The sequence below is a fragment of the Amblyomma mixtum genome, chromosome 2 (genome assembly GCF_055824585.1).
Source record: "Amblyomma mixtum isolate Tamu chromosome 2, ASM5582458v1, whole genome shotgun sequence".
Classification (NCBI taxonomy): Eukaryota; Metazoa; Arthropoda; class Arachnida; order Ixodida; family Ixodidae; genus Amblyomma; species Amblyomma mixtum.
The window spans coordinates 17,375,168-17,517,787 of NC_143013.1; the positions used below are offsets into that span (position 1 = coordinate 17,375,168).

Below are 142,620 nucleotides of genomic sequence, written 5' to 3' on the forward strand. Positions count from 1 at the left end.
GATCTCCGTTCACTTCTGCTCCTTCACGGGCGCCTGCCACGGTACACGATATCGGCTTGTCGCCGTTTTCCGCTACAGTACGGTACATAATTGAATTGCTCCTGTGAAGCCTCCGGCCGCCGCGGTGGCTCAGCGGTTATGGTGCTCGGCTGCTGACCCAAAAGACGCGGGTTCGATCCCGGCCGCGGCGGCTAGAATTTCTTTGGAGGAGAAATTCTTGAGGCCCGTGTACTGTGCGATGTCAGTGCACGTTAAAGAACCCCAGGTGGTCGAAATTTCCGGAGCCCTTCACTACGGCGTCTCTCATAGCCTGAGTCGCTTTGGGACGTTAAACCCCATAAACTAAACTAAACTGAAGCCTCCAGTGCTCTAACCATACCTACCTTTCCTTTGTTTTTGCTGCCACCCCATTACAGCCCCCGCTTAGACTTAATTCTCACAGGCTTTTTTCAGTGTGGTTCTCGCAATGTGTCACAGCAGATTATGTGTTGCATGAACATGGAACTGTGATAGAACATAGCCTCATCGCTGAGCACTTGACTGAACTGATGAGGCTACATTTTTCCTCAGTCATATTGAAAAGCCAAGCCTTAATGAAGTGAATATGGAAGCAAACACTGCTATTCCAAACTACCATCAGGGGTGTTTTCAACTTTTCTGCTCTGGTTTTTAGTTAAATATAGCGTGTTGCATGACCGTGAAAACTATACAGCGACTCCTTCTCAGTATTGAACTATTGATTATAATGTTACATCCCTTTATCTACAAACACGGCCAACCAAACGAGCTCGTAGAGCAAAGGGAGACGACAAGCAGACGACTCCTGCCGCCTACGCAGCCGCTGGGCTTGCAGACGGCGGACAGAATGCGGGACGCGAAGGTACATTAGGGCAGCGCAGTTTCCCAGGTTGGGTTGCCGGCGGCCCGCAGATCTACTGCCCGTTTCCATCGCTGTCACTGTAAGAATGAGCCTAAATGAGGATAAATAAACCATAAACATCACGCCATTTTCGGGCCCCATTTCTATAAGGGAGCAAGAATTTACTCCCTTTTCACTTCATAATAACTCCCTTATATAAGGGAGTAAATAAAAACACCATACATATGGAGTAAAAAACTCCTTTTGGGTGTTCGTTAGAGTACAAGCCATTTACTCCCTTTTGAGTGTTTTTTTGCTAACAGTGTAGGTTGCTCTGTGGAGACCACCTGGCACAGCCATGCTCGTGATTTTTATGTCACATCGCCGACGCCGACAGTGCCTACACCGGATACTCCGGAGAACGGGGCATTTAACGCTGTTGTGTGAAAACAGTTTCAAAAGTGGTAGAGAGGGGCGAGAAAGGAGTGGAACTGGAAGCATATTCACAGATTGGCGCAAATTTTTAGAAGCACAATCACGGTCAGGATAGTGCGTAAGGCGCGCACTAACCTTTGCTACTAATTGTGGATTTGCTATACCCTTAGTGTATGGAAGGCATGGTACTGAGCAAAGGTTAGCCATATAAAATCGCGTAAAATTAGCGTAAACAAGCATAGCGGAAAGTGTTCCAAATGCAGCGATAAATGCAACGATAAGCGATAACTGGACACTGACGACCAAATCAAAAATTAAACGGCAATGGGCCTTGACTGCCTTCAGTGGTAATCGCGTTTATCAGTGGTGAAAGGAGTTTCAGTCGAATTTTAATGTGAGCTTTACCATGTGCTCTGAAGGGCAGGAATATTGTACCCGCAGAAAAAAAAAAAAGAATCAATGTATCAGATATCATTAGGGTGGATAGCTGAACTAGTTATCAACCGTAGCCACTTTGACTTCACCCTAGAGTTTGTGTTTCACCGTTTAGTATGCTGACAATCTTCCTCAATTTCTGTCATCAATCTTCCGTGAACATTAGTGTTGGCTATGTGCAGCCTTGTCACATGAAACAGCCATCATTATTGAATTCAGAATTCTCTGCACTCGAACTAAACCTACTAAACTAGACTTGTTTATCCCGAATGATTTTCAATGTTTTGCATGTGCAAAAAAAAAAAGTTATCATTGTATTCTGTTTCCCCGGGACCCACTCCGTTCAATACGTTTACTGAGAGCATACAGGAAAATATCGACGAACATCATTTTCGAGGTCGTCTGCTGCTACGAATAGGCTTGTCCAATAAAAACGGGTTCTTAACGACGTTTTTCTTGTCGTATTATGGTAATAAGCTTCAAGAAATCCTGTGCCCATGAGAACAACAGAAGGAATCATTATTGCTAATGGAGCATCGATATTAATTCCGCTTGAAAAATTAGAGAAAGGCAGTATCGATACATTGAAGGTAAGAGGGACGCGCTAATGTTTTTTTCAGTAACCTTAAGGAGAAAATTAAAAAAAGGAAGAAGGACTACGGCTTGACCTGCTTTTCTGTTTCTGATTACTTTCGCTTGCAGCGGATCGCCGTTGAACACACTAGCATCAAGACATATGCAGAGTGTTTCAGTGTCCACATATTTCATCAGCTGTTTTAACAAACAATTGTCGTGCTCTCATGCTTTAACCTGCCCCAGAGACTCACTGGTTATGGCTATCGGCTTTTGAATCCAAGGTACGGTTCGATTTCCAGCCGCGCGGCTACAGTTCGATGGAGACGAAAGGCAAAAGCGCGCGTGTGCTGAGACATTGTTGCATGTTATGCCCATGCGGTCGACATTTGCCTCTAGCTCTTCAATATAGCGTGCCCCAAACTTAGATTACACTGTCGATTAGTAAAGTTAACGAACCAGTGTTTAATATTTGCATTTTTTTTGTTATGCCCCCATGCGTTAGGGATATCAAACCAGCGGCAAGTAACACCCAAGGGCACGAACTAAAAGGCCGAATAGCACTCCGTACGTATTTACACTACATTCTAAACAGAAAAGAGTAAAGAGGGTGTAAAGTTATCCCCTACGGCTTACTCCCTTTTAACTCCCATATAGGCGTATTCTTGTCTATAGAGTGTATTGTCTCCTCCCCTTTTCCCCATTTCTTTATTTTTGTTTTATTTACATATTCCGCGCTGTGCATTTTTTCTCTCCTCCATGTGCAGCGAAACCTCCCATATTACAAGGTCATATGCTTTCCGTATGCCTCATATGAAAACTAATCGAACATATGGTCCATATAGAAACATATAGAAATGGTCCAGAATAATTCTGCTCGTTTTATTGTATGTAATTATAACCGAACTGCCAGCATCTCTGCAATGAAATTAAATCTCAGCCTGCCATCTTTAGCATCTCGCCGTAAAGCCCTTAGACTATCACTTTTTCACAAGATATTTTATCATCCTTCACTTCGCCACGAACTGATCTCCCCTCCCCAATACATTTCATCAAGGCTAGATCACAATAACAAAGTCGGAATTCCATTTTGCAAAACCAATGCCATGTTTCAGTCATTTCTTCCGCGCACAGCTGCTGAGTGGAATCACCTTCCTGCATCTACCGCTACCATTACTGACAACCAGCGCTTCAAAACAGCATTAGAAAACTTTGTATAAGTAGGAGCATCATCTTTTTTTTTTCTATATTCTTGTTGTTTTTTGTACGAGCGTTTTGTTTGTTTGTTTTTCACTATATTGCTGCGCTGGAGCACACTATAGCTAATGCTATGAACGCTGCGAGAAGTCACATCACGTCCTCAAGAATACGCAGTGATTTCGATATTGAACTAGAACGTCTGCGTGCTCTTCGGCGGCGAGCAGAAAAGCGATACAGACGAACCAAGTGCTTAAATGATCTACGGGAGGCGAGACGTACGCAGAAAAAAATCAAACGAAGATTGGATCAGCTGGCGAACCAGCGCTGGAGGTTCTTTTGTCAGCACTTGGATCCCCGCAAGCCCATGTCCCTCATATGGCGTACTGTGCGGGGCCTCCGTACGCTTCCGCAACAAAGACAACCATTCTATGCGTTGGCTGTCTATCAAGATCGACAGCAGTCTGAGGTAGCAACGGACTACTGCAGGAAAATTGCTGGTGTACCAATTGCTTCGAGTTCCCGGCGTGTTCCTCCTGCCTCACGGGTCTCAGCCATGGATGTCCTTTTTTCTCGCGAGGAACTCGACGCTGCTCTTGCAGGATGTCGGCGTTCGTCTTCACCAGGGCCAGATGGAATAACATATGCTGCGCTGTCCCACCTTGGCCACGACGCGCGAGAAGAGCTCCTCAAACGTTACAACGACTCTTGGCTCGACGGTGCTGTTCCTCAAGAATGGAAATCGAGTCGATTGATACCCCTACTAAAACCAGGGAAATCTCCACTCGAGCTCTCATCGTATAGGCCAATAGCTTTGGCCAGTTGCGTAGGAAAGGTCATGGAGAAAATGATTTTGTCGCGCCTTGAGTGGTACCTCGAACACTACAAAATATACCCCGACGCTATGGCCGGCTTCAGGCGGGGTCGCTCTTCTATTGACAACGTCGTTGACCTCGTATCCACGGTTCAACAACAGAAGCACTTGAAACGTTTGTCAGTGGCACTCTTTCTGGATGTAAAAGGTGCCTACGACAACGTGACCCATGAGGCCATCCTTGATGCGCTGGAAACTGTGGGCATCGGTGGTCGGATGTTTGCATGGATAGAGAGCTATCTGTCCAAAAGATCATTTTTTATCCAATGTGATGATGGCCCGACGCCAGCGCATTACACCTACCGTGGCGTGCCCCAGGGCGGTGTCCTTAGCCCTACATTGTTTAATCTGATTCTCATCGCCCTCCCTGAGAACCTCCCCAACACCGTCCAGGTGTGTATGTACGCCGATGATATCTGCATTTGGGCCTCCTCTGTGACGCGTCCCCAGGTGCGGGCAAGACTTCAGCGGGCAGCATCAATCACTTCTTCCTATATCCAGAAGAAAGGTCTCAGCGTTTCACCGGAAAAGTGCGCGCTAGTGGCATTTACACGTAAATGTATGACTCCATATCCGGTACGCATCGACGGTCAAGTCATTTCTTACAGCAAATCTCATCGTTTCCTAGGAATCCTGATCGACCGCAATTTATCATGGAGCCCGCATTGCACTCTACTGAAAAAAAAGCTAACATCTATCGCTCATTTACTTCGATTTCTGGGAGGAAAATCATGGGGCTCGTCGGTCCAGTCAATGCTGGAGTTGTACAGAGCTCTATTTGTGGGATGCTTGCGGTACAGTACACCTGTACTCTCAAACACGTGCAAAACTAACATGCGTGCCCTCCAGTCAGTGCAGGGTCAGGCCCTTCGCACATGCCTAGGTCTCCCTCGGAGCGCATCAACACTGGGTAGCATTGCACTCGCCAAAGACCACCCGATCTCTACTTATATTGCCCTAGACTGCTTGCGAATGCACATACGTCATATCTCAAGGATTCCACAGCATCACCTTGCGCCCTTGCCACTGCAGAGACCACATTCTGCATTTGCGAAGGTGATAACGACGCAACAGTCGTCGATCCCACAACAGTTCACCCCGGCAGCACTACCTCCCTCTCCTCTGTGGTGTACGCGGCACCCATGTGTGCGCCTTGCTATTCCGGGGATAGCGAAGAAGTCAAATTTATCGACGCCAGCCATTAAGCAACTGACACTGTCCATGCTCCACTTCGAATACTGGGACCGTACTCACGTCTATACGGATGGATCAGTAACCTCTACTAGTTCTGCTTGCGCTGTGGTCGTTCCTGCGCGACGGACTCAAATTCACCAACAAATTTCGCATCGGACTACCTCTACTGGAGCAGAGTTGGCCGCACTTCTTGCGGCGGTACAGTATATCTCACAACAATCACCTCAAAAATGGGCTGTTTTCTGTGATTCAAAAGCTGCCCTACAATGTCTTCAATCTGCCTTGAGACATAGCGACCATGAGCAACTTATAGCGGAGATACGATATTTGCATCACCAGGCAATCGAACAAGACCATGAAATCATCTTCCAGTGGGTACCAGGCCATAGCGGCATTGCTGGTAACGCCTTAGCTGACGATGCTGCTCGATCGGCTCACGAGACATCCAACACTGTCCGCATACCACTGACAAGAGCTGACGCAGCAAGGCACCTTCAACTGCTCGCCCGAAACCTGACTGTAACATCGTGGTCTGCCCCTGGAGGTTGGACACCCCGCTCGCATCACTTCAACCTCTTGCTCCAACATCATATACCATTCGGCCTCCCCCGCAGTGATACTACGCTGTTGTGCCGCCTGTGGCTGGGAGTGGCGTTCACAAACGCCTATTCCCATCTCATCTCAATGGCTGACTCTCCTGCGTGTGGCCAGTGTGGTTGTGACGAGACGATCAGCCACCTCCTCTGTGACTGCCCTCGTTTTGAGCGAGAGCGCGGTTGCCTAGTTGCTTCTCTGCTCCGCTTGGACTCGCGTCCTTTAACAGAGTCTAACGTTCTGGGGCCTTGGACGCAACCTTCCAGACAACGGAAAGCGGTGAAAGCGCTCCTGAATTTCCTAAGGGACTCGGGGTTGCATTCTCGCCTATAATCTAAGTTTTCTGTGCGCGCCCTCTGTCCCTGTGACATAGTGGTCGATGGACACTTGACAGACTCATTTCTTTGCCGCTCTTTTTACTTTTTTCTCCTTTGTTCCCCTCCCCAAGTGTAGGGTAGCCAACTGGGCATCGCCTGGTTAACCTCCCTGCCTTTCCGTCCTTTTCTCTCTCTCTCTCTCTAGGAGCAATCATTTTTGTATTACTAATTAGTTTGCTGCACTGTACATTTTTTTCTGAAATTTTTGTAACAACTCCCCTCTATAATGCCTCTGGCCCTGAGGGTACACGAAATAAATAAATAAATAAATATGGAGTGTATGCCGACTACTGTGGATAACACCTACGAAAAAATCTGAATTTATTTATTTCAGCAGTACTGGCAGTTTTCACAGAAGGCTTTATGCCGGACTAAGACCCGGACGTATATAGTAAAGAATAAAAATACATAGCAAAAAATGCGTAAAAATACATGAATCAAGAAACAAATCAGATGTGACCAAAACGAAAAAAAAAACCGCTGTCGGCGTGACTGGAAAATCCTGGTTGGTCAAAGAGGGCAGTGACGTAGAAACGCTATTTCGCTGAAAAAAAAAAAAAAGTGGTCAAGCAGAATAGATCCTCTGTCTATAGGGTCCGGAGCCGGGTGCGCTGCCTCTACGCCACTGATGACCGATCGTTCAGTAGGATAAATGGAGCAGCTCACACCGCAAAGTAGGCAGGAACACTTAATTAATTAGGGTCGTTAACTGTCGTCCCAAATGAATTAATTAATTATGTTAATCTTATTTACCCACGCCGAGGCATTTTGCTGTGTCTGTCAGCCGAATACGGCTGCCTTGCAGGAACCACTCAGTTGAAAGGTATTCTCCAACACCCCACACCATCACTACACATTTGGCCTGGTGAAACTGGAGCAACTGCTCTAAATTGCATTGTTGTAACGATGCGCACTAAGCGTTGTACCGCTGTTTGTGTCGTACGTGCTATGTGATGCCAGGGCTCAGGCAGGGGATCTTCTTCTTTATCTCAACCCAGGGTCAGTGCTGTCTCTGCTTGAATAAACTCACTATCGAACTAAAATGTCGCTTCACGTATAGCTGCTCTACCGCGCAGTTGTTTTAAGGGTTCAGATACCACCTATGCTATAAAACAAAACATTGTAACATTGTTTCTTTCGTAAGTTGAATATTAGCGCTAGATTATCAACCCGTGCGCTCTCACTCATCGTTAAAGTCATCACTCTGTAGAGCAGAAGAGCCCCGGTGTTCTCAGGTGCAGCACAACATGCTTACCCAAACAGGGCTCGCCAAAGCTGGCTTCTTCACATGCGGAACCGCCATGCGGAAAAGCCAATTAAGAGTGTTCTCTAGTGGCACGCTCGTGTTGATCGCTCCGTTTGATAAGACGCAAATCGTTAGTGTCTGTGCCTCAACAAAATGTTCCCAACCCTTGCGCCCTCACTTATCACTAAAGTTGTCACCCTGTAGAAGAGGTGAACACGGTGTATTCATGTGCAGCACAAACTTAAGCGAGCTTGGCTCGTCAAAGCTGGCTCCTCCACATGCAGAACCGTCATGTGGAAAAGCCAACTTGAATTGTTCTATTTTGGCTTGTGCGTGTTAATTGCTCCGCTTGAAAAAATTGGAGCCTTTAGGGGCTATGTCTCGGCAAAATATTTCAAACCCCTCCGTTCTCACGCATCACTAAAGTCATCACCATGTACAACAGATGACCCCGGCATTTCTAGGTGCAGCACAACTAGGCTTAACCAAGTTATTCTCCTCAAAGCTCACTTATCCACATGCGGATTGGATTAGAGTGATTTAATTACTGCCACATCTGCGCCAGAGTGTAGCAAAACTTCGACCAGAGGGTGGCCAAGACCCTTCAAAAAAGCGGTCGTATCTAGCTTCCCCACATGACGGCTTCGCATGTGGGGAAGCGAGCTACGATCGCTTTTTGAGGGCCTTGGCCACCATCTGGTCGAAGTTTTACTGCACTCTGGCGCAGATGTGGCAGTAATTAAATTACTGTAATCCAGTGAAGCTACCTTTTTCGGTAATTTGTAATGTAATGAATTACTGCCTTGGTCTAGTAATTTAGTAATATAATGAATTACTTTCGGGCATCAATGTCGTTGCACATCTAATAGGTACTTCAAAAATTACTTTTAAAAGTTAATACAGACAACAGCTCTTTGTGTAGGCAAAGCCTTGGTATTTCGTATGCCGCATAGGGCAGCTCGAAAGCAGGAACGACGCGCGGCAGCAATGGGCCAGTGTAAGAGACCAACCTGTTGCCCAGAGGCAGAAGTGCACATGTCGCCTGCATCCCTCAAGCTACAAAATTCATGGCTGTGCTTGGGCCGAAGCAGGGACAGACGGCGCAGTTCAATAAGAATCAGGAGAGTGCGCAGATGTATAGCAGAGGTAGCAGAGAATACAAATTGTGTTATGATCTATTGTCTTCGCTTGGCGACGAATGTCACGGTTGCGCCTTATGGGGTAGAAAGTGCTGAACCAAATCTAATGTGTAAAGCATGCATTGGTTTAATACTGTATTCACTATGTTCCCGATGTACCACTCAATTATTTTTATTTTGTATCGTCACTTTGCTGTATACAAAATGAAATTGTTTCTAATGCCGTGTGATTTTGACAGGAAATAGCCACCTTTTGTTTTCCCATTGACTGATCCTAGGACGACTGCTTGACCGAACTTTGTTACGCTAGTTTTGTTTTGTGCACATTGTGCAAGGGAGCCGGGTCCCTTGTCAGGCGCTCCGTCGCCTTTAGCCTCGGCCCCCTCTTGGACTGTGTCTGAGGAAACAAGAAACAAGAAACAAGAAAGAAAGAAAGAAAGAAAGAAAGAAAGAAAGAAAGAAAGAAAGAAAGAAAGAAAGAAAGAAAGAAAGAAAGAAAGAAAGAAAGAAAGAAAGAAAGAAAGAAAGAAAGAAAGAAAGAAAGAAAGAAAGAAAGAAAGAAAGAAAGAAAGAAAGAAAGTAAACTGCTTCGGAGGCCTCAAACGGGGCAAGCAGCTGTGAGCAGCGAAGCATTAGGTTCGCCACTTGTCTCTGGCCTGAGTGCCCTGGAGGTGATGTGTTAAGCCGTGCTTCCGCTTGCTTTGTACACATTTGCTCATATTTGTTGGCCCTTATCTATGGGGATAAAAGAGGGTGACTAGTTGGCAGGGACGTGGTTTGACGGGAAGTCTGAAAAATGAGCGCGTTTCGTTTTGAGAGAGAATTTGATGTTGTCTTTTTTTTTGCTTTGTTTTCTTTGGGAGAGAGACATACAGGCTGTCTGAGGTTTGACGGCGTGACGCACAATCCAGTGGACCAGTAGTTCATTATTTGATTTTACTCCTACTGACTAGTTACACGCCAGGCCACAGCATTGGGTATAACCGCTGACTCTAGAGACGCCAGTGCGAACAAGAAATCGCTGCAATACCCACAATTGATGCGGATGAAGAATGCTTGAAAATCAAAAAGGTGCGTCTGCATGAAGCATCGAACGATTAACTTCTCCGCCGGACGAAAAGCGAAAGTCGGTGATTTTACTGTTTCTGGCTGGTTCGGAAGGCTGAATAAAAGCTTTTAATGTACAATATTGGGTTGCCCTTATCTGCGTCAGCAAAAAGCTATTAATCACAGGTCAAAGCCCGCGCGGCAGTGACTGTTAATAATAATAATAAAAAAAGCCTGTTTCTAAGGTTGTCACTGCATGCATGGTCACCGTGGCAGTCTGACGCAACATGCTGGGTTGAAAGAGGCATTTCCTTCTTTTCCTCCTCTCCTGTGTCGAAAGCGGGCCACAAATACCACCGGAAGCGTCACATACTCACAGAAAGCTTGTAAATTTTATGTGTTTGTGACGCTAGAAATCGTGCTGTTTCTGCCCTGCGGAAGTCACTTGCTGCGCTGACCTGAGTACTTACATACGAGTACTTACTTACGTTTACAATAGACAAATGTGGCCAAACAGACATGATATTCTTAGACTTCTCGAAAGCGTTCGATCGGGTCTCCCACCCTAAGCTCCTCCAAAAACTTTTCCATTATCTCGGTGACAATAACATTACCAAATGGCTGAAAGGCTACCTTACAGGCCGGCGCCAATATGTACACTTTAAAGGGCACTCTTCAGATTGCGGCGATGTGATGTCTGGCGTGCCACAAGGCTCCGTTCTGGCCCCTGTCCTCTTTCTTCTTTTTGTCAACGACCTGAATAATAGCACTAACGTAACAGTAAGAATGTTTGCAGACGACTGCATCATTTACAAAGAAATAACCTGCCATGCAGACCAAGCAATTCTAAATAGTGCCCTTGAAAGCATAGCACAATGGTGTGAAACGTGGCAGATGACGATTAATATAGAAAAAACGGTTTGCATGACAGTAACAAATAAGAGAGCGGCAATAAATTTCCCTTATTATCTACAAGGACAGATGTTAAGGAAAGTGGAAGAATATAAATATTTAGGAGTAATAATTTCCTCGGATCTTAAATGGAACAAGCAGGTAGCCTATATTACTAATAAAGCACTGGCAGCTCTCTACTCGATTAAACGCTCACTTAAATCCGCATCAGTCGACACTAAGCTCTTAGCATACGCTTCACTTGTTCGCTCTATAATGGACTATGGAATAATATGTTGGCTCCCCTTCCGCAAACAATACATAGAAAGATTAGAGGGCGTACAACGAAAAGCGGTCAGATTTATTTTTAACAAATATCGCCGTCATGACTCCCCTACACAGCTCTTAAGACAAGCCGACCTTCCCACTATACATAACCGAGCCAGACTACTGCGCCTCAAGTTTCTTTTCCTTCTGCTTAATGGCGGTATGAAAATCGATACGAGTAAGTACTTAATAAAGTCAAACACGCGCATTACCAGAACAAAACACCAAAAGCACTTAACCGAGTACAGATTTCACAACGATATATTCAGGTACTCTTTCTTCCCACAAGCAATCCGTGAGTGGAATAGTCTGCCTTGCGATGCTGTCAACTGCGCATCACTCAAAGATTTCATCGCCAACATATCACGCTCTGTTTTGCGATAACGACTACGATGCTGGTGCGCTGTACTCTTGCACTCTTTTTTTTTTTTCCTTGCTGACGATGACATCCCGACTTTCTTATCTGACTCTCGCTTATTATATTTTTTAACCTTATTGCTCGTTTCTCATGACAGTATCATTCTTCAGCAGCTATTGTTTCATTTCTTGCTCCCTAAAAACTTGTCTGCATTTTTGTTACTGTGTTTTTTTTTTCTTTTCTTGTGTAGTTTTTTTTTCTTTACCGTGCCGAAGTCCTCAAATATGCTACTTGCTCCTGTTTTGCTATTTTGTTTTACCTTTTGTATATTGCATATTGCCTTGTTGGACTACGATCGCCTTTGTGTTGACACTTACTTGACCTGTGTTATTTTAGTGTATGTGATGTCCCACTCCTGCGACGGCCTCAAATGTGAGGCTAGCAGTATGTTCAAATAAATAAATAAATAAATAAATAAATATCTCATCAGTCGTTGCACCCGTGGCCCTCAAGTGCCTGTCTTTCGCTGGCGGCTGTTGGTCATGTTCCTTACCTCGCGAAGCGCAGTTATATACGATGGGTCGGAGTCGCTATATGCGGGATAATTCCCTATATTACTCACAATATGCGCTTTGGCAATTTCGGAGAAAATTACCGACTAAATTTTGATAGCCTATGCACCAAGGTACTGGCACGAATATAGCCATTTCACGGACGATACAGTCTGTATATGTGACCTCCTTCGACAGCCTAGGGTGGCGATCAAGTAGCCTATATTAAGGCAGAAGCCTTTAATGCCTCATCGTTGTAAGCAGGAGTTGTCGACAGAAATGTCACGCTTTTCAATTGGTCGAAATGGTCGAGATGTCACAGTGCGCGAATTTCAAATGGGGCCAATTGTACTTTGTACTTTGGCTAGTAACGTTGCAAACAATTAAAGGGATCGTATAGTGATGCGCCAAGTAAGTGGGACTGAGTTTAGTTAATTGCTTAATTATCCAATTAGCCTAATTAACTTTTCTAGTCAGGCTAGGTAAATAAATAAAGCCGAGTAGAAAATTGGTCGAGCTCGGGAATCGATCCCCGGTCTCCGGAGTGCGAGACGAGCATGCTAACCGCGCACGCACTCATTCAGTGAAACGACGCAGGCCTGCAAAGCCGAGCGTCGACTCTACCCCGCACCCCATCCCTCCCTCGACAATTACCGTCGGACACTTTGGAGGCGACTCCAAACACGCACTTTACCCTTCCCTTATATACGCTTGCGCTATCACCAAGTCCACACAAACCCTTCCTGTACCCTCTGCCACCACCCCAAAGCCACTCTCGACCATATCCTTTTCCTCTGCCCGGCGGACCCTCCCCCGCGGGGCCTGGAGCACCTTACCACTTGGGAGGCATGGGAGACCACCCTACTGCGCTCCGAGGACCCCGCCAAGCAAGCCATCGCCGTATACGCCGGGCTGCCAGCGTCATGAGCCTCCGGGCCATGAACGTTTGAGTGCAGTGGGGCCGTGCGGGGGCCCAAGGACCTACGTGTCCCAAACTCCCCAGTTTCAAATAAAGTTTTCACCACCACCACCTAACCACTCCGCCATGCCAGCTCGATGGTTTGGAATAAACAAAGGCGCGTCTAGTGAATACGGTGTCTTCGCTCACTCCCATCTTCCTCCCTTCCCGTTACAGCGAGGTTTAGGTGTCCACCGAGATATGAGAGACAGATACGTTTCCTTTCCTCAAAAACCAATTTACCGACGAGCAAGGCGTAGAACCGAACGGGCGATGGCGTTCTATGGACTCCCTGGCATCGTTGCAAGACGGTGTCGCGTTCCACTCTTAGAGGCGAAGCTTAACGTCTTAACCACACATCAGTGACACAAGCAGCAACACCGCGCTTAAGGCTTTCGCCTCACCGCACTTTAGGTCAACAAAGTGCCCCCCTGAATTTTCTGGCTACTAGTGACGCGGCGCAAATAATTTGAGACAGTTTACTTAGTTAGCATTGGCTCAAGTTACGCAAGACGTTTGAGTATATACTTGAGCAGGAGACATTTGCAAAGTGGCTTGGCAGAGGAACAACATATGCAATATCAAATGAAATCAAATCAATTCAAAAATTTGTTCACCTTCATTTCGTACATGGGTTTTCGTTTACTGTTCAGCCTAGGCACACAATGCTTCTGGTAGTTCAGGCAGCACACTAGATCACCGAATGTGTGCAGAAAACTCGCCAAAAAACAATCCAGTAAGATGTATCAGTGCATACTTACTGATTTATGTAATAAGGGAGAAATTACTCATTAGCGTACACCCAAACGCAGTCATACAGCTACAAAGCAAACCTGTACACCTTTCACAGAAACTTCGTAGTTGAAGAAACATTCGTCCTGGTGCGGGGTTCGAACGCGGGAACAACGCCTGTAAGTGGCAGTCGCTCTACCAGGATGCGATGCTAATGAGTATTTACTCCCCTATTACAAATCTAATAAAAATGAGGGATTCCTGTAAGCATTGGATCCACACCGTTCCCACTTCGAGTTGTTGATCATTTCGCTCTCACCCTACCATCCGATCTTCTGGCCATCCTGGATAGCTCAGCTGGGACAGCTACTGCGCCGGACAAGCTGTGGTTCCGGATTCGAATTTCGAACCAGGACTAATTTTTCTTCAACTACGAAGTTTCTGTGAAAACTGTATAGCTTTCCTTTGTAGCCGTATGGCTGCGCTTGGGTGGATTCTAATGAGTAATCGCTCCCTTGTTGCAAATCTACCCCATCTCGTGGTGATTACCCTAAACATTGGACCAATATTTACTGGTGCATGCTATTCAAAATTATGCACAGATATTGAGTACTCAGAAATACAGTTCGAAATAAATTAGAACACGGGAGCACCTTTCTAGATTTAGCAATTAGGACAGATACAGAGCACAAGAGAGAAACTGTGGGACGAATAAGTATGAGATGTAGAGCATTTGGGGGCTTACGCATATATAACCGATTATTGGCCTATATACGGGGCTGAAACTTAAGGTTAACACAAAAGCCCGAAACTAGGCTTAGAACAGTGCAAAGAGGGACTAGGAGACAAAATAAAGCGCGGATTATAAAAATCAAAATGCGAGCTTATGATATTTCAGCTCGAATTAAATATGAGAGTGCCGTTCGAAAAAAAAAAAAAAACTCTGAGCTAGTTGTTCGTTTTTTGACATAGCTAGAAAAATGAAAACTGGCGCAATTAAAGCAAAAAGCTCAGAAGCATGATGCGCGCCAATGCCCGCGTACCTAACATACTGCCCGTCAGATAGAAGAAATCGACATGGGACGGATATGAAATGCCATTGCCTACTCAATGGAAACCCTCGGGACTGAGTAAGAGAAAAAAAAGGTACCCAGGAGGTTGAGGGCCGGTTGGCGCAGTGATGTCCCTTGCCGGAACCGAAAGTTCCCTCAATGACATCCAAAATTCCCTGTTTTCGGCCTCTTCCCTGCAGTTTGGAAAAAGTGAACAAACTTCGTTCTCAGAATTTCGTAAATTCCCGTTTCACCAAATTTTACCTGTTATCTAAAAAGTAAAATCCCTCGAATGAAACATTACTGAGGTGGAATAACGAGATTCGGATATTTGCTGAAATAACATGACCGCTGAATTAAAACTCGCGCGAAATTAAGAGCGGAAGTGAGGAAGTTTGAGAAAGTGAAAGAGAAAGTGAGGAGGTAAGGCAAAGTTGCCAGACGATCGGCTGGACGATTGGGCGGCTTGAGGCTCGGGCTATTTCTACACTTAGCCAAGCGGCTTGTGCGGTTCGAGCTTTGCGACCGGCACTGCCGGCGCGTGATATTTTGCGCCTTACGACCTTTCATTCATTTGGACATCTCGTGGGCTCAGGTAAGTTCATGAGCGAAGTTGTTACTCTTGTGTTGATTTATGCCCGTGTGCTGGATCGTCCGTACAGTGGGCTTCTCTCCAGTGTAGCTGAGTTTAGTACGGTGACGACGGCAGAGGCGCCGAGGCCGAAGCCACTACGGCGTGGCCGTCATATTACGTCGTTCAGCTCTCCGGTGATAATCGGCGGCTCTTGTCCAGCTGTCTTGGGGCACTCGAGTTTGGCGTAATGTGAAGCCAAGAGTGTAATACATCTACCATCGTACAGCTTTTCCCGGATTATGATGCCAGTTTTCTTTTGACGGCAGAACTCGCGAAGTTGCATCAGTCACATTTTTCCTGTTCCGTCTTATTTCAGAGCCCGGCGGTGGACAAGGATGCAGCAAGTTCCAGAGAACGTCAACTTCTCAGCCGAGGAAGATAACATCCTCAAGCTTTGGAAAGAGATCGACGCGTTTCAGACGAGCCTGAAGCTTTCCAAGTCCCGACCAAGGTGTGTGATCAGTTGTCACGTTTCAGCCACCGTGGCATCTGTGATCGCGGCCGGAAAGCGGCTGCTTCGTTAGCTTACCGTGTGTCGTGTCGTTCGCCAAAGCTTAACGACTGTCAAGATCGCCGTCTCGTGAACATAATCTTCTCATTGCTGTTCCTGTGCTCATCGCCCTATTAGCAGCCTGAGTTTGTAACTGATCCTTGGGATTTGTCAAGTGAGAGTTTCGCGGTGTTTTGTTTTGTACGTAGTTCACCGTTAAATGTTTGCAGATGCTAATATAATAGGGTGATTTTAGTTGTGGTTCAAGATCTCCTGACTGTTTCTTTCAGGTTCTCATTCTTTGATGGTCCTCCTTTTGCAACTGGGCTGCCACATTATGGGCACATTTTGGCGGGTACCATCAAAGACATAGTGACAAGATTTGCCCATCAGTCTGGATTTTATGTCGAACGTCGCTTCGGATGGGATTGTCATGGGTTGCCTGTGGTAAGTCATTTACCCGTTTTTTTTTTTTTTTTTCATTCTAAACATGCCATTGTTTCTGTTTTCACAAATACTCATAGTGAACATGAGACTGGCAAGCATAGGTTAGAACTTATCTTAATTAACAGTTGCGGTCAGATGTGCGGGGCATATTTGTTATTTTCCTGATTTCCATATGTGTTACTGCAAATTCTGTGTCAAATATAATAATGCAGAGGTTTTCTGATATCTGGTTGCAACAGCCAGTTACAACCAGGAGGGTACAATTAATATCCTGCAGTATTTGCTTTTTGGTGCCAATAATGTAAGCTGGGTGTTCTAATTGGCATTGCTGTCAATTTGTTTTTCAGGAATATGAAATTGACAAAGCCCTTGGCATCAAGGGACCCGATGATGTGAAGAGGCTTGGAATTGAGAATTACAATGCTGAGTGCCGAAAGATTGTGATGCGCTATTCAACAGAATGGGAGGCAAGTTTCACATTTAACAGTCTGATGCCTACATTCACTTCCTGGTAGTTCTGGGAGGTTATCATCTCAATCTACCCCAATAGCATGTAATGATTGTTCACAAGTGTTATCTGTGCATCAGTTTGTTTGCCACGTACCTCTGTACTTGCCAATTTAGTGTTAATGAATTTTTCATCATTCTGTGGTATTTGCCTGGAAATTTTTATTTGCTTTGCATCTTTTATGAGCCCACAAAAGTTTTTTGTCTGGGTGACCTAAATTCTATTATAGATAGCATCTAGTAAGTGTACTTACCTCAGTGTGGCAAATAATTCGTAATGTAGGATTAGGCGATTTAACGTCCCAAAGCTACTCAGGCTATCAGGGATGCCGTAGTGAAGGGCTTCGGAAATTTCGACCACCTGGGGTTCTTTAACGTGCACTGACATCGCACAGTACATGGGCCTCTAGAATTTCGCCTCCATCTAAATTCGGCCGCTGCGGCCGGGATCGAACCTGCGTCTTTCAGGCCAGCAGCCGAGCGCCGTAACCACTGAGCCACCGCAGCGGGGTAATTCGTAATGTAGTGTTTTTTGTATTAAGGTACTGTTCATGTAACTTTGTAAAATGTTGTGTCAGCAATGTAGATATAGCTTTTCATTCTAAAGGCCATGCCACAAGAAGCTTTGGTTATGGCTCACAACACTGGCAAAAGTACAGCTGCCACATGCTATTCATTTCCTTATTTGTGGAATTGGGAATCATGGTGCGCCAGTATTGGGTCTGTGCACAAGAGAACCAATGGCTTAATTGCATTGTGTTTCGGACTCTTCAGACAATCATAACAAGGATGGGACGATGGATTGATTTCAAGAATGACTACAAGACAATGTACCCTTGGTTCATGGAGTCAGTCTGGTTCGTCTTCAAGCAGTTGTTCAATAAGGGCCTTGTTTACAAGGGAGTCAAGGCAAGTATACCAGAGAGTTTCTTGTTAGTAAAGTGCTAAAGATGGATTTGCCAGTTCTGCTTGAAGCTACTGTGTACTGTTAAAAATTCTTAGGGTAAGACATTTTTGTACTTGTTCACTTTTGTGTCGCACTGGACTGTTTTTCCATATTCTACTAGGCTTTAGTAATAGTGTGGTATGTTGATAGAGAGGTAAAGCAATAAGTAATGCTCAGTGAGATGAGCAATTTGTGACCCTGTGTGTTGAATTTGTAAGGTTTCTCACTGTTTTTGTTTGCTTTCACTAGGTGATGCCTTATTCTACTGCTTGCAACACACCGCTTTCCAACTTTGAGTCTGGCCAGAACTACAAGGAAGTTGTGGACCCTGCAGGTATGATAGCTTCATCTCGACCGCTGATGATTTCCCTACTTTATATTCTTGTAACAAGTAGTAGAAGCTTCACTAGGCTGTGCAACCCACTGATCCTTAATGAATGCAGAGTTTATCGCCTAGGTTTTTGTGTTACAACACCACAGCAGTGTGGCAGTAACATGAAAAGTTCTCTGTGCATTTCTATTCCTTAGCCACTGTCTTGCTTGCTGCTGTTTGCGCTGTGTGTTCTTCTTTTTTCCTTTTTATTTGCTATATGTTTAGCAGTGTCACCTTCAGGTAACCTTCAGCAGTGTCAGCACTGAGCAGTGTCTTTATGCAAGATGTAGAGCTGCTTTTTTTTGGCGCCTTCTTTGAGCAGCGTGTTATGACAACAACCTTGCTTCTTGGCCCATTTATTCAGTGCTTCCGTGTTGTTATCTTTTTTCCCCCACAGTGATTGTCAACTTTCCCCTCGATGACGAGCCTGGTGTCTCCATGATTGCATGGACGACGACACCTTGGACTCTTCCCAGCAATCTGGCTCTTTGTGTCAACCCAGAGTTGATCTACGTCAAGCTGAAAGGTTAGTAAACTACAGCTGTAGCCACTGGCATGCTTAAGGTTACTGTGCACTGTCCATATGGAAATGTTCTGCAAGGCATCTGGCAGTAATATCGATCATGACTCGTCTCCAGTCTTAGGTTGTATTAAGTTTTTATGGCACCTTTATCTGTGGTATGCAGAGACTTTTTTTCTGCCTTTCCAGTTACAGGCTTCATTTTGCTACTTTTGGCGAAGAAGTGTGGTAGTCGGTGATGTCTGCATGAGCTTGCAACATACTAGAGTAGGAAAATTTTTGAGCCTCGCAAAGTTCATTGTCGTTAGCTGACAGCTTGCGACAATGTTTCAATCGTTTGTGTGATATTGCATGAGAAAAAGAGTCTGCAGCTCTAAAAATGTGCGGCTGCGGCTATTCACCAGTGGTTTCTTATCTGTTGGCTTTTATGCATTACTGGGTGCATTAAAAATAGGTCACGTTGCCCTGTCTGCGAAATAAATTGGTTGATGCATTAGCTTGCTGGTTGTATGTCATTTGAGTAATGCCTTTGCATTTCCTTAGACAACAGCACTGGAAAGGTCTACATAATGATGGAGGCTCGCCTGGAGATCCTTTTCAAGAAACCAGAAGAATACACCATCCTGGAGAGGCAAGTTGCCTGTCGTGTGGATCACATGTGTAACTCCAAAGTGGCATGGTCGTATTGCATTTTCCTTGTGCTGTAGTTGTATGATATTAAATTGCTTTGCATCCACACAGGTTCAAGGGGAGCACACTCTTAGGAAAGACGTATGAACCAATCTTCCCATACTTTCAGCAGGTATGTTTGCTGCAGGGATTTGTTTTGTTTGTTCTGGAGTAATCCTTCGTATGTAGTTGAACATTAAATGTAGTTACTGCGTCTTAGCTTAAATTGTGGCCTACACTGTGCTTACAGTAGTTTTATGCCCAAAGGCTGTGTTAATATGTTAAGTTTGTAAGCTTATTATGCCTCGCATCTTGCTGTTGCAAAGCTGTATCATTGGTTTCTTTTTACAAAGTATCGAACTGGTGACCAAACCAGGCCTCGGGTGTGGGACATGATTTACTAAGTGCATACCTTAAAAATGCATATGTAGGTAGCACATGCTATGTAATAATATGGTAGATAATGGCATGTAGGTATTTGCTTGAGAGTTATATTTTCTGTTATTAGGTCATTTTTCAAATAAACAATTTGTGATTTTGTTCTCATTAGTTCCTTTTGTCAAATTGATATATATATATTGCAGTGAGAACAACGCTATTATTTTTTAGTACATAGTGCTGCTCACCTTTATCACTTTGTTTAAAATGGCATTCGACTGCTCTTCAGTGTGCTTCCACTTTTTCTCGTCCAGTACAAAGCCAAAGGTGCATTCAGAGTGTTCTGCGACAACTACGTCACTTCAGAGAGTGGTACAGGTGTTGTCCACCAGGCACCGTACTTCGGTGAGGTAAGCTACTTTGCAGAACACATTTTGCAGCCATGGGCCTGAAAACACTACTGCAGTGACTCTAAAGAGTCCAGCCTCCCTTTGCTAGTTAGCTGCGGAATTTTACTTAAACTGTTCTTACTTAAACTGTTTACTTAAAAGTCCTGGCTAGTCCTGCAGAGTGGTGTGTGATATATGTAGAGTGCCAAATACAAAGAGGATCAGAACAGAGAGAAAGAAGATTAGGAGGGGGAAGTCATACGGTGGTGTCACCATACGTGGACAGTACTACAATCATAGCATTCTGTTTCAAAATGTAATGTGTGAGATCATATGTTTGAAAACTGGTACAAAATACAAATTTTTTTTTTTTGTTGAACCACGAATTTCTCAGCTTGAAAAGCAGCTGTTCATGCAAACGCAAGGGGAAATAATCATGGGATTTTAATCAGATTGAAATGCCCCTGAGCTAAACTTTGTCCCTTTAATTACTAAATGCATTTTTTTACTCTGGTAGTGTAATTTGTAAATTTGAGGTGCTATGTCTGTACATGCTGTGTACATGCATGTGTGTGCATGCTTGCACATGCTTGGGTGCGTATTTTTTTGACAGTTTTAGGGGCAGCTGTGGAAGTTAGTAATTACTGCATGACATAATTCATGACAGCTATTCGTGTGTAAGCTCATCAGAGTGCAGTCTATGGGTGCAACTGTACCATTACAGCCTGTCAGTCATAGGCCTACTCACTAGTATATGCAGTACCACTGCTGCAAAACGCCCAGCATTCAGTGACCTAGAGCTTTCTCTTTCCTTTTTTCTTGTTTCTATTTCTGTAATAGGACGATTACAGAGTCTGCCTGTCCCACGGGGCCATCACAAAGGACCAGGAGATTGTCTGCCCTGTGGATGCGAGTGGCAAGTTTACTGCACCAGTGAAGGACTTCCTTGGACTCTACGTCAAGGCAAGCACCAACTGGTTTTCTTCTTTTTTCTTTTTTGTGTCTGTGTGTACATGCACGTGAATAAGTGAGAGAAATCACTTGGCATCAAATTTTTCATATACGCAGTACTAAGACTACTCTTCCGGCACAGCGCTCTTGGCACATTCTAATTTGGAATAAACATAGTTTCATTCATTCATTTCATTCATTCAGCCGCAGCGGTGGCTCAGCAGTTATGGTGCTCGGCTGCTGACCCGAAAGACGCGGGTTCGATCCCGGCCGCGGCGGCTGGAATTTCTTTGGAGGAGAAATTCTAGAGGCCCGTGTACTGTGCGATGTCAGTGCACGTTAAAGAACCCCAGGTGGTCGAAATTTCCGGAGCCCTCCACTACGGCGTCTCTCATAGCCTTAGTCGCTTTGGGACGTTAAACCCCATAAACCATAGACCATAAACCATTTCATTCATTCATTCATGAAAAGCAGTGTACATTGCTACTAACCTGTAAGAATGGTGACGCTGCATGTCTATATCAAAGTGTAGTCGTAAATTTCGCATGTTTCAATCATTGTCATCACAAAACTACCATATGTGAACAATCACGTGCAACTCTTGCTCACCTGGTGTGAGCTGCTTTCTAGCTTGTGTAATGTGGCTGTACTTCACCGTGACTATTCCATTCAACCATTTGATGTTGGGTGTGTTGATGTTACTGGCTGATTATATTTTTCGGCGTGGTGTCGTGCGCCTCCAAGTGAATTGTCACTGGTATGAACGTGCAGGACGCAGACAAAGAGATCATCAAGAACCTGAAGAGCCGGGGCCGCCTGGTGAACCAGAGCACATCCAAGCACAGCTATCCATTCTGCTGGCGCTCGGACACTCCGCTCATCTACCGTGCTGTGCCTTCCTGGTTCGTCAGGGTCGAACACATGCAGGATGATCTGCTTAAAACCAACTCGCAGACCTACTGGTGAGCGCACACATTGCAGTCGTTGGGATGTTTCATTGTATAGAGGAAACTAAAGGTCATTGGGGTTGTTCGTGGATTATGTCAATGCTAATTTCATGGAAATTGCAATTTCGTAGATGTACTGAAGGCAACTGAGATTTAGATGAATACAAATGTTGAGACGTATTACTAATTCTTGTTGGTGTGTGCGGTAGTGTGAAAGACCCTGCTACTAAGATTATAGCAGCCCTTACGGTTTTTCTTAAAATGACATTGCCACATTTTAGTTTCCGTCATCTTTCCTAATTTTTTTTTTTCCCCTAGTAACAACATGCAGGGCCTGAAGAATGTCATTCTGTAATTTCTAATGCCGTGTGCATTGTGCATTGTTATAAGCCAGAAAAAAAAAAGACAGCCTAAGGACTTGATGTCCCTTCTCACTTAAGACACAAATCTGCTGGTCACTGATGTGCTCTGTATCTATATTTTTTCTGTTTTAAGGGTTTCGCTTCTGTTTGGTACTGGCCTGGACTCATAGCGCTCTAGTAACATTATGAGCAGCTTGGATTTTGGTTTTGGTCCATACTTCATCCTTACAAGGCTACCTGTTCTCTCGTAGTTATATCTCATCTTTTCTACCTGGGAAAAAAACGGGGTTTGAGTTATGCTTCCATTCATCTATATTTCTCTACAAAGTTGAAGCTGCTGCTAGAAGAGCTCACTCCGTATTGATGAATTTGGTTAGAGAAAAGCCTTCATTTACGCTGTACAACTACTTTTTATTCTTGGCAGGATCCCTGACTTTGTCAAGGAGAAGCGCTTTGGCAACTGGCTGCGAGATGCCCACGACTGGGCCATCTCCAGAAACCGCTACTGGGGCACACCCATCCCCATCTGGATCAGCGATGATGGTGAGGAGGTGGGTGCTGTTTCTCCTCCCTGTGCTCCTTTCAGTGGTCGGCCAAGAACGCAGACCATTGCAGGCTACCATGAAAGTGCCAATCACCGTACCCTGCGAGTGCATGGAATGCGTTAGCTTTTTCATGACATGCATGTAGCATGTGCAGGATGTCAGCCTGTTATTTTTGAGGTTTGTTTTGCTGCCTTTCATTATGTGTATGTTGAGAAAACAGGTGGCACTGTAATCATCTATCTCGTTCTGTGGCTTTACTCAGGTTGTCTGCGTTGGATCTATCAAGGAACTGGAGGAGTTGACTGGAGAGCAGGTCACTGACCTGCACAGGGAGACGTAGGTGTCGTTTTGATGCTGATTTACTTGCACGCCAAGTCACTGAGGTCAATGCAGCACCACTGCAAGCCTTAGTGTGAAAATTCCATCTTTGACTTATGTGCCACCACAGTTCCTCCTTTTTTTTCTTGCCTTCAGGGTGGACAAGCTTGTGATTCCTTCAGCAAACGGCAAAGGCAGTCTGAAGCGCATTTCCGAAGTGTTCGACTGCTGGTTTGAGAGCGGCAGCATGCCCTATGCACAAGTCCACTACCCTTTTGAAAATTCCAAGGAATTTGAGAGCTGCTTTCCTGCCGACTTCATAGCTGAGGGAGTTGACCAGACTCGTGGATGGTGAGACTTTTTCTTTTCTGTGCTCTTTAATAACATTGTGTCAGCTGTGACTAGCATATTTGCTCACTTAAAGGGTGATCTGCTTTTCAAAATCACATTATTGGAACATGGGGGGTGGGAGGAGGGTTGAGCAATACTCAAATCACAAATAGGGCAAGGGCAAGTACAGCCAGAAATGCAAAAGAGGATGGGAGCAAATGACACCAACGATGCTACTGTGGAAAGCTTTGACACAAAGTAAAGTGCAGCAGTTGCTACCAGTGCTACTGCACAGAGGTTTTATGTGTCCCCTTTTCGGATAATTCTTTTATCAGAGACATGGTGAAGATGCACAGATAACACTGATATGAAAATAAGTGGAGCTAGTGCACTGAATGTGAATCAACTCGGGACTTTCCATCATTTTTCGTTGTGTGCCCTCTCCTGAGTTTGCATTTGTGCGCAGGTTCTACACAATGCTGGTTCTTTCGACGGCTCTTTTCGGCAAACCACCATTCAAGAATCTCATTGCAAATGGGCTGGTGCTTGCCAGGTGAGCCAAGTTGGAGCTTTACTATTGACTGCCCTGAGCACGCAATTCCCTCATTGTCATCATGGCAGCTCAGGTAGTCTGCTACAAAAGCCCAAGAATGCTCAAAATTTGATATAGGTACCAAGGAATCGCTATCTGAAGCCTCCGACTTCTTTGTACAGTTAACTCTCAATCATTGAACAACAGTTTTTTTTTTTTTAGGAACCTTTTTTGATACAAGTGATATTGATGGGAACAATGCATCACTTCAAATAAATTGGAAGCTCGAATGAATTAGGTTGCACTGAAGTGCTTTCTATGCAGACTTTGCCAGAAAGCTAAGCATCTGTGAAGCTTGCTTAGCTTCAGTAAGGCTTTGAGCAAGGTTAGTTGTCAGATTTAAGGGAAGTTTCAAAAAGTGGTAACATGTAGGGCGCCTTTAGCACGCCTCAGTGTTTTGTACGTCTCCTGTTTTTTGTCACTCTTATCTCATTTGTTACTCCTTTAGCACCACCCTTCATTCTGCTTCATTTAGCTGTTGCTGGCAGTTTTGATGGCTTGCTCTGTCCTTGAAGCATTTGCAGTTTCAAGGAAAAGCGTGCGCACAGAGTCTTAAAACTTCTTTTGAATGCCAGTTAAAATTAAAGTGGCCACCTATTCTGTGCTGAGGACCGAGACTGCACTTATGTTAGGGTTGCTTTTTTTTTCGTTTCTTACTTCATTGATTTTGTCCTCATTTGGTCTGGCCTCATATTTTGCAGTGATGGCCAGAAAATGAGCAAACGGAAGAAGAACTACCCTGACCCAATGGACGTTGTGAAGAAGTATGGTGCCGATGCTCTGAGGTACAAATGTCTGAAGGTGCTGCTAGAAGGCAGCAGGCTTGATTTCTAGAATAATTTCTATGCATGCTGTCTCGTGGACTATTTTAGTTTTGCAAGGACACTTCATAGCTTATTGCAGGATAGTACTAGTTTATTTTGGGGGATATATGTATAACATATTTATTGTTCTTCTTATTTCCTTCCTCCTTCTAGGCTGTACCTTATCAACTCTCCCGTAGTGAGGGCAGAGAACCTGAGGTTTCGAGAAGAAGGCGTTCGGGACATACTCAAGGATGTGTTCCTGCCGTGGTACAATGCCTACCGGTTCTTGGTGCAGAACATTGTGCTCTTTGAGAAGGTGGGTGCACTGGAGCTGCTCCAGTGTGAAAGCTGGAACTTCTGCTGCACTGCCTAATCTTGTGGAGTGCAACAAACTATTCATAAGATGCTCTTACATAATAAGGGAGTAAGCACTCCCTTATTGCTGAAGCTTATTACGAAAGCTGTGTATCTTAATCACATAGTCAAAGAAGTCCTTACCTGACATGGGTTTTTTTTTTTTTTTGCAGGAACATGGAGAAAAGTATGTGTACAGTGAATCCAAGGCAGGCTCGTCCAACTACATGGACCGCTGGATACTCTCATACACGCAGAGCTTAGTGCTCTTTGTCAAGGCAGAGATGAAAGGTTGGTGTTACTGTGCACTTCAGTGAACACTACAGAAGGTGGTTCCTTTTGCAGTGTGCAGTGTTCTCTTTTTTTTTTGTTCATTATACTTGTCCTATGTGTGACGCTCAAAAACTTTTTGTTTGTGCTCTATGATGTAATAATTACATTCACTATCTGAGGTATGTAAACACCACAGCAGCAGAGAGAGCTTCCAAAACTGTGCTAGCACAGAAAGTACAAAGTGTAACGTTTTGCTTGTACAGGAAGCGTAAAAAAAAATGTTAGCAGTGCAGATTACTGTAAATTCTAAGCACCGTATCCGTGTTTACTTCAACTAAGCTTTTATGATGCAGACTCTTTTTCAATTGCTGCAGTCTGGTACAGCTGTTTGCTTTGCAAATTGGTGTGACAGTTTTAGCTTGCAGTTGGCTGCTGCTTACCTTTTTAAATGTCTTATGTACCTGAGCCACTTTAGGGTGGCCGTGTTTTTGATCAGCTTACTGTTTTATGCAGTTTCATTTCTACTATGGGCCCACATTGCCTTCTTCATCCACCTTTCTTACTTCTCTCAGAGTACCGGCTCTACACTGTAGTGCCACGCCTGGTCAAGTTCGTAGACCACCTCACTAACTGGTACGTCAGGATGAACCGGAAGCGGCTTAAGGTATGTACTTCTCGGTGGTGGTTCAATGTCCTCCACTTTTTATATTTTTTTACACTTCTATGTTTCAGTGTGCTCCTTTTCCTTTGTAATTTTTTCAAGTTGCTACTACTGTTTGCAATTTTTTAGCAAGCATGTCAGCTAGCATTTTCATTTGAACAAATGCTTTATTAACACTTTTTCTGCATTAATGTGTTGACTCGATAGTGGGTTGGGATCTCTTATTGTCAGTTTGAATTTCATTTTGCAGGACAATTTGTTACACTATGCTGCCAGCATGTGTCGTCGGATGCTGCACCTTAGAAGATTCTGCCTTATAGCTGCTATGGTTTCTTTCTCACACTATGTCACCGAGTTTTGCTTCGGGGTAGATGTGTTTCTAACAAAGGGACTTGCTCTTGTTTTATACTTTGCCTGGGTTGTAGCAAGGCTCTGTAGACTGTTGTTTTGGTTCAATTTTTTTTTTGCCTGCTACAGCTCACATAGTGTTAGTTCATTGTGGTACATTTGCAGTAAACTTGACAGTGGTGCTTTCAGGTCCCCCTTAGACAGCTTGTTCCTGTCCATTACAGGGTGAAGGTGGAAAGGACGACTGCAAGCATTCTCTTGACACCCTGTGCAGTGTGCTGTACTCCATGATCAGGCTAATGGTAATGGTCATTTGTTGATTAAGTGTGCCCATATGCAGCCACTCTTAGTATGACTTGAAACAAGCGAGATGCGGTCATATCTTCCTTCATGAAGCAGTGGGATGTTCTGGGCAGTGTACGAAATTTGTGCCTCTGGCTCACAGTCAGAAAGGCAGACTTTTATGGGATGGATGTCTCCGGGTGTTCATTTGTTGAAAGGTGCAAGCTGCACTATGGTTGCTGCTGGCGCACTGCAGGTGTCATACTGAGTGTGACTGTATTTTGATGTTCCAGACAATGTTCTATGGACGTGTAGTATCTGGTGTCAATCTTTTTACGCTTGTCTGTATTGTGCAAAATAAATTCCATTTAAGTCTGGAGAGCAACCAGGTTGCTACCCGAGTCAGAGTGTGTCCAAAATCTCTGGCCTTGCGCATGAGTTTATGCATTTCTGACAAGCCCTGTCTCTCAGGGTTGTGCCTGGTTTTCGTGGCAGTAGTTTAATGACAAGTGCACTCCTATCAAAGATGCTCTTTTGTTTGAGTAAACATAGTTGAGGCTGTATTTCTGCATTTTTTCTTTTGCATGACATTTTTTTTCTCCAAGTATTGTATCTGAAAGCGTGTTATTTGGGTGTTATTCTTCTCTGCTATGTAGGCTCCCTTCACACCTTTCCTCACGGAGCTCATGTACCAGAACTTGCGACACCTCTTCTCAGAGCTGTCATGCAAAGAAGATGCACGCAGCATCCACTACCTTATGCTGCCAGAGCCAAGGTGAGGAGACTTATGTATTAATACTTGGCTGGATGCGTAAGCTTGTGTTGAAACATCATGTGCTGGGTCTTGCATTACTTTGGTGTTTCTCATACTAGAATGTGCTTCTTTTAAAATTTGCATGGCTGTAGTTTTATACTTTTATACTGGTTATAACTAACATGTTATACCCATTATAACTTATAGAGCTATACTCGTGTGAACTGTGAAAACTAGACATACTGGTTGCTCATGGCAGAGGCTGCCAGCCAGTGTAGTGCTGAAAGAAAATCTGCAACCTGAATTTCTTTTGCATGCTTAAAAAAAATTAAGAAAAGGTACACGGGCGTCTTACATAAGAGTCAAACTGATAATAAAAACATGCTGTTCAGGCAAAATGTGTTTGCTACTTTTTATTTGGTGCATGAATTGTATGCCTAATTTTTGTTCTTTCGCGTGACTTTAGCCCTGAGCAAGCTTGTGGGTATTCTTAAGCTAGAGCTGCCTTACGGTGTGGAGCGCTACTTTTTTTTTATTTTCTGGCTTTTTCTGCCTGTGTTTTCTTCATTCCTCTCGCGCTAACCAGCAGGCAATTTTCCTTTGCTCATCTGCTGACATCTCTCTGGTCTCCAGGAATGAGCTCATCGAAGAGGTGGTCGAGCGAAGCGTCAGCCGTATGCAGACTGTGATCGAGCTAGGACGTATTGTCAGGGACCGCAAGACCCTTCCACTCAAGGTGGGCACCCTTTCTTTAATGTGTGGAACAAAACTCTGGTTGAAGAGTCTGTTTGAAAAGTGAAACATAGAGATAAGTTTCCTTGCTCAAAGCTTGGCTCTAAATACAGGTGTAGTTTGTCAACATATTGGTTCCGTGGTATCATTTTCAGGTGTAACGCTGGTTTGCATATTAGGCAAAATACTGTTTCTATATGTTAATGCAAATATTTAGCGTGCAGTAAGGTTCCCTAGCACCTCTGCCTTGCTTATAGGTGGTTGTTTCATTTCATTTCTTAATCATGCTATTTGATGTGTGGTATAGACTCTGCAGATGTCAGTAGTTCTTGTTCTTGCTTGCTGGCAAAAAAACATCAGTGTTACACAAACCGCCTTTCACAACTTGTCGGACTGCCACTGTGGTGCAGTCAGTGACTAAAGCGATTTGCTACTACGCTTGAGGTCGTGGGATCGGATCTCGAGTATGATGGCTGCATTTTAATGGATTCAAAATATAAAAAAATGCTGCTGTGCATGTTATGCATGTTATGGAAGCGTGGGTTATTGAACTTATAATTCTAAATTAATCCAAAATAGCCTCCACTGCTGTGTCTCTCATAGGCCAGGTAAAGCTTCAGGACATTTAAACCCTACATACCTTACCATACCATCCTAAAATATTTCTCAAACCTAAAGATCAACTGCCAGAGTTGCAGAAAGAGTACTGTGAAATTGCTCACTGGTTAAGATATTCTGAAGTTTTAGGGAGACATCATTGCATCAGCTGTCAATGCAATAGTTTTGAATTTTTCTGTTGATTTATTGTGTGTATCCGAGTAAGCATTAGTAGATTTCTCATTTTTAGACATTCAAAAATTAGCCTAATGCACTAGTGATTTTAGGTGTACACTGATAATGCTTTTTTTTTTATGTGTCTACCAGCTTTTTACATTTCTCCAATGTAGGGGGCCAGTAATGACAACATGCTTGAGGTTCCTAACATTTTTCTGTGCTTTTGTTGTTTGGGCATTTTAAAGTCAAGTAGACCTAATTAATGGAATAAATAGAATAGACGAGCTGTCTTGACAGCACTGAACAGTTGTAATAAGCATGCTTTGACTAGCAGTTGTAATGAGAAGCTGTTAGCGTATGCCCTTTGTTTGTTTTCATTTTGTGCAGTGCACACAACTTTTCATGATTTCTTTGTGTCTCTACTTTTCAGTACCCACTTCGAGAGGTGGTGGTCATCCACAAGGATCAGCAGTACCTTGATGATGTGGCTTCACTGAAGCAGTACATTCTGGAGGTTTGTTACAACTCTCAAGTCAGACAAACTAGTAAACCTCCGCCTCTAAAATTTTGTATTGCCAAGTTATTTGCAAAGTCTCTTGATAATCAAATCACTGAAGCTTGTTTTTAATGAACTTATCTCACTTGTGATTATATGTGTGGCTCAAAGCTCAGGTTTTTCTTTGAGCTGCTGAAGCACAGCTTGTCCTTGGAGGTGTTCAAAAACAGGTTCTTAACTGATGCTTCTAAAACAAGATTGCTTACATTAGAGTGAGTAGTTGTTAAAATGGATAGCTGAGTTTTAGGTATGCGAGCCTACTCATTGCCATGAGGGTGTCTCTTTTTAAGTCTTTTTCTTCTATTTTTGTTTTGTTTTGCTTGTTTTCAGGAGCTGAACATTAGACATGCGAGCCTACTCATTGCCATGAGGGTGTCTCTTTTTAAGTCTTTTTGTTCAATTTTTGTTTTGTTTTGCTTGTTTTCAGGAGCTGAACATTAGGCAACTGACAGTGACTGTGGAGAAGGAGAAGTACGGTGTGCTGATGAAGGCTGAGCCGGACATCAAGGCCCTCGGCCTGCGCCTCAGGGGCGAGTCTAAGGCTGTGTCCCAGGAGATCCGGGTAAGGCGCCTGCATAGCTGTGGCATGATTGCACCGCTCTGTGTTTATAGCCTGCGCTGTTGCAGAAATAAACAAATTAATGGGACAACACTGTCTTAAACATATGCTATAATATGCACCGCCCTTGAACAAAACTTGTAGCAGTGTTTACAAGTTATGTGGAAAATAAGCTTTGGCCTTTATCTGAAAGCAAGCTGGAGAGAGAAGAATCGATTATTGATTTCAATTAAAGCAGGGAGCTGGTTTAGATATTAACTTGCTCCTTCGTCAGTTTTGGCTTTGCTGTCTCATAAATCCCCAGTTATGACCTGTGAATTTATATGTGCCTAAACTTGTCCTTTAACTGTCTCATTTTCTTCCCTCATCCTTTCCTTTGTTGACAGACTCTGAAGGATGCAACCATCCAGGCATACCTCAGAGGAGAAATGCCCACACTCTGTGGGCACACACTGGAAGCCGGAGACATTCGTGTCCAGTACAGCTTTTCTGGGGCTCATGCTGAAGAGCTTTCCAAGCAGTACGAAGCCCACGCCGAGGGAGACGTGAGTTACTCTGTCTACCATTCTTCAGCAGGATCACTTGGGGCTGGTTGGTAATGCTGCATTGCGAAAATTGCCGCATCAAAAACTAGAACACAACAGTATGAGGACGAAGTCACTTCTAGTATTTCTGGAAAGAAAGCTATGCAAAGGTGCGAAGACACCTTTTTATTGTTTCCACATCTATTTATAATGCAGCACATGTAGGAGTTAATTTAATAACCACGGGAAAAGACCTGCACAGCTAATCGATGACTCAAGGATGTGATGTTAATGGAGAGCATTGTCAATTGCTTTTTCTTGCTTTCAGTGTGCCAGTTGCCAGTTCATTTAGGATCCCTTCCTGTGCATTGTTTTTCGTCATGTTCTGTGTCAATCCTTTCAATCTGTGCACACCATTCACTGCACGGAAGAAAGCCACCCTGTCGTGACCTACTCAGCCCTGATAGTGAGCTGTCTGCCAGTGAATGTTTGTAGTTGGGTGCAGCAGTGTGAAACAAGCTACTGATTTCATTTCATTGAACACTTTGGCCTCCACAGTGCTCACACTACTGCCTTGCCATTTTTTGTGCACGCACCAAAAAAAAATAAAGCCTGAATAACAAAGAGGGAGCATTTACACTGCACCAGCTTCTGCTTGAGTTCTGTTTTACTGGTAACATTTCAAACTGACTCGAACTAGCCAAACTTCATGCCGTTGCGTATTACAGGTGGAGAAGCTTAGCTTTGACTTCAGAGGCGAATGATGTTGTTAAGGTTAATTCTTGCCAAGCTATAATGTTACTGGGTTGTATCCTAAGCATGGTGCATTTTTGTGTGCTGAACAGAACTAGCAATCAGGCTTCAACTGAGTTTTATGGAACTTCTTGTCTTTTCATGATATCTCATAAGGCTAATAATATTTTTGTCACTATGTTCTGGAAGAAACACAGTGTGCTGCTTGGCCATCATTTAGTTTTTGGCCTTTAATGGTGCCAGTTTAAAAGGCTATAGCCTTGTTTGTCAAACACTGGTGATTTTTCATCAGTGATAACATAAATTTCTAGTCTCAAGGTTCGTAATCTAAGGTGCTACGCTTACTGGACTGTGCATGGTATTTGTAAGCTGAGTACAGATCAGTGGTTTAATAAAGCTAAGGTTGGCATTGTGGACATCACTTTCATGGGTGCTTTCTTCTTCCAGCTGGGCTCTTTTGATTGACTGTCATGAGTAAGGAACTCGCATTGAAGTCATTAGCCTACTTAGCTGTTTGAAGGAGTTTGTTGCAAACATGTCATTTTGTTGTTTTCTGGCTCAGGTTCTGATCTTGCTGGACATCTCACCAGACCAGTCAATGCTGGATGAGGGCCTCGCCAGGGAGGTCATAAACCGGGTACAGAAGCTACGCAAAAAGGTGAGCCACTCTTTATAATTTTGTGTGCAGCGCTCTGAAGAAAAAATATTGAATTGAGCCTACCTTGTGAAACTTGCCGCAATCCTTGTGCTTTTTTTTTTTTCACTAGCTTTACTACTGCCTTAAACTGTGCGACTACTTAGTCCTACCTCCCTGTCACATTTCACACCACCTGATTCGTGATCAGACAGTTGGCATTTTATCTTAATGTGTTCACGTGGAAATTGGCATTTTCTTTCGGTGGCTGTGGCAGCAGTACGAGGTGACAGCTACTTTATCAATACCCTAGTTGGCACTACATTGTTGGGTGAAGCAGTAGATTGGAAAAGTTCATCCCATCCTTTGAAAATTTAATTTTTTAATGATGCTCTGCTTTTCTGAGCATCTTTCTTATTTCATTGTTTCAGCCTCCCCGCTTTGGAGTGGCTTCTTTTGAATCTAAGGGCTTAGTTAGTTTCAAAATATAAACAAGGAGTGTACTACTATACATTCACCAACATTGAAAACTGAAGTCACCTTTGTTGTGGCTGAACGAAAATGCCTGAAAAGCGTTCGGGTACCACCTGTGATCAGGAAGTAGCAAGCTGTCAGTTTTTATTGCTTAATACTGAACATGTGATAGTAGACTTTTAAGAAGATTTTTTTCATTTAAATTGGCTCAGTCGGATTGAGCACACTCACATCTCGAAGTGTAGGTTCTCTGAATTGTACAAATTGTGCACCCTCTGAAGCCAAAAGTCTTTTGGCTTGCTGCAGAGTTTCAGCACACTACATATACATATATAGTCACTATGAGTGACTGCTGTAAAAACAGCATTGTATTTAGAGGTCTCTTAAAGAAAATAAATAAGGGGAGGCTGCTTAAAGCTGATGTGATTTTTTAATGAACCACATAAGAAATCTTGTCCTATTAAATTATCCCATATTTTGAAGTTTATCTTATGAAATTGTTTGGTAGTTGTTGGCCAGCAGTGTTAAGGGCAACATGATACTAGATCCCATTGCAGTGGCCTGTTCGCTCAAGTGGAAAGCTTCAATTATGAGACTGGAAAAAGGCTGCTGCTTCACTTAACTTCGAGTGCGAGCCTTTCATTCGCTGACACCAACATTTCTTCCATTCAACGCATGCTGCAATGAACAGGCGCACCTGGTGCCAACGGATGAGGTAGCTGTGTACTTGGCAGTGACGCCTGCGGATCACTCCATGGCTGGGGTGATCCGCTCCCACCACTCACTCATAGAGGGCACGCTGAAGGTCCCTCTCAAGACAGGCAGCCCCTCTTCCAATGCTGAGGTCATCATTGAGGAGGATCACGAGGTTAGTGGCGACAGTGTTCGTCTTCGTATCTTACAGTGCCTATTTGCCTTTTTTGTTGTACAGTAGTGCAAGGAGGAGAGTTTGTTGTGAAGTTTCAGTGCATGCCATATGTAAATATGCTTTCTTTAGCAATTGAAAAATGTGTATTTCTTAACCTGAGCTGTGGACTATATTTAATGAAAAAAAAAAAATACCAAACAACCTACCGTATTTACTCGCATAATGATCGCACTTTTTTTTTTCCAGAAATTGACGCAAATTTAAGGGTGCAATCATTACGCGGGGTAAATTTTTTACGAAAAATTTTTGAGCACCAAAAATGCAAACAAGTCGCAAGCAGACAACGCTTATCACACGGGTGCGCTACCCGCAGTTACGCCACTAAACACCGTTATCGCGAACCGATCTTGGCTATCTCGGCTTACATCGTTAACCGATAGAGTGCGAAAAGCGCAAGAGCTGGCCCACTTCAAGAGCGTACTTTCTTCGCACTAAATCACGTTCAAAGAGCAATGCATCAAAATAGGCAGTGTGTATAGTGCTGCGCGACGGCGCTTTTTTGCAGCCTTCGATCTCGTCCGATGGCGCGGCAACAGCATACTACAGCAGCAACGTCCTGCGGCGCTCAAGCTACGCATTTTACCGCCGTTACGCTGAAAAATGTGTGGTCCCTGCCGCATCGTTGATGTACTTAGGTGACACGTTCGCAACGCTCGGAGCACTGGATTGTGCGCGCTTGCCGCAATCGTGCCGCCCGCGAGCGCGGCGAACGACGGCGCTCTGTACTCCCTAGTCGTCGCTAGGCCTAACTTGTTTCGTATCGAAGCCACAGTGGACAGCGGTTTTGAATTGACCAACGCTATAACGAATGTTCTACTTATGACAACCTCATTGTTTCATATTAAAAGAAATATATACGATCGATTTTAGCGATGCTTTCGCAGCAGAGCTGGCCAAGCAGATAGGGTCACTCGTGCTGCAACGGCAGTAGCTGCTACATGGCTGCGAACGTAAAACTAGCTTGTATCGCAGTTATTACTCCTACCAGCAACTCTGTACAGGCCCGCGATCCTCAAGGAGGATTCATTTTTGATGTTTCCGTATCCCAGGGCTTATTATTTACGAGAACAATAAAGTTTAGCCGGATCACCGCGTCACTTCGTTCGTTGCACCGCAACCCAGAACGGTGGCAAGACTTGCGACAACGGCAAACCGTGATTCGAGATAACCGCAGTTGTTTGGTATCCGCGGTTAAGCATAACCGCATTTAGACTGCACGTGTGACCGCAGGTCAACCAACAGGCGGCTGCCGCTGCAATGCTGACAGAGCAAGATGGTAATCTGCACGTGCCATTGTGATAGCAAGTACGATCATCGTCGGCTAGACTCGACATGGTCGACAAATTGCCGCGCCAAGTTCGGGGTGCGATCATTACGCGGGGAATAAAAAAAAACTGAATTTTGCCAACAAAATTCGGGGGTGCAATCATTACGCGAGTAAATACGGTATTAATTGAAGTTTGTGCCCTCATCAGCATGCCAGCAGTTTATGCATAGTCTGATTGTAAGGCCTGTCTTGCAACCCCTAACATGCTTCCCTGTTCCATTTAAATCAATCTGGTTAGAATGTTTCAACAACTGCTCTTTGAGAACAAACTTAAGTAACCCGTCTTAGTAATCGCAGAGTGGCACTGGTGCTCTTCCTGTCTAAAGTTGTCATAGTACAAGCTCTTGGTGAAACGATCCCTGCTCTCATACGCGAACGAGGATTTCTAGGAGGTGCATTAGTTTCACATGCTCCCGTTTTTCACTCTACTTTGCAGCTCAAAGGCTGTCAGCTGAAGGTTGTGATTACTAAGCCTGGTGGCAGTACCTCTGCTTCTGGAAAACAAACTCAGTCTAGGGCTACAGGCAAGCAAGTTGACGCACATGCCAGCAAACCAGCAGGTTCGGGTGTGCTGCCTTACTGCCGGTAAGCACTGCTATCATACTTGTCTTAGCCTAGGATGCCTCTAGACTTCTGGGAAAGGGCTAGGGTAAGCTGAATATTGTGTTTGCACATCACTTCTCATAAAAGATGCAACCATGTAGAGGACATTAGGCTGATGTTGTAAATACGTTCCCTTTGAATTGCTAGTTGTGTTCAGTCGACACATTCAGGCAAGACACTTGGGCAGTATGGCCATAACAGTGTACTGTGTTCAATGCCACTGTGAGAAAATTTTCATCTCATAAGTCAGAGATGTCTGGACCCATTGACTAAACTGCACATGGTTAGAGTTATCCTAAGGGATATCAATGAGCTTAGAAAATGATTACACTAGCTGCCATAAGTTTTGACCATCAGCAGTGCACTCGTTGTCATGTTCACTCTTCAGGTTATCTGCTGTGTTGCTAGAACGTCACCGTTGTTTTGAAAATTTTGCATGCCCACTTGGATGATTGGGAACTTGGTATATAAGCATATAGCATGTGCTCTGAATGGGTTCTTATATATGAGTTTGAAATTACTAACATATGATATCGAGCACATGCTGCTGGGAACATTCGAGGACAGTTTACAGTGATTTGCATTTGTAGTAAATGCTGCTGTAGCCTATCATGCAGGGAAGAGAGTTACAACAGATGTGGTTGGTAAGTTTATATGCCATTTAGTTTTTTAACTTGTCAACCCTCCTACTTTTTTTTTTTTTCGACAACATACTTGAGGACATATAAGGAAGTTATCCCTCTCTCCAATTGTAGTATCACTGTATTGGCTCAGATGTACAAGGAAAGCGCATTGTGTCTCATCACTGGCAAAACACTGCATGCTTGCTGATTGAGTAGCATGGAAGAAGCACTGACATGCATGGAGCACATCCTCGAGCAGCTATAATGCAATTTTTAAAGCAAGTTGCACCTCGGCTAAAGCTTCATTAGAATTTGATGAATTTTCTTGCATACCTATCGTTTCTGGAAAGTAACATGAATAGAAATGTTAACTCAGCGCTATGAGACGAGGACACAAAGAAACACGTACCATAGGACGGGCGCTGGGTCAACATTTCTAAGCAATGAACCAACTAGCCCAGAATCCTCATTTAGCATGAATATTTTCTTACTTGTATTCACGCTGTAAAGTTGTTCCCACTGCCTAGTGCATGAACATAATGCCTGAAGCAAGCACTCTGTGGTAATGTTTCAGGTATGTGAACATTGAACTGTGTGATGCAAGCCAGGACAATGGACCGAAGGCAACTGTGTTGTTGGAAAACCCTATTGGTCACAATCTGGTTGACGCACCTAGGCTTGAGCAGCTGGTAAGCTGAAGCTCAGTTTAACTGCATTTAAACTGTTATTGATTACATATCAATTAATTCTGCATTCACTTGGAGCATTTTTGTGATAGCAGCATCAATTACTCTACCAGAAGGCTGAGTTGCTTGAGATGCCTGAAATGCTGTTTCCATGCTTCACCTGGTAAATGTGCATGGTTAGAAATCCGTGCGTCTTGAGGCCTTGGCCTTTCTGAAAGTTAATATACACATCTTTAGTATTATAGAATCTCTGAAATGCCACACCAGGGCACGTACGTTTTATTTTATAACAAGGCTTTTGCATGCCGTTATATGTAACAAGTGCTGCCGCTGTGCACTCACTTAGTGCTGAATGCATAGAATTTTGTTTGATTGCTTGCTTTGGTCTAGGCTGTTTGCCAACACTGAGCTAACAGACTGTGTGAGTTTTGTTATAAGTTGGCATATTCATAAACTGCTGGGCAAGGTAGTCAAACAGGATGTTGAAACAGAATATCGACAAAGGACTAAAGAGAGGTGCAGCACAGTGCCAACTAAAAATCTGTATTTTTATTGAGATCACCGCTTGCATACATACGTGGGAGCTTCTCCTAAACAAAGAGGTAAACAAGCAATATTAAGGAATAAAAAAAAAACTACCATGAAGTATACTCAAGCATACTCGCACAAGTGCCTATTTTGTTAGCCTCCTACCCACAGTTCTACAAGAACTAAGAACTGATGACTCTTGCAGAGTTTTTCTTCCTCTTGCGTGTACATCTTCGATTTATTCCTCACTGTTACTTAGCTATTCGATTATGGCACAAACTGTCTGACTTAGCTGTTACCTTAACTAACCTTGAAAAACTTTGCTTGGTGCTCAGCGCTCACTGGCCTTTTTAGCTGTTTTTAATCATAATTTGTGATTTATCCACTCTGTCACAGCCATATTGTGTTTGGTGAACAAGCTTCTTGAATGTTACTAGTGTTCGTTTTGTATACCATATTCGTTGCTGAGAATTTTGTGCCATTTCTTGTGTTCTAATATCATCGCCCCTTATTTAATGCCCTTTGGGCCTTTAAGAGTATATCAATTTATGATGATTACTGTTGTGTTTTTTAGGCACATTGTACAGATAATGGCCAGTTTGACCGAAAAAAATGATGGCAACATTTAGAGAAAGCATCTGGAAGCAAGGCTTAATCTCAAGCTCAGATACGATTTACTGTGTACACGCCATGCGTCGTGTTCTATCATCGCTCTTAAATTATTGAGACTTGGATACGCATTGAGGCTGATCGTTACGTTTACAAAGTCTTTTGGAACTATAGTTTAGCAATCATGTTTATGAAGCCAAAGCTATTTCTCTTGTGTTGACCAGTAGGGAGCAGTGACACACGAGTTGTAGCTTTTGTGTCCTAAGCACTCTTATCGCATACATTATCATGCATAGTGTGGTGTAATTCTTTTAGCATATTCAGCAGTTTGCTGCGATATCTTACCGTTATTATCTTTTGTTTCAGGTTTCTGTAGTCTTTGGAATTACGGGAAAAACGGTGGAGCTTTACAGATCTCGGGACAAGTCTGGCAAGCTCACGCACCTAGCATCGGATGATGTAAAGGCTCTGCATGGGAAAACCCTGTATGCCTACCTTCACTGAGAGTGCACAGCTTCTTAATTTAAATTATCACGGGTTCATAGTTGTAGTAACTTATTCTCGGCTTGTATTGGTCCTTTGATTGAACAAAACTCTCCCCGAGATGTGAACATTCATTGTCTTTTCATGACCGTTGTTCTGGAATACAGCTTCGTTTCTATGCTTTTCACATGTCAGTCTTGTTTAGTCATCTCAGTAACATACAGTGCTGACAAAACTCATTAATGCCATTTTCTGCTTTGTATGTCACTGTCTGTATATGTGTGCATGCATGCGTGTGTGCAAGCGTAAATATGTGCCACGATTGGTTGGCTTCCTCGTGTGCTACGAGAGGAAAGTGCCCATGTAAACCTGTATTTATAAAGAAAAAATACTAAAATATCTATGACCAGCTGTAGGCATGAAGTGCTGAAAGGCTTATTGCTTACTGAGTTTCCAGATGAGCTCGGTGGAGCCCCCTCACAAGCGGCGGCATCACATGTGAGGCATCTCCACTGCGCAAGCGACAAATGGCATGTGATGAGTGTACAGTTTCAGTACACAGGATGAAACATGCGGAAGGAAGTGAGGAAAATGTGCTTTGGTGTTAGAGCAGTGAAGAAAAAAGTAAAGAATAGGAAATAGCTCGGTGACGCGTCAATCAACATTCAGAATGGTGCCCAGCTAGATTCAGCTGGTTCGCTGATGCACTGCCAATAGCTGCCGCTGCCACGGACTGTCGTGAAGCTCAGAAAAGCAAAACCAAAACTAAGCAGTCGGATTATTTTTTGGAAACAGACCCTCAGATCATCGCCACACCGGCCGTTGCACACACATCAGTTGTTCAGAGGCACTGCTACACCGTGCAATTTGGGCTTGTGATTCTTTGTGAACTATCGCTTGTAATGCCAGGCTCCTGACCAGACTAACCAGTTCGAGACCAGCAGGTTCCAAACTGTCGTCTGACGCCATAGACTTATTATGTGGGTGTTGGCTTCGACCACACCAACACTCTGTGTTATCTGGATTTCGGAATTAACAGGGGTCAGATAAATGAAGTTTTACTGTACTGACAAAAGAGAAAATCTGGCAGTCTTTTTGAACGGATATTATATGCTTGCATCAGCTGACCTTAAGCTTGGAATTCCAGTAGACCGATGTTTAAATTAGTCCACTGCTAGCACAGTTTCACAGGTACCAATGTGCTTCCAGGATTGTCACACCTGCAGAACGGTATTGCTCAACATCATAAAAGATGTGCAGTAACTACACAGGCAAAAAGTTGTAACCATTAATGAAAACATTTTACACATGGCTCGGGAGGGAAACAAGCTCAAATCTGCTTGCAGTAAGTGAAACTCGCAAGCACGCACACTGTGCCGTTGAACACATTGTCGAATTCATGACATTTTCAAACCTTTTCTGTCGTGCTGTTTCTGATCTCCAAAGACAATTGTGCAGTGAGATATCACAAGTCAGTCATGGCATATTGGTGTTGATCACTTGACCATAAACAGAAAGGATGTCTTTGCGCTCCTCAAAGCACAGCCACCTCAGTTTCACATCTTGGCCTACCACGTATGTAGTTGTGTTCTATCATTAAACAACTCGAGGGCCAGTGCAGTGCTGCTATGGCCTATCTGTAGAACATCCACCTTGCATGCGAGAGGTGTTGGGTATGGAAGGTACCAGTACTCCTTTTTGTTCTTGACAAAGTTCTACTGACCAGGTCTCCCTCTCGTATTTATGTTTTTTATCTTGCGAGAGGATTAATGAAAGGGAATGCATTCAAATATTCTAAATGGATACGAGCATCTCCCGGCTGGGTGCTTGTAAAAGACTGCCTGCCGCCTGGTCTCTTGTCGAAACTTATTTAATTATTTGGGTACCAGGACAGAGTGGTACCTTTTCTCACAATTTCTTTTGTCTGTGAAGAAAAATGAGTGCAGTAAAACTTCATTTGGACTTCAAGGGACTGGGTAACGAAACGCCCCATCAAAATAGCCAGAAACCATTTGCATCATAGCGAATTTATTTGGCAGAACCGGGGTGGCAGTCCTCTGCTTTTGAGATGAAAGCTGCGTGGCAGCGACGATTTTTTTGAATAGCATCAGATGCATACTGCGTGCACACACCTGGGATTGTTAGCGCATAACGGCTTCAGAATGGTGAAGACCTCTGTGGCCTTCTTCCATGATGCAACGCAGCAGCAGTGGAGCCTCCTCTCAATCGGTGTCCTCACATGTGAAGAGATGGCACCGCACAAATTACGAACAGCGCGTGACGAGAGCGCAGTTTCAACCTAATGAAAAATGCACCCTTGTGGTCCAGAGTTGACGTAAACATGAAATACTTCGCAGTGCCGGCGTAGCACATTCTAGAAACTGAACCTTGTTGCAAGGCAAGGTTTCGTCTGGGCCAAACACAACCATCTGTCCACAGCGTTGCTCGGGCAGCAGGGTACAATAAACACCTTTAGCATACCTTGCCGGTACCTGAGTACAGGGAACCCGCGCGCAGTCAACGCGCTATGGTCGTGAATGCGCATGCGCAAATTGCCCTGACGGCGTCAGATGGCGCCAGGTACCCGGCAGCTGCGCGTGCTCATCGGCGGCGGGCGGGCTCCCGGTACTCTGATAACGGTAATATGGTACACGATTTACTAGACAGGAGAGACCTTTAGCATACCGTGTACCGTATTACAGTTACCGGGAGCCCGCCCACCGCCGCTGAACACGCGCTGATTGGCCCCGATGCTGCAGGCTTGCGCGCAGCAGCCGGGTACCTGGCGCCAAGGCGACTTGCGCATGCGCACTGGCTGCGCGCGTTCTCTGTACTCCGGTAACGGTAGCACGGTATGCTAAAGGCGGGCTCCCGGTACTCCGGTGACGGTAACACGGTATGCTAAGGGTGTCTAATGTCCAGGACCACTAATCGCCGCCCGGACTGTTTACAATAAGTTCCGTGCTGCGTCAAAGGATGGCGCCATCACGACGCACGATTCGCGCTTTCCCGCGGGTGCGCGGATTACGCAACATGCGCGTGTGCCGCTCGGGCTGTAGGACAGTGTGCTGCCTTCACCCACCACGGGACTAGGAAGACGCTACACGCAGACACTAGGGTGCAGACGGAACCGATGAAAACTAGAGTTACTGTATATTCTGCATATGCTCCCTGCGGGAGCATATACAGGAACTCTAATGAAAACGTGTCTGCGCCAGAATGGCTAGACGACAGAAAAAAAAAAGTCAAACTTCAGCAAATAGATGGACTTGCGTCGCTCAAAGCATTGTGAAATGCTACTCTTGGCCAATCCGCTGAGCCGCCCGCACTCAAATTTCGCATGGGGGCGGCATTTGGCGGTAATTCCTATTGTAAACTACGTTTGGATCAAGTGCTTTCCCGACTTTGTGAGAACCGGTTGGAAGACAGCGTCGTAAGCAGCGATGCCGGAGCGAAAGGCATTTTCGCAACGGCTACACTGACAGCACTAGCTCTTGTTGGCAGTATGACGAAGACATTCGAACGCGATGAGTCAAACAAAGTGTGCTCCGAAACCCTATATGGAGGTGAGAGATGGTGCTGCTGGTACAGCCGTTCCAAAGCGTCTTCGTCGCATACAATATGAATCAGTTCTCACCGATCCATGCAAATACACGATCTCAACATAGCTCAAAACAAATATTACCGCCAAATGCCTCCCGTGTGCGAAGCCCTAGCGCGATGAAGCGGCCCAGCTGGAAGAAGCATTTTACGAGTGACTGAACCGCCTGTATGGTGTACGATTTTTGTTTCTGCTTGAAATGAAAGAAATATCAAAACGCCATGTAAATTTCCTGAACATGATGTTTTGTTTTGTTTTCTAACTGTTCCAACTTATGTTGTATTTTTAGAGGCTTAATAGCTTCCCGCCTAATTTACCGAACACATGCATATTTGGCACATGTGTGGCAAGTGCATATTTCGTGAAGTGTGCAAAATTACTTTTAACCGTACGGGGTACTGTAGTTTTCCTTGCACAAAGGTAACCGGCATCACGAAAACGCGACCCACCGAGGTCTGGCAAGACCTCCGTGGGTCATGTTTCGAAAAAACCTTTCAGCCAGTCCCGTGGCGGCTTGCCGCTTGCCATCGGCGGAGTGATACGTAGCGATCGCCGAAAGCAAAGAGTCCACGCGTAATTTTGTTTCCGTGGGCTCGATTTGCAGCTATGTAGTCTCTGACTGGGTCTATTTATTCGCGGAAACCTTAAAAAAATAAAATAAAAGCGAAGTCGCCACTCGACTGCCTGAAAGGCACTCCACACGTTGCCTCCTCCTACCGTCAGCGGTGAGGTCAAGAAATGGTGGGAGCCCGGACGTTTAATCCGATTTAAATTAGGGAAATGGACCGCACAGGACAATAATTCGAAGTTTCTAAGAATGCTCGGAACGTGTACATCGAGTTCCCGCGGTAAAAAGACGAGTTCCGATTCCTCTTTAGTGCACCTTTAAGACCATAAACCGCCGGGTCTACCCTCCGCCTGCTAAGACAGGGGGGACTACACCTCGACAAGCTGCAGACCAACGCTTGCAAGAAGCCGTGCAGACTACACGCAGTATATCCGGTGTCATTTGACTGGCAATGCAGATTCCAGGAAAAAAAGGCGGACCTGTACCATATGGTATGAGCCTGCCAACGAAATCAAGCTGTAATCAGCCAACGCAGGATGGGTGGGACAAGTTCGGACGAAACAAGTCAAAAAGAACTCATCGAAAAAGCCCGAGCAGCAGCATATACGCTTATACACCATTTTACGAAGAGCGGGCAGGAGAGGGAGAAATACTCTCAAACACGTGCGCTGCGCGACACCCCACTGTTGCCGCCCTCCCCTGGGCTGATAATCCGGCGCGCGGAGCAACGTCCGCGGCTGCTTAGCTACCGGTCAAGCACGTTTGCGTCTGTACAACAAAAACAGCAATGTTGTACGAAACACCAACGTCTTCTAGACATCATTGTTTTATTGTCGGTTGCGGAAATAGTCGACGAAAGTAGAAAAAACAAACGCCGCCAGTATGTACGCGCACCATGTTATGTGAAGGTCTCAGCACGTCTGCGGTGTCCATTTCTTCACCGCTTTTCCGCCGGTCCCGAGTTGCATTGGCAGTGGGCGTAGTTGTGGAACAAAAAATACTTGCGCCAACAAAAAGCTTAAACGTTAGCGCACTTTGTGAACAATATGCAGACAGAAACAAGCCCACTGCCTGTGCCCAATATCGGGCGCGGAACGAAGCGCAGCGCCTGGGTTACCAAACTATAATCTGTGCATAATTTTAAGAGATCAAGTAGTTGGACGGCCTTGGCAGAATTCTTTTAATTCAGCAGTACTCTATGTGAGGACTTCACAAATTTGGCCACTTCATTTCGCCGCCCCACATGATCGTCAATATCGGGAGGGTGTGGGGATCGCCACCTGAAAAAAAATAAACATGTCGTTAGTGCAAAAATACTAATTTAATTTGTACAGCATGGCATGAATAGAAGCGGCGACATGAACTTTTACCCAACTGCAAAGTGAGGAAAAATGCAGCCATGGCAACGTAAGATGAAAAAATACACGGCATGCACAGGACGGTAAACTCTGCCACGCATTGTAATAAATTATTCGACTCAAATCGCATCGAATGCACTGTAAAAAAATCCACACTATGCATAACCGTGCCAGAGATACAACAAACGCAGCGACTTGAGCAGTGCCCCTACCCGATTGAGATTGGAATTCTCAACACAGGTGCGGCGATTCTGCCTGTCAGTAAGTAGTAATAGCGTTCCATTAGCGTACCAACCTATTAGATCATGTAATTGCACATTTTCTGGTATTTGTGCACCATTGAGTACTGGCGGGAGCGGAGAAGGCGAGAATGCGAATTGCTTTCAGTCAACTGGCTTGTATCGCTCGTAGTACGAACAGCCCTACGCAAGCGGCAGGAGGGGCCGAATTTCAATTTCATCGCGCGTATTTCCGCAAACAAATATTCTAATCATCAGAAGTGGATTCGTTTCGGTCATGTACTCGCTGTTTCCAAAATGTTCAGTTTGTAAACGGGGTACTCTGTCGCAAGCTCAGCATCTAAACTGTCACACTCGCCATGTCCAAGCAGGCAGCGAAAGCGTTCATGAAAAACTGCGCTCCACGAAAAACTAGATGTTCATTGCTCTCCGCGATCTTGTGTTTCAACACATTTTGCTTTCGTTTTTCTAACATGCAACACCGTGCCGCATTCGCCCTACAGGCAACCGGCGACAAAAAAGCACGCGTGAACTGCGAGCATGGCACCATAGAGTTTCTTACTACTACCTAGAGGGAAAGCTGGCGGCGCTGCACTTCAGCCACCATGGACGCTCAAAGCATCATGGGGCGGTGAGTTACTTGTTGCGGCACAGTCGTAGTTTTTCGGGAACACAGAGTGGCAGTACTAAGGCGTTTCATTCCGAAAACGTAGTTCGTGTGTGCGCAGACGACTTTCGCGCGAACGCAGTGTGCAAAAGCCATAGTAGTGAAAACGCAACGACACACGACGCCAATAAAAGGTTTTACTCTTCCGAAATGCCATTAAAAAACCTCTTAAAGTACCTAAACAACAACATTTTTTTTGAAAACATATTTACTTTTAAAAGTGCGCCTGTTAATTACGAAATATTAGTTTTTTTAGTGTTCATCACTTGGCCAATAGGAAAGCTAGTCATCTGTTATTTTAGGCAAACTTTGCACTTAAATGCTTTTCTGCTCGGTTGTTGTAATCATTAGACAAGATATTGAATGTTAGGACGTTTGTAGTTATCAAACAGCTTTATTTTTTTATTATTTTTTGGCCAAAAGTTGCAGTTCCGCAACAAGTAGCTCACCGCCCCATGATGCTTTGAGCGCCCATGGTGGCTGAGGTGGTCACGTGGGGTCTCCATGCAAACTCCCATAGACGGCTTGCCAGCTTTCCCTCTAGGTAATAGTAAGAAACTATATGCATGGCACTCACCGATGCTGATCGCTCGCTGCGTCGAGGAATGGTCGCCTGCTCCCAGTTGGTTATTGCAGGAGCTAATGGCATAGCACACACGAGGATGGACACGAGGCGAACCCCCACCCAGAATTTCTAGGCTTGGCAGGAATAAAACGGGCGAATGACACTTTCAGAGATCGCACGCTGCTTCGTCTGCAGTATAGTGAACTAGAAAGTATTCTAGTTCACTATAGTCTGCAGCCCACCGGCTGCAAATTATCAGTCCAAGATGGCGCCGGCGGTAGGCGGCGCTCGAGTAAAACAAACATGGCGGCGCCCAGGTATCGAAACTAAAATCATGTATAGGGTTCCGGACTGAGAACTCCAACCTCCGCTAAAACCTCCTAAAGCGTTTCAATAAAATATTTTAACTACTTAGCACAGTTTATTGTGACATTTGGTAAGTGACTGCCACCACTGCCTAAAAGCAGCATTGAACGCGTTTTTTTTTTTCATTCTGTTCCTTTTGCGTTTCGTTGTTCAGCCACATTTTGATACTGGCTGACTGTCAGTTATTGCTCTTTTATTGTTTTTTTTTGCTCTGTTACTCATCTTAGATGTTCCTTCTTCTATATTCATGTTCAAATTTTTACCATGTTCGAATTTTGCCTATGTAATACCTTCGTGAAGGGGGCCTTTAGGGGTATCTTGAAATAAATAAATAAAAACAGCAGGCTTTTTCGCAAGGAGAATAATAATTTTCCATCAGGTTGACGAGTTATTGCGTTATTTATTTTGTTTCTTTGTTTTACGAAAGTCATCCTTTTGCAGAGTAATTTGCGGTTCCGGAAGACAATAAAATCGAATCTCATCTGTGCGCGGAAACCCGACCACTCCTCCTGTACTACGGCAAAGGCAAAGGTACGCCGCGACGTTACGATAAGGTTCGCGCGACGCCCTCCGAAATCTTCCGGCCGGATGCGATGATATGGGTGGCGACGGATAATCACATATAGGAAAAAAGATTGTCTGCAGAATGCTCAGCGTTGCTCTTTCAAAACCCGGAAAAGAGTTCCCCAGATGATCAGAAATCTCGCAAGTTGGCTAGTTTTTGAGCCCACAAAGAACACACACCTTATTTTTTTTTTTTTGCATCCCTTTTATGTCCAGGCACCGAAAATGCCGGATAAAAGCTATGACTTCCAAGGTTTTATCACAAATGGTCGCCTCATTGCAGAAGTGCAAAAAAAAAAACTGCGAGATTTTTACGGAAAAGGTGATAACATTGCAGGAGGCAATAACCCCTCCGCAGGCTAAAGTAAGGCCTGAAGTGATGCCATACTTGCACAAAGTGTCCCACGGCCTCAAAAAGGTGGCAAACCGGCACAACGTGCCGTTGGTCTTCTCAGCCCCTCGGAAGCTTGGCCAGTTGGCCCGACGCATCACAGGTGAAGACAAAAAACCTGGGTGTAAAAAGAGGCACGTGAACCGCTTTGCGGAATGCGCCACTGGCGTTGTGTACGAAATCCCCTTGACGTGTGGCAGATCGTACATCGGGCAAACTGGGCGCTGAGTCAACGACCGGCTCAGGGATCACGCAAGAGACCTAAGGAATGGGGAAGGTGCTAACCTTGTCGAGCACTGCGCTACTTACAAGGATTGTACACCGGTGTTTTCGGGAGTGATGATTCTGAGCACAAGCAAATGAAAAACAACCCGTGAAACGATAGAGGCATATTATATTCAGAGAGCAGGGTCGGAATGTGTCGGGGATACTTCAGTTCTTCTGTATGCTGCAGAAAAGATGTTCCTATCAAAGTTTTTGCGATAAAGATGTGAAATGAGTTTTTTCCTGTTTACCTTGCACGGTGTGCGCCTGCGCTGGTCTGAGTGTATTTAAGCTGTGTGTGCGTCCCTAAATAAACAGTTGACAGTCAGCGCTGTGTTCGTCCTTCTATTCCTGCTTCTTTTCTTTGGCCGTGTGCCGTTGCGCTGAAAAACTATGAGTGTGAATTGCAGTGAAGTTTAGTTAATTTTGATGATTTCTCAGTCTATACGGACGATAAAACTGGGCGCAAATACACACGCACAGTAAACCAAGAGCGAAAATCTAAATTGCTCGAGCAACTGCCAGCGCAGCGTTACGGCCACACAGACCGCAGGTTGTTTTGCAGTTAGAGTTAGCTTTTATTTCGTTGCGAAAGCAGCGCTACGCCAGCCAGCTCGGCTCGTCGCGTGGTCGCACTTCATCCGTATGCCGTGGCCCACGAACGACCTTGAGCCGCCGTTGCCTAGCAACGCCGCTGCTTCAAATACCCCAGAAAAAGGCTTCAAATACTCCCCATGCACCCAAATAATGTCTTGACCTGAAACATCCACTACGAACGTTTCACCTTACAAACTTGAGCCGCCTGTACCTCCGCCTTTTGCTTGGCACATGAAGAGCACCTCAGAACACTCCTTTTGCTGCTTTTCCCCGTTATTGAAGCTCAGCAAAGACAGCAAATAAAGAAATTCTTGATTGTGGGCAGCCATTGTATACAATTAAAGACAGTGAACTTCGTCACAGTAAAATACGCCAGATTTCCCCAAGCGGTCACCCTTGAGCTCAAATTATCCACTTCCATAAAATCTGCATTCGATTTGCCGTGTTGCAGCTTCGTCATTACAACATTTGCTGCTTGACTCCTGTTTCTGTCTTTTTGTTTTGTATCGTGTTTGATAGTTCGTTTACGTTTTTAAAAGACGAAGAGTTTGTAACCGTGTTTAAATTTTGAATTGTTAGCTGATTCCTAACATGTTTGTACTGTCCAGTGTTTCTCGGACATGATGAGTTTAAAGACTTTTTTTAATTTTTGAACTGTTAGTTTATTGTGGAAATGTTTGTACTGCCCAGTGGATTTTACAAACGAGGAGTTTGCAATGAGTTTATAATATATGAATTGTTAGCAAGTTGTGGAAATGTTTGTGTTGCCCAGTGTTTTCTCTCACTTCGACTAACGCCATTATAAATGTCTACCACGAGTGTACGTATTTTTCTGTTTCTTTTGTTCATTTATTTATTTAAGAACCGTAGGGTTTAGCATATTCGCTGCAATAGAGACAAATAAAACTGATGCTTAAATATGTAGCCTCTGCGCCTGCGTATTTCTCTTGCCAAGACAACGTGGCGAATGAAAAATAGAGTGAGTGCTAACTGCGCCCGCCCCCCCTCCCCCCCTTGAGCCGTTTCAATCAGCCAGCGCTGTCTGTACAGTATCCTGCTATAGTGATTCCTGGTACGGATCGATGCATCGTTCTTCAGTAGGGTGGCGACACCTATTGTCCAATGACGCCGTTTTGAATTGGCAAATTGGTTTTTGAGAAAAAGAAATGGCGCAGTATTTGTCTCGGTGTACACCCGAACCGCGCCTTAAGGGAAGGGAGGAAGATGGGAGTGAAAGAAGAGAGAGAAAGAGTTGTCGTAGTGGAGGTCTCCGGAATAGTTTCGACCATCTGGGGATCTTTAACGTGCACTCACATCGCATAGCACACGGGCGCCTTTTGCGTTCCGCCTCCACCGAAACGAACCCGACCGCGAACATGCTGGTTTGCTCAAATATATCTCGGTGTGGCTAAATGAATTCATGCTCCAAAATGGCGGACGGATGCGTCCATCAGGTTAGCCGGGCCTCCAGCAGTCGCAGGTTAGCAAGTTGGGCGCCGAAGCGAGCGGACGCGCTTCACATGGGCTCCGCGAATTTTGGCCTTTTCCGGCAGTCGTTCGATCTTGCTTTCCTGGCGTTTGTGCTCAATCGACGGTGGAATATCAGAAGACCAGGAGGATACCATTTTTCCGGCAAGTGGAACTTTATTTTCTCAAAATCCGATGATCACCCCCCCCCCCCCCCCCCCCCCCCTCCGTGCCAAAAAACATGCACCGGCAATATAACAAACACAGGAGGCAAAAACGAGCCGAGGCATTAGAAATTAAATTCGGCAAAATTTCGGAACATGAGATAGCCTATGTAGACGCGGCGGGAGGTGGTGGCGGTTTTACGATGGCAACGGTCCTCAGCGGCCGGGGCAATCCCGTGACAGCTGCCACTTGCGGAGCGTGCAGTTGCCGAGGAAAGTGCGATCGCGCTAGCTTGCGTTGGAACGGAAGCGAAGTTTGTCATCAGTGACAGCAAAACTGCTGTACAAAATTTTAGCAACGAAAGGATCTCGCCCTTAGCGACCAGAATCCTAGGCCAGAGAAAGTGGGATAGGAAAATTCAAATAATTTTGACTCCGGCACACGAAGCCGCCCCCGGCAACGAGGCTGCCCACGAGCTGGCTCGAGATCTCTACCGCCGAGCCGCTACAGGGCCCCTCGATGACCGAGGGAGCGGAGAGCGCATGCTAAAATATGGGGAGATCACGCAGCATTATAGATCGGAGCGTAGACTGGTACCCCCGCCAGACCCAAAATTAGACAACAGACAAGCAGTCGCGTGGAGGCGACTGCAAACTTATACGTATCCGCACCCGGTTATGGCGAACCACATGTTCCCCGAGGCCAGGAGCGATAACTGTAAACTTTGTGGTGCGAGAGGGACCCTCGACCACATAATATGGGAATGCCCGTCCTCTCCCGGGGGGACGCACAATATAGACAGCAGAGACACGTGGGAGACCCTGCTGCGCAGCTCAGATCCTGAGCTCCAGCTCCTGCTCGTCCAACTGGCTGAAGAGACTGCTGGGACCCAAGACCTCCCAGCCTGCATCTGAGGCGGCGGCACCCGCCCCCTGACTTGCGTGTCGGGGGGTGGGTAGATCACTTTATCCGTTGGACATTAAAGTTTATTCCATCCCATCCAGCAGTCGCACTCCCTGGAGACTGTTCTCTAAACGAACGAAAAGCGGTAAATTCGCCCACAACGCGAGCGGGACACCAATCAAGTCCCTTCGGCGTTTCCTTGCGACGTCTGAAGATGAAACTCGGGTTGACGAACGTTGTCTGTTACCAAGCGTAGCTAGCTTTGCTTTCAGTTTCGGTCTCGCTGGAAGCTTACCGGGCCAGCCTATAAGCTACATAGCTTCGTAAGCCCCGCGATCAGCCTTTAAAGAAAGAACTTTGCTATGTTTCGAGAACTTACCCGATTACCTTGCAACCGCACTCACAAAGCATTGCGATGAGTGCTTGTCCTGTTCGGACTGAAATTTCGCCATATGTGCCTTTCGTCTGGATTTAGTTACATGGACTGACTTTTCGCCTTATAGCTTCGCGATCGTTATGACGGGCTGGCACAGATGAGAGCGCTTCGTTGAGAACAATGCATAATCGCAGCGATGGCAGAAGCAGTGAGACAAGATAACCGGCCAGCTGCTGAGATCACAGTGGTACGAGTGTGTTTGCACGGGCCTCTTCAGGTCGGAATCTTTGTACCATATCGTTGGCATGCCCGCGGGAGCGCCGAGTCAAATAAGCGCAGCCCGCCAGCGGTGTTCCAACGTCATCGTCGGCGGGGGTTTAAAAGGGACGGCGCTGCAGCCAGTGAATGTTCTTTTGTGTGCAGCGTCGAGTGTGCGCGTGAAGCCCACTCTGCTTCCCTTTGTAGACACATAGCGGCGCGGCCGTCGAAACGGCTCGCAGACAGCGAGTGGCTTGGCTGCTCAAGTGAAGAAGATTTCGTTGGTGTCTTATCTCGGCGAGCGAACCAACCTTGACTCTCACCGGAGTCGCCATGAATCACCTGCAAGGTAGTTGATCAGTGACCTCCTCATACCTCCTTGTACTATCGTAGAGATGGCGATAGCACTGCGCGCTAGAAATTTTTGATAGCGTGTACTCCTTCTGGTGATACCATCTGTTCGCTGACATGTTCGATTCACACCAACTGGCCCGCGTGGTGACGTTGTTAAACTTCCGCCAGGAGGTCGTTTCTTTTTTTTTTTTCACAGCTCCTAGCTCTTTGGTAAAACACACTTTTAGTCATAAAACGTTGATTATTTGCCTTAACCATAAGGAAGTTTGTGCAGAAAAATAACTGATATTATAGACTGGTGCAATTCGAAGAACGAACAGGCAAATGCCCCTAAAAAGGAGGCCCTCCAGTTTTCATGACGTCGTAGTTGGCCTGCTGGCGTGAAATCGCAGGGGAAGCAGATGAAAGGGGATTAACTACGGCTTAATTGGATTAACCGCGGAGTCATACAAATCAACGCCTTCGGCTGAAGGGTCTCCTTTGAGGGGCACCTGCCGATTCATGACTTGTATCCGGCGGTAGTAACTGAACATATTAAATTACTTTTCTTCTCATCTTTCCTTCGCGTGGTTGTGCAGCTATAATGTACTGAAGCCGACGGTCACTCCATACCTTGCGACGGGCACAATGACACATAAGCTTAGTTATCCATAAAGCAATGCTTTCGTTTTGCTTAACTTCGTCAGTATGCTCATATCTCCGGCGAACAATGTACGCGCTTTAGGCTGCAGCTTTGGATGTTCCTTGTTCACTGTCATCGTTCAACAGCTTTGACTGAAAGCACGCTAAATTTCTGAATTGTGATGTAACACGCTAAACGCAGAAACTCTACTAGAAGTCACATGTGAACGGCTGGGACTATTGTGAGCTTCGAACATGCATGCCTCGCGAAAGGGATGGGCTTACTCGCAGGACGAACGAGCGAATAAAAAAATTAGCTGCGGTTCAGCTACTGCTGAACCACAGTTCAGCTGAACCAGGTACTGCTGAACCTGGTTAGAGAGCGAAAGCTATAAGCGGCTTGGCGTCTGTAACGTTGAGTGCGTTCCAGTTACTGGTTAGGCAGCGCATCCACCCTGCCACCCTGGTAGGTGGCAGTTAATGGTTGGCCGCGAGAGCTTTCTCACCCAGTGCGGCCTATTGCAGCAGTGCCGCGTGTCTGCCACAACGTTGTCAGCGCTAACGCATGCAGCCCACATCTCTCTCTCACCACCCCACGTACTTACCTATATGCGCGACTCAGACGTCCACTGACCAACGGAGCCAGTTATGCGCACTTCCTTTCCTTAAAATCATCGGAGTGTAAAACGCTCCCAACTCCAACGCCAATGCACACTATGAACGCCGACGGCCTATGGCTTCAGTAAATTGGATTTTGAGGAAAGGAAACGGCACAGTATCTGTCTCGCATATCTCGGTGGACACCAGAACCACGCCGTAAGGGAAGGGAGGTAGGTGGGAGTGAAAGAAGATAGAAAGAGGTGACGTAGTGGAGGTCTATCGCTTCAGTGCTGCGTTTCTGTCACAACGTTGTCAATGCCAACGAATGCAACGCACACTTGTCACTACTGCAACGTAGCTTAAAGCACGACTGAGGTGTTCACTGTCCCAAGAGGGCAGTTATGCGCCTTCCTTTGCTTTCGGAGCTCAAAATCATTTTTTTGAAGTTGAAGTTATTTATTTACTCAACAATGAGAGGGAACATCGAGAGAAAAAAGCTCCAATGAGCTTGACAGGCTCTAGAGCCCCTCAAAAAATAGGTGAAAAAAAAGGAAAATAGAAGGAATTTGAAAGTGAAAACTGGGCACTTGGCACCTAAACAGTCCGCAGCAGTGGGAGTAGAGTATATTCTAGGCACTATAGTGGGAGGCTGCTTTGTCCAGCACAGCCGAATCTCCAACTTCTGCTGGTGACCTGGGCAGAGGACGCCGCGACTAGGCACAGCCTGGACGCCACAACCGGCAGCCTGAAGGCCGCCCACAATGCTGCTGCATATTTTAGTTTTTTTTAGGCCTTCTAATAAAAAATTGGAGGGGCTTAGCTTTGGTTAAACCTGGTAGGTTGCGAAAGCAGGTGTTTTATACTGCATATGCAGCGCCTCAAATGGGAGCGCCGTGGCAAGCGGCCGCCGTTACCCGACGAGCCGAGTTGGTAGCCCGTCTCTCGCTTTTGGTATGACGTCACGCTGTGACGTCACTAGGCATGGCATGACGTCAGGGGTCATTCTAAATGTTACGTGTGGCTACCGGCCGCCGCTGCGCGACGACTCGACTTGGTAGCCCATCTCTCACCCTGGTATGACGTCAGAGGTCATTCTAAAGGTCAAACGTGGCTACCGGCCGCCGCTACGCGAAAGGCCGTTCATGAGCATAGTATTGCTTTCGCAATAAAAAAAATAGGCAGTGGCTCAGCTCTGGTTCAGCCTGGGTATACAAGCGAAAAGCTTCTGTTGTGCTTGGTTTGACGTCACGGCTGTCGCAGTTCGCGAACAATGCACTGGGAGCACCACGATAACGGTGGAGGAGTTCGGCCGTCCACACACTGCCTGTACGGAGGCGGAGGAGGAGACGGAAATCGGCGTGGTTAAAGCTGCCCGCAGGAATGCGGAGAGGAGGGTTGCCGGCTGAGACGGTGGTGCTGAGACGCGGACAACACGCGGCTGCAACGAAAGGTCGAACGGTGGGCGAGGAGGCGAAGCGAGCAGTTGTAGCGACAGCGAGGAGGCGACGCACATGCGCAGTAGCGCGCGGCTGCGCCGAAAGGTTTCACTCGGTTTCAAGGACGCTTGGTTTTGCGCATGCGCATAACTCGCCAGTTCGGCTCACGCGAAGCTCGGCTCTGACCCGCGTAGTGAAGCCTTTCCCTTCAAAAGTTTTTCACCACCACCCGGCGATCGAAGTGCGAGGTCCCGTAGTGAAGCTTTCACTTCAAAAGCAGTGAATGCTCAGGCCAGGCCGCAGCTGTCCTCGCGCGCTTTGACAGCTTTATCTTCTGCTTCCAGCAGAGCGCGGTGTAGCACATGAAAATACGCTTCCAATTCAGTGAAAGATTTCTACTAAATAGCGATCCCCGCAGAGAGGATTAGTATGGCTCTATTCAGAACGTTGTACCATTCCACCTCACAAGAGTGTCGTTTAGCTACTTATGAGCCTGCGGATAGGGACGTGTTAGGCTATTTCGAATCTTTGATGGGGACAGTCCTGGAATAGCTTCCGAGCTTTTAGCCATCCTCCGAGGCGAAGAGTTACGCGACAATGATAAGGCCGGCTCCCAAACCCGCCTCGATCACGTGGCCAAAGATGGCACATTCCCGCAAATGTTTCCACAGGTCTATCCTTATCGCCCGAACCCTTATCGCCAGATCCTTGTCGCCTGACTTGATTTCCGAGTAGCGGGCAGACGCCGGAGTTTTCGGTTACAAGATACGATGACGGTGAAGGGACGTCTTTTAGACCATAGTCTGTTATAAAACAGAGTTGCATTACAAGGTGCTTAGGGGCCCAGGGGAATCTGTAAAACCTATCAATAGTAATAGTGCAGTATGCCTTAGTTACAGGTGAATCGGTACTGATGTATCTTTATCTCCGGAGGATGAGGGATACGAAATCTCTGGGAGTTTGTATGAGTTTCTTTACACGAACATTTCGGCTGTGGAACACCACTTGGCACAGATCACGCTCAAAACTAACTCGCAGCCTGAACTCTGGAATTCTGAGACAGGCTTGGTAGCTAAAAGCGCCACCAAAAGCAGCAACGATGTCACCGGTGGTAAGTCATGCGTCAAGCGGTGACCCCGAAGACGAAAACGGCGACCGTTGTGAGAGTGGCCATCTTCGAGGCGAAGTACTAGTCGCATGCCACGAATCTGACGCCGCGTTCATCGGCTCCGGCACGCAGAGAATGGCGGCGGTGAAATCCGGGACACGATGCTTCGCTACTGGGAGCACTTCGACCCGACCATCGAGAGCATGATGCTGGACGCCCGGGCGCAGCTTCTCAACGTCGAGGAGAGCGCCGAGATACTGTCGCACCTGCCCAACATCTCGGGCAAGGACGTGCTCGAGCTCGGCGCCGGCATCGGGTGCGTTTGCTTGCCTGCTTGTGTGCATGTTCCTTTTTTTTACAGTGCTTGATTAGCGAGGTGTTACAGGGGAGTGTGCATGTACAGCCTAAATACAATTGAGCAGCAGCTAAGGTCAGTTAAAACTGCGAAAAGCCTTCGTAGCTACAATAAACGGCGCAAGATGGCAACACTTGTTTTTGGGCTATAGTTGGTAAGCCACGATCTCAGAAGAACCAGCGCAAAAGGACAACGGACAAGAACGAAGGATGACGACACGGACAGAAGTGCTTATCTGTCCGTGTCGTCGTCCTTCGTTCTTGTCCGTTGACCTTTTGCTCTGATTCCTCGGAGCGCAAGATGGAACGTGCCACAATTTTCATGGTGACACCGTTTAAGCTGGCAGGAAATATCAGGTCAAATCAAATTCTGGTTGTGGACTTGCCTAGCATAGTTTGACGTAATTTGCGTAGCCTGGAAGCTTTGCACAAGCCAGGAGGATTGCTATTTTCATCACTGGCCTCTTCATGCTCAGCGTGATTGAAGTCATGTGTGCTCTGCTTTCTACAAATGCTTTGCGTGTAACGTGTCGTATGCTTCGAGATAATCGCAATCCATGAGTATGTCGTTTAAAATCAGGCATGTCGTCTAGAACCAGCTGAGAAGATGTTTAATGCATCTCTCCAACGTCTACACTCAAGTTACCTGCGGGCACCACCGCTTGCTCCAGTGCTCCCTTCATATCTTAGTCGATCGGCTTTTTTATTAGGAAGAAGTTCAAAGCGGCTTTATCGCAGGATACTCACGGTGCAGGCAAGATAGCGAACGCTCACGAACCTCGCGGAGTCGGCTCTGGAGACACTGCTTGAGCACATTAATCAAACCTGGCTTCCTGATCGGCTCCCTGCCACGTGGAAATCGGCCATTCTAATTTCCATCCACAGCACGCAAACCCCCATCGGACCTGCGTCCAATCTCAATCACGTCATGTGCCGGCAAGCTTATGAAACATTCGTGTAAGGTAATTTAACAGCGCAAATGAAAGACGAGGCATGGAGACACATAACACACAGGACTCGCCTTTCCTGTATGTAGTCTATCTCCGTGTCTTTCATTTGTGTGTGTGTGTGCGTGTGTGTGCGAGAGCACTAATCCGGAGGTTCAGAACCCAGCAAAATCGTCTAGCTGTCGTCTGTCCGGAAGCAACCTTGATCACACAAATTCCACCGGTGGCAGCACCTGCTCTCTCAGGGCAGTGACGCACCGCTTAACCTCTGCATCACTAGTATGAGGACTCCCAAGGATCTATGAATGTTAAGTAGAGAAAGTCCAGTTGTGCATATATGGATTCGCTGTGTTTTTAAGTAGAGAAATATCAATTCTGCATATACGGATACGCCGTACTTTCGCATTCTAATGCGAATATTGTAAACGTTCTCATTTTTTGTCCACCGAGAAATGAGACAGCTACCGCGCCATTCATTTTCTGGTAAACAGTCATTTGCGCTGTTAAATTAAATCTGAATGACATGAACCAACAAGCCCAGCAAATTTCTTTATGGGCCTCGTACTACTCGCATTCGCAGCAACTGGTGCTCTTAAGCTGCCGTATGGCTTCCGTCGCTCAAGAGGCGTACGTCGCACAAACTGTGTCGCGGCTACGCAGAGCGGTCGGCGTCGACCTAAAAAGCACTCTTGACAACGTCTCTCATCAGGCGATTCTTCTGGCAGACAGACTATCAGTTCCAGGAAGCGCCTTTATCGCTGTATGCAAAGATTCCTGCGTAACCGTACCTTTATTGCGTCAGTTCCGGACGCCACTCGATACCTCGCCCAGTGTGTTCCACAAGCATCCGTCTTGTCCCCAGCTCTCTTCAGCGTGGCTATGCAGTGCTTCACGCCCCTACTTAGGCATGCGAAGCATTTACGCTTTACTATCTATGCGGCTGATATAGCTCTACAGCTTTTCTCACAGCTCCTTGGCGGGAGTTGAACATAATATTCTGGCCTCGACGTCATCGATACCTGCATGCAATCCATCGACCTTCATTTCTCTCCTTAGATAGCCATGGTATACCAGTATCGTAGCGAGCTACGCAGCTATATATAAAGTTACGGTTCACCCATACACTGAAAACATCATCCCTGCGTTCTGGGCGAATAATAGCAGATGAAATGTATGTCTCCACAACATCATCCATCGAGCTATGCGAACCACACGATTTCCGCTGTATCTGTTCGTCACGGAGCAGTGAATGAGCAGCGACCAACGTCTATAGCTCTTTCTTTGGTTGAGGTGTCCACCGAGAAGTGAGGCAGTTACTGCGCCTCTAATTTCCTCGAAGCCATTATTCTCCCTTGTGGCGTAATCTCGAGCTCTCTACCGTTCACACAAGCTCCTCTTGTTGGTCACTTCCCTTCTCCCCATCCAGCCGCCGCGGTGGCTCAGTGGTTATGTCGCTCGGCTGCTGACCCTAAAATGAGGGTTCGATCCCGGCCGCGGTGGTCGAATTTCGATGGAGGCCAAATTCTAGAGGCCCGTGTACTGTGCGATGTCAGTGCACGTTAAAGAACCCCAGGTTGTCGAAATTTCCGGAGCCCTTCACTACGACATCTCTCATAGCCTGAGTCGCTTTGGGACGTTAAACCCCATAAACCAAACCAAACCTCCCCATCCGTCTTCCTTGGGCTCACCTGACAAATGTGTTTCCGCCCTCCCCATCCCTTGCAACAGTTACGTGGCGCTGCGGGCTACTCGTAAAAAAAGAAAAAAAGAACGTCGGCTGACTGATGCTGTAACTCCCGCTGCCCTAAATCAGCTCAACAATCACTCGGGAACGAACAAAATCAACTGTTCGAGACAAACGAATGAAGCAAAAACGAAAAAAAAAGAAAAAGAAAATCTGTCTGCCTAGCTCCCATTGTCTTTCGACTCACGCCACCTTAGTGTTCAAAGGAGCGCGTGTTTAACCGCGACTACGCCAAAGCATTGTGCGGTTCTTGCGCGCAGATAGCCAGACCGGACAACCTCCCAACTTTCGACGTAATCTAGAACGGCAGCAATGCAATGGAATGCGCAGACTTTTCGAGACTGTTACTCACGTTATGCCACAGTCACGTTATGCCTGTGGGAAAACAACGACATACATTCAAGCGAGCGAAGAAAATATGGTAGTGCAAACTGAGCTGCACTAGCTGTCTCACTTGGTGCAGCACTTGGTGGCGGTAATGGATCGATAACGGTGATAAGCAGGATGACGACGAGAACTGCGCTGCTCTATTTACAGATAGCTAGACTGCGCAAACCCTTCTTTCGTGCATCGTAATCTAAAGTGGCAATGATACGGACGAATTTGAGAGTCTTTCTGAGAAACCGGCGAACATGCATAAAGCACGAGGAAACATGTTGTAGACTCAACAGGAATTTGAATAGCTAGGCTCCCGTTCTGCAGAAAATCCGACGAAAAGGCCCACCTGCCGCCTAGGTCACGTGACCGTGTGACGTCATCACAATCTGCCTCCGTGGCAGGTGACAACCTGCCCACTGGATTGTGAGCAAACTGCTCACTGTAGCAGGTGGCAGTTAAGTTAATGTTCTACGGTGATGTTCTACGGTGATGTTATCACAACGGGCAAATTTGATGCATAAAACTTCGATTGCATTTAAAGCGTGGTTATAACGTTTCAGGCATACACGTCAAACTAATGAGTTATAAATAAAAAGTCATCCGGCGTTGAGATTGGACACATTACATAAAAAGTTTAGTTCAGACATTAACGAAGTGTTGAATGTAAAAGAAAAGATGCACTAGAGAAGTGTATCATTCTAGTAATATTTATGTGACTGAAATAATAAAATCTCTTGAAATTCGCAAACGTGAATAGGTGGCTGATATACCTTTTGAAGAAGAAAAATTATCGTCCAACCGCAGTAATAACGTTGCTTAACGTTGTCGAGCTATAGTAATATTAAACACTAGACGGCAACGTCGCTTTCACTTTCAAATACATCCAAATGTTTATTATATGTCGTGAACATTGCTGAAGGAATCAAATTGCAAATTCTACAAAGTAATATCCTTAAAGACAAATCAGGTTAATTTTTCTAGCACAGTAATCAAATACGACATTAAATTGTAACGTTAATGCAATATTACTAAGCCATGTTTCATACAAATGCAAGCGAACCATCGGCAGTAAAAGTTTACGGGATGTGTGTTCTCAGAAAATAATTTACTGAAGCGCTACATGGCATGCATTGCGATAAGCGGATAGAGCTGGCACTTCTCCTATACACTCCGACGTTTCAGGCGATTGGTTTACCTGACTGCACTGAAATAAATTTTTCTGCGCCCGCCCGCATGTCGTTAACTTTTCTTGCCTATAGTTCATCAGGCACAGTGCCTCGGTATTCTTGCTGCTTTCCGCAAAATAATGACAAACCTTAAATGTTAATTTGCAGTCATATTTCTCAATCTTCTTCCTTGCTCGATCTTTGTTCCTTTTCTTGTTGGAGGGAATTTTACATATCACCACATTGGGTCAGCTATAAATGTTCCTCAAACTGTTCTAAACAATGCCACGCCAAAGACAGCCGCAAGTGACAAACATAAATCGCAACGAGTATTGAGAAACGCATAACCGTAGTTGGAAACAATAATCCAAGCCTTTGCAAATATATGGAGTGGGAGGATTCAAAGGTCTTTAAATAAAACGCTCGAAGATTTCACCAGCGGAGTGCAGTGAAGAGTGTAGATTAGACATGAGTTGGTGAAGGCTGAAATTAATGTGGGGGCGGGGCATTCAGTGAACAGCCCAGATGTACAGAGAACGAATGCAAACCTTGGCAAAGGAATGGAACTTTGGAAAGGAAACGCAGTTTACGAAGTCGACCAGGCTCGGTGCACGGGTGGCTGAACGAAGGAAGTTTGCTAGGGTATGGTGGCCGACGGCAGAAGCAGGATATATAGGACGAATGTAGACGTCACTGGTAGAAGCTTTCGTCCTGCAGTGGACCGATAGAGGTTGTTGTTGATGACGATAATGTCTTGCTCTCCATGCACTTCTGATTACCTCCAGCCTCGCCAAACTAGTAAGTGGAGCGCGAAGTGTTGGTCGATGTTTCCGAGATAAGGAGGCGTGAAGAACTCTTATGTGTCGGGAATGCGACGCTGTCTATAGAGTCGTTTATGTGCACAGTGATTCCGTCTCTGTGGCAATCCTGCCTCTGTCCGTACCTGTTGTCGGGCAGTATGCTGGTGAGATGTTGCTAACGGAAAGCCGGCGAAATCCGCAGTCGCTTCACGGGCAAGCTGGCCTCCAAGGCTCGTCACGTGACGGCCGTAGACTTCATCCCCGCATACGTGGAGTCGAATCGCCAGAGGAATGGACACCTAAACAATGTCACGTTCCTCCAGACTGACGTCATGAAGCTCGACCAACCAGCGCAGAGGTAAGTCCCGCTGCCCCGGAGTTCTGCACAATGTTTTCTTTTTGATTTTTATTTCGCGAAACGTGGTATGTTGTAGTTAAACGTTCTATATAGTGGAAGCGGTACAATTACTCTTAATCACTGTACTGCTGTAGTGAAGTGGCGGATGTCACGAAATGACTGTCGCTCCATTGCAGCTTCGTTGTAACTTAACTGGTTACGGCTTATCGTTCTCTATACGGAACACAAGCGCAAGCTGGAATATATTTGGCTACCCCCTAAATGCTCCCTTACCGACTTACGGATAACGCGCCGAGAGAAGAACCATACGCAGCGTGAAGGAGTCGAGCCGTCCCGATGAGGGGACACAGCAAACCCCCACTTGTATAGTTACGTTTCCTCTTGGTGTAAATACCTAAAGTCGATCTCAAAGTACAAGAATACGCAGAAAATTCGCAATTTTGTGCGAAAAGTTTCTCCCCGCCCACAATGCTCAAGACTGTACAGAGGGCAAAACACATGTCTAGAACGACCAAATTGTGCGTTCCGCAGACCCAAAAGCCGCCGCGACCAGGAAAGCAAGCAATGAGGGTGAAATCCTATGACTTTAGCTGCACAAGCTTAAATGCAGACCATATTTAACCAAATGCTATTGCTAGATATCGCGTCTTCAGACCGAAACATGCCCAAAACGTGTTCTAGATAAGCGCTTGCCCTCTGTACGCGCGCAGTTAGCGCCGAAGCGATGCCCTAAAAAGCACGCTGGGGAGCAGCATGTAGTAGCAGCATCGCAAGTAGTGTCACCATAAGACGTCAGGATATTTAGTGCCGGTCTGGAAATTCTTAAGGGCGACTCCTCTCCTTTTATTGTTGTTTTCTTCCGTGCAGCTACGACGTGGTGTTCAGCAACTGGTTGTACATGTACCTGAGTGACGAGGAGTGCTTACGGCTCTTCGAGAAAGAAATCTCCTGGCTCAGGGACGGTGGTCTCCTCTTCCTGCGCGAGTCGTGCTTCAAGCCATCCGGTAAAAGATCGCAAACGTCCTTTCCCGATATATGTACGGCTCGCTAAAATGCAGGGCACTTGCCTTCTGTCAGAGTTGAGTGTGGTGTGACAACAATTATGAAGACGTATGTGCGAGTTGACGCTGGTGCAACGAGTTTTCAGTGAAGGAAAAGCACGGTAGATTTAGAAGAACAGAAAGCTGGGCGAGTTGGTTGTTATCCATATCAAACAGCGCTCGTGTTGTTGTGCTTGTCTGTCTTCGTCTTTTTCGCGCTGTTTAATACGCACGGTAGATTCTTAAGGAAGGCCCGTTTACATCGCTGGATTCAAAAACACAGAAATGTCGGTGTTAGACACCTGTTTAATTTAATTTATTTACCTTCAAGGTACCGAGTGCATTAAAGATAAGAGGGGTTAAAAGAATAAAAGATAAGAACTTGCAAAATTTAAACAATATATACGACAGAGAAAATCCAAAATTTCGACTTCAAATCTCATGATGACAACGATACATAGATACAAAACACAAAGTACACATTGCCAAATTGTATGCAGATATAAAGAAGCGCAACAGGTCTTCAAAGTTTTTTGTTAATATTTTGAAGATGACGCTGATAAATCCGATAAAATAAATATAGTAAGCAGACGTAGGCAAAAATTAAAGTATACATCTCAAAAGTGCGCTTTTAATATAACTGGATTAGTTATGCTCGTTAGTGATGGAGATCACTTGTTCCAATCCTAGGTAGTTTTAGGAAAGGAGGATTTGGCGGCCAAGACAGTGTCAAAAAAATGTATGTCAACTTTCTGTTTGTGACTAAGACGGGAAGGAACCCGTATTACGTCTCGCTATACTGCTTCGTGCAGAAGGTAGGACTGGCAGCACTTCATGAGCGGCTAAATTCACAAATCTTCGCGCTTCGGGAATGGGTCTGTTTTCTTTCTTATAGGTGACGTGAAGCGGACGACCAACCCTACTTTCTACAGGCGGCTGTCTGACTACTATAACATGATCAAGAAAGTTCCTGTACCAGCAGGTGACTCGGAAGACTGCTTCGTCGTGGAAAAGGTGGCCAACGTCAAGGCGTACATCAAGGTGAGTCCTTGAGAAGCAGCGGCAAAATATGAGATTTTTAAGACGCTTAACATGCGGTTCCGTCATAGATTTCTCTGGATGAGCAGAATGACTCAATATTCCTTCCACCCCAAGCGCTAATTCTTTCCGCTGTCCAAATCCTGTGCGATTCTTTCCACGCTTACTTGTTGTAATTCTTTTTTTCTTCTTAAGTGAGCTAACCGTTGCCACACTACAGGAGCACCTAACAGCTAAAACGGAACAAACAATCCTTTCTTTCAGCATTAGCTGTTCTCCTCTATTGTAACGTATTTATTTTTTCTGCTCTTTTGCTATAACAGACGCGGGAAAAACACTGCGTATTGGCGCTTGGCTGTAGTCATAGGTTCCTACATAGCTACAAAAAAAAAACTGTAGTTCGAGCCAAATATTTCAAAAGCAAGTGCTAATATTAGCTGCAGATATGTTGATAAAGATGCGCGGTTTAAACCTCTAGGAGCACGAAGGCGCTCTTGAGCTCTCTGTGAGATTTACTGACAGAAACAGTTTTTTTGTTCTTCACTGCTCAGCCTTCTGGCATTGTACTTTGTCATTGTTCTTACATTAAGGCACAAAGCTTCTTGCTGTAAGCGTAACTTTATTACGTGACATTATAAAAGGGGTAGAGGTGCTTTCCTTTTGTCTTCTCAAAAGAGCCTACGGAGGTTGCTCACGAGCAAAAAACGATCGTTTTTGGCACACTCAAACAAACAGAAACACGGGTTGAAGTATTTGAAGTAGCAAAATATTTCAGCAGCCCTAATGGACCATGTACTGTCGATGGAAGTGAATAAACATGGAGAGAATGCGCTTCGCGTTCTGCCTCCATTCGTTCCTCAAATATGTGGAGTCTTAAAGTATGTATTACGACTGGTCCTCCGTCATCACCTTTGTTTCTGTTTCAATCACTCTCCTTGCACACCCACCGGAAGAAGCTGTGCAAAATCGGCTGGCATTCAAGGGAACGAAAATTCTGCCGCATTAACGGCGATCTGTTGAAAGAGCCGGGACAGAGTTTAAAGTGTTGCAAAATAAACGGCCGCTCGCGTAGCGTCGTTCAAATATTTTGGTGACTAAAGCTGTTGTCCGGGCGTGGCTCTTGAGCATTTCATGACAACAAAGGGAAATCGCAAACAATTTCGTACATTTTCAACGAAATCGGCACTGTTGTAGCATTGTTGCATAATCGAAGCTTAACTCCTTGAACGTGCAGCCTCGGTCCTTTCGAAGGTAACGCGCACGAATCGTCAAGTGTTCTTACGAGCTGGAAATCGTAGAGGAAAACTACCCGGCTGGTAGAAGTGTGGGTTAATGAAATAGACTGGTAGTACGGACACAAGTCTTCAAACGTCGCAATTGTCGTGGTTCAGATAGTGAAGTCATACACTCGACGTCGTACTGCGCTTTTATCATCGTTTCGACAAGCAAGTTCAGACTTCGTCAGCGGCAGCTGGTCGTACGATCATCAGGCTATAGTGCGTGACCATGTTTACAACGGTTTCACAAACGTCCTGCGGAAGGCAGGGCAAGGTCATGGCAAACTTGTCGACCTCGCTCTTCCTCTACAAGCCAACAAGTGCGCTCCACGAGTGTTTGCTACCTTTGAAAGTCGCTTCTTTATCGCTACCCTGTTCGCCAAGATCAGCACGTTTCACAAAGTGTGTGAGTCTTCCTGGAAACGCTTCCATGACCGCCTGAGCAAAATGACGTCACGTCGCCACATCCCACGGAACGCGTGACATTGTTGTCGCCACCACTCAGCAGACTGCTGACGGCGCACGTAAGGTCTGCATGGTGAGATCTGAAGTTGCCAGCTGATAAGCGACGCCCATTACTTCGCTTTAAAGCTCAAAACAAAGACAAATGATAACTACGACTCAATTGCTGTCTCGTACGTTCGTCTGTTTCATACCACGTCACCCTCGGACGAGGAGTCATAGTACGGTGTATTAACCCGTTAACGTTCGAGCAGACAACGAGTATTGTCTGCGAAGACATTAACTGAGCGGCAGTTGCCTATACGGTACTTACCTCTCCTCGCAGATTACGCCGGGAGCTCTAGCGATAACGATAAGACACTGCTCAGTTGCTTTGCAATCTCGCGTGCTCTCTCCAGGCTGTTGCGCAACCCGGAAAGCTGACATCGTGTACTCGTTCAGGCGATGGGATAGAAGCATCTGTGGAGCTTCGCGCGACGCTTTACGATCTAAAAAGAAAAACGCGAGATGGCTAAACTTGTCTCTACTGGGCGGCCGATGCGTCCAGTGTTTCCCCTTCCACTTAGCAACGGTGATTTATCTCTGCTGACGTACAGCCTCTTTCACGACCAACCGCAGACCCTCACTGCTTCAGATCTAAACCGCGGTGGTTGCGTGGAGGGAGAAAGGCTCGCACCGTTTGTTGCGACAGCTTCTGCGGTTGCCCACGGGACCGTCGCAGACGCTATAGTATCGGTCCCCCGGACGGAAGGTCAGTTTCGGAAAGCTCCGCATTGCTACTAGTCGCCAGCTTGCGCTCAAGGTGACTTATTTGACCGGCGGTTGCCTACTCAGTGCATTGCGCCGTTCGCACTTCAGCTTTACTGCATTGTATGTGGCATTTCATTTCTTTCGAGGTGTTTAAGTGAGCTGTTATAAAGCAATATGGTTTCATTAGTTGTCCCGTTATACGTAACTCGTCCGGAGAGTCAACCAGCTTTGGTGCAAGCAGTGTTTTGACGTGGCTGCGACAGTTGCCCAGTGGCTTTCAGTCGTAGTTAGTAAATGCGGAATTGGTTGATCATTGTAAGGTGTACAGCGCTGCCTTTGGGCGGCCGGAGCGCCTGGCTGCGTCGTTTGATTTTTTCCTTTCTACATTTGACGGACTTTCTTTTGGACACGAAAAAAGAACTGGTTCTTAATATACATAGCAGGATGAGAAATGACTGGATTATTAGACGTTATCTTGGAAGCTGTACAACTTTCTATATAGATGGGAGTTCTCCTCCAGGTAGTATAGCAAATGATAATTTAGTTAATTAAACGTAGTTATTTGGACTTACATACCACCCCGTATTTGTTTGCATACTTATTACCTACTCGCTTTTTAGTGCCGCCTTCTGATAATACACCAACTTATTTTAAAAACTTTCATCCAGTAAGTCGCTTGGGACGCACTGTACGTTCACCATGCCAACAGCCGTTATCGCTAGCATTATGTCTCCTTTCCCCGTACATCCTCTCCCCTACCGGGGGAAGACAGCGTTCTCATTCGCGCGCCACAAAAGCGTCACAACGCGTAGAATTCTCCTTTCCATTTTTTTTTTATATTGTTTCTTGCCAACCACACGTGCACGCTCGCAGCCAGCGCAGCTGGCGCTGAGCTGAGCGTTGTAATAAAGTTTGTTCATTCATTCCACATTGCAGCACAAGCAAAACCCGTGCCAGCTGTGCTTCCTAGCCAGGAAGATGCGTCGTGGTGCCGTGAAGGACTTCAACAACTTCCAGGAGTTCCTGGACCAGCAGCAGTACTCGCGCGACGGCGTGCGGCGGTACGAGTGGATCTTCGGCAACACCTTCGTCAGCACGGGCGGACTCTCCACCACAGAGGTGAACAGATGGGGTTCGCGCCACGCTTTGTACGCAGGAGGGACTGCGCCAGCTGTTTTAGCTGTGGTCTGGAGGCAGCAGCCTCCTTAGTTATCGAGACTTGTGCACGGGATCTTGAAAGCTTAGTAAAACGCTGTGCAAGAAAACAGGCCACAATTAAAATAAGTAGGCACGGATGAGACAACCGTAAAACGTCCGCTTGTTATTCATGTCCTATTGTGGTACTACTTCTTGCCCAGTGGCTATATCTTTGATTTGCATCCACTGCCTTACGAGAAGTTCTCGTTTATGTGGCCCTATGACAAGTAGCACCTGCTGCCAAGCATCAGCTGAATGGTTCTTTATTCCAACGAATAAAAACTGGTTGATTTTTTTTTTAATCCAAAGATAAGTTACTACATAGCGGTGCTGATGACTTGTTTCGGCTTGAACAGGCCTGTCCAATCCCAAAGAGAGAGTATCAGGAATTAAATGCATGGAGGCCTCATAACATTCTGAGGCTCTGCCTCTACAAATTCATCATTTAAAAAAACTCGATTACATCCTTATAAAAACATAGCCCAATATGGGCAGGACAGGGACAGAGGACGAATTTCAAAGGCGTTCTTTGTCCAGTCCCCGTTGTGCTAAGATTTTGCAACCATGCCGAAAGAAATTGCTCAGCAACATGCTTTTCTGTCACACCCGCGCCCTATTCCGCTGCAGTGGGGCGTGACGAAGGCGGGCGTCAAGGATGGCGACCGGATCCTGGACGTGGGCTGTGGTGTCGGTGGACATGACTTCTACATGGCGGAGGTAAGGGGCCAGTGTAACGAGTCGGTGACTATAGTGTATTCCGGTAAATTCACTGTTAGAGAGAGAGACAGAGAGAGAGGAAAAAAAGAGAAGAGAGAAGAGAGAGAGAAGAGAAAAGGAAAAGAGGGCGCTGCTATTTATTTGCTCAAGGGAAAAGAAGCGTGTCATATCCGAGCTGTGGAATCCAGCCGGCGGGTATAAGTCGAAACTTTAGTTTGAGGTGGCGTGGTGGCCGGTGACGTGGTCACCAAGAGCGGCCATAGCGATGGACGGAGTGCATGTAGCAGGTGGAGAGGCCAGTCCTCCCATATGTTAATAGTGGAATGTAATGCGTGAGGAGGTTCAAGGGGATTTGACAGAAAAAAAAAACGAAGTATCCTTTAGAATAACACTGGCGTATTCATTTCCAGCCTTAGGAAAAGGTCGCCTCATATAGGTCGGGTGAAAAGTTGAAGGAACGCAGTTCCGCAAAACATTATAATATAGTATAACAACGTTAATGCACTGAATGTTGGGCGAGTTGGTTCGCACTTCGCATAGTTACAGAAGATGAAGGACAAATATAAAAGGCAAGCTAACGCGACGGTGCGTTGTCAACAGCGCCTGTTGTATAAGACGACGGACAAAAGAAAAATGCATGTATTTTCCTTTTGTACGTCGTCTTATTTGCTGTTGTAGCTATGCCAAATGCGATGGTGCGCCCGGGCTTTCGGAAATTGGGGAACACATTAACACGTCGGCGGGAATCTACGGCAGCTAGTGAACTGCTCACACTTATACCCCAGCGCACGTGATACAGCAACAACTCGGTCCATAGAAATGTCAGAACATCTGACACCACCTATACAATGGAGTGTAGCGCATATGGCAGGTTCTCTCAGATCATGAATGGCAGTTTACCAATATCCCTCAAGAGAAAAGTATACAACAGCTGTGTCTTACCGGTACTCACCTATGAGGCAGAAACGTGGAGGCTAACAAAGAGGGTTCAGCTTAAGTTAAGGACAACGCAGCGAGCTATGGAAAGAAAAATGATAGGTGTAACGTTAAGAGATCGGAAGCGGGCGGAGTGGGTGAGAGAACAAACGCGGGTTAATGATATCCTATTTGAAATCAAGAGGAAGAAGTGGGCTTGGGCAAGGCATGTAATGCGAAGGCAAGATAACCGCTAGTCCTTGAGGGTACCGGAGTGGATTCCAAGAGAAGGCAAGCGTAGCAGAGGGCGGCAGAAAGTTAGCTGGGCGGATGAGATTAAGAAATTTGCGGGAATACGGTGGCCGCAACTGGCGAAGGACAGGGTTAATTGGAGAGACATGGGAGAGACATTTGCACTGCAATGGGCGTAGTCAGGCTGATGATGATGATGATAGTACGTGCATACCTAAGAAATTTTTAGAAGTGAAACACCGACGTCTGTGTACACTCTAGCAAAGGAAGTTACTCGCTTGATAAAGACGAGGTAGCTGGTACCGAGACAACTGGCCCGACTCTGATCAACTCGAACAGCGGGCTTGCAGTGGTCTAATAGAGCATGCATACTCGAACAGAGAATAACAGAGTAGAAAAAACTCATTATATGAGTGTACCAAATGCTTGAAATGACCAATGGCACAAGCACGTAAGAATAATTATGTTGCCTTCGCTAGGCACACATCAGGCCGTAGCACGTCAGGTAGGAACACATCAGGCCGACGCTCACCGTCGTGATTAATTCATGCGACTCACTGTGGGACACACGCATTTTTCATCCGCAACCATGCAGAAGTACGACGTCCGCATCATGGCCGTGGACCTGTCCGTCAACATGATGTCCATAGCGCTGGAGCACTTCGCCCAGAGGCCGCATCTCGCAGACAAGGTGGGTCCTTGACGGATATGTTCAACAGATATAAATCTAAGGTGATGGTTGACGTGCAAATGTTAGAGGATGTTTATAGAGAGCGCCAAATTGATCGACTCATATGTTTGCTAGTTTTGAAAGTAGTACGACACCGCATACGTTTGTGGTTCGGAAACCGTGTGTCAACGTACTCAGCGATGCGAACACTTACGGGCTTTGCAAGCGCCAAGATGTATTGAAAGCTCGCCGCAGGCACTTTCAACAGCACACAAGCGACAGCTGTATGTGCGCCGTTCAGCGAAAAAAAAGCATGACGTCGTCGGCGTGAGTCCGTGCAAGCCGCACCCCCCCCCCCCCCCTCGTCCCCATTTTATTACTGCTTACTGCACCCGGCTACTTTAACACACTTAACGCTGTAGCCCCACACCCCATCCTTACACCCTTCCTCGGCATACGCCTGTCACGCCGGACGCAAGCTTAACCTCCTATACACTCTTAACCCCAAACCCCTCTCGCAAAAACTAAGCCAAGTTTTTCATGTGCACAGACTTCACTGTGTTCCTGCCTGTGTTATGGAACGCTCAGCAGCACATGCATTACGGTGGTCAGGCATGAACAGACGCGTACTTTATTTTCGTTTCTAAGAAAAGTCGATCGAAACGCATTATTCGAAATCAATGTGGCAGTAAGTACCAACAAGCAAGCGTTGAGGCAATCAGCTGCGCGATGGCAACGGAAACGCAACGAAAGTTCAACCGTTAAAAATCAACAACGTCGTAATCACGTCCAACATTCCCGGACAAAAATTTCGAAAATTGTAAGATACTGTTATGAAAATACTGAAGGTAATAGTCCATTCTTCTGATATGTAGCAAAATCTTTCGTTTATTAAAGTTTTTCCATCGATCGCATCGAAGAGTTAAATTAAGACTGCCATAGAAAACCAATGGGGACCGCTTTTGACGACAGCAAAAACGTTGATAGAAAAGAATATATAAGACTGCCATCGGGTGATCTGCGGGTATATTGAATGTTAAAGTGAAATCTGACATAAAATGAAAAAATTGCGTTCATAAACGGTTTCCCGCTCAAAAATGCTTTTGTTCAGAATTGTTGGGTATGAGCAAGGATTATGTTGCACGTGACATGATACGGCGGGAAATTTCTTAAAGATACTGTATATCCCGCACCTGTAGATATTCCGCAAAGCATAAATTTTAACTGTGAACACGTACATGACGACATGCCGGAAACTACGGCAATCGTAAGAAATTAATAAACTTCGCCTTGCCCACACGCAAGTAGAGATGTGAAGGCCTGAAAAAAACACTGCAATTTTGGAAAAAAAACGTTTTTTTTTTCGTTTTTTTCAGACGAGGAAAAATGGAAATAAACATCGAAAATTTCACATTGCAATTTCAAGGTTTTACGATTGCTTGCTTTTAGTTTAGTTTTTTGTTTCTGCTTTGAAAATCAATACAGCGTGCATCGTTGAATTACTGGAGAGCAGTCGTCATCGCTGGTGCCACGTAGTGCTTTTAAAACGTTCGAGCTGTTAGTACGCGGGTTGAAGGCCGGGTCACATATAAGATCCAGGCTTGACTTAAAAACGCTAATACTTGAACTCACGGCTGAAGTAGAACAAAATGGCTGCAAATTCTACAGCGCTACACAAATGGCATAGCCGCCGCGGTGGCTCAGTGGCTATGGTGCTCAGCTGCTGGCCCGAAAGACGCGGGTTCGATCCCGGCCGCGGCGGCTGAATTTCTTTGGAGGAGAAATTCGAGGCCCGTGTACTGTGCGATGTCAGTGCACGTTAAAGAACCCCAGGTGGTCGAAATTTCCGGAGCCCTCCACTACGGCGTCTCTCATAGCCTTAGTCGCTTTGGGACGTTAAACCCCATAAACCAACCAAACCAATCAAAAAATGGCATAAATAACATAGGCTGCTGTGCACGTAAGCGGTTTTAGCCAAATACAAGCCTAGCTTCTCGATTTCCAACGTAGCAGAGTACAGGACATCCGCAGGAATTTGGTCCTTGACAGGCGTCTTCAGCGAAGCACGTGGCCCCATCTACCTGGTGGCAAGGACTTTGCACTAACCAGCCGCTAACTCCTCTGCCTTGCCGACTGCTGCAAATACCACCATCATACGCCAGCTGCGAACGAAACTGGTCACATTTCGGAAACCTCCATACAAGGATTCGCAGCAGGCTTTCAGGCGAACGCGTTCGAAAGCTTGTGTATGTGCAGTCCAACATATCTGTGGACACTGCTTCAATCCATGCTGCTGCGCGTAGTGCCGCATCCAGCGACACTGACTCCGAGTCCGATATGGAGTGACTTATAGATCAGTTTTCATGTTCCCTTTCTCGGTGTAATAGAACAAAAAGTTCGTTCCACAAATACGATATTTATATCTCCATATTCGCCTCAAGTGCAAATCATCATTTATCTTCTCGGTGCAATAGAACAAGTTCGTTTCACAATATGACATCTATAACTGCATATTCGACTGAACTTCGAAGCATTATTATTGATCGTTGTGCTGTTGCAATTAAATGTGTTTTTGTCACGTTTTGCAAAATTTCCAATTTTTCATGAAAAAAACCCTGAAAAAAAACGGTTTTTTTCATTCCATCCAAAATTTCTTGAAATTTTACATCTCTACACGCAAGACGTACGTATGGAAAACTGGAAAACAGAGGCTAGTCGCATAAAATTCTTCTTGAAGTGTTGCTTTTGCCGAATGAATTCGACAACGACAAAAAAAGAGACTGTGTTCTTTCCATTCCCTGCATGGTTACGTAACACTGCGTACACGACGAACAAGCAAAGCTTGTGGAAGGCAGGATCTAAGTGATCGACCAGCTATGACACGTGTGAGCGTTGAGCTCTCAGTCAGAAGGTCATTACCCGTATAAAAATTGTCTATAGATAGCATATAGACTTTTTATAGATTCTATTGCCTTCCTGTTGATATCTCTTTTTTTCTATTCATAGTCTAGACTATCTATTAAAAAAGTCTACTAAAAGTGTATGGCCACAAATCTATAGATTGTCTACAGACTGCCTATAGGATTTCTATTGACTATAGACTATTCTTTAGGATTTGTCTATAGAGAGTCTACAGAATGTATAGACAGAAGTCTATGGACAGTCTATAGACTGTGTAAAGCAATTTTTGCAAGGGGCGCGCACCATGCAGCACCTGTCCCCATGCTACAGTTGCTTGTTCTCTTACGTGCAACAGATCCAGTTCAAGATGTCTGACGTCACGAAAGCGGAGTTTCCCGAAGGCAGCTTCGACCTCATCTACAGCAGAGACGCCCTGCTCCACATCGCGGACAAGGACACTCTGTTCGCACTTTTCCACGTACGTGAAGAGCCGCGTCACCGACACACGGCGCCATCGGCGCTTGAGAGAGCAGCGCCGCTAGTTGAAGAAACCGTTTAACTTTGTTCTCTGCGTTTGCCGTATGTTAGCGCACTCTGGCATTGATTTCAAAGGCACTTGTATCTCTCGACTGTGCCGATTTGATTTCGGCACGTTTACAAGAAAATTAGAGAAACATGCGAAGAGCCATTAAGGTCAGGCCTTCCATGAGAGTGACTGTTTCCGCATTTATGTAGCTTCTGGCACATGTTATTACGAGATGCTCTAGCTGGTACTTATTCATCTTTATGAAACGTATGGAAAGGTATAGGCCACCTTTTCCAAACTATGCAGTGGTCACCCTTTAACACTATGGAGGAAAGAAACATGCATGAGAGGCGTCCTCTCACATACAGCATGATTAGTACGTAGCTATATTGACTTTACGCGAACGGATGCAATACCTGCGCAACATTTTTGAATAATGTCATTCGCTGTGCTAAACCGACTCTTTACCCTGCATTATTCTTTTACGTGACCAATAGGTGCGCTGTCTTCACACAAGGGCTGTTCAGCACACCTCTTTCATGCGTATGAAGCAAGTTTATATACGTGGCCATATTAGTCGATTATCGAATAATTAACGCTTGCGGTATACAGTGTTCATTTATTTCACACGCCTGTATGTCATTAACATGCAGAAATGGCTGGCGCCAGGGGGCAGAATATTCTTCACCGACTACTGCAGGGGAGACAAGGCAGACTACTCGGAAGAGTTCAAGAGCTACGTAGCCCAGCGGAAGTACAACCTCCTCACCGTCCCCGAATACGGGCAGGTACGTACGGGCGCGGCCGAACTACATGGAATATGCTGTCATCGCGATTTCCTGCAGCACATTGCGCTGTCGGTTGCATGCAAGAGTTCGATGGGACAGACGCGTTTATGCCTGACGTGCACAGTCATTTTAGACGTCCTCTAAACACCCGACCGTCCTGCCCAAGCACTCCCAGGAGCAGAGTACTTAGATGTCTTGCCCAAGCACACCGAGGAGCAGAGTACTTAGATCATGCCCGTCCCGTATAGTTCCAATCTTTCTTTCTTTTGATGGCCACCTCTTGGTCGAAGCCACTTTGGATGATTAACGTTCGTGGCGCTCCTCAATTCTCCTCAACAGACCTCCGACACTTACGCAACATTTTCTCAAGCCAGCCACCACCGAAGAAAATTAATAGGAGTCCTCTATAGATACTAGAGGCTCAGTGAATCATAAACTCGAATGTCCGTGGCCTATAGACACTTGTGCTTGTTACTGCTTATGTAAATTATTATCAAAATGGGTGTGCACAAAAGGAGTACAATAGGACCCCCTCACACACATACAATGAACGTTAGTTGTGGCACTATTGCTAAGAAATCATTCGTGCACTTAAAGAGCACAATGCAGAAGAATGCAGTAGAGCAGAAGAATGAAGGGCCTCTGGACACTCGTAACCGTATATATAGCCTTCACCGTGCTTGCTCGCAGAACGTGTGTACCATAGCATTACGCATTACCAACATTTGGGTGAAACGGAACGCTCTTGTGCACCGACTGGTGTTAATTGAATTCTCGCTGCCTACTCTCAACGCAGCTCCTGAAGAGGTCTGGCTTCGTGAACGTCCAGGCTGAGGACATCAGCGACGACACCGTCAAGGCGCTGCAGCGAGAGCTCGAGAGGCTGGAGAGCAGAAAGGAGGAATTTCTCAAGGTGATGCAGCGTACTTGCATACGCACTTCGCCAACCACTCCGCATTCTAATAAAACGGAGCACACGCTGCTCAGATTACAGATTTTGGGGACGAGCTTCTGGATTTCTGAACAGATAATGTCCTAGCATTGCTATCACAAAGCTAATGTTCACGCTGCGTTCCTTCTTTACTCGCTTCTTTACCGTTGCTATGAGACGTGAATGCATTTCGATAATTTTCCCTTCGAGTGACCTGTATAATAAGCACCCTTGACCTTGAATACTGACCCGCCACTGTGGCTCAGTGGCTATGGCGTTCGGATACCGGGAAGGAAATTGAGGGGTTCTGCCCGAATGCAGCGGCAGCATCTCGTCAGAGGCAAAATGCAACAACGACCGTGTACAGACATTGAGATGCAAACTCTAGAACCTCAGGTGGTCTAAAACTAATCCTACACCATCCACCACGGCGTGCTTCACAGCCCATGATGTGATTTTGGCGTTTATAAAAGCCAGTTACCATAATATCATACACACTCTTTAATCTCCGCATGCTTCTCGTCGCCTCATCTCTTTGCACTCAAAAGCTCCGTTTCTCTCAGCTTTATGAACACATATAAGCATGTGCTGCTCATCTTACCATGCGTCCTTTCAACGGCCGATCTTCTTCACATTTGGTCCCGCGGTTGCGGTTACGCAATACTTCCGCACCCTGGGGAGTAATAAAACCTAGAGTGGTCACTGGCAGTGTTTCTTGGAACAAGCCGAAGGTGAATGCGTATGCTGCAATTTTTGCTTCATACCATATAGTCCAGTGCGCCTTGATATGGCACCAAACATGCGGAGACAACGCATAAAACTGTTTTCTCCGTTTGCAGCTACACTGGTAGCTTCCCAGCGCTTTCGGCTCGCCCCGATTTCTGAAGTGAGCTTCCACACTGTTAGATGCATCATAAAACTTGGCATTAAAATAGTTCGCGTACGTTTCATAAATTACATGCAAAAAGCACACAGGCACGAACATAAAGGAAAGCCCACTCACAACTACCGTATCGTCAATTAGGCGAGTATAAAAAAACGGGGTGAGCCTGAAGGCGAAAAAAGGTAAGGTAAGCGTAAAGGCACGTAGCAAGAAGGTGTTTTCTCTGCGCTTGCCTTGTTTTTTCTCACACTCATGCATCATAAACGACTGTGTGAGCGACACATACATTTCGCTTTTTGCTTCTGAACCTAACGTTTATTTTTTACAAAATTTGCGCGATAGGTGTATATGATGTAACAAAAACATTTACAGCTGACCCACTAAAATAAAACAAGAAAGACGGAAGCTCATATGGTCTGATGCGATGAACAGTGTAAGCATAATGCGTTTTTAAGATGACGCTTTTCCCTTTTGCCACATCCTATTAACTGCCTGCAAGTTGCGCCAATTCCGCTTTGCTTGGGCTGGCTTTTATGGATCGCTAATGAATGTCTGCTTTACGTTTACTTCATTTATAGTTTGCTTGACTTTGTCTGGATTTATGGCTCGCTGCTGTGCCGCCAAACTTGCACGGTCACAAGCGCGAGAATCGTGCGCGAAAAACGCCCACGACGGTACAAGTTCGGCGGCACGGCCGCGTGCGTGTGACATGCAGCGCGCTTTCGCGTGCAAAAAACGCTCCATGCGAGCTAGGCTTTACTTGGCGCGCCACGTTCGATCAACCGATGACGCGATCCGCTACGCCCGCCCACCTCTCCGCTTCCGCCGATGCAGATTTTCCCTTTCGCCTCCCGTCGGGCAGCGGTTCTCGAGCTTGGCTCGCTGTGGGTGCTGAATGCTTCACTCGGAGGTCACGCAGAGACACACGCCGGCATTTTAGCCTAATGGCAGTAAAAAATTAGGTTCAGAAGCAAAGAGCGAAATATGTGTGTCACTCATGCAGTCGGTGCCTCCTTTGTGATGCGTGCGTGCGAGTTGCGGTGAAACGAGATCAATATTCTATGCCCAAGCTGACGAGCAGTCACACGCACACATTGAAAATCTTTTGGAAGGGGAGGCCCCCCGTCTACTGTTTTTCGCATATATTTACTAACTGGATGATCCAACAGCTGACTATATTTACTAACTGGATGTCCAATAGCTGTGAGTTAGAGATTGTCCTGTCAAGCTTTTCTCTTGCTCGTGCCTGGGAGATTTTGTAAAACTCTTAGTTGCATGCAGTTTATACTGTGAACGGTAGCACGTCTGACAGCATATCTATAGCATTAGAGGCGGCGTTGAGAATCCAATCGTAGTACGTCATCATTATCATCGTAAACACCATCGTCATTTTTTTTTTATTCAAAGTTTCATCGGGCATCACATAAGAAGAAAGAGCATGTATTACGGGTGCAGTTCGCAGGCAAACGGAGAGTACAGACATGCAAAATAAAATAGGTAACAAACATTCAGAGCAAAAGCCGTACATAGAGCGAAAAAAACTGTTGAGAACCAGGAAGAGTAAAAATGTCGTCAAGCAACCGCATGCATTCTCTGGTTGTTGCTCAAAGCGGTGAGGCTTAGGTAAAGACCTAAAATGTGCTAATGGAAGGAGCCCGTTAAAGTTCGCATGTCCTGCAGACACCTTCCTGGTGGGGCATATCATGACATATATATTTTGTGAAAAAGCACTAAATTTTGAATCTGTCATTGGTCAGCCAGGTGTTATTATTCTGCCTGCAGGAGTTCTCGGCTGACGACTACGCCTACCTGAAGCAGGGATGGGAGGCCAAGATCAAGCGCGGAACCGACGGGGACCAGGTCTGGTGTGCTTGCTACGCCGAAAAGAGCGCCTAGTAGGAGGACAAACAACAACGACCATCACACATATTCCAAGGGAGGCGACCATCACTTGGGCGAGCCTCAATAACGAACACAACAAACCGCTTTTCCTGACACTAAGTCGCCTGTTCCTGAAATAAATCACCATTTAACGTTGCTCAATCTTGCCACATATCTGTGCTGCCGCCATCGCGCTGCGACACAGCGGGTTGTAGCCTTGCAGCGTGTTGATAGTTCCATTCTATTAACACGACAGCGTTAAGATTAAGGGTCCCGTGTCGCAGAATAGCCGGTGTCGTCGTCGGCATTGTTGACCTCGAGCGAAAAATTCCGACGGAGGGAAAGAATTAATGAAATTGAACTGAAAAGAAAACTGAGTTCTCTAAGCTGATGATAATCTCTAAGCTGGCGCAACTGTAGTCGCTGTCAGAGGACATAGCGTACGGACAGTCCTTCCAATAAAGTCCTGTTCTGCTTTTTGTCAGTGCGCGGCAGATAAAAAGTTACCGAAGGTACTTTGGAAATTCTAAAGTGTGCTTGGCGAAAGCCTCGTCCGTTCTGCCTCCCTTGCTTTCGCAGTGAGACGTTCAGTCGTCGCATGCGCATTCGCTCCTTGTTCTTCCGGCGTTTGGTGTCAGGAGAATCTGCCGTCCGCTTCCCCGAACCGCTTGGCGCGGAATCACGGGGCAGCTTCGGAGCCATGCGTCTCACTCACTCTACTGCAACGAGACGTCTGGTGAAGGAGCGGCAGTGCGGCTGCCACCGCCGACGCGCGCGCGCTCGTTCTACCGCTACTGTATGACGTCACGGTTGCTCTGCACAGCTGCGCCCCCATCGGCGCGCCGGTTGCTAAGGAGGGGAGGAGGTTGCGCCGCTGCGCGGAGGAGAGGCCACAATTGGCACGATTCCGGCGCACGAACGGACACCGCGAGTCTAAGCCATAAAAGGCTTTCACCTTAAAACTCTGAGAGGCCGCTTTTTAAAGCGCTTAATTGGCCTCGTGGAGCCAAGGTCATCACCACAGCAATTTGACCTTCTAAGTGTAGAAGCGGTGGTGGTGTGGCGGCCACGTGACATATCTTCTCTCAATCCCTCCTTTATCTCTTCCCTTATGGCGCGGTTCAGGTGTCCACCGAGATATGAGACAGATACTGCGCCATTTCCTTTCCTCAAAAACCAATTTTCAGTACTCAGTTTCCTCTTTCTTCTTCGATATAAGAAGAGAGCCGATCGCTGCAAGCCGGTGTCGGTAGCACGTTAAGCCGTCGACGTGAGAGTACGATCCGCATAGCGCTTTCGAAAAACCAAATACGAAATTTCTGGAAGCGGGCGGCGGCGCTGAGAAAGGGAGCAAGCGCCGAAACTCGCGTCAAGCTGCGTCTCCCTCCACTGATTTCTCGAGAGTACTCGAACCATCTCGAACCGTAGGTCCGCGCGCGCGGCGCCGCATCGCCAACGCCACGGGGAGAGGGGGACCAGGGCCGTGAGCTTAGCGGGAGAGTCTTCGAGCGTGGTGCAGAACAATATTATTTTTTTTTTTTTTTGCCGCGGGTCGCCACCGCGCGACCTGCCTTGATGCCTACACGCCACCGCTTTCCTCCTCGCGCTCCCCTCGCAGTCGCAGTCTTTCGTCCTCCGCTGCGCTCGGGAAGAGCTGAACGGGAAGAGCTGCGCTCTAAAACACAATTCGAAAGAACGTCTTAATCAGTGCCGCTGTATAATTCCTCCTGTGTGTGTGGTTGTGGTCTTCCTGGTCATTTCTGCTCGCCATACTTCCTTCATATGCTGCCTCACATGTTGCAATAAATCGTCTCGCTTCTAGTCAGCGGCAACTAGTGTTTGTCTCCTTCCCTGTGTCTGGTCTTTGCCTTGTTTCATCCTTTCCATGAAAACATAGTCTACAGTCATTATCCTGCATTGCTGTCCAGCCATCTATTGGCTCTCACTTCTGTCCCTTCATTCTTCGCGAATGGACATATTCGAAGAGAATCTCGACGAAGCACAAGGCAGCCCCGATTCCCTGCTAGATATTTAGACGCATGTACACACTCGCCGTCAAAAGGTTATGAAAGGCAGTTCTGTCGAAGACATTTTCCTTGAATCCTGCGTGTACTTCTTGAGGTTTAATGATGTACTGCGCCGTTTGCTGTCACACGTATTTGTTCCAGAGTGCCTTGAAAGGCTGTGAAATAAGAGCTTTTCGCTAATATTGCCAGTAAAGATAAGGTTCTTCACCTCGCTTCTTCGAGGTACATGCGATTTGGCATAGGATGTGTAGCAGACAGCCAGGCAATGGATGGTAGAAAAACAAAGAAAAAATAAATTTAAAAGACTCTGTGAAACTTCAACAATACAGAAACACTTACACACAAGAGGAACAGAAGCTCCACACACAGCTATCAAAGCTGACAGAACACTTAACAGCTAAGCACAGTATCTGGTGCTTGCTAGGTCTGAAGTCTGTTTGCCTCATAGTTTGGAGCCATTTACGCAGCAAGTTGGCTTCATCCAGCAGAAGCCTGTGCTACTTGTGCATAGAAAGGTGAAAGAAGGGAACAAAGATTTTTTTGGGAATTGAGAACTCAACAGTCTGCTGCTGTAACCACTCTGCACATTTTTCATAGGAGACTAGGAGACACGTTTTAAAAACGCAAAGCACTTCAACAAGCGCAACATTGTTAACCGTACTCGCCAAGGATTGCGTTTGCTTAATTTCGAAGACTGGCGCAGGTCGCACACTGCATGCAGGAACGACTTCCACTTCATGAATTAATTCACGCAAATGCCCGCATGTTGCACTTGTCTGCATGAACAAGGCCGTCACTTACGGGGAGGACAGGTTTCCGCTTTCTAATTCATGTTTTCCTTGGCATAATCTGTAAGCGCAGTGCCAGGACATGATGAGAGCCGGCACTTAGCACATGCAAACTAGTTTCTCATAGAATAACGAGAGTTTGGATAAGGTTTTCATGGCACAAATAATAGCCTATGCACGAGCATGGGGCACGAACCCGCAGTAGCAGACGGCACCAATGAAACGTTTGTGTTTCACAATATGAAAACGGAAGCTTCTACAGTGTACTACTTTAAGCGTTAACAATTTTCTTGAAACAATATTTCCTTTGAAAGGTACGTCTGTTAAACTAAAAAAAAAATATTTTCCGCGGTTACCTATGTTTGGCAACATGAAGAGAAAGCACTCTCTCGTCAAAAGCAAATCGCAGGCACCACAGGAGCATCACAGCACAGGTCCACACTTCACAGAGGAGTATGGCACGAGTGCACCCACTCTGCGCTCTACATTTTGAGATGCCTATGTGTTCAAGACTTGGAAAGCATTGCCTCCTTGCAACCCATTTTCAATGATACATTTTGCGGTAAGTTACATTTCTCAAATAAGAATCTTAGGCTTGAGACACAAATTACCCGACAAGCTATTTAGACTGTCAGTAAAAGGAATATATCACTGTTCCCTGAATCTAAATGAGCTTGTCAAAATTGAACCAGAATTATTCACTTTGCATCGAACAAAACTTTAGTGCAGGCAGAGTACAGGTCTTCTGGCAAGAAGCTTAGCCACCACATTGCATGAACATCACATTTTATTACACCTTATAAATTACCGTTTCGACAGCATATGCAAAGCCAATGCTTCATCGTCTTTCAAATCAAGACCAGTGTCCATAGGTGCAAGCTCATCACCTTCCTCTTCACTGTCGCTGTTGGCATACAGCGGCTGTTTTCTAGCCAGCTTTTTCTTTGGTACTGGCTGCTTACTACTTTGGCTGGCCAGCCTTTTCCGCCTGAAAGTATACAGCCACAATTAGAACCAAAGCTTAGGAGTCTACGAAAGGTAATATGAATACAGTGGCGATATTCAGAGTGATAGGATGCCAAGCTATATGAAGGTGAGTAACCTTGAAAATAAGGAGCGAAAAAACTTAGCATAATTATAAGCATATCTTTTTCACACACAATATGCGAAAAGTGCTGATTGAATTAAATTTGCATGCAAAATAAATATGTACACAAACGAAGAGAGCGTGATAAGTCATAATATGCTGTTCAACACAGTGGTCATGTAGTTAGCACCATTTCATGAATACAGCATGAAAAATCTAACAACAGAAAAGACAAACAGAATATCATTATGAACAATTTTTTTCCACAAATTTTGGGTCCCATCCCAGATAACACCTCACCCCCACCAAATGCAGCAGCTACCACCAGCACCTTCAAAACATGCCGTTCATATGAAAGGCACATAATTATGACTGCTAAACCACAGCTTCTGTACGCAACTATGCCAGCTTCAGCATTAGCTTGTGGTGCAATACACACTTCATCCCAGATGTTAACAAGCCTTGCTGCCACTAATGCAACTCTGATTAGTGAATTGATGCAACAGGTTGTGGACAGGCACACGGACAGGTTGCGGGGCTACAGAGTAGGCTTCAGACCAACAAACACACAATGGCTCAATGCAGGAAATGGCCACTATAAGTGGTAGCGAACTAAAAGAAAAGAAGTGCGCATCCACTCCATAGGACAGCAATGCAGGAAAAAAGTAGCCAACAAACCGCTCTGGCAGTTCATCATCTTGAGAGCTTGAGGCCTCAGAGCTGGGCCCTGCCACATCACTGTCCTCTGCCTCTGACGCTTCCTCTTCATCTTCCTGTCCTTCTTCACTCTCCTCTTCAGACTCTTCTTCGTCACTTCCACTGCCAGCACCCTGTTGGGAACAAAATGAAGTATCGCAGTTTGGTGCATCAGCATTTAAGTTGACAGCCTTCATTACCACATAAGGTTCCTGACTGCCAAACTACTGAACTACTTTTGACTCTTAATTCTGGAGTTTAACACCCCAAAGAGACACGTGGGCTTTAAAGGACACCACAGAGAAAGGCTCAGGATTAATTTTGGCCACCTGAGGTTCCTTAATGTTCACTGACATTGCACAGTGACCCACGCCACCTACATGCAATTCTTTTTCCTTTAATAAAGTTTATTATCTCTCTCTCTGAGTCGCTTTGGGCCATTAAGCCCCATAAACCTATTTTCCTCTCAGAATAACGTGTCGCCAGCTAATGCTACACATGGGCAGAGCCAGTTTACGGCAGTGAACAACGTACAGAAACAGCCTATCAGCAATAATAAGTACTAAAATAGCATGAAAGAAGAATGTGATCACTTTTTGCGGCTGCTTTGAAAGTGAACAAGTCAATTTGTTCAGCACCTGCGGCCTTTCTGAGACAGCTGAATTATGTGGACTCCCATGCAGCCTCAAAGAGTGAAAAAAAAAAATCATTTAACAGCGCTGCTGACACGTTTTCTGATGGTCAACAATGGATCTAAAGCTAATACAGAGCTCAAACAGAGATACAAAGTTATCCGCACCAATTCTGCTACAGCCTCTCCACTCTGCTCTTTGCGCTCTTGTCGCATCTTCAGCCGTTTCATCTGAAACAAGAAAAATAAAAGTTTTAAACAACAAAACATACGAACAGTGCCACAGGTTAGTATTTCGAGAGGTCTTCATTAACTCATCAACATTTCTCTACCAATATGAAAAAAGGCATGCTATAACAGACGGTTTCAAACCTAACAAGAATGCAGCTTCAAGCGCTAAACAAAAAGCTCTTGGCTAGGACGAATCACTAGAGACGTTTCCATACATATATGCTCAACATTTGGTTTTTTTAATGCCTCTGAGCCCTGCTTTTGCTGCTAAAGATGCTGTAGCCCATCAATATACAGCCTGCACTGTCTCAGCAAAAGTCATTGACTTAACAAATGAGCAAGTTTGTGCAACAAGGAGCACAAAGACAGGCTTGCATTGAAAGAGCATAACACTAGTGAAAACAGTGCAGAGTCAAGCTCTTCTTAGGGCAGTTGTCACAGGCTCGTGAAAACAATCACAATGATCTTACCTTGTGCATTGCCTTGACTCGCTCACGATAACGCTGCTTGTCAAATTTGTCCTCTTCCTCGAGAATCTTCTTAGAAATCTCCAGGTCGATACCAGAGGGTGTCTTCTCTTCCTTGAGCAACTCCTTGATGACATCTGCCTTCTGGACGTTGATGCCTTCAACAGCCTGTGGGCATTAATAACACTTCAAGTTAAGAAAGCTGCAAGCAGTGCCACACGAACTGCAAATTACTGCAGTAACATGGCACCAAATGAATACACGTAGGCATACAGCAAGTGGAACCAGGCAATGAGTTCATGCTCAGCAGCATGAACTATGTATCAAGTTTGCATTTATATAAGTCTCTCACAGAGGCTAAGCACAGTGTTTTATGGCAGGCCCAGGCCAATCTTGCGACAGGCCACAATAAAAAATCAGAGAACCTCAATTCTCGTCAAAATAGCTGAGACGCTCATTTCATGTCAAACACGGTTCCACAGTTCAAAAGGGCACCCCAGACCTTAATGATTTCAGAATATCTGTCACGCTTCCTCGCCCAAATATCCACAAAGCAACAAACTTGAAAGAAATAACCTTTCCATTGATGTCACATAATTAAGCATAGCATAACTTCATCTGCAAGTAGAGAATGCTAAATGCATGCCCAATCGGTTCTTGTTCTGGATAACTAATTTACATTATCACTTGCAATGATGACTTGTATCATTTAGTAGTACAGCAAGCCCCTAAAAGGTAACTTGTGAATTAACAATTTTCAACTGCTGCACTGAGTACTGTACTAACAAGCGGCGCCCACAGAAAAGGCAGTGGATGAAGCGTCACACATCTCACCTCGCCTTCCTCATCAAAGACGAGCTTCTTGTTAGGCACCACCTTCTTCTTCAATAGCTTCTTGGCCACGGCAGCTTTGGTCACAGCCTTCTGTCTCTTCTTCCTGCCCGCCTCTTCCAGTGCAGCGTCCTTGTCATCATCCTACAAAAAGGGACAATGCAAGTACATTTCGAAGACAAAAGTTTAGGTTTGGTTTATTGGGGTTCCCAAAGCGACTCAGGCTATGAGGGACGCCGTAGTGAAGGGCTCCGGAAATTTCGACCGCCTGGGGTTCTTTAACGGGCACTGACATCGCACAGTACATGGGCCTCTTGAATTTCGCCTCCAAAGAAATTCAACCACCGCAGCCAGGATTGAACCCGCGTCTTTCAGGTCAGCAGCCGAGCGCCATAACCACTGAGCCACCGCGGTGGGGCTCGAAGACGAAAATGTTAAGGGGGGATGAGGGGTCTTGAAAACTTTTTTATTTTTCGACATAACTTGTTGAAACTTAGCAAGCAGGTGTATCATAGAATGCTGATTTCAAATATGCATTTAGATTTCAAATATCTCACCTGGAAGAAAATTTATCGCAAAATAACATTCAAATTAGGTAATTTCTTACGGGCCTTTATAGTAATTTATCAGTTAAAGAATGATTTTTTAAGAATAAGCAGACATTTGCAAAGGCCCAAAGCACATCCTAAAGCTTTCTGTTTTTCTTTAAACTTGACAAATGAGCAATTAGGCCAAGTGTGGGCTAATTACTGCAACGTCATTTTTTCTTTCCAACTTTGTGGTTTATTTATGATCAATAAAATTAGTTTGTAGACATTCTGTTAGCTTTAGGATGTGCTTTGGGCCTTTGCAAATGTCTGCTTATTCTTTAAAAATGTTTATTCAACTGATAAATTACTAAAAAGGCCCGTAAGAAATGACCTAATTACGATTTTTTATTTTGCCATATATTTCCTTCCAGCTGAGATATTTGAAATCTAAATGCATATTCGAAATCAGCATTTAATGATACACCGAGGTGCTAAGTTTCAGGAAGATATGTTAACAAATAAAGAAAAAGTTTTCAAGACCCTCATCCCCCCTTAAGCCCGGACAACAAGGCGTTTGAAAAGCTTCACTACGCAAAACTTTTTTACAGTTGATCACAGCTCCATTCAAGCTCCTGGCAAGAGCCAATGCAAGCCAGCTTTTTGACTTCATGACCCACAGATCAACAAAGGCAAAGAGCTAATCAATGAATACCAATAAACAGTTCTTTGTCTCACAATGCAGCATAGAACCTGGTATCCTAGGCTTTTTGACAGCTGAGTAAGAGAAGCTGTGAAAAAAGTGATACATGTCAGGATCAGCAGTTCTAGCTAATACAGGCACACTAAGTAGTCAACTAACAAATTAAGAAACTATGTATCATATCGCTAAATCTTTCTCCCAGATATAATGTTCACAAAATATTTCTACCACATTACTTACGTCTGTATTATAGGTCACTGTCCTCTTGACCGTAAAGATGTCATCTTCACTCTCATCTGACACATCAAACTGGAATGCCTTGGTGTCAGGACCTCTTATGGGTGCTACGGAGGAGTCTTGTTCTGCTTGACTGTTGCTCTTACTCTGTGCCTTTGCTTCCTTCTCTTCAATGATTTTTTTCTGCTTGGCTTCCTTCGCTTCGAGTTCCTTCATGTGCTTCTGAAGGAACCTCACTCGGGGAGCCATAGCCAACCCCAAGGACCTGCGGCATCAAGAACGGGTTTGCATACGACTGAATAGGAGGCCAGTACACGCAGTATAGATCTAATGAAGCTTAGGTTTGGAGTACACTTGCCAGTGAATAGCGCTCTAGAACCATTGGGGTTAATATGAGTGTGATTGCACTGACTGCTCACGGCGCACTGTTTAAGCAGTTTCACTTGCCCATGTCTTAAGCCATGAACCAAAACATCGTGTTCTTCAAGGCCAACAGATAAAATAGCATCAGTGAAACCTCGTTGATGTTTCTTTTTTTAATTGCGGGGAAAACGCATTATCCGGGAAAAGGTATGATCCAGACCGCCTAATTCTGAGAAATATAGCTGTTGATGAGGTAAAAAACATTTACTGCCAATTTCCCTTTACAAAAAGTCGATTGGCATTTCTTGGCCCAAGAGCTGAACAGATCCTATTCCAGTGCTCGCTGAGTTCAGTCCGCGTTCGCGCTGTCTTTAACGCGGACGGAAATTCGTAATGCATCCGCTCCGTCGCCGGCAACGACGAAAGTAACCAAAATCTTCTCCTTGTCATTTATTTTTTTATGCTTTTCCCCTTTGCACCCAGGTACCGTGGGGAAGCCACAGCGGCGGTTGAATGTCGCAGTGTTTCTGCTTTTTAAGCTGCGTTCCCCAGAACCAGAAAAATTTCTCCTCCTTGCCCTTATGCACCGCGAAGAAACTTCTGCAATTCTCCTCTTCACATCGCGTCCTCGCAAAAACGGCTGTCGCGAATGCTAGCGCGCCGTTTTTATTTTTTTTTTGTTCGTGGTAGTAGTGCTTCGCCTCGTTGCATTTAGGCAATGCAGAGAAGCCACCACAGCAAGAGACGGCCAAAAAAAGGGTCGCGTGCTCTCTCATTCGGCCCACTTGTACGTCTGCACATGTGCGTTTGGTCAATAAACGTATTATACGACCACTAATTGTCAAAATTGTAAACGTAGTAGCTGGGAAATCGTGTTTCCCGGGAACGTATTAACCAGGAAAAATACAGTGCAACTCAATGGGACATTTTTAATGCCTGCGATTTTCAGCATACGAACCGGGAAATCGTATGAACAGGGAACGTATCAACGAGGTTTTACTGTATTATTGTAGAAGCCATTACCTAACATACTTAATATAAGAAAAAAAAAAGAAGCATTCCCTTTGCTTTCCTTGGTTCAATGACTCTTCGCTTCTTTCATATGTTTATTATAATGAGTCCCCGCCCCCTTTTCCTTACACTTGTCTACCACACTTAAGATATTCAAGAACATGATAACACGTCTTATTTCTAGCCTTCTAAAATAATTCCTAGAGCACGCACATCCTTGCCCAAGAAGATGCCACAAAACGTACCTCGCAAATGCATCCAGGTCAAGTTTGGTCACATCAAACACAGCCTTGTCTTTCATGAGAAATACACTTTTCAAATAAGCTGTGAAGCACTGAAAAAGAAAGATACGGGTTTAAACCAAAATAACTTTTAATATCCCTTGTGAGCAAGAAAAATGCACATACAAAGAAATTCGCAATATAAATGCTTGAATTTTTTAAGAGAACATTCAAGCAACCTCAATGGCAGCTCAAACCAAAATAGAGTAACAAAATAGGGTGTTCTCCAAAATGCTTACTATCCTCCGCAACCCATATGAACAAAACATATAAAAATCATTACTGCAATGTTACAGCATTATCACAAACAAAACATACAGTATTGTGCATCTTTATCATGAAGACTTAGAAATCTCTCCGCCTCAATCGCTAGCTCATTTGCAGTGAAACTATGCACAGAGCTTGGGTGTTGCGGTAACTTGTTTGCCACAGTAACAAGGATGCACAACACTGTACAATATGCATACAAAGATCTTTACAGCATGGCACAAAATGGAAATTTAATTCGTATACACAAACCCACCTCGTGTAAGAAACAGCACATTACATATGTGAGGAGCATTTTCTAAGTGCTTAGAAGTGAAGCTGCTGCGCCAGATGTTATTAGTATATGAAAATGGTTTGGTTTGGTTTGTTGGGGTTTAACGTCCCGAAGCAACTTAGGCTATGAGGAACGCCGTAGTGAAGGGCTCCGGAAATTTTGACCACCTGGGCTTCTTTAACGTGCACTGACATCGCACAGTACACGGGCCTCTAAAATTTCGCCTCCATCGAAATTCAGCCGCCGCGGCCGGGATCGAATCCACGTCTTTCTGGTCAGCAGCCGAGCGCCGTAACCACTGAGCCACTGCGGCGGGGCATTTGGTATATGAAAAAGCTTGACCAGATCATACAACTGGATGCTGATGCATCTTTACAAGGATACAGTTAAACATCAGGCACTAATATTGTTGAGGCCCATGAGAAAAGAGCTGGCTAAGAGAAAGGACTAGCACAAAACAGTACGATATTTATTTTGCGACATTCAGTGGTTTTCATATCTGGGTGACATAATGCCATACCTTCCACATGTCTCCCGTTCAAGCAAACTACTGCACGAGAACAAGCATAGTCCAAGCACTCACTCTCTGAGCACTCTCTTTCAGTGCCACGTCCCTGGCGCACATGGCCTCCAGCTTCTTCTGTACGTTCATGAACATCCTGGGATTCACCCTGCGATTGGTGCCAAAATAAGCTTAGAACTGGAAGACTGCAAGTCGCGGCCAACAGCAAAATACAAACATGTTTAGCGTCAGAGCATGCATGCTCAGCTTTCTTCTGCTAATTTTAATAGTTTGCCATTCTGGGCACTTTTTGAACAAAAGTTTGATGGGCCCATTTTCAACACACTTAATGGGGGATGAGGAGATCAAAGGCAACTTCTCTATTTTTCGACTTAGAGTGATGAAATTTGGCAGACTGGTTTAAAACAGCAGCAAACAATCAGATATAAAGTTTCACAATGACAGCTTCAGTAGGTTCCCTTTTATCATTGTTTGTATGTTGTCCCCATGTTGCTTCCTTGTGGAAAGCCTAACATGACAAAAAAACAGGCTACAGGTCTGTAAATGCTTTTAATATTTACTAAGAAGTGTGGTGTAAATCAAGACTCTCTTTTTTTTTTTTATTTCTCTGCTCTTTTCTTTAAAGGACACAATATGCACCTTCTTTTCTGTTTAGAATGTATCATGCTCTAATTATCATGTAATAAAAACATGTGTGCCTAAATGGTAAATCTGAGACTGTCCCGACGCAGATCACATTTCAGTGATCACAACAAAACAAACGGGCTAAAAATCCATGCACCCATTGCTGTGCTACGCTTTCTATGAACAAGGTATTAAGTTCAAAACAAACTTTCGAGAAAACAAGCCTGAAAGTTCTAAGCTAGCATACACTGTCTATGTGTAGATGCCGACAAATATATTTATTTGGAGCACTTAAAGTTTATTTTTGCGTGAAATATTTCAGTACAACATAGAAACAGTGTTGGAGATGCCGAAAAGTGTACTTTTCAAAAATCGACTTTTTTAGCGATTTTTTTGTGATCTGATCCCCACATCCCCCCTTAACAGCCCATTTGGCAGTTAAAGAAAATAAATTCTTTAAATATTCCACTGTTATCTGCAGTAGCGTGAAATAAAGCATCGTACAACCGTCGTACAAGTAGCCTGTCTGTCTGATTGGGGGCAAAAACAGAGAAACATGTTTTTCTCTCAACATTAGCATGATAGTAAGCATCTATTACGGCAAGGTTTACAAGAAGTAACTACTTCTGCTGTTAATATCCAGCACAAGAAATTCATGCAGTTTGCACTCACTGTATTTTAGAAATCGGTATTTTGTTGTTCGTCAACTGTTCAGCCATCGATTCCTCCGATGGAAGCAAGATCAGCAGTGCTTCACCATCCTTTTCGAACCTGCAAGCACAGTGACAAAAGCTGTGCCACACTGATCCCAAGCTTCACCAAATATCCAGAACTGAGCTACACAAAAAAGTTATATCTTTTGTAGTGTGCTGCACGAGAACAAGTTACAACACACAGGAAAGTAACCATCCCACCCTCTAGACATGTTTGAAACTGATTACAAAGATGCTGCAGTAAGAAAAGCATTTGGACACAACATGGACAGGGTGTCATTAAGCACGGCTTTTTTGGCACCCCATGTAATGTCAGCAGGCACAAACCTGGCTGTTCTTCCAGCTCTGTGGATGTAGGTACTGACATCTTCAGGGCAGTCAAGCTGGATCACCCAATTCACAGCTGGAAAATCTGCAGCAAAATGATCATAACAACCAAACTAAGTGCACATCAGGAAGTAAAAAACTAGGAGGTTATAAGTAATGAGCACAGATGACAGCAAACCAGGGCAAGGCAGCATTCAGCACTAAACATGCAATGGTGCGAAGCGTAAAAGTATAGAAAACAAAAAAAGCTCAAGAGTAAGTTTTCAGGGTTCTGCCAAGGGTCTGCGGGCTTGACATTTCAAAATGAAAATTATGTTTCAAGTGCTATACAGCACATCAAAAACAGAGCCTAACAGAGCCTTACATCACGGCACAGTAAGCTAAGGAATTTTCAGCTGAGGTTCAACTCACAACCTCGTAATAATGCCCTCACAATGGGCTCAACAATCAGCAAATGGAAAGAAAAAGTAAGGCACCAAAGTAAATAATTAAAATAAACACCTGTCCGAGGCATCTATCACAAAGAGTAAAGTTCAATATCTGCGGCCTCTCACCCAGGCCCCGTGCCGCAATGTCGGTGGCTATCAGAACAGCACTCTGCTTGCGACAGAATTCATCGTAGACAGCCATGCGCTTGAGCTGGAACATGTTGCCGTGCAGCTCCAAGATGGTCATACCGGGCCTCATGCGACAAAAGGCACGGTACACGTACTTGACCTGAGTGGCAGGAACATTAACGGAAAAAAAAGAGGCAATATTAAACCCCATGAAACCAAAACGATATCTCCTCACTCTTACAGCCACTCACTCATGTCCCAGTGAAATTTGGTTACAATTAAATCGGCAAAGAAAACAAAACAAAAACAAGAACCCACACACCTGCTTGCAGCTGGACAGAAACACAAGAATCTTCTGCTTGAGATGGTTTCGAATAAACGACCAAAGCAGATTCAATTTGTTGTGCAGCTCACACACAACATAGCTCTGCGCAGAGAAACAAGACATGTTAGTCAGGAACTTCCCCCCGTCAACATGCAGAATGCACATTCCAATTCTAGTACGTAACCTCTAAAAAGATTAAAATTATGTTGTACAGCCTCCCTGTTTTTTAACAATATAGCGCGAGCGTCGACCGAACTGCTGGTCAGCGCCTTATAACGGCGATAAGCGTGCAACAAGGCGAGAGTTCGCGCACGCGCACGAAGGCAGAGCGTCGTCTGCTACGCTGTTCCGAGCACGAGGACACACGCCCTGCCACAATATCAGTTCGCTAGATCCCGCCAAGCCGTAGAGCGCATGCGCATGATTAATATGTTAGACTGCATGAGACATGATTTCTTTCCCTCTTTTTTTTTTTTGCCTACTACGGGAGGCCAGCCTGGCGATGCAAAGTTCCGATAAGAAAAAATAAAAGGAAAGGAAGTATCACATATTAATCATACGCATGCGCTCTACGACTTGGCGGGATCTTGTGAACTGATATTGCGGCAGGGCGTGTGTCCTCGTGCTCGGAACAGCGTAGCAGACGACGCTCTGCCTTCGTGCGCGTGCGCGAACTCTCGCCTTGTTGCACGCTTATCGCCGTTATAAGGCGCTGACCAGCAGTTCGGTCGACGCTCGCGCTATATTATTAAAAATCAGGGAGGCTGTACAAATGTGCAACAGTAGAAATGAGGATTAATAGCTTTTTGCAGTACATGAATTTGAAAACGTTAAGTAATGGCTCCCTCACAATGCTTGGCACAATATATGCCTGAGTATGTACATTATAAAATATACCAGCATGTGCCTGAAGCAATACTTTGCATGTGGCAAGCACAGAAATACTGCTGCCAAGAAGCATTACGCATGACTATCCAGCACACCAGCAAGCACCTCACTTGTAATCATGCTCATGAACATAAATTTGTCCAAAATAATAAATAATGACCTCCAGAGGCTGTTTACAGCATCTGCCACAACTAGGATAACAATGAAATGCAGCAAGGAGAAGAAAGCGTACCTGAGTGAGGCCTTCAGGCGTTGTGAACTTTGCATGCTCATGAACTGACACATAAGCCGGGTCCTTCAAACTTAGCCTAGCTAAGTCTTTCACCGATCTAGAGAGTAGAAGAAATCAGAAAATAGTATGTGGAAGGTAAACACTATAACATGGAAGAATGGGCTAAAGATACCGAAAATATATATTTTTTAAAGCATCATAAAAACTTTCCACCCAAACATGATGATAGTCTATTACTTACTTAGTTTGTGTTGCTGAGAAAAGCAACGTTTGGCGCTCAAGTGGAATGTTTTCTATAATAGCGTTGACGGTTTGCTGAAAGCCCAGGTCTAAAATACGATCCGCTTCATCCAGAACTGAAACATTTAACATTTTATAGTTGTGATAAATGTTACATGAGAAACAATTACATGAGAAACAAAATGAATGTGAAACTCACACACAGGCGCTCAGCAAAAAGGACACGATCTCCAATATGAGCTTGCCAAGAAGTATAAAACACTCCCGCCACTCATTCTTGTTTACTGAATCACTGACAGTATCATTTTTACCACAAGGTCAGGCCTGCAGCTAGTGACAAACTGAGTGGGGGGGGCAATGGCTGCTAACTATAAATGTAACTAACAACTGCAATTATTTGTGTTTAAATCCATTAACCTAAGCACTTGGGAACATTGGCCTAATGCTGATAACAACACTTAGTACTAAAAAATCACTTCATTCTTCACACACTACTAATGCAGCTTACAAACTAGATGTCATTTGGAAATGCTTCTGATGCACATGTAGACAACAACAGTGTTGTATTTACTCACCTTGGCATTTATAGTTGATAATTCAAAGGAAACTGAAACTTGTAACACTCTAAACAGTTGCTGATACTGCATGTACGGAACCTTCTATCAGTGCTTTGTTCACAGCAGCATGGCCACTAACACTTTGGCCCCAACAAAAGACTAAAGAATGCTTGCAACAATGTAAAAGAGAGAGCTCAGCTCGCCTATGAGCCCAAACACGAGCTTAACATGTTTCAAAGTAAGCAGATTGTCAGCACACCCGCGCCATAATGATGTCTCGCAAGTCAGTTCAGCTTCCTGTCATAAAAATATGCAATACTTGCAGCATGTCTGCCACTCAGTTTTAAACCAACATTTAGTTTGAGTTACTTCTTACTTGTGCACAGCTACACTGAATTAGTTAACCACTGTACCTAGGATTTGCAGCTGGGTGGCATCAAACAACGGATTTTCATCCATGTGTTGAAGCAGGCGACCAGGCGTGCAGATCACGATGTTGCAGGAACCCATCCTCTTGCTCTCAAACTTCAAGTCCTACAAGAGCAGCATTGCAAGGTAAATTTTAATGCCACCAGGAAGAATTAAACACTGAAGAAATAGTCAGCACCAGCTGAAGCACAAAAATGAAAAGCAGGTGGGCTACCAGCATCTCACAATAAAGGAACCTTGCCTGGATTCTCAGCATGAACAGAACAGGTGGGTGAAGCATGAGTAAAAATAGTTAGCTATCAGAAACATATAAAGACAAGGCCAAAAGGCTAAGTAAGTGATGCTGAAGATCATGCAAGCCAATGCAAGCAAGTGTATTTTTACAGTGTAATCAGCAAAATTATCAAAGAGCATTAATGAAGTCCTAAACTACTGAATTCATGAGAGGGTTTTGAACTGAAAAGCTTTAGACCCTTGAATATAACACCTACTGAACAAACAGTTATTCTGAAAGTTTTGTGCTCACTCTGAGCAGCGTGCATAGTGAAATGAAGTTACACAAACAGCGGCAGTAGGGTCTTAAGTGCACATTGCAACAGAACATCAATAAATTAAACTAAATCAACCTTTTAGCTCATTACTGTGAGAAAAGTGATGCCATGACAAAATAAGAAAAATCCATTTAAACGTAGCTTGACTGGGCCCAGCTCGCTCTAAGCGGAGTCCAACAAGCTAGCAGTGATAAACCGTGCAGCGAAACCAAGTAGCACAATATACTTCTAAACAATAGTAGTGTGCAAAAAAGAAACAAAAAGGCAACAACAGAAAAAATTAAACACGCATATTAATGCACTTCACAAATATAAAGCATTTCTTACACATTTCAGGGCATAAAAATTAAAAAAGGAAGAAAGAAAAAGAAATACATATGACATTAAACCAGAAAATTAAATGTTATGAAATGTGAAACTGAGTGTTCTCACCTTGCCTCCTATAACAAGACCAGCTGAGAAGTCGTGGTGAACTCCAACCTTCTTCAGCACTTCAAAAATCTGGTATGCGAGCTCCCGTGTCGGTGTTATGATCAGCGCGCCAATACCATAGTCACGAGCCCACATTTCACAATACAGCTTTTCAAGCACCTGTACAAAACATAGTAAACAGAGATCGAAACAGTTTGTGGCATAGTAAGACAAAACAAATACTGAATGCTTATCTTCTATTTCATAAATTTTGTTGCTATGAAAAGTGATCTGAAAGACATCACTACATCACTTTAAATTATCAAAGAGGGGGTTTTGCTCACCTGAATTCACACACACAAAAAAAAATCAAATATGTTTTGCTATGCTAAAAACTTTCACTCTTTATCAGCACACTTAGCACTGGAATAAAAGCAGTCTGCACAGATGCTAGTTTTGCCGTGGTAAAAAAAACAAGCAGATAGAAACAAGATGTCCACACAACAATGTACGGAGTCCCTGAAGCTGTTCTGCATCTTACCGGTATAAGGAAAGCAAGCGTTTTCCCAGAGCCAGTTTTGGCAGCTCCAAGAATATCCAAACCCCTCAGCGCAAGTCCAATGGCCTCTTTCTGAATGTCAGTTGGAGTGACATAACCAGCTTCTTGCAGTCCTGCGGTAGGCACAAATCGCACTCCTTGAATCATCAACAAAAATCAAATGATTTTTCTGAACTAGTGGAGCTTGCAACAGATGTGGCCTTTAGAGCCACATAACGTAAACTGTCGATTCTCGGCCTATGTAGAGGAAGGCATATAACCGAGATTTTAGAAACGCGGTGTTTTGATCAAAGCATGCAGTTAATCCAACCCCTTCAGAGAGCAACTAGTGTTAGTAAACGTAGCGGGTTTGCTAGGCTACATGACTTAATTTTGTTCGTAACTTATGTTGAGTGCAGGTGCGCCTGGTAATGATCAACCAGAATAAGGTGACTGGTAATTAACAACCAGAATAACCCTGGTAGTCGCGATTCAGCTTGTTTAGCCTTGACCCGCCACTGGTGCTGTTGTTCCAAGGGGATAAGCATACGCAACACGAGGAAGGACTACCACAAGCTTATGAGCAAGTGCGAAGTAACGTGCCGTGACTGACCCAGTTAAGCACTTCAAGTGTGGCGAAGAGGCGCTGCCTCCAAAGCAGCTCGCCTGAACACCTCTTTTCTACTCACCTAGCTGTGTCTTTGTTGACAGTGGGAAGTCCTTGAATGTCTCCACCGCCCTGGAGTCAAACTGCGCATAAGAGAATGGAATGTCGTATAAATGTGTTCCATGTGTTTGACAGAACGCACAGAACCTGAGGTCACGGTGCTCGCATAACTTCCAACAAGAAGAATAAATTTCGGCAAAGTACTGCCTTGAGAAAAGTGTCCAGCTAACGTGAAACAATAAAAGCTAACCACGAAGCTACTAAAGCGATGCTGCAGATGACAAGACCCGCAGTCCTGCACTTACGTCTTCGTAGAGACTTCGCAGTCTTTCGATTTCTTCCCTTTCGGTGAGCCCTCTCGTCTGCCTTTTTCTGTAACCTTTCATTGATTCCTTTTCTCCACGTTGGTTGAATTTCTTCGACGGTTTCTTCCATTTTCTTTTGGTAAACACGCGTTTATCCGCAGACTGGTGGTTATTCGCGTTATCCATGTTTTCACGTGTGGCCGCTGCCATATTGAGTACATCGAAAACGTGGCGCTGAACAAGCGAAAGGGCTAAATCTACAAATAACAACAAAACTTCAATATTTTGTGTAATTTAAAATTTTAAAAATGTTGACAAGTTATTAAAAATGTGGTTTGTAATGCGACAGACAAAAATAAGATCTTTTTTTTTTCACGTTTTACTTCGGCTCAAGCTCTACAAGCATGGCGCTGCACATGCAAGTTTTGCGTTGTTGCAGCTGTGATAGCTGTGACACCAATGCTGCTCTTTAGTGTCATTTCGCCGGCGAAGACAACGGTATGCGCGGTAATGTTATGAAATCACACTTGCGAAGAATGTGCTCAGCTGTAGTAAAGAACCAAGAACGTGATACGATGTCCACTAGGCCGAAAATAATTTCAGTGAAGTCTCCACTGAACCGCAGCGGTAGGTGCCATTCATTCTGTCACTGCTGACGCAATGGTTAGGTTAACATTCATCATCTGACGGGCCGAGTTTGTCCGTTTGCACTGGCTGGTCTCAGGTTACGATTGTTTCTATCTGCCCCGTAATGTCAGTGCCGGGTTAATCGTGCTAGCTTCGTTTCAGTAAAGTGTTTGTGTAGTGGCGGTAGTGCCACTTTGCGCCGAGCAGCTTTCTAATTTTTTTTTTTTTTTTCAGGACTTGACGCGGCCCAAGAAGCAGCCTCTATTTTGAAAGCGGGTGGTGTGATCGCAGTGCCTACAGACACAATTTACGGCGTCGCAGCTCTCGCGCAGCATTCCGATTCTGTGCAACGTCTGTTTCAGTTGAAGAGGAGAGATGCCGGGAAACCCGTCGCAATCTGCGTACACGAAGTCGCTGACATACCGCTGTAAGTTGTACCAACTTCACATTGGAACTTAAGTGACACTATAACCGTTTATTGCTTGTCGTGCCGGCCCACGTGTTACCTCAAGAATGAACCGAGGCCTGATATTTTCACGCACTTGTTAGGAAAATCAGGAGTCGTCATTTTTTGTACGAAAGATCGAAAGATCGGCCTGGAACATTTAGAGGCTGTCCACCACTTTGTGCCTTCTAAACAGAGGAAATTGTCAAAGCACTGAAACGGTACTTTTTCGTGCCTGTTTTTAGGTGGGCCGAGGTTTCTATCCCCGAAAACCTGTTGCGTCAACTATTCCCGGGACCAGTGACTGCAGTGTTTTGCCGGACGCCGGGTCTGAACCCCGCATTAAATCCTCACACAAATCTCGTCGGTGTACGAGTTCCAGACAGTGATTTCATCAGAGAAACAACCAAGCGGTGTGGTGGACCACTGGCACTCACAAGTGCCAATGTGAGCTCTGAAATGAGCACACTGACTGTGAAGGTAAAGTATCTCAGGCCCAAACGTTTTTCTGGCTGATGAAAGGACCAGGGGGAATTCGTTTTATGTTGGCTTTTTCACTCTCAGGAATTCCAGAGCCTTTGGCCATACCTAGATGCTGTGTTCGACGGGGGTGACTTGTCATTGTCTGGCTTCCATAGGGAAGGATCGACTGTCATTGACTTTTCATTGCCTGGTTGCTTCAAGATCCTACGAGAAGGCTGGTAAGTTTCATTTAGATGTGAGGCAGTGGTCTTCTGTTTTACCCATGAGCCACCAAAATGGAACACAACAGTGTGGTATTGTTCATGACTAGACATTGTATTTCATATGGGACTATTTCTTTCAGTGCAAGGAAAACAGTATCACTATGGTTCATTATCATTTTATTCACCAGAAAGTCCTGGCTTCCAGGACTAGTAGTTGCTAAAGAAAAGGTTGCTAACGTATGATTTAATAGCCGCCACAGCATCTCAGTGGTTATGGGGCTCAGCTGTTGACTTAAAAGGGGTATTTGATTTCGGCCATGGAGTCTCATTTTGATGGAAGCGAAATGATAGAGGCCATGTGCGATGTTGGTACACACTAAAAAACCCCAGGTGGTTGAAATTATCCAGAGCTCTCCACTGCAGCGTCCCTTGTAGGTTTGGAACATTAAACCCTATATCCCAACCATCCACAAAATTTAATGCATTATGGACACCATAGATAGCAAAAATCGCGCTATATCTATCAAAGGACCTGTATCTAGAAAGGTCAACATAACTGCTGTCATGTCACATTGTTGTGGTATGCTTAGCACACAGTGAAGCAGTGTTTGTTTATTCTTTGCTCATGTTCTTTATTCATTGTTACGGGCACTTGCTTACTTGAAATGCAAGATGTGATCAGATTTCTTTGTAAAGGTTGTCACGATGTATAACAGTTTCTATTATTATGTTTGTGATAGTTATCGGTGCTTTCTGTGCCTTTTCTCAGAAGTTCTTCGTCACCTTTAAAACACAGCTGAGAGTGGCAGTGATTCTCATTTTCAGCATTGCTGAATACAGTTGCTTCTTTTGCCTCCACCGTATTTTAGTGCAAAAACACTACCTCACCAAGTCTAACTATGGTTTATGGCTAATGAGGGTTTAACATCCCAAAGCGACTAAGGCTATGGGGATACCGTTGTGAAGGGCTCCGGAAATTTCGACCACCTAGGATCTTTCACATGCACTGACGTCGCACAGTACACGGGCCCCTAGAATTTTGCCTCCATCGAAATTTGGCCGCCACAGCCGAGATCGAACCCGCATCTTTCGAGTCAGCAGCTAACTGCCATAACCAATGAGCCACCGCGGCTTCAAAGTCTAACCGGCTTACTGAGTTTGTGTGAAGCTTGACCTTGAGGGTAACCTTGGCCAAACCACAAATGAATAAATAAATAAAATAAATATTGCCACGACTGGGCAATATAACCTGCGGCGGCACATACAGATCAGCTGCGCTGGCGACTGCAGAGCAGCACTATGCTATCACTACAGCCGATCACTCCTCATGTTAAACTGCAACACACTCTCATGCTGTGCATTGTACATCGTCATCTTCTTCAATTAATGCTTATATCAAACTATTATCGTCGTCAGACGTGCCGATGACCCATCAAAGCAAAACCATGAGCCAACCAGGCTAAACACATGCTTTTGCATGTCTGCTCAGTTGAACAGCATTAAAACCCTGCCGCTTTTTTTTTCCCCAGTTTGTGAGGATCAGTTCACCCAATGAACAGTCTTTTAGTGGCATGAGCCCCCTTTCTTTTGTCAGTGAGATTGTCTAGGGCTCTTTCCATACCTCCCATGACAATACACTTTCTTGTTGTGTAGGAGAAATGACCTTTTCCTTCTGAAAGGCGGTTTTGGTCAAGGGCACTTTCAGGAGACTGAACCATGTTATTCAAGTCTACATCAGTCTGCAAAACACACATAGCCATTGTGCATGTGAGAAAACTATGACAAACGTTGTTTTATTTGAACACTTACTTTCGGCAATAAGTGATGTAAGGAATAAAGTGCAGTTTAGTTTACCTTTAATGAGAGTTCAATATGCTAAGAACGGTTAATTTTTGAATCAAGCTTAGTGCAGGGACATAGTATATCCAAAGTCATTAAACACAAAAAACATGGTCAAGTTTTACGTTTGATATTGAATTTATAAAAGAAAGGTAATTGTGTCTTTCATATGTGTGTGCTGCATCTTTTATTCCATTTATCTTTCAGTGTGCCACATCAGTGCAGAAAGCTTCTCCAAGAATTCCACCTCAAAGAAATGCATCATCTGTAGTGTGCCTAAGCCGCTTTCATCTAGTCATGATTGCAGATTGTTTTTCATTCATGTACAAATAACATCAGATAATAAAGCACGAATTGTCGTTTGTTTTTTTATATTGCTTAATTTGTTTTCATTTTGGTGTTAAGAGGAAGCACTAGAGTAATGCCGTTTCACATGCTGCGATTATTGTTGGTCTGCGGCAGGAGAGAGTGTCGTTCTAGCCACAGACGGCTTACAACGTTTCTGTCCGGTTGGAATTCAGTTGCAGTGTCAGTGTGCTTGCTCTCCGACTGACCAATAGGGAGCACCAAGAGAGCTTGCCACAAGGGGTAACATGGGAGGAGTTGCCACCATGGAAGCAAAACTGTTTATTCTAACCAAACCTACAAAATATTGCCATGCATTTAAAAGTACACTATTATAATGTAAACACATTCCGTGTTGCGTTACTGTCGCATTTAAAGGGTCAGTCTACTCACCGAGATGAGTGTATAAATAATGGCATATTCTGGTAGTTGGCACCCTATAACATCAATAACGAGGGGTCTGCGCCCGGTTTAGGCAGGAATTTATATTTTATTTCGGCGTTAAAAGTCGCGTAAAGAAGCATGGTGGCGACCCCAAACGTTCATTTTGTTCAAGAAAGTGGTAGTCTTTTTTTGTAGAAGCATAAGTGAACATACTACGTACCATTTGTATGCCCCAATGTCAGAGAAACGCACGTTTTGTTCTAGTAAACTGTAGAAGGCGTACCGCTCGCTTTTTCTGTAAATCACATGAATATTTATAGTTACACATACGCAAAACGCAGGCGCATTCCCACTTTTAGTTCAGCGTATGCTAGCAGAGACGCAAAAATAAACTCAGCCTATAGTGGCGCCATCTGGTCGTCAGGACGGGAACTATTGCTGTAAACAAACCGACTCTCCACTTAAGCCTAGGAGAGGCAGAATCGTCACTATAATTATTAAAATAAAGCAAATTTATCTCATATATTTTCTTATAGGCGAGATGAGACGAAGCGAAAGACAGGCGCCCCATTTATGGCCAGTGAACGCACTGAAAAAGGCAGCAACAACGAGAATTCAGTCCGAAGCGAGAGGTCCGGCTTCGACGGGCGCCGCCATGTTTGTCGCCGCGCGGCGGAAATCCAGATGGTTGCCAGATGAGACTACCATCTCATACAGATGTGTTCCCACATTAATAAATTCTATTTTAAAATGTTCTACCGCATTCCTTGGCACCACAGCTGGCTAAACGGTAATTTGAGTAAAGAGCTATCGGTTTCCGCAAAGAAAATATGGTCGATAAAATTCAGTAGACTGACCCTTTAATCATGGGTTTCATCTGCAAACATCAAGCAACACTGCTTGTAGCTCCAACCTAATTTGCTGGGTATGCATTGCATGTGAAATCACAGACCAAAAATTGCACTGCAGTATCGCCAACTGCACCAAAGAATTGGCAGTGTGGTTTAGCTCTTGTTAAAACTGGAGGACTGCGAAAGCAACGAGGGGAGAGAGAGAGGCGATGGAGAGTGGCTCGGCGGCCCCGGCACGCTAGCTATGCGCCGCTACTGCGCATGCGCAACTGGCGAGGGCGGCACGCCAGCTGTGCGCGGTGTGACGTCACTGCTCCTCGCGCATGCGCAGTACAGCCTTTCCTCGGCTGTGCTGAATGGCTCGGCGGCCCCGGCACGCTAGCTATGCGCCGCTACTGCGCATGCGCAACTGGCGAGGGCGGCACGCCAGCTGTGCGCGGTGTGACGTCACTGCTCCTCGCGCATGCGCAGTACAGCCTTTCCTCGGCTGTGCTAAATGGCTCGGCGGCCCCGGCACGCTAGCTATGCGCCGCTACTGCGCATGCGCAACTGGCGAGGGCGGCACGCCAGCTGTGCGCGGTGTGACGTCACTGCTCCTCGCGCATGCGCAGTACAGCCTTTCCTCGGCTGTGCTAAATGGCTCGGCGGCCCCGGCACGCTAGCTATGCGCCGCTACTGCGCATGCGCAACTGGCGAAGGCGGCACGCCAGCTGTGTGACGTCACTGCTCCTCGCGCATGCGCAGTATGACCTTTCATGGCTCGGCGACTAGCGTAGTGTTGCTTTCGCAACAATATTTTTGTTCTAGTTGCAGCATGTCAAACAGGCCTAACACCACTGAGGGGGTGCAGTGTTAAGCTGTTCCAGCAAATCATGCAATGCAAATGAATGAAACAACTTACTGGAACCAGCCTTAAAAATGAAAAATTTTGCTTCAAGCTTGAGGACGTAGCATTGTATGTCAGCATAACAAAGTGTTGTTGCCGAAAATTCCTGCATTTGACTGCTAGCCAATGAAAACTGCCTGGCAGCAGGGGGTGGGCAAAAAGTACGAGTTTTATTTAAATTTTACTGTGTAAAGAAAAGCCCGTGGTAAGGCTTCCTAGCGTACACGTCGCAGTTGCAGATATGATGATAACGCCGTGCGGTGAGCAAAATGTGATTGGTCGAGGTGCAGTACCAATACAGCTGCTGACTCTCATGGGCTTGTAACAATTCACATGCGCAGAATCCCTTCCGAGCATCACACACATTGCCTTCAAGCCTGTACATCGAGTATGACGTCCAATGAAAAATTTGTGGCTTGGTGTGTGTCACCAAGGTGCCTCTGTCAAGGCCTGAGCTGGTGGGGGGCAACTTTTGACTCAGCCCAAACAACGCTGGTAAAGGATGCTTAGATTCATCAATGATTTTGCAGGCCCTTCACACACACACTGGTTATGGACATGAGCGGGCAGAAGGAAGTGCAGATTAGAGGATGGTCCAAGAGCCTGATTGCAGCAGTCCCATAAAGTTTGTTGAAGCAGCTAGACTAGGACCAGGGCAGAACTGGGAAACAGTGGCCAGACCAGTAGCCTTGCTCTATTAACCAACTCTTCCCACCATTTTAACCCTTTAATGCACTTTGTACACGATTGTTTCCAAAATGCACTTGCAGCTATTTCTGGCAGTATTTCTGTTTCAGGTGAATATAGTTTCCTTTATGTTGCAGCCCCCACAGTGGCTCAGTGATTATGGCGCTGGGCTGCTGACCCAAAAGACGCAGGTTCGATTCCGGCCGCGGCGGTCGAATTCCAATGGAGACGAAATTCTAGAGGCTCGTGTACTGTGCGATGTCAGTGCATGTAAAAGAACCCTAGGTGGTTGAAATTTCCGGAGCCCTTCACTACGGCGTCCATAGCATATGTCGCTTTGGGACGTTAAAGCCCCCTAAGCCTTAAACCTTTATATTGCAAGTGCAGTAAATAATGTTTGATAAAACAGTCAGCTGGGTAGTGCGTCCTTTGCCATTTTTATGCAGACAGATTTTTGCCCCTAGCAATAATATTTTTTTCTTCTCTCAGTTTCTTCAAAACAGGAACTGACTCCGCTGCCCCTTGGGCGTGTCCCTGAGAAAACCTGATGTTGCTATTTCCAGACATTGTGACACACTGTGGGAAATTTTACACATCTCTGTAGAAACAACTGCTAACATTTTGCGCTGGAAAAGTAACAGATCGTCTTTCTTGAGGTCGGAACATATACTGTTCAGGTGGACAAATACTTGTTTTCAGTGGAAACAGAAAATGACGCTTGAAAGGGCGACCCAAGAGAAATTGGGCGATGGTTGGTTGTCGATGCGCTTGGCCAACTTAGCTCGGGCCAGCGTCGAGCAACGTCTAGCCAACTGCTGTGTCGGCCTATTATTTGCAAAAGTCAAACAGACCGCTGGCAAATGCCTGGCAATAGTTGGCCGCCGGCGCATAGGCTAGCAAACACAAGCCTATACCGGGCCACCGCTGGCCACCCTGATGTGAGCAGTGTGACGTCAAAAAGGCATGCCCTGATGGGCAAAATCGATGACTTTCGGTTCTGAACCGGTTGTTCTGGTGCCGAGCGCTCCGCCACAACCTTTGTTCCCCGATTCGAAACGCCTCCCAGCCTTTCTTCTGCCATTGTGAACCTTCGAGGTACGGCGCATGTTTTGCCCATCGAACCAGAAACACGTGCGCTGATGACATAGGCCGGGAGAGGTCTATTGTGCGCAATTAAGGTACAGCCGCTGGCCAAAACGCCACATGTTTTGATCGTACGTTTAATTACAGCCAGCAGAACGTTTTTCAAATATACTAAAGTATGACCTTCATGACACGCGAATGTCGCACAGTTGTGGCGCCTAAAAAAAATCTAGTCTCATTACGTTCGCTGAATTCATCGTTAAACTGCGCGAAGAAAACACGGACAGAGACAGAAAAACACGTACACACACTGAGCGCAGAACTTCCAACTTTTATTCGAAAAACGCTTCGGGCATTACCTTTTATACGCTCTAAACAACCACCACATGACACAGCCGGGATAGAAACCGATAAGTATTGACAGTAACGTGTACATGATGCGCCGACCCGCCAGAGCGCCAATCTAAACTATACCAGTGTGTGCAAGCTTATGCACCATTGATACCTATATGATACCTATATGATACCTATATACCTATTGATACCTATATGGTACCTATATGAGAGCGCATAAAAGGTAATGCCCGAAGCGTTTTTCGAATAAAAGTTAGAAGTTCTGCGCTCAGTGTGTGTACGTGTTTTTCTGTCTCTGTCCGTGTTTTCTTCGCGCAGTTTAACCATGAATGAAAAGCACCAACTAGCCCGCCAGAAGACTCTTCTTGAATATAGTTCGCTGAATGTTCGCAACAAAGATTGCAGAGTGGACTATTACCACAGTGACTGGTACTATTACGTTTTTTTCTAACGGAAGGTATTTGCAACGTAGTCCGATTGCATCGACGCTGTGAGCCATAATTTCTATGAGCTCGTTCTGAATGTCTCTCCTGAGCCATCTATCTCGGCGCTCCATCCATCACTCCAAGGCAGGTACGTCTTGTGATCGTTCACCTCGCTGATCAAGGTCTCCATCATCCTTGGGTTGCCGTGGACTTACTTTGGCACGCAGTGCCTGCCCGGCTTCCTCCTGCTGTCTGCTACTACGACAGTACATATTTTGCACCGATGTCGCAACGGCCGCCATAGCAAAAGCCTGGATGTTTTCCTAATCCGCTTTTCACCAACCCGTTACTTTTTATGGCAATGCAGCAGAGGCTGGGCAGGAAGGGTGTGACGGTCCTTTGTCCCGACGCCGTAGGGAGTGGGTTGTTCGTTGTTCGGGCGAGAAGAGCAGGCGGGTTAATGGTAGTGAATGGGGGAAGTCCTGTAGAGAGGGGGTCCAGGGAGACAACTTTCCTTGGCAACGCTGCAGAGGCTAGGGAGGAAAGGGAAAGAGACGGCCTTTGTCCCCGTGCTGTGTTGTTCATTGTTGGGCTCCGTAGCCTTTCACCCCTGCAGCATTGCCAAGAAAAGATGAATTAGAGAAAAAATCAAGAAAAGATGGCACGGGGACAAAGGACCGTTTCTTGTGTAGCCTCTGCTGCACCCAAAGATTGCGTCTGTAACGTCGCGAGACTACACACAATCCTTTTTCTCTCGATTTTTGGAGGCTTGCCGAGACGCAGCGAAATTGGCTCTTTTCGTGGCTCTGGAATTTTTCAGCCTTTCCAGTCATTGAACCCGGCCTGAATAAAACACGGTTTCACTTCTGCAGCTCTTCCTCCTTCCCTTGAAGGCTATGCGGCTCACATACTCCATAATGCTGTAGCCTGCAAGCCATTGCGGACTCACGGCTTCCGTGATTCAGAGCAAGGAGGGAGACCGCCTTTTGTCGCCGTACCTTGAGGAGCGGTGTTTTTTTTTTTTTTTTTTTTGCAATGGATGGCGCTAACATTGACAGAACGACGTGGTACAGAGAGACGATGAACGGGACGAGCGCTGGAGTGCCCGTCCAAATTGTTGTGCTGTACGTGCACAGCCTTTCACATCGACAGAAGAAGATTTGAGGAAAACACAACACTACGTCACCTCTCTCTTCCTTTATTCTTTCACTCCCTCCTTTACCCCTTCCCTTACGGCACTGTTCCGGTGTCCAGCCAGATGTGACAGTTACTGCGCTATGGGAGGGGAGGAGCACGGGGAGGTGTATGGGCCAGTTGTGTGAGTGCTGGTTACAGGCTTTCTCGCCAAAGCACGGAAAACAAAAATTGACGCAAAAACACTTGGGTTTGATGAAACAGGAGATATCTATGTCAACGAACATCTGACAAGGAAGGCAGAACAACTGTTAGGGGCTGCTAAGAAAAAGAACAAGGACATAGGATGGAAGTATATGTGCGGACAGCCGGAGGAAAAGTGCTAGCTCGACAAGATGACACGTGGACTATTGTCCACATTGCCTGTACTGCAGACCTAGATCAAATGACAGGTTAGATGACTTGAACACGAGCGGCATGGATGACTAAGGAAAATGGACTCTGTAAACAACTTTCAGTGTTGCTATTATGATTACAGAACATTTAATCAGACTTACTCAGACTTTAATAGGTCTCTTTCTATGATACACATAAACGCTCGTAGTACGAGAAACAAACAAGACTGCATACATGATTTAATTGTACACACTAGATCTCGCTTTGACATATTGTTCTTCTCGGAGACATGGCTAACCGAACGCGATAGTCCCATGCAGGTTAAAGATTATGTATGCCACGTAAGAAACAGAGCCATCAACCGTGGTGGTGGCGTGGCAGCATATGCAAGAAAGACTATAAAACACGAAGTCATCCCTGAATTTTCCCTGATAAATTAGAATGTAGAATGCCTCCTACTTCGCTTAAACCGTACCTTAGCCGCAGTGTTGTACAGACCGCCATGCGGGAGCAAAATCCAGTTCTTTTCTTTTCTTGAGGACCTGTTGACGTATCTGAATAACTCCGGCAAAGCGTTTGCAATTCTAGGTGACATGAATATAGATATGTTGATCGACGACACGTGTTCAAGGCAGCTTAACCTCTTAATAAACTCTTACGCATGTTCAAACGCTATCACTATACCCACACGTAACACCCAGCATAGTTCCACTCTGATAGACTTGTGTATCACAAATGTACATCCCCCAAACTCGTCAGCCGGCGTTATGTCTGCAGACATTAGTGACCATTTACCAATTTTTTTCTTCATACCGCACCATAATAGCATAAGTAGAAGGGGTGTTTATTATTACCGCCGCATAAATTCAAGTTCACTGGAACATTTTCGCATCCTTATTGAAAATGTCAATTGGGTATCGGTAATAAATGAGACAAACCCAAATGATGCTTACAATAAATTTTTTAGTTATTTTATTACGTGCTACGAAAGAGCTTTCCCTGTGCAAACAACGGCTAGCCAGCATAAAAAAGTAAGGAAACCATGGATAAATGTCACACTGTACAGGAAAATACAAGAGAGGAATAAAATGTTCCATTCGTTTATAAAGAGTCGCGATGCGAGTGAACTTGTTCGGTACAAGAAATTTCGCAATAAGGTTAATGTGGAAATAAAAACGGCCAAACTTAAATACTATGAGGAACTATTTGCGCGCATTTTTAATGATCCCAGGAAAATTTGGCATGAAGTGAGAAACTTACTGGTAAAAATGGGCAGGAACACACATTGAGTGTTACTCAAAATGACCATAGTCTGAATGTTAAAGATTCATTGGTAGCGCTGAATGAACATTTTATCAGTTGTGGAAATTATGTTTGCAGCCTCCATCAGCACTCTTTCTACTGTCCCGCCAAGTGAAAGCGTGGTAAACTCGCTTATATTGTCCCCTACCTCTCCTCATGAAGTCAGCAAAATTATTGATAAACTAAAGAATGATTCTGCCTCTGGTTGTGATGATATAAAAGCTGTCCCCATCAAACATGTATCCGACATTATTTCACCAGTTTTAACTCACATTATCAATTGTATGCTTGAGACGGGAATATTTCCCGAAAGCCTTAAGATAGCTAGAGTATGTCCTATTCATAAAGGTGGGAATGATAGCTCAGTAAATAACTTCAGGCCCATATCTGTCCTCCCAATTTTTTCAAAAGTGTTCGAAACTATCATAAATTTAAGATTAATAAGCTTCATAGATAAATACAGTATAATGAGCGATGCTCAGTACGGTTTCCAGAAGAACAAATCATGTGAACTCGCACTACTCAACGTCAAGCAAGAAATAATAAAGAACATCGAAAATCATTTATACACAATAGGCTTATTTCTAGATCTTCGTAAAGCATTCGACTCCGTTAATCATGACATTCTTTTATGTAAACTGCGGAGGTATGGAATACAGGGGAATGCGCACAAACTCTTAGAGAGCTACTTGACCAAACGGTATCAATATGTGTCTTTCAATAAACTGTCCTCGCCACGATCAGTAATTTTAAATGGTATTCCTCAAGGGTCGATACTAGGGCCTTTGTTATTTAATCTGTACATAAATGATCTTCCATTAATACCTTCTTCACCTCGAATAGTCATGTATGCAGATGACACAAACCTATTCTTTTCAAATGCGTCACTGCCTCACTTAGAAAAAACAGTAAATGATTACTTAGAAAAACTCTCTTACTGGTTGGACACAAATAAGTTACAGTTAAATGTAAGTAAAACCAAATATGTGATATTTAAACCTATAAATAAATAGTCTTTTGAAAATATTGTAATATTATTTCGCAACACGCGACTGCATGAGGTGACAGTTCAAAAGTTCTTAGGCGTATGGTTTCAAAACGATATGTCCTGGAACACGCATGTGAATAAATAAGCTGCAGAGTTAGGAAAAACCGTGGGCTGTATGTATAAAATTGGTAAGCTCATTTCTTTGTGGTTGAAGAAAACATTGTATTCCTCTCTTTTCCTCTCCAAGTTATCATATTGTAGTCTAGTGTGGGGTACTACTACAGCTCATAACTATAACAAACTAACGATCCTCCAAAAAAAGGTGTTGCGAATATTTGAAAATTATCAAGGAAAACCATCTGATCTTCCAACAGACAAGCTATTTATTAAACATGAAATGCTTCCAGCTGCGCAAATATATTATTTCCAGTTATTGCAATACATAAAAAACAATAAATTGTACCTCTCTGAAGCAAACCTCCAAGAACCAAAATACACCTTACGTAAACACACAAGAAGAATACCGCTCACTAGGACCAATTATGGCAGACAGATCTTACATTTCCAAGTTCCTTATTTGCTGAATTACATAGGAGAAGAAATTAAATTCGAAAAACCGGAGTTTAAGAAATATGTCAAATCGTATTTGTTAAAAAAAAAAAATTTCTTTTCTTCAATAAGACATTGTTGCATTCATTAATTTTCGGTGTAATCAAGGTGTATATATATTATCAGAGTACGATGTGCTATGTGTCTGTAATCTGTGTGTGTGTGTGTTTGCAATTACATGAGTTTTGCAGAGTGCCGAAATGTGCATTTAGCGTTTCTTTTTTCCCTTAAATTCTACTAAATGTTGTCTAATCCCGTATATATATGTTCACTTTTATGTGTTGAAATATTTATAAGTTCAAATGTTTTTTTGTAATTGAAAGCTGTTTCCCTGTCTATATTTTCTTTTTATTAAGTGTGCACTGAAATGCCGAATTGTGCTACCTGGGGCAGGAGCCTCTGTCAGGCTATGAGCCTTTAGCTCCTGCTCCTTTTTTCTCTGTTGTGAGAAATGAAATAAAGAAAGAAAGAAAGAAAGAAAGAAAGAAAGAAAGAAAGAAAGAAAGAAAGAAAGAAAGAAAGAAAGAAAGAAAGAAAGAAAGAAAGAAAGAAAGAAAGAGAGGGAAGGGTGAAGAAAGATGGCTGCTGTGGAGCCCGCGGTCCGTGAAGGCAGGCGTCCGTCCGCCGTAGTGTTCAAGGGTGGTTTGTGGTTGCATGCGTAGGCTTAGCGGCTGTGTGCGTGCGTGCGTGCGTGCGCGCGCGCGCAGACATGTTATGTGGAATTGATGCGAGGCGGAGGTTAGGGGGTAGTTTGGAGACTGCAATCGGTCTGAGAAGGAGTTGGGTGCGCAGGGGGTCTGGGATCTCTACCTAAGTGCAATAAAAGAAAGAAATGCCTTGTTTACCGCAGATTAGACTGCGGATTAGTCGATCATCTAACAGTGAGTCAACAGAAAGATCTATGCTCCGGTTGTATCACTGTGGCTTACAACAGTGTTCCGTACAGGTATCGTCGTCGCGCTGAGCTCACGCTTTTTTTTTTTCATCTCGCCACGCGCGCTGTAGTCGATACGCGTTGGAGGAGCAACGTATGTGGCACAAGCCTGTTTACCGCCGTGTGATTGATAACGGCGTGCACGTGCAACATGACCTTCTGAGCGCAGAAGCTGTAGGGTCTCTGTCGCGACAGAGAGGGAGAATTGATTGCCATTCCAAACAAGCCAACACTTATTCCCTGCACTTGCCTCAATGCGCTTAATCATGCCTATCGTCATACCACGTGAAGCGTCGGTTCGCTCGCCCTCCCGCTCGCTGCCGATGCGAACGGTGAGTCAGTCGCCATATACCCCCTCCCCCCCCCCCCCCCCCCCCCCCGTTCTCTAAGATTAGTTAGTTAGTTATATGGGGTTTTATGGCGCATAAGCAACTATGGCTATCATGCGCCAAACACAAGGTTAGATGATGTTATGTCAAGTGTACAGAGGTTACATTATAATAGATTTAAAACATTGGCTTTCTTTAGAAACTTACAAACAAGTGAAAATTCGACAAGTGTTTGCTCGCCTAAAAGCAGTGCGGGATGAAATGGAATGTGTTCATTGTAAAATACCGTAAAAAAATTTTTTCTAAGTTCTTCGAGATGTGAACAAGAAATTAAAATGTGATTTACTGTGAGCTCCTCACCACACATTTCACACACAGGTTTGTCTTTTTTTGTTAATAAGAAGTTATGGGTGATGTGTGTGTGACCTATGCGTAAACGACATAAAATTACTTCGATAAAACGTTCTTTATGGCGGCATGATTTCCATTCTTTTAAAATGGGCTTTATGGTATGCAGCTTGTTGTGTCGTTCATTTTCCCAAGAAGCTTGCCACTTGGCTCTTAGTCTGCTATGCAGTAACTTCATGTAATCCCTAGGAGGCAAATTCACATGTTTTATTTCCATGGTTCTGGTTTGTGCAGCACACATGTCGGCTCTCTCATTATCCCTAATGCCAATGTGACTGGGAACCCAGCAGAATTTTATAACATGTTTTTGTGCTGTGACCTTTACTATATTGTGTATGATGCTTCCAATCAGTGGTTCTGTGGCATTTTTGGAGTTTAATGCTGTAAGGACGCTCAGTGAATCTGTATATATGATGCTGTTTTTGATGTTTTCATTTGTTATTTTCTGTACCGCGACACTAATAGCATAACACTCCGCGGTGAAAACTGTAGCACATGAGGGAAGTCGTACTGCATGTTCATTTTTTCCTTGTATTACTGCGCTTCCTACATGAGCATGAGTTTTTGACCCGTCAGTATAAAATGCAGTGTAATTTCTGTATTTTTCTTGTAGTGCTAGATATTCTTGTATTATATGGTCGTGTGGTGTACAGGTTTTACTGAAGCGTGTTAGTGTGACGTCACACACTGTGGGGAGAGTGTACCACGGTGGTAGCGCTTCGTGTGTTGGGGCAATATTTTTAATTTCGTTTAGTATGTCCAGAGCTTGGCATTTTTCTTCGAAGCGCAAGAGCAACGGCTTAATCGCGTGAGGCTTGTTATTGAAGAGTATTCGGGATGGGCATTTCGTGGCAATTGGGTAACAGAGATGTTTGGGCTGTGAAAGGATTTTGAGGATGTATGTACAAGTTAGTGCAGTTCTTCGATCTTCTAAGGAAGGTTCATTCATTTCCACATACAGACTTGCTATTGGTGAAGTTCTGTAAGCACCTGAAGACAACCTTAAACCAAGATTGTGGATAGGATCCAGTCGTTTTATGTAGGATGGTCTTGCTGAGCCATATACGATGGACCCATAGTCTAACTTAGAGCGAACCAGAGAACGATATATATGTAACAGGCATGCCCTATCAGACCCCCAGCGTTTTCTTGACAGTAGTTTCAGTACATTGAGGGCTTGGGAAGCTTTTTTCTTTAGGCTGTTTATATGTGGCAAGAAACTGAGCTTTTTATCGAAAGTTACCCCTAGAAATTTATGCTCTTGTTTGACAGGTAATGGGGTCTGGTTTAGATATAGTGTGGGGTCGGCCTGTAGGCCTCGTCTCAAAGAGAATAGAACCGCTACTGTTTTCTGAGGAGAAAATCTAAATCCGTTTCTATCTGCCCAGGTGGCCAGTTTATTTATTGTTATTTGTATCTGTCGCTCACAGGTAGGTATGCTGGAAGACGTGCATGCTATTTGGAGGTCATCTACGTAAACTGAGTACATTATGGATTTTGGGATTACTTTGCCTATTGAGTTCATTTTGATTATGAATAAGGTCGTGCTGAGGATGCACCCCTGCGGTACGCCAGTTTCTTGAATAAAAGTGTTGGAGAAGGTTGCGCCTAGGCGGACTCGGAACGTGCGGTCGGTTAGGAAGTCGTTCAAACAGCTCAGCATCCTGCCGCGGATACCTAGGTCCGCTAGGTCACGGAGGATACCGAACCTCCACGTGGTATCGTAAGCCTTCTCCAGGTCGAAGAAAACCCCGATACAGTGTTGCTTGTGGATGAACGCTTCCCGGACTGTGTTCTCAAAGCGAACAAGGTGATCAGTTGTGGAACATGTCTTTTTAAACCCGCATTGGTGTATATCTAAAAGTTGCCGGGACTGAAGTATGAAGGTTAGTCTGATGTTTAGAATGCTTTTGAATGATTTTGCTATACAGCTAGTGAATGCTATTGGCCTGTAACTGGTGGGACTAGTTGGTGGTTTGCCAGGTTTTAGAAAGGGTACAATGATTGCTTCTCTCCATGCTTGGGGGATTTCTCCACTCATCCATATTTTATTGAAAAATTTTAGGAGAGCTTCTATGGCAGTCTCAGAGAGGTGAGCAAGCATGGCATAATGTATATTGTCTGGGCCTGGTGCTGTCTTTTTACCGGATGTTAGTACTGCGTTTAGTTCCTGCATTGTAATTAGCTGATTGTAGTCTTCATGTATGCATGTTCTGAAGGGAAGTTTTTGTTTTTCTACTATTGTTTTGTGCTTTTGAAAAGAGTGTGTGTAGTTGGCTGAGCTTGATACTGTAGCAAAATGCTCACCCAATATGTTGGCCTGCTCTTCTAATGTTGTTTGAGTACCGGGTGTTGTTAGCATTGGAAATGTGAAAGGAGTAAAATTTCCAGTGAATTTCCGCACCTGCTCCCACATTTTTTTGGATGTTATTGAGCTGTTTATCGAGGATATGTACTGTTGCCATGATGCCCTTTCTGCGTTGCGTCTGATGTATCGTGCTTTTGCTCTTGCTTTTTTAAAGTTTATGAGATTCTCATGTGTTGGATATCTCCGAAAAATGCCCCAGGCTTTGTTTTGTTTATTTTTTGCATCTTTACATTGTTTTGTGTACCAGTATTTGTGATTTTGTTTTACTATTCCAGAGGATTGAGGAATAGCTAAATGTGCGGCAGCTAAGATACAATTCGTGAATTTTTCATTTATCTCATTGATGTCAACATTTTCTAAAACTATTTTCTCTAATGTAGCTTGTGCTGTAAAAAGTTGCCAGTCAGCTAAATGTAGCTTCAAACACCGTGGTTTTGTGGGAATAACTGTTAGCGAGGATGAAAGACTTATTACGACAGGGAGATGATCACTTCCATATGGATTGTCTAAAACACTCCAGTTAAAATCGTTAAAAACAGACGGTGAACTAAAAGACAAATCTAAAACACTCATTTTCCCCGAGGTTGGGGAGCAGTATGTAGGTTTATTAGAGTTGAGTAAACAGACGTCATTGCATAAAATAAAATCCTCTACGAGATGGCCTCTAGCGTCAGTTTTCTCACTTCCCCAAAAATATGAATGTGCGTTAAAATCTCCAACTACCAGGTATGGCTCTGGTAGCTGCTCTAAAAGATCCTCTAAGTCATGTAGTGTTAAATTAAAGTGCGGATCGATATATAGTGAGCACACTGTGATGGTTTTATGGGCAACCAGAGTGGCTGCGGCAGCTTCAAGTCTTGTTTTTAGTTTAAGCTCTCGAGCCGGGACGCCGCTTTTCACTACGATGGCTACGCCTCCCGATAGTCGGCTCGCCTGTTCCCGATCGCGGCGGAAAACAGTGTAATTCTTTAGAAAGTTATTTTTTTGGGGACCTAAATTTGTTTCTTGTAGGCATAAGGCGACAGGAGCGTGTGCTCCTAGTATGTCTTTTATGTCACTGTAGTTGTTTAAAAGTCCTCTACAGTTCCATTGTATTATGAAAGCCATCTTAATTTTGTTTTTCTATAGGGTGGAAAGGTAGATCAAGTTGTTGTTGGCCCCGTGACTCGGGGCCTGTCTTTTTTTGATCGATCCAGAGAGCTCCGTCGACCGTCCGACGTGGACGGCGCGGGGCTGCCCGGGGCCGTGTCCATCGCCTCTGCGGAGGCGCTGGACGACCGTGCAGGAGGCACGGTCGCGTTCGAGTTTGACCTCGACCTGTGGGAAGAGGTCTTGAGGCCCGCCGACCCGGGGGTCTGCGCAGCCTGGATTGCAGTTGGCGGAGCAGCGTTAGCTGCTCTGCCTTGGGGCGCGGATGGCACCGCCACAGGCTCACTGCGTGTGACCTGGACGGGTGCCGAAGCCTGGTGTGGTGCGCCGCGCCCACGCACCACATCGGCGAAGTTTTGTTTTGTTGTGAAGGAGAATGAGTTGGTGAGTGCGAAACGCCTTCTCGCTTCTTGAAATGAAATGTTTTCCTTTGTCTTTATGGTGATTATCTCCTTTTCTTTTTTCCAGGACGGACACGCCCTGGAGTATGCTGCATGGTCTCCGTCACAGTTTGCGCAGTGCGGGGCTGCGTCACATTGATCAGAATGATCCTTCGAGGCGCACTTCGCGCACGTTTTCCGACCGCGGCAACTTTGCGAGCCGTGGCCGAACCTTTGGCAGTTGAAACATCGGCGAGGGTTGGGAATGTAAGGTCTTACGTTAACTTTCAGATATCCTACTTCGACTGTGTCGGGCAGTGTGCTAGTGCTGAACGTCAGGATCATATGTTTTGTGTCTATATCCTTATTATCCTTCCGGATCTTGATTCTGTGAACGTCTATCACGTCTTGGTCACTCAGACCTTCGAGCATCTCTTTTTCTGTGATGTGGACAAAATCATTTTCGGATATCACGCCCCGGACGGTATTCAAAGATCGGTGTGAAGTCACGGAGACAGGAATATCTCCAACAGACACAATGTTTACGAGTTTTGAGTGCTGGATGTTGTCTCGCAGTTCGAGCAGTAAGTCACCGCTGGCCATTTTTGATACCTTGTAGCCAATACCCAAGGCTTCTGTCAAACACTTTGATACTAGGAAGGGAGACAGGATTCTTGCTTGCTTATTTTCTACTTCACTATGGATGACATGGTATTTAGGAAAACTCACTTTTCTTTTTTGGAAAAAAACATCTGCTTCGTTCCGCCCTCTCTTGAGAGAGCGATCAAGTTTGGAAAGTGGGGGAGCCATAAAAATTGATGTTTTTCGGTCATGGTGCCAGCCACCCACCATGGAGTCCAACAAGGGGACGCGACAGGAACTTGCGAACAAGTCCTGCCCACGCCAGCTGTACACCTTAACTATAACCTAATATGACTCAACTCAGGGTAGTTGGTCACACACGGTTAACCCTCGCCGCCAGGAAAAAGAGGAAAAAACGAAGAAAAGAGGAGGAGACAGGAGAGTTGTAAGAAAGAGATAGGAAAGTGAAAGATAGAGGGGAGGATAGGAAAAGGCGACTGCCGATTTCCCCCGGTCGGGTCAGGCCGGAGGTGCCGTCTACAGGAAGCTGGGGCCAAAGTGGTGTGTTGCCTCCGCCGAGGGGCCTTAAGGGTCCAAACGCTCGGCATCGGCTCAACCACCAGGATCCCCTTTTCCCCGGACACGGCGATGCCACGCACGGCTAAGCGCGGATGCTCGGGTCCGTGGTGACGCATTGTTCACCATCATCCCCCTGCGGGGGTGTCCCTGCGGATGCTCGGGTTAACCCCGTGGTGTCGCCACTCACCAACGTCTGCATGCTGCAGACGCCTCCCTGCGGGGACGTTCTCTAAGAGCTCGCAGAGCAGAAAATACACTGCTTTTGTTAACTTTTTATCTTACCTCTCTCCCGACCCCGCTAGAGCCGCCTCACCATATAGCGCCGTCAGCGTGATCGGCGCATGCGCAGTGGTGCCTTACGGTAGCGGATCGCGCTATGCTATAATTTGTGGGCGAGGCACATAGTTATTTAGTTAGTTAGACACCAAAGGTCGGGGTGGAGAACTGCGTCTGACTGCGACACGTTCTGACCAACAGGCTATCCAAGAGAACTATAGCAGTAATCTCCGGTATTCAAACATTTAGCAACAAGCGCAAAGCGCGCGACTAAAATTCCTCGATCAGCTTCTTAAAATAGCGACACCGCAACGTGCCACAGTCTGAATGGCCCGAACACGATGACTTCATGAGAGACAACATAGTGACACCACGCACACTCCGCTATAGAAGACAAACTTGGCGTTACGAAGTCGTAACTGCCCTGCGAGTTTTTACAGCGGCAGCTGTTAAGCGCCCGTTCCCTGGGTTTGACGCCGTAGTAGTAGTGCGTGACCCAACGGCGTAACCGGAGGGATGTTGCCGTGGGAACCACTCGGAGGGTGGTTAGCGTGGAAGTAAAAGGGTATGACGAGAGGGAAAGCGTAACCGGAGAGTGGTTACCGTGGCAGGGAGAGCAGGGTGGGAGCGGAGGAATATGGTACGCGGCTTCTGCGGCGGCTTCTGCAAAACGTACCGTCGGAAGAGCGCATCAGCACAGATGGCGACGTGGGCCTGGAACGGTGCACCAGATAGGAGGGCTAGTCGAATAACGAGTATGTGTGGAAAACTAAAAAGAGGGCTGTCAAACTCTTTACCTCGATATATCCCGAAATGACAGTAGCTCCAGATCTGTCGCTTAATCCGCGTTGCACAGTAGTAACTGTCCAGTGAATTTTTTTTTTTTTTAATGAGATATCGTTAGGCCGCCCACGAAGGCGAAAACTGTGAGTCGACGTCGGCGTCTCCGTGACTTGCGTATACGCTTGCCAACCGATGGCAGGTGATGTTTGGAGGCAATCCCCTCTCCCCACCTGTTAACCGTCCTACTTTGGGCCCGGCCCTCTCCCCTTGCCCTCAGCACTTGTAGGTGAAAGGAGGGAGGAGGAAAGAATGATTCAGCAAATATGATAATGACTAGGAAGAAAAGGCCTATGCGCAAAATATACAGCCTCACGAAGAACTACTTGGGCAAAAATGATTCTTCAAGGAGCCATTCCTCCTCGCATTGCTCGGGAAGAGCAACCTGTTTCTCACAGGCCACATCGCATTGAGCCACTCGCCGCGATTTCTCAGTGCGACAGATTTTGCGTAGTTGCGTAGTTGGAACTGGGATGGAATAAGAATTGGAATGGATTTGCAAGTGAAAGGAATGGACTCAGAATTAGAATAGAATCAAAACTGGGACAGACTGGCGAGTGAAATAACACTGCTGTCACGATTCATCCGCATTACTCCAAATGATCTCTCCTAATATTTTTCTTCTTTTTTTTTTCCGAGACCACTACTGCCGTATGCATAAACATGCACTTTACGAAATTTCCATGTATCGGAGGTCAGGCGCTGCGTCTTCTATCACTGGTCCTGGTTAAACTTCCGTCTTCGATTAGTTTGCCTTGAGCTGCGGCGAGCGGCGGCAAGGGAGACTGTACAGAGAAAGGATCAACAGCAGCGTTTTCCCGCGTACATATCATTGTCTTCGTTTGTCTCTTTGCTCTCATATTTGCCCTGGTCGTATAGATCAACTAGGATATCTTTATCTCGTGTTTGTTCCCTGAACTATTCTGCTCTCTTCCTATATCTTAACTTTACACCTATCATTTCTCTTTCCAAGGCTCGCTGCGCTGTCTCCGACTTCGTCATCATCAGCCTGACTACACCCACTGTAGGACAAAGGGCTCTCCCATACTTTTCCAATTAGCTCAGTCCTGTGCCAGCTTCGGCCAACTTTTCCCCTCAAACTCCTTAATCTCGTCCTCCCCCCTAACTTTCTGCAGCCCCATACTACGCTTGCCTTCTCTTGGTATCCAGTCTGTTACCCTTAAGGAACAGCGGTTATCTTGGTCAAATGTTTAGGGGAATCCCCCAAGGTGGAGTAGATTTCTAATAAGGGAGTAATTACTCATTAATTCGCTCTCGCCCTACCATAAGCTTGCCGTCCCGGTTAGCTCAATTGGTAGAGCGACTGCTCCGGTGTGGCGGTGGTTCCGGGTTCGAACCCCGGACCAGGACGAATTTTTCTTTAACTACGAAGTTTCTGAGAAAGCTGTATAGCTTTCCTTTGTAGCCGTATGGCTGCGCTTGGGTGGATGCCAATGAGTAATTACTCCCTTATTAGAAATCTACTCCACCTTGGGGGATTCCCCTAAACATTTGACCAACACTCTTCCCACTTCGAGTTACTGATCAATTCGCTCTCGCCCTACCATAAGCTTGCCGTCCCGGTTAGCTCAATTGGTAGAGCGACTGCTCCGGTGTGGCGGTGGTTCCGGGTTCGAACCCCGGACCAGGACGAATTTTTCTTTAACTACGAAGTTTCTGAGAAAGCTGTATAGCTTTCCTTTGTAGCCGTATGGCTGCGCTTGGGTGGATGCCAATGAGTAATTACTCCCTTATTAGCGGTTATCTTGCTGTCGCATTACATGCCCTGCCCAAGCCCATTTATTATTCTTGATTTCCACTAAATTTTATTAACCCGCGTTTGGTCCATAACCCACTATGACCGCTTCTGTCATTTATCTTTCCATAGCTCGCTGCGCTGTCCTTAAGTTGAACCTCAGAAAAATGACCTGAGGGGCGAGTTGGTGCATGATGAAATGAACGGTGGCGCAACAAGGACGCTAACAAGCATGTAGGCATCTGGTGTCTCCTTTCTTGTTAGTGTGCATGTGGTGTCCCCTTTCTTGTTAGCATCCTTGTTGCGCCGCCGTTCATTTCATTAAGTTGAACCCTTTTCGTTATCCTCCACGTTTCTGCTCCATAGGTGAGTACCGGTAAGATACAGCTGTTATATACTTTTCTCTTGAGGGATATTGGTAAACTGCCATTCATGACCTGGGAGTACCTGCTAAATGCGCTCCACCCCATTCTTATTCTTCAAATTGTGTCACTCTCGTGATCCGGATCAGCGGTCACTACCTTCCCTAAGTAGACGTATTCCCTTATCACTTCCAACACCTCGCTACCAAGAATGAGATGGAGCGCATTTGGTCGGTTCTCTCATATCGTGAGTGGCAGTTTACCAATATCCGTCAAGAAAAAAGCATATAACAACTAAGCAGTCATGGCTCCTTTAGCATTTATCCCCACCTCTTCCCAGTCAAGTTCCCTGAATGCTGCCTGTTAGCATGCGATGAATACTAACGAAGAGGTTGTGTCTCCCTGCCCGAAGCCTTTCCTGATTGGGAAGGGTGTTGCCACTTTCCCTATGGATGACTATGGTGGCTGTGCAGCCGTTATAAATTTTTCCAGACATATGCCTCTTCTGCACCCTGGTTTCTCAGCGCCTGCGTGATTGCGAGGTTTCGACTGAGTAAAATTGTCCATCGTATGTGAAGGCATAAGGGTTGATTATGTTCGACTAATGTTGCTCGAAGTTTAGTAGATGGCCAAACGCGTACCTAATGCTTAGCAGCCAATAAACCTGGCCGACAACCAAGTACAACATGAACTGGTGGGCGAGTTGGTCTGACATATTTTCTAGTGAAGCAGCGCAACGGCACAAGGCCAACGGAAGAAGAGGACAAACACAGCGCTGAACTGACAACAAATGTTTATTCCGGATGCAATCAGCATATATATACATCAGCACCTTTGAAAAAACAACAAAAGAAAGAGATAGGAGCGGAAGGTATCATCCCAGTCACTATGCGCATGCAGGTGTATCGCGTGTACATCGGTCATATGACATCAGATAGTTGTGCTCTTTCAAAGAAATGGCTACGGAAGGTGTGCTGATACAATTCTCACCCAGCTTCATGATTTCAGATGCCTCGATTATCTCTCTAGTAAGTTTATCTTTGTGTTTGGTAACTACATGGCTGTTTTTGAATTTCGGAAAACAGGAACAATCCCGACAGTGAATACCTATGTGGCGGGCCGCATTCTTAACGTTGTTTCCATGCTCTCTAAATCTTTCATTTAGACAACGGCCCGTTTGGCCGATGTATGAAGCACCACACGTCAGCGGGACTGAATACACCACGTTATCTTGGCATGGCACGTACTTCGTCCTGTGGTTTTTCTTGCAGTCACGACCAGATTCTGATCTTTTATCCTGGCCGTTCACCCTCGCACACAAGCCACTGAGTCTCACAGGCGCTGAAAAAACAACATCAACTCCAGCCTTTTTACCTATGTCCATGTCTTGTCCCACAATCTCAAAAGAATAGGTAAAAAGGCTGGAGTTGATGTTGTTTTTTCAGCGCCTGTGAGACTCAGTGGCTTGTGTGCGAGGGTGAACGGCCAGGATAAAAGATCAGAATCTGGTCGTGACTGCAAGAAAAACCACAGGACGAAGTACGTGCCATGCCAAGATAACGTGGTGTATTCAGTCCCGCTGACGTGTGGTGCTTCATACATCGGCCAAACGGGCCGTTGTCTAAATGAAAGATTTAGAGAGCATGGAAACAACGTTAAGAATGCGGCCCGCCACATAGGTATTCACTGTCGGGATTGTTCCTGTTTTCCGAAATTCAAAAACAGCCATGTAGTTACCAAACACAAAGATAAACTTACTAGAGAGATAATCGGGGCATCTGAAATCATGAAGCTGGGTGAGAATTGTATCAGCACACCTTCCGTAGCCATTTCGTTGAAAGAGCACAACTATCTGATGTCATATGACCGATGTACACGCGATACACCTGCATGCGCATAGTGACTGGGATGATACCTTCCGCTCCTATCTCTTTCTTTTGTTGTTTTTTCAAAGGTGCTGATGTATATATATGCTGATTGCATCCGGAATAAACATTTGTTGTCAGTTCAGCGCTGTGTTTGTCCTCTTCTTCCGTTGGCCTTGTGCCGTTGCGCTGCTTCACTAGAAAATACGACAACCAAGTGCCGCTACTACCGTCTATGCGACGTCCTAGAATGCGCCCGCTTCCCTTCCTAGCAATGCATTTCATGCTTATACCTACTCTCTACGACTAGCTTGACTATTGACTATTGATTTTTTTTCACAGAACTTCTGACTCGATTTTATAAGTTAGTACGAGCTCTATAGCTTCTGGAGGGTGTGCGACCATCCGCAAAAGGTCCCACTTGATGAAGGCGAAAACTTAGTATTATTCTACAAAGAATCCAGATTCCCAACTTATCTGTTAGAGTTACTCGTAATTACTCATTGGCATCCACCTGTGCTCAGCCATACGGCTACAAAGGAAAGCTGTATAGCTTCCACTGAAACTTCAATTAGTAATTCAGTGTGTGGATCTCTTTTACTACAGAAACTTCGTATTCAAAGAAAAATTCGTCCCGGTACGGGGTTCGAACCCGGGACAGCCGCCTCACCGGGCCGTCTCCGGTGTCGAAGGACAGAGAAGAGGCGAGGCACACACTGCCTCGTCTCTTCTCTGTCCTATGTCATCTGATTGGTTCATTTATTCAGTACCATGTACCAAGTGACCCAGACTCTTCAGTAATTACTCCCTTATTACAAATGTACTCCAACTTCGAAAATTCCCCTAAAAATTGGACTGACTCAGCTTTACTTTTTACCAAACTGCTTAGCATCCTTGCGAAAGATGACTGTGCACATGTTAGTTCACAAGTAGAATCAGATGCCAACATCGTGTATCTAATGAACGCATGCAGCCTTTAGCCATTTATACGTTCGGCACCTAGCGTCATACGATCGTGTTCATATCCAGGGGTTATACATCGACGTCGAGAAATGTGCGCATGTCTGAGTTTCATGGTGCCAAGGAAATGTAAATTATTTACAAAAGAACCCATTATACAGCTTGTTACCATCAGGTCACGTGATAAACGTTTCCAGTATAGCGTACCTCCAAACACGCGCGCCGGGCGCTATATATGGTCTTTCACGCTTTATGTTGGCGTTATCATCGTGAAATGACAGCACTTTCAGAGGGTTTGCAATAGACAATCAAACATGTGAGTGCGTTGTGTTGACACACGTGCGTGTTTATCACTGTATCCGCCTAATCGACCAACTTGCCGAGTTAGATACAACAATGTTTTCCGCTTATTTCTTTTTTTTTTGTTTGTTGCTGTTGAGAATATGCCCAAGTACCACTGACCAAATTTATCTTCCTAACCTGCCCGGTGGCTCAGTGGCTTTGGCGTTCAGCTACTGACCGCAAGGCCGCGGGTTTGATCCCGACTGTGGCGGCCGTGTTCGAGCCGTGCGCAAAAGTGGAGAGATCACGAGAATGGCGGCGATCGCAGTTTTTCTCTCTATGAAGTAGTGTCTGGCAGAAGTTTATACACAGACAGGCTAACATATTTGGTTAGGCACCCTACGCACATCTTTAAAGCTTGCGCTGGACCATGAGAAAGCGCTGGTACGCACTTCAGTCTGCTCGCATGGTCTCCACTTTTGCGCACGGGTGCACGTGAAATACAGATGTAGACAGGAAAATCGTAAAGTTTGCTATTAGCCTCCTAAATTCATGATTATCAGCGAAATCCTGAATTTAGTAAGCTAGTACTAACTAGCCAACTAAACGCTTCCCTGTCACTCGAGTGTTTGAGAAATCGTGGTGTTTCGATGTCCCTATTTTCAGCCATTTTCAGATTATTTTGTGCGTACGTGTAGAAAAATAACAGTTCATGCTTCGCGTTTCAAACCTATAGGTGCTTAGCTTTCTGAAGGCCTGGATGAACTATTTTAACGGAATTCTATTTAATTTTTTTCTTGTACCAGAACGGCGATATTTGCCTGAAAAGGTTAAATATACACGCTGTCGCATCAGCAGGTTCGCCAGGATCGAGTGTCTGTTCCATACACTCTGAACAGAAAAGAGTAAAAAGGGAGTGGGCTGCCCTCTAGCGAGGAGGTTACTACCTTTTCACTCCCATGTAGGCGTATTAATGTTTAGAGTCCAGTTACCGGCGTCGGTGCGCTGTTCGCAACGCCATAAAATCTGCAACTATAGGCATGATTTCCGCACCGCGAAGCGACCAGTTATCTCACGATCTTTTTACCCCGTGGAACTCCGACCTCCAGAACAGCTCATCTCTGTTCTTTGTGTGCAGCCCATTTGTATTGTTTTCATTGAATCGATCGAATTTCCGGACGCTTCTGCTCAATCTGCAGATTTTTTTCCCCTTGGTGACAAAGAAAAAAAAGTTTTGAGCTGCTAGTAAAAAATAAAACACGCGTTTTTTTGTATCTTTCTTTTTAATAATTCAGCAAGCGCTCATGTCACACATAAGGCTGCTTCCGAGCTCAAAGCAGCAGTCTTCTTTATGTATGTATATATATCGTTAAAATATGCAGTGCGCAGATTTACCCATTTTATATTTTGTTTCTTTTTATTTAGATAGATAGAGGCACTAGCCATGAGGAGCGTGAACGGAGAAATAAGGGCCGAGAAGAAGAAACCGGGGTCTTGAGTGAGAAGGTTGATGTTTCATCGGTCAGCGAAAGAGTATAAAGACTGATGTCAGCAGGGCGCGGTTGAATTAATTACGGCCTTGATAAAAAAAAAATGAACGAAGAAAATTGGAGCCATTGTCTAGCTGTCGAACCCTTTAACACATGTGCGACGCAGCAGTGACTCCTTACAGTGTTAATACGAGCAGCGAGACAGTCGAATCTGTGAACCCGTGTGGTGTTGAGAAGAGCCGTAGGAGTCATCACAAAAATTTACAGGGGCACCTAATTCAATTACGTGTTGGCAGTGCAATAGCGTTAGCAGCTGTTATTCCTTTCCCAGACGTGACGTCACTTCTGCTCTGGTGATGCCACTTCCCTGTAGCCAATGGGAATGCTCCGGTCTGGTCACGTCAGTTCACTCCAGTCGGTGGGCGAATTTTATAACTGACGACGCATTTTGGCACCATGGGACTTCTATTGCACTAAAACCTCGCGTTGCTGTTTCTTGTAAACGTTCGGTTCGGCGAGCGAGTGGCGGTGAATGCTATAGCAGCAGACGGCGCGATGCAAGTGCTTGTTTCGCGCCTTCTGATAGGGAGCAGACGTGAGTGCAGCAGTCAGTCCATATAGCTTATCTTTCGTACTCTACCCATTCGGCAGTTAGCAAGCTTAGCGTTTGCTCGCTTCAGAAACACTAGTGACGTCACCACAGTTCAGCAGGATAGCTAATGAAGGTTAGAAACTAATGACGTCACGAATGCGTTGACTGTCGGCGTTCACGAAAATGCGCACTTGGTGACCTGAACTAAGCAATAAACAAGGTCAGCTATGGTTGAAAAATAAAGTTAGTCATGCACCAATACCGTAAACAATAGATTATTTCAGCGTCGCGCGAGCGTGATAACGCTCACATTTTTCCACTGTCGATGCATAGGCAGTGAATAATCGTGGGGAAGATGACGCAATTTCTCTTCCGCTTTCGTCACGCTCACGTGATGTGCATAGATGTGTGGACGCCGCCATTGACAGTTGCCGGTACTTAGAGCTATTTCAACGTTTCGGTTGTTGGCTTGCTAGACCCTGATGAGAACCCAGAAGATAGCGTACGTGAATAACGATTTTGAAAATGGGCAGGGAGAACCACTCTCCACTCGAAGACTTTTTGGACATTATGGCTGTACATTACTGACATTCGTTGTCTTAATCAGTGACCTGGTTGTCGCAATGAGAATACTGCGCATCATGCAAGCAATTTCAGAAGCACATAAGACCAAAAAATTATTTCTAACTGCACCACTTGAAAATAAGCCTGCTTACGTGACATACCGCACCTACAGAAATGCCGTCCCGCCTACCTGAAGGTGCAAGCCTCGCCCGCAATAAAATACCGCCTATTACCGATAAATCGATTGAGGCAGTGAACGATAGCGGTTCTAGCGTAACACCCCTCGCCAGAAACAATGGACAAGACACCAGAACAACAAGATTACGCCACGAAAAGGAAGGCATCCGCACGCCTCCTACTAAAGATAGCGGTCGACTTTGCGCATCTGACGCGTACGCATCACGTACAAGACAGGATGTGAGCGAGCGAAGGTTCGCCGATGCCCCAGGGTCGACATGTGTGGGATTGCGTTTGCGAGCGAAGCAGATTCATCGTACTCAGGATATCACGCACTGGATGCAAGAACAGCACGGTGCTGTAAACATGCGGAAGTCCGCTGCGGTGTCTGTGCAGATAGCGATATATTGGCGATCGTGTAAGAAGTAGTCGGGTGAAGCCGCCCAAAGACGGGCGAGAAATGCCATCGTCTAATTAGACCCCTCAAAGTGACGCTAGAGTTGGCTGAAGCAAAAGGCAGTGAGTGAAATGAGCTAAGTGCGCTCGCTTTCGGTGCGACTGCGGCGGTGCCCCGAGAAGCGCAACGCTCAGGCTGACAGTTACCTTGTTTCGTGTAAGTATACAGTACATCAGATGTGTGGGGTACCCGTTCAGTTGCCACTACAAGGCGTGATTAAAAGGAACAAGCGTCAGCGGTTGTGTAAAAAATTTATTGAGGAACACTTTGTAAAAAATATGTTCATAAATAGTGAGTGCCTATATAAATTGTTAGAAAGCCGTAGTTAAACGATGACGCAACGCTTGAGCTTCTTGCTCTTGTCTTCGCCCTCCGTAGCTGGCTTTTCGCCTTCCGGCGTCTCCGCAGGTTCCGAAGCCTCGGCAGCTTCGGCGCCCTCCGAAGACGCAGGCTTGTCTCCAGATTCGGATGGCTTGGACTCGTCGGATTTCTTGGGCTCGGCCTCGTCTTTGACGGCGAGCTCCTTCAGCTTGTCGGCGGCCTCGTCCACCGCCGCGGTGGCTTCTGACTTGGCGTCCTCGGCCTTGGCGCTGGCCTCGGACTTTTCGGCATCTGCGGCGGCGCTGGCTTCGGCCTTGGCCTCTGCCGCAGGCTCGGGCTTAGCCTCGTCTTTGGCGGCTGGAGCCGCAGCCGCGGGTTCGGTGCTGGGAGCGGCTTCAGGCTTCGGAGACTCTGCTGCGGCGGGGGGGGGAGCTTGCTGGCTTTCCGGCTTGTCGCTCTGCGCAGATGTGGGAAACACTGGGAATCAGCTGGAAAAATTCGGGATAGGACGGTGGAAAGAGCTGAGCGCAAGCTAAGGCGAAGCTGTGGCAATTCGCGAATCACAGTGATAGCACCGAAAGCATACAGAGAACGAGACGTAGATCTGGTTGAGGTGTGGTACCAGTGATGCGCGACTTTTCGCCACTGGTGCAATCGCTGCCACGCCCCCCTTAACCGGCAGGATCGAAGTTTCGGTGAGAAAAGACAATTGCCGAAATCGGCATGTGACAAGCGCCCTTAACTGTCAGTAGAAGTCCCCGCAGTGTGTACATGACAGCGTACACAGAAAAAAGGTCAATTTCACGGATCTGGAGAGTTAAGATTCGGCTTTGAAATCTTGCTATATCGATAACACGGAAGTAGATTGCACGCAGGCGTCGTCGAAAGCAAAAGCAAGAGCTCAAGGGAACACAATATCGAACTGGAAAATGAAGGCAGTTTCGGGCAACCAACCTGTTTGTCTTGCTCCTTTTCGGTCTTATCAGAAGCAGGAGACGCCTTCGCGGGTTCTGCGGGCTCGGCAGGCTTCGAAAGGTCCACGGGTTTTGCCTCGGCGGCTGCAGCGGGTTCGGCATGCTCCGCTGGCTTGTTTTCGGTCGCTGCCTGTTCCTCGGTGACAGGCGGCAGATCCTGCACGGTCTCCTCGGGCCCGGTAACAGCTTCAGTTGCCATTGCTGCCTGCAAGAGCGAAGGCCGAGTCTGCCGTGAGTGACAACGGATGTGCGTTCCACCGGCACGGATAACACGGAGAAGCAGACACTGCACTTGAGTTGTGCCCACACGAAGGAAGACAAGGACCTGACATCTCTAGAATATTTTGCAAGGCTTTACTTAGACCTTGCGTCGATAACGCGTGGTACCAACGAGAGGCTGCTCTGCAAGTAAACACCCCTGGACTACCCCTACCGACGTAACCTCACAAAGCGGGGCAAATATGGCGCACACACTTCAAAAACCCACCTTTGTGGTTTTTTTGAGTATCCGAGGAAGAAACTGGAGCTTGGGGGCGAAGCAGAGTAGACTCGACTGGCGCCGCGAGCAGATTGACAGCGGATGGGTGAGGGCGGGGTTGTTTTATAGGCTCTTCTGTGGCCGCCGACTGGGCGCTACTGTTCCGCACATGCGTCCATTGACTGCAGCACCGCCCCCACCGGCGGCCGCGCGCTATCGCTGCGGCGTTGGCCGCCGCCGCCGCCGATGCGTCCCCCAGCAGCAGCGATATCCGCGGGCCGCGACGCGCGCCTATCGCCTCGCGATGACACAGTCAACTTGACCCGAAGCGGTGATTGCAAATTGGGCCGAACGACCCCGGCGGTGACGGCCATTTCTCGAATGCAAATGGACAGACGTGCTTTTCACTCGAGAAACACATTTACCAGCGCTGTTGGACGGGGTTTGGTGGGGATTTAGACATATATCTTGGTTGCGGCTTTTCCTCCAACCTTATTTTTGGTTTATTTTTCTTCCTATGGGAGTGCACTTCAAGGGTTTAGACCGATGAAGCTCTACTCCCAGTGTGGAACACGGTCTCTGAACGTCTGTTGCCATAAATAAGGAAATTAATGACGTCTAGCATCCTTTAGTAAAGCGAGCTTTTGGGCAAGTTGGTTACTTTGCTACTTTACTTGCTACTTTACTTGTTACTTTACTTGTTACTTTACTTGTTACTTTACTTGTTACTTTACTTCTTACTTGTTAGTTTACTTGTTACTTTTGTTTCTTCCTTTGTGCTCGTCATTTTTTACGCTGCAGTTATGTGTCTAGCATCCTGTTTCAGTGCAGCCTTCCGGTGAAAATGAAAAGGCACAACGAAACTTTCTCAAAGTTTAACGCTGAAGAAAAACTCTCCGTTGTCTAGAGATTTCAACTCGTAACCGTCGCCATTACAGAACCGCGGTCAATGTAGCTAGCGTACATCGACTGCCCAATGTGGCCGCAGCCGCGAGATCGTGACCCGAATCTAGCCGTTTGTTGTTGTTGAGCTGTCAGGACTTGAGAAACCCGTGCGGCTGCAGTGGCGCCGGCCAGGTGGACATCAACATAGTAACTATTGCCGTTGATGAAATTTGCTACACGGTGGGTATCCTTAGACATAGATTAACCAAGTTAAATTTTTTGGAGCCATAGAAAAATGCCCTTACACGTTGCATACTTTACGTACAATTGACTCTGTATGGACGGAGCATCAAGGCCACTCGGTGGAAGCCGCAGCGTCAGTATTATTAATTTTGCTCTTACTATCAGGTGCGTGTTGTTCTTTGTTTCGTCTGGGGCGTGTCATTTTATGAGAAGGATTAACCGATGGTCGCTTAAAGTAACAGTGTGCGTTCCAAGAAAACTAAGACGAATGTGGCAGAGTGCGTTAGAGAGTTAGGTGGGCAGATGAGATTAAGAATTTTTCCGGAATAGGGTTATCCCAAGTTTCGACCATGTCCAGTCAGCTTTTGATCGTTGACCGGTGCGGGGTTGGATTTTTTTTTTTTCCTTTTTTATTGTGGTTATGCTTATTGTAAATCGCATCAATAATTTGTTCAACGGCTTTAGCTCAGCCAGCTCATCTTGTATAGGTAACAGCGCTATATACAGCGGTTTTCGTCACGGGTAATGACTTGTGGTCGCAAAATCAACAAGGCTTCAATCCACCTATCTCCAAACGACGTGCTTTCGACAGAACTCCGCAAGTATGTTAGGGTGCATCTGCGACGAAATCTTCTCGAGAGCACTTCGAAGTGTAGTTTTGTCCATGTGGCATTCAAAACTCCCCGCTTGAGTGACAATAAAATCATGTCCCTCTGCAATGGCAACACCCAAGCCACATGTGCTGTAGCTACAGGCCGCACGTGCCAGAGGCAGATATCTAGATCAGTGCATGGGATACCTGCCGCTATTTTACTTGCCATATCAGCCGGTTCCTCACCGTATACACGGTCGTAAGTTTGAAGATACGAAAATTCCGGCTTTTAGATTCTCATTCTCGCATAAAGCCAAGAGCATCGCTAAACCTATAGAATCCATTGCGAAGTGTCGATTCCTCTTTCCAGTTAACAAATGTATTAAAGAAGTACCGAAAACTGATCCAATCAAAATTCAAAGTTGGTCAAGTCAACTGCTAATTTTTTTTATTATTATTATTATCGACCTCGATGAAAATTTCCGAGCTGATCTGAACAGCGAACCTCTAGTGCTGAGCGACTAAAGCGCAGAGGACACTATATATGGTAACGACGGCTTATCGAGACACCGAGCATATATAGAGATTTAACGGGGTGAAGTTTACGCTCTATATGCGCTCAGCAAGGTCGTCGGCACTATATGCGCGCAAACACAAATTGCCCGTTCGATATATACAGTATATAGGGCGAGTGCAGTAGGCACTTTTCAGACAACTTATTGTCAACGTTTAAACCGCGGTGCGGTCTTCCTCAGGTGTGTGTTTGGTTTGGTTTATCAGGGTTTAGCGTCTTAAAGCGACTCAGGCTATGAGGGACGCCGTAGTGAAGGGCTCCGGAAATTTCGACCACCTGGGGTTCTTTAACGCGCTCTGACATCGCACAGTACACGGGCCTCTAGAATTTCGCCGGCATCGAAATTCAGCCGCCGTGGCCGGGATCGAACCCGCGTCTTTCGGGCCAGCAGCCGAGCGCCGTAACCACTGAGCCACCGCGGCGGGGCCTCAGGTGTGTGTGTTTATGTATAAGCGGTCGAAATAGACGTTCGAAATTGACCCGGAGGGCTTCACTACAGTTCGGCCCATGACTGACGGTGTTGATAGGCCCGCAAGATCTCTTTAACGTGTTAGAAAAACAAATCTGCATTTCGCCACTAAATACTGCGCCGAGCAAGATGATCGTTGAAATGTGTTCCCAGCGCAGCCCTTCAAATTAAAATGCGTACTCAAGTAAAGGGCCTCAATAAACTCACTCTCAACTGCAACAGGTAGCTTGCGTAAGTTTATACTGGCAGAAATCAATCAAAACTGAAAGCAGACATGTCATCCAGATAGACCAGCAAAACATCGAGTCGGACATTTTCACCTGGAAATCGTTTACTGTTGTTTGCAGCGTACGCAAGCGATTCGCGTCTCAGCAGCATCTGCGCTTCGCCTGTACTCCACAACCTGTTGCCAGCATATCGGGAGTACATGAGAGCGATCCAACGGCTTCAGAGAAAAAAAAAATTCTTTGGGGGAACGGAAATGACACAGTAAACGTCTCACATATCTCGGTGGACTCCCGAACCGCGCTGTAAGGGAAGGAATAAAGGAGGGAGTGAAAGAGAGAAAGAGGTGCGTAGTGGAGGCTTTCGGAATAATTTCGTCCACCTGGGGACCTTTAACATGCACTAAAATCACACAGCACGCAGGCGCCTTTTTGCGTTTCGTCTCCCTTCCATTGAAACGCGGCCGCCGCGGTCGGGTTCGAACAACTTGCAATAGGGTCGATTCGCAACCGTGAGCGAGCAACACATTTTTTAAGATGTCGCTCGTTGTAAGATCGATGATCAGGGTTTGTTGGTACGTCATACCGTAGTGGGGAGCGTAAGAGCTTTGACAAAAGGTTACCAAAAGACAGATCTACGAAAGGGACCTCTTCGTGCAGCTCTATTTTGGCAATCTTTGCATTAAAGCTACAGCACTATTCACCAAAAATGTCGTTGTACAGCTTCCACCTCACTGCGAACAACTTGTGGGGTCGGAGTGGTAGGTAGGTGCGTGATACATTCCAGATAGTACAGCTTTCCGTCGGCTATCCGCATTGCACGCCTGCGGTGCTATCGGGCGCTATCGGACACGGTGCCGGCAAGAAGCCGCCCTCCGCGCAGCATTCTCCACTTGCTGGAGGGGCACGTAAGAAGAGGCCGGTTGGCAACTGCACCGCGGAATAATGCGCCTAGTCACACTAACGCAATGCGGCGTTGGGGAAGCTGTTGAGGTTAATCAGTGACCGATTTCGCAAAGCGTCGCAGACGGCCTTGGTTAATCATTTATCGTTTGTTGTAGTTGTTAGTCAGCGCACGAGTGTCGGCCAATCTATAACAGGCCTCACGTGCGAAGAGATTTGCGAATTCGGTCTGTCATCAGTTGATATATCAGCGCTAGATTCCACGACGGTGTACGTTTCGGACCCGCCGCGGTAACTCGGTTGTCACGGCGTTCGGTTGCCGAGTAGGAGGTCGCGGAGATCGAATCCTGGCCGCGGCAGCCGTGTTTCGATGGAGGCGAAATGCAAAAATGCCCATATGCTGTACAACAGGTCAGCACACATTAAAGAGCCCCAGGCTGTCGAAACTTATTCGGAGCCTTTAAAACCGGCGCCTGTAGTTTCTCCCCTGTTCCTTCCCTCAGGGCGCAGTTCGGATGACTGACCCGAGTGAAACAGTTACTGCGCCTTTCTTTTCTTCCAGTTACTGTTAACATTACTGTTCGTTTCGCATGAAACTGGGAACAAGTCTGCCTCAGTGAAATTTTTGCATTTCTGAGATGTTCTAGAGTAAGGCATCCTCAGCAGAAAGAAGATGAGGGTCTTGACAACACGAGACAAAGTGAATAAAGGCCGAGGGGGCGCCTCAGGCCGCTAGTTAGCGTTTCGACAAGCGGTCTTGTCTTCGTCGAGGCTAATCCCCGACAAAAGCCCAGGCAGACCGTTCTGTCGAAACGTTGTCTAGAGGACTGAGGCCCACCCCTCGCTCGCCCCTTGGCCTTTGTTCATGCTGTTTTGTATACGCTGTAGTGATTCATATTTCTATGCGAGCTGGTTTTCCATAATGATAAAAACTTAGCGCAACAAAGACACGACACAGATAAAAAAAAAAAAAAGAAACGTTCGCAGGCGCTGTAAACATTCCTGCTACTGCGCATGATCAGTGGCAGCTGCGCGCCCCTACCTGAACCCTCTTGGCATAGGTAAGGCTAGGGACACAAGCTTTCGTAGGGCCCTTTGCATTTGTTGAAATTCTTTATTAACTTGCGTCAGAAGCAAAATTATTGCCCATGGGCAATACAGCGTCAACGATCCGTAATCATTTTCACGACGCATGGCATGTCATGAAGCCGGGAATCCTAACCCCCTCTTCAGCTAATATCGCAGGTTTTTAGGGGCCGATTTCGTCAAGCCCTGCAGGCAATCCTAGGGTTCTCGTGCGGTTATGTTTTGCTCCTGCATATTTTAGATGCAGTAACCATGTTGTGTCTTGAACTATGCGTATGCACCTCGTAGCATTACTGCGTGATGACCTCTCTTTTTTTTGCCAGTCACTGGCCCTTCACCAGCCTGGCCCACATTGAGAAGGATTAACCAAGGAGGAAGGAAAAATAGTAAGAAAGAAGGAACGAACAAATGAAGGAAAAGAAAAAATGAAGATAAGTAAAAGAAGATAGAAACAAGGAAAGAAAGCTTAAGGAAGGAGAACAATAAGGCGGAAATAAAAAAGAAAGAAACGAAAGCAGAAAAGCGGTATGAAAGAAGAGGGTGGGATAACTATTAACTAACGAAGTTACCGCAAGCCTAAGGAATGAAACTTTGACCCACTACGCCGGTTACAGTGAAACCTCAATACGCAGAAGCTACTTCATTTCATACCTGTCGAAATCCGACCAGGTGTGCAGCCGCATGCTCGGCATCATCGTGTCAGTTAACAGCTCGGCTGTATTGCTGTATCATCAGGAGGAATGATTCAGAAGCATACATCGCCTGCTTAGTTACGAGAACTATAACACACATTCTCAAACGAAATTCTCAACAAAAAGCTCATGTAAATATAAAACCTAACCTCGAAATTGCGGAACTGTTTATTATCACTTTTTGTTTTGTAGTTTATTGACATCGTTGTTGTCACTGGGTATTTACTTTTGCTACGTTTTGTAGTAATGCGTTTCTCTTTTTCTTTATGTCCAGGTGTTCTCATTGTTCACGTGACAGTTCTTCTGCAATATGTGCACTCCCTTCAATAATAAAAAAAGAAGAAACATTATACCATTTGCTTCATACGCATGCATGGACTACCAAAAGAACACTTGGGCGGAATACGCCGCAACTTTATTAAAGGGAAGCTGAAACGGTTTTTTGAGAATTCGAGGTTATCCAAGAATTCGAATCTATCAAGCTTCTAGATAAAGCATGCAAAGCATTTTTGCACTAACATTTAAAATGGTTACGTAATCGTCGATTAAAACTGCGACGATGTTTAGGCTTCTTCTCACTACGTTGGAGGAGTGCAAGGAAACTCGGCAGTGACGTCATTCTGGTCGAAATTTCAGATGTCTGCTGCTTGCGCCTGCATGCTCCTGTGCGTCGTCAGATGGCGTCAAACAATGCAATGTGAGCTTCACGTTCGATGGCGTCGGTTTTCTTCCATGGAATAACAGTTTCTTCGCTGGAAACGTAGGGCCATCATACGTGACGTCATTATTGGGGCCTCTGCCTGCCACTGCGCACGTCAGAGAAGCTGAACGCCGACGACTTTATTCCGCGATTACGCCATCATTTCAAATGCTAGAGCAAAACGATTTCGTTTTTCATCATTTTATTCCAACATCAACATTACAGATTTCGAAGACTTTACCTGCACATTTTGCACATTTGGCAACCTTAAACTCATCGAATTCTAAAACCACTTCAGTTGCCCTTTAAAAAAATAATATGAAGATTTATTTGCGTTTTTTATAAGTGCCTACAGGCCTTACCACGAACATTTTCTTTTTCGCGTCTTCTTTTAAAGACCCTGACCCGAAATACGCGGGTTCGAGCCCGGCCGCGGCGGTCGAATTTCGATGGAGGCGAAATTCTAGAGGCCCGTGTACTGTGCGATGTCAGTGCACTTAAAGAACCCCAGGTGGTCGAAATTTCCGGAGCCCTTCACTACGGCGTCTCTCATAGCCTAAGTTGCTTTGGGACGTTAAACCCCATACACCAACCAACTACACCATCTTTTAAAGACCACCTCTTTTTCTTATTCTCTTTGAAACAAGCACTCGTCAGTTATCATGTCGCCGACACTATTTGTCAATCCTACTCCAATTTTGGTGTTACGCGGCTCACACTCCGCCCCACACAATAAGTTTCTGCAGCGATAGCACTCGTTCCGTTTTGATTTGGGCAGGGAGCGGACAAAGCCCGGTAGGTTGGAACAATGGTTCAGATAACAAGGGTATGCATGCAAACATGTTGCGAATCGGCGAGACAGGCTAACGGCCGGGCAGGTGTGCGTATCGATTCCCGTGAGAAACGCAAGAAAAAAACGCAGCAATGACGAAATCTGAGAGTTCGATCGGTCGGTCATCATCGTTTCTTTTCTTTTTTTTATCAATTATGCCCCGTAAACCGGGCAAGCACGTCTGCACGTGCTTCGTTCGATGACTGGCGTTCAACGGCAGCATATTTCCGTTGCTGATGTGACTATATAGACCACCACGCGCACACTTGTTTATGGGGGGTTTAACATCCCAAAGCGACTCAGGCTATGAGGTATGTCGTAGTGGAGGGTTCCGGCAATTTCGACCACCCGGGGTTTTTTACCGTGCACTCACATCGCACAGTACACGGGCCTCTAGAATTTCGCCTCCATCGAAATGCGACAACCGCGGCTGGGATCGAACCCGCGTCTTTTGGGTCAGCAGCCGAGCGCCGTAACCACTGAGCCACCGCGGCGGGGCTGTATGCACACTACCTGGCAAAAGTAAAGAATCCGCCTGCTTTGTAGCTCCTTATGCATCACCAGCGTTTCAGGTCCCTCGTAGACAAGAGTAACTTTTGGCCTCACTCTTGGTCTTCCACGGATGCTGCAGGACATCCACTACGCGCGGCTTAGAATCAAATCCCACGGGCTCTCTACTTTTAATAAAGGCTGAACGTGTGGTCAGAATACCGAGTTTCAGCGTGCGTTGACCAACCACATTACGAAACTTTATGGCATTCGTGTGTCGTGGAGAAAAGGCAGTAATGACAATGCACATGTCCGCTCAAAAGCGCCACAGTTATCGCGCGCCTTTCCTCTCCTGATTATCATCATCATCATCAGCTTGACTACACCCACTGCAGGACAAAGGCCTCTCCCATGTCTCTCCAATGCCTTTCCTGATAACCTAATCTAAACTGAAATTAATCCAAAGCCACCGTCTTGTCATAAGCCCGAGAAGCTTGGCTGACTTGGCTCCTCTAGGAGGTGAACACGCCGAACCCGCCCTGCGGACTCTCTGCAAACCTGGGTAGCCTGGATTCCACAGGAATGACAGGTTACCCGTTCAGAAATTCAGGAGAAACCGCCTTTGAGCATTATTGCTCTGACATGCCGAACCAGCCGAGCCAGCATGGCTACGAAAACGACACAATTCTAATCATCCTGCTCGCCGCTTCCTGTTTGCCATTGAGCTCGGTGGCAGATTCAAGATCACCCACCGAAACTCCGTCGTTGGCCTTCACCATGATTTTGGCTTGGCGTATGCACATCGTACTCGCAGGAAAAGGAAATCTTGGGGGCTCAGTGATTATCAACTCTGCAATAACAAGAAAAATCTACAACGTTTAGGTTTGTAGCTTAAATCGACAATTTCAGCGAAAGCTATAACACGAACGTTGTAATTTTTTTTTTAAATCTATGCCCCTTTCACCCCTCCTTTCACCCTTTCCTTCGAGGCATGGTCCATGTGTCCTCCCATTGTGAGATTGCTTCCGGTCCTTCCCTTTCCTTACAACTACCCTTATGCAGACGCGCACCTTCTGTCGCTTATACAGAGCGAAGACTCTCTTGGCTCCAGGTACGCTATCGATGGATGGAAAAAACTTTATTGTCAATAAATTGGTGTTCTTGACCCTTACGGGTCACTGGGCGCCGTGGTCGATCCTTGGTCCAGGATGCCGCACTTGACTGCTGCCATCGTGGCTCGGCGCATGAGCCAAGTGTGACGCAGTACCACGTGTAAGTTTCCAGGGTAATACTAGCAGCTATCGCTGTAAAAAAAAAAAAGGGAGGGGGGGGGGGGGGGTCGTTCACGTTCATAAATATTTATGTTGGAAGGGGGGTACCGTGTTGAGGGAGCAGGATACGATGTAGAAATATGCATAGAACACTGACACGTTCGTTCAACTCTTCGTTATCAGCCACGACAGGCTGCTGATTATCAGGAACTGATTCACGGCACACAATAACAAAAAATAAGAGGCTATGAAGAAAGGAGACAGTGCAGGACGAAAAATAGGCGCCATAGTGGAGGATTCCCGGTTAATTTCGACTACCTGGGTTTCTGACATCGCTGAGCAGAGAGATGCCTTTTTCATTTAGCCTCCTACAGAACGCGGCCGCCTCGGACACACCATAGTGAGATCCCCGGATAGTGCTCACGTGTTGACAAGAAGTACGCGTCTGCTGCAACAGCACTTCCATTTTTGACAAGCACAGTTTGCCTTTCCTTTTTGCTCTAGTTCCCCTGGCCCGGTTCTCGGTATCTCTAGGGCGAAATGCTTGGGAAAATGGGTCGTTGACCCACACCTCCAACACACCCCGTACACTGACCATGGCACTCTCTGGCCAGTCTCCCTTTGCATCATTAAAACAAAATAAAAACGCATAGTTGAATAGCTCTTGGGACAAATGGTCGCTCTAACGGCTAGTCCTTACTAAGAGGAGCTGAAGAGTTGAAATCTGGGTTAGTTGGTACATTATACTTAAGAAAAACCAGCCAAAAAGACGGGGACAAAGGAGAGTTGTTGTTGTGTGTGCCTCGTCTCTCCTTTGTCCCCGTCTTTCTGGCTGGTTTTTCTTAAGTATAAGAGGAGCTGAAGAAAAAAAACTGTACTCACTTCGGTGAGCACAGCGAGACCCGCACTGTACATGTGGACCATGAGGCCTCTTAAACGTGTGGCCCTCGGCTATTGTAAACGAACAGCATTTCCGCATGTCTGCAGATTTATGTGGTTTAATGACCGGCGCAAACGGTGAACACAGTGACATGAGGGATGGCAGAAAACAGGAAACACTGATCGGCGTCACGCAAGTTTATGGGGCTGCCTGAAGCGAAAACAATGCAAAGCAGAAGGAAAGAGTACAAAAAGTGTCCGTGGTTCCACACAACGGCTACGGCTTTTCTGTTTCGTCACCGACAACCAAGACATCATCTTCTGCGCCATCTGAGGTGGCATTTTCGGGCTTGCCCATGTAGTACCACAGTTTAGAGCTGTCAGCGACTTCACTGCGAGGAGAGGCTGGAGGAGCGGAAGGCAGGTCATGTGGTTCGCTTTTCGTCGTCGCCGGTGTGTCGGTGTCGGCCTCTACTAGGAGCGGTTGGGGCCGGTCTCTTTTCTCTTCAAAACTGTCATTGCCCACAACAAGAAAGGCCATCCTGGACGTAACGTTGGATATCACCGACATGTTCATGGACGTGGCCGATTCGACGGTGGTGGAAACATTGCTGGTAACGTTGGATATCACCGACATGTTCATGGGCGTGGCCGATTCGACGGTGGTGGAAACATTACTGAACAGTGTGGTTATCATCAGGCTGCTGTTGTAAATGCTCGCCATTGCCTTAGGTGTCGCATGCAATGGTACCTTTGGTACTCTTGCCTTCGAAGAAGGAGAGGACGCTGTGATGTTTAATCGAACGATAACCGGCTCAGGAGAATCGTTGATGAGAGTCTTCCGGTTGCTGTTGTCACTGGCGGCCACCAAAGAAACGTCACGCGTTCGGTTGGTGCCACCCCGGTGTTGAGGGCCGCTGGTGGTGTTTGCTGCCGTCGAAGACGGCCGCGACGACGACAGGTTGTCTGAGTCTGCCGGGGAGAGCGTGATGGACACGTTGCCGTTGCTGTGTACCAAAGCCTTGGAGGTGTCCGATGAACCTAGGAACAGTGCAGTGAGGTTGGCGTGCGGTATTCCGAGGTATTCCAGCGTCTCGTAGAATGTAGCCGGCTTCTGGACGATGACGGCGAGCGCACCAAGGCCGATGCATATGCATGCCACCCCGGAGATGAGCACGATGCGCATCTTGCGGCCGTGGATGGCGGACATGCGGCGCGGGATGGCCTCCGCCGACGCGCGGATCCGTAGCTCTTCTTGCATGGCGGCCTCTGCTCCGGGGGCGGGCACGTTGCAGAGGCTGCACTCGCACTCAGGTATAATATACACCGATCCAACCACGGTTCGAAGCCATGCTTCTTCTTCCTCCCACTGCACCCCGGTTGCGACGCACTATTTCGTGATTCTTTTCTCTTCTTCAGTTCTTCTCGTTGTAAAATTTTGCGCATATGTGTCAACCTTTACAAAAAAATTTTTAGACAGTCTATAGACTCTCCATAAACTTCCGTCTATAAAGTCTATAGACTCTCTATAGACCGTTTACAGCGCGCAGTTCTTCCGTTTGAGACCAGATAGCGCCACAGGTGCGCTCAGAACACGGCGCCATTCTGCGCCTCGTAAGTCACCGGCGTCTATGCCTCGACGCAGCAGTGGAAATGTCGCGGATGGCTGCCGAATGCGTTCTTCCTACAAAGGTGTGAAAAGTCAAAGAAAATACATGCTGTGTTGTCGATTGCAAGAATTGCGACAGAAAGTTAAAGGCGTGGGATGCGATTGTTTGCGAGCTTCACAGAACCGAACTGCACAAGGATGTACTGCCCCTGTTCGCGCCCGTTCGCCATCCACCCTTTCCGAACGGGCGAACGCAACAAACATGTTCATCAACGCTAGATAGCCAATACAGAAAGAAAGGTTTCGATCCTGGAAAATCTGCGACGGTAAGTGCACAAAATAGCCGCATGAACAAGCTGTTCCGCCACCGAAACCGCCACTTCGTGCTTTCATTTGCTCTGCAGTGTGCTGAGACCCCATTGCTCGTAAGTTAAGGTGTGTGGCCATTCACAAAAGGAGACCCCGAGGCCTAATTAGGAACGAAAAAAAAAAAAGACGACTTACGCTCCTACATACCGCTACTGCATATTGTGCAGTGCATAGCCGTGCGAGCGGACAACGCTTACCGTCAGTCCGAGTGTGACACGTCGTATTGGTGCTATTGTTGAACTTAGCTCCAAGTAGCGCGGTTTTCGTGGACCACAACAGGAATAAAGCATTTTCGTTACGGCTCGGTGCTCGGTGGATGTCACTTCCTCGTGGTTCATGCGAGACAGTCACTAAAAGTGACTCTGGCTAAGAGTGAAGCTGATTGCTTACCACCAGGGAGACCTTGAGCATTTTCATGTCCGCATATCGAGCATGGAACGTACCACAATTTTATATGTGAGGCTCACATAATTGTGAACTTCGTGTAGCATGAACACGTTGTCATGCGCGCGTTATAACAATTATATCGCGGAATCCTTGGAAACGATTGCATGACAGCTTGTGAAGGCTGCTTGATGCATGGTACTGCTTACATGATTAGGTAACATTTGTGTGTCTATATATTTTTGTCGCCTTCCTGTGTTTAGCAAACCAGTAGAAAATATTTCAGGTTTCCTAATCAACTTTAACAGGTTGTAAACAAATGCGTACGATGTGCTCGTGAGCGTTTTATACCGGTGTCTATGCATGTGCATAATACGACAACGACCTGTGCTGCCGCAGGAGCATTAAACCTTGCAGTTTTAGATAATAACAATAAAAAGATTAAGCAGAGCCTTCAGCGGATGCAAAGAGAAGCATTCAGGCGATCGACCCGTTGCCTCGAACAGGTGGAGAGCTCAGCGGCTCTCGCAACATGAAGCCCGATCACGTTTTCACGCCTGAAGTGATCCAATGAGGGTTCTCACATGTCTTTCGAAGCTTTGGACCAACCACAGTGTCGTCTTCCCACTCCTTTACAACCGTATCAGCCGGAACACTGCCTGTCAGAACCGAAACATCAGACGCAGCAACCGTCGCGACGAGGCACACGCCGAGCGGTCAGGAGGCGTGTAATGGCGGCGTGATCACGTGATCCAAGATGGCAGCCCCCATGATACGGCGCTGTAAAGCGTCTATAGACAATTCCTAGAGAACAGTTTACAGGTTATACAAATGCTAAAGACAGTCTATATCCAATCCATAGATTTATAGCCATACGCTTTTAGTAGACTTTTGTCTATAGACAGTCTGTAGACTATGAATAGACAAAAAGAAATATCTATAGGAAGGCAATACAGTCTATAACAAGTCTATAGACTGTCTATAGTGCATTTTTATAAGAGAACAGCCTCCATTTATCTTTACATATCGGCGATCATTTTACTTACCATACCTACCACTGCCTATCTCCCTGCGTAAAAGGTCAACAACGACAACAACAAAAACACGTTAGCTCTCTCATTTCTCTCCCACAGCTGTACACAGCCCCAGGAAAGTTTAGACTGCTATACATCATCTGGAAACGAGGAGGTTGCCTAATACGCAGCTCATTTTTCTACCGCTCGCATTTTTCTTTCATGTTCCCAGATCCTTAGTTAGGTTTGATTTCCGCATAAGGGCTTTTTTCAGTCGAGCTTCTGCTTTCACTACATTTTCTTATTCTATAGCCTTGATTGACTATAGCCCTTCTTGTGTTCACTTTTTCCCTTCCTTTCTCGGTTGCTGGACGGAGACAGTAGCTATAATAGCAGCGAGAAGCGATTCTCTTAGCAGTTCTCCTGTGAGTCCCGGGGGATCATAGTTCGTGCTATACCTATATAAATTCAAATTGAAACGCTCCAATGAATCAAAGCCGGAGGTGGGGGGGGGGGGGGGGGGGAGTAGCACAAAAACGGTCTTTTAGGAGTCTGACGGCACATTTTGTTTCAGTCACGTAGACACAGCGCTGGAAAATGACACAACTCATAACGCTCGTATATCCTATGGCGACCTTTCTCCAGTTACTCCGACTGGACTGATGCACGAATACGTTCATAAACAAAGGCGAGTCTTCCTTTTTGTCCTGGCAGCGTGCAGGCAGTCGATATGCTAAGCAATATTAATCTCTTTGTAGTGTAACCTACTCTTTTGTCTGGTCCTAACAAATTTTTCCCGGATCAAATCTATATTCATCGATGAAAAGAATACTGTTCCCCGCTCAAGCGGGCTAACATGTCTGTTCGCTTTCTAGCCTTCTCAGTGATCTTCTTAATGAGTATTGAGATAATTAGCTTCTAGACAGAAGCTCATTATTTCAATGAATTTGACGCACTGTTACCAGTTTCCGTCAAGATTTTTCGTTCTTTACTTGTTCAGAGTATAGGCAGAGAAATCCAAACGAAAGATGAAATAGGCTTTTTGAGTTATAAGAGCGCTTTTTAGGCATAGCATTGCCAGTGGTGCAGCGCATCAGAATAAATTAAGACGTACTAGCAGTAGGCTGATTAAGATATATTGAATAGTTCATTTTTAACTACTGCCGTTAGTCTCCTCATTTATTAAGAGGCGTGTAACCCAGAGTAAGTAATATCTGTGTTATTTTTCAGAATTTCGAAAACGCAGTTACCCTCGGCTCAGTGGCCCTACAAAATTTGGTTATTTCGACGACTTACGTGCACTGGAGGAGTTTTTTTTTTTTTATTCGAGAAGTCTGCCATGAGGCATAAGTTGAGAAAAGGGGGAGTGGAATGTAGGTTACAGAAAGTTAAAAGAAGGAGTGCAGACCAGTTTCGGCGAGGTACTCGCATAGGCTGCTTGTGAAGTGATTGTCCATAGTACACTTCACTGGAGGAGTTGCTTTGCCTGCAAGCTTCGGCACGATGTAGGCAAAACTTTACAGGCCACGCCGCCGAGGGTAACGACGCTTTCGAAATTCTAGAAACTGATACGGATATTACTTACGGTGGACTACAGGCTTCTCAATAAAAAAAAAAGGATAACAGTAATAGCTAAAAAGTAAACTATTCAATACTAGTTAGCCAGCATACTAATTAGCACATCTTAGCTGTATTCTGATGCGCTACACAGCTCACAACGCTATGGCAAAAAAAGCACTCTTCTAATTCAAAAAGGCTATTTTTAAAAATTGCAGAACATTTCAGGTAAAACACCCGGTATATTGCGATCATACAATTCACACCGCGCTACCATCATCTCGCTAATTGTCGGTTTGTTGCGTCAGTGTTCAACATATTTAACAACTACTGCGCATTTGCCCCGCAGCGCTGGCCTAGTGGGTTGAGCATCCGCTTCGAATGCTGTAGGTGCGGGGTTCGATCCCCAGTGCCGCCGGGTACCCACCAGGGATACAGTGAGCACGGGCTTCCCCCTGCCTAGTGCTTGGCTTACCTTGGGAGAAATGCTTGGGAAATGGGCCTTTGGCTCCACCTTGTGTTGACAAAAATAGCTTACGTAATGGCACTCTTTGGTCAAAGCTGCCCTAGCGCCATAAAAAATAACAATCATCATCATGCTATTGCGCCGGCTTCTGAGATAAACTTATCCTTTACTTAACCGTACTCGGCCTTTTTTCTCCTGTCCTCTTTGCCCTATTTCATGCATGGCGGGCAGCCATGAAAATAACTATCTTTCCATCTTCAGACCTGAAGACGTGCACATTACGCAGAGCATAGTCAAAGAAATCAATGCACCGCATTTCAGCGCACAATTTCAGTAAAGACAACGAAGAAAAGTCATGCCTGTGGTAATTATACCGCGCAAAGTATCAGAAAGAGCAATGGATGGATCCCTGGCGTCCTTCTGCACGAACACCTTAAAACGGTGCATTGCCACGTACTTTGGCAATTAATGTTTCTGTGACAAAACCAAAAGAAAGCGCGGTCCGAACCAGGCTCAGCACCATCCTGTCTGTCTCTCCCCTTTGTGTACCGTCTTTCCTGTTGGTTTTCTCATTTGAACTAACTACATTCCCTGGAGGAGAAAAACAGACAAGGAATGCAATAGATGGAAGGACACCAAGTGTACTGTTAGTTACTGCAGCAATGGCGGTAACTATCGTTTTTTCTTTAGAAGGCTATCATTGCCTCTACAGCTGTATTTTAAAAAAAGTAGAAATAGACAGTGGCAGGAAATGAAGTGCGCAGAACGGGCAACCGGCGGTCGACTGGAATGTGAGACCGGACACGGAGAGACGGGAAACCCGCCGCGGTGGCTCAGTGCTTAAGGCGCTCAACTACCTAGACCGAGTACGACGTAATCGAGGGCGATCGAAGGTCGGATGGAGCGATGAGGTTGGGAGGTTTGATTTAATACCGGGGCCAATGGCTGGTGCCCAGCTGC

The 142,620-nt window shown here is 45.6% G+C and overlaps 5 protein-coding genes across 7 annotated transcripts; 3 read left to right on the forward strand and 2 right to left on the reverse strand.

The window, feature by feature from the left end:
- The first annotated feature begins 15,320 nt into the window (after positions 1 to 15,320).
- On the forward strand, positions 15,321 to 38,692 carry IleRS (Isoleucyl-tRNA synthetase). Of its 2 annotated transcripts, XM_089570641.1 has the most exons (31): positions 15,321 to 15,434; positions 15,790 to 15,924; positions 16,254 to 16,410; positions 16,758 to 16,877; positions 17,692 to 17,826; positions 18,113 to 18,197; positions 18,634 to 18,762; positions 19,300 to 19,387; positions 19,498 to 19,558; positions 20,118 to 20,213; positions 21,033 to 21,155; positions 21,915 to 22,105; positions 22,877 to 23,003; positions 23,260 to 23,333; positions 23,472 to 23,666; positions 24,112 to 24,198; positions 24,939 to 25,022; positions 25,215 to 25,359; positions 25,571 to 25,688; positions 26,243 to 26,334; positions 26,904 to 26,981; positions 27,618 to 27,736; positions 28,349 to 28,451; positions 29,652 to 29,735; positions 30,205 to 30,339; positions 30,723 to 30,881; positions 32,176 to 32,271; positions 33,413 to 33,589; positions 35,413 to 35,561; positions 36,777 to 36,891; positions 38,392 to 38,692. In XM_089570641.1, exons 2-31 carry the CDS (start codon positions 15,809 to 15,811, stop codon positions 38,527 to 38,529), a joined length of 3,576 nt encoding a protein of 1,191 aa, XP_089426767.1. In that variant the 5' UTR covers positions 15,321 to 15,434; positions 15,790 to 15,808; the 3' UTR covers positions 38,530 to 38,692. The 2 variants fall into 2 exon arrangements, with proteins under 2 accessions (XP_089426767.1, XP_089426768.1); XM_089570642.1 differs by lacking the exon at positions 36,777 to 36,891 and having other exon boundaries at positions 38,392 to 38,638.
- A 10,407-nt stretch (positions 38,693 to 49,099) lies between these two features.
- Positions 49,100 to 77,113, forward strand: LOC149358547 (uncharacterized). 2 transcript variants are annotated; one of them, XM_089570644.1, is made up of 12 exons: positions 49,100 to 49,320; positions 55,109 to 55,292; positions 60,568 to 60,723; positions 61,591 to 61,727; positions 62,659 to 62,804; positions 66,227 to 66,409; positions 67,115 to 67,204; positions 68,967 to 69,062; positions 72,298 to 72,420; positions 73,122 to 73,256; positions 74,053 to 74,169; positions 76,853 to 77,113. In XM_089570644.1, exons 1-12 carry the CDS (start codon positions 49,101 to 49,103, stop codon positions 76,964 to 76,966), a joined length of 1,701 nt encoding a protein of 566 aa, XP_089426770.1. In that variant the 5' UTR covers position 49,100; the 3' UTR covers positions 76,967 to 77,113. The 2 variants fall into 2 exon arrangements, with proteins under 2 accessions (XP_089426770.1, XP_089426771.1); XM_089570645.1 differs by lacking the exon at positions 49,100 to 49,320 and adding an exon at positions 50,938 to 51,206.
- A 3,422-nt stretch (positions 77,114 to 80,535) lies between these two features.
- Positions 80,536 to 95,469, reverse strand: LOC149358548 (putative ATP-dependent RNA helicase DDX10). The gene is made up of 19 exons (XM_089570643.1): positions 95,260 to 95,469; positions 94,977 to 95,037; positions 94,291 to 94,421; positions 93,771 to 93,929; positions 92,772 to 92,892; positions 91,803 to 91,917; positions 91,562 to 91,658; positions 90,439 to 90,543; positions 90,114 to 90,276; positions 89,560 to 89,644; positions 89,192 to 89,290; positions 87,956 to 88,043; positions 86,796 to 86,884; positions 85,180 to 85,441; positions 83,713 to 83,853; positions 82,882 to 83,046; positions 82,349 to 82,411; positions 81,532 to 81,683; positions 80,536 to 80,754 (listed from the first exon to the last, which is right to left on the reverse strand). The coding sequence occupies exons 1-19, from the start codon at positions 95,467 to 95,469 to the stop codon at positions 80,571 to 80,573; spliced, it is 2,490 nt and encodes an 829-aa protein (XP_089426769.1). The 3' UTR covers positions 80,536 to 80,570.
- Positions 95,470 to 95,692: 223 nt separating this feature from the next.
- On the forward strand, positions 95,693 to 99,226 carry Tcs1 (Threonyl-carbamoyl synthesis 1). The gene is made up of 5 exons (XM_089570646.1): positions 95,693 to 95,886; positions 96,121 to 96,313; positions 96,577 to 96,811; positions 96,896 to 97,032; positions 99,064 to 99,226. Exons 1-5 carry the CDS (start codon positions 95,760 to 95,762, stop codon positions 99,125 to 99,127), a joined length of 756 nt encoding a protein of 251 aa, XP_089426772.1. The 5' UTR covers positions 95,693 to 95,759; the 3' UTR covers positions 99,128 to 99,226.
- A 25,661-nt stretch (positions 99,227 to 124,887) lies between these two features.
- LOC149358550 (uncharacterized) lies at positions 124,888 to 126,663 on the reverse strand. Its single transcript, XM_089568854.1, has 3 exons — positions 126,433 to 126,663; positions 125,926 to 126,150; positions 124,888 to 125,428 (listed from the first exon to the last, which is right to left on the reverse strand). The coding sequence occupies exons 2-3, from the start codon at positions 126,142 to 126,144 to the stop codon at positions 124,976 to 124,978; spliced, it is 672 nt and encodes a 223-aa protein (XP_089424980.1). The 5' UTR covers positions 126,145 to 126,150; positions 126,433 to 126,663; the 3' UTR covers positions 124,888 to 124,975.
- Positions 126,664 to 142,620: the final 15,957 nt, after the last annotated feature.

What these genes read in the sequence shown, in the direction of transcription:
- LOC149358550 (XM_089568854.1), bottom strand. Translation starts at nt 126,144, where the DNA reads ATGGCAACTGAAGCTGTTACCGGGCCCGAGGAGACCGTGCAGGATCTG. An exon ending in AAAAGGAGCAAGACAAACAG is followed by an intron (nt 125,429 to 125,925) that starts GTTGGTTGCCCG and finishes ACATCTGCGCAG; the next exon opens with AGCGACAAGCCGGAAAGCCA.
- Tcs1 (XM_089570646.1), top strand. Translation starts at nt 95,760, where the DNA reads ATGCGCGGTAATGTTATGAAATCACACTTGCGAAGAATGTGCTCAGCT. An exon ending in GTCTCCACTGAACCGCAGCG is followed by an intron (nt 95,887 to 96,120) that starts GTAGGTGCCATT and finishes TTTTTTTTTCAG; the next exon opens with GACTTGACGCGGCCCAAGAA. An exon ending in TGAGCACACTGACTGTGAAG is followed by an intron (nt 96,812 to 96,895) that starts GTAAAGTATCTC and finishes TTTCACTCTCAG; the next exon opens with GAATTCCAGAGCCTTTGGCC.
- LOC149358547 (XM_089570644.1), top strand. Translation starts at nt 49,101, where the DNA reads ATGAATTCATGCTCCAAAATGGCGGACGGATGCGTCCATCAGGTTAGC. An exon ending in GAGCTCGGCGCCGGCATCGG is followed by an intron (nt 55,293 to 60,567) that starts GTGCGTTTGCTT and finishes CGAAATCCGCAG; the next exon opens with TCGCTTCACGGGCAAGCTGG. An exon ending in CTCGACCAACCAGCGCAGAG is followed by an intron (nt 60,724 to 61,590) that starts GTAAGTCCCGCT and finishes TCTTCCGTGCAG; the next exon opens with CTACGACGTGGTGTTCAGCA.
- LOC149358548 (XM_089570643.1), bottom strand. Translation starts at nt 95,469, where the DNA reads ATGGCAGCGGCCACACGTGAAAACATGGATAACGCGAATAACCACCAG. An exon ending in TCTTTGATGAGGAAGGCGAG is followed by an intron (nt 83,047 to 83,712) that starts GTGAGATGTGTG and finishes TAATGCCCACAG; the next exon opens with GCTGTTGAAGGCATCAACGT. An exon ending in GAGAGGCTGTAGCAGAATTG is followed by an intron (nt 81,684 to 82,348) that starts GTGCGGATAACT and finishes TGTTCCCAACAG; the next exon opens with GGTGCTGGCAGTGGAAGTGA.
- IleRS (XM_089570641.1), top strand. Translation starts at nt 15,809, where the DNA reads ATGCAGCAAGTTCCAGAGAACGTCAACTTCTCAGCCGAGGAAGATAAC. An exon ending in ACTGACCTGCACAGGGAGAC is followed by an intron (nt 23,334 to 23,471) that starts GTAGGTGTCGTT and finishes TCTTGCCTTCAG; the next exon opens with GGTGGACAAGCTTGTGATTC. An exon ending in AAGCCCACGCCGAGGGAGAC is followed by an intron (nt 30,882 to 32,175) that starts GTGAGTTACTCT and finishes TTTCTGGCTCAG; the next exon opens with GTTCTGATCTTGCTGGACAT.